Here is a 126512-nt window from a genome sequence, read left to right on the forward strand (position 1 = left end):
TCATCTAAAATTATATTAACACCTGTTAAAATCACATTTGACGTTTCACATGGCTGTATTAGAAAAAAACAGTTTTTTTTCACGCTTACGACTCCGTACGACATTTGAAAAACATCTGAGTTGATGACGTTTTTCTTTTTTTATCATTTTTGGAAACAAACTCTTTAAAGTTTAAATTAAACAGCGTGTCACCAACCCGTTCTCAGAGGAATCACGGGGTATTTCCAAGAGAACAAAGTGAAGAGAAAAGAAGAGCTTTGAAGAGTCGATTTGTTTACAGAGGGAACATTACCCCTCTCTGCACGCCTTTCATTTCCTCCACTATGAAACTATCCTGTTTTTTTCTTCTCTCTCCACTTTGTGAAGGAAAATTTAATCACCGAGGTCAGGGCAGCACGTCTGCTACCAAACATAAAAATAACATCTGAACGTCCGAACTCACGTCTACTGATTTGTAATTGATTCATATAATAAATTATAATCTGTTGTGTCTCGGTAATGCTGTACATCTATTTTGTTTTATAAGCGTGTGCTGAATCACTGCAGAGCTCATTTTCCCCATGATTGCATATCTAAACAGGATGTCTGGGGATATCAGCATCGAAGGATATGAGAGTTATTTTTGCTCCAGAGATATGAGCAGCAAGATTAGCGTGCTTTCCAAGAGGTTTTGCTGAATGCAATTAGTATTGGAAATGTATAATTTTCCCTTGTGTGTCGCATCAGTACTACTTTCTGTATAATAATTCTTCCATCTGTATGATTAAAAAAAACATTTATTCAGCATCTGCTGCTAAAGATCAGTCTTTGAACCATTGCTGCTTTGTTGTCCACTGACTGAGCAAGTGTCTGGCTATGGCAATGGGAAATTAGTGATCAGTAAGACAATAAAGACAATAAAGCAATAAAGACAACTAAAGTGAAAAAAAAACTAAATATGTAATAAGTGTGTAGAGTCACTGTTAAACCTTGTCTAGCTTTGTAAAACTGTAAAGAGGTAAAAATCAGTCTGTAAGTGTTTTTATTGGAATATGTTTACCTCCAGTGGACTGTTTCCAATGGTCTACCTTAACTTTTAACCTCTTAAGCCCCAAAGTGGTTTCTGAGCTTCCTGCTCAAAAATGAAATGCCCAAAATTAATTCATTATTTCTCTGCAATTACAAACTCTGTGCTTACAATCTTGGTATCAAAATAAAGCTGACTCTTGTGAACTTTCATCAGAGGTGTAATTATTGCAGCAAATATTACTGTGTCAAAGGTACTGAGACTGGAACACAGAAAAAGTTAGTAGATTTTATCCTCACCTAATTTTTTAATTTACTTTTTTTTTTTTTAGCATATAACTCTTTTAAAAATATGCCTCAGTTCACATTTCATTGCAGAAATTAAGTAACCAACATATAAACATCATCTGTGCAAAGATTTATGTTTCTAACCTGAAACAGTGAAAAATTACTGCACCGTAAATACATGAATATCCAGACGTTGAACAAAAAATGTCCAACTCTGGCACACAATGGACACCATGCCAGTTTAATTTTTTAGGTATTAAAGAGCAGAAATTATTTAATTTTATTAACAGGCCTAAATACGGAAGAGGATTAGGGCCACTGGAAAAAAACAAAACAATTCTGACTTTAATCTCAGAATTCTGAGATTAAAGTCAGAATTCTGACTTTTTTTTCCAGTGGCCCTAATCCTCTTCCGTACCTAAAAATGCTTTTTTTTTAAATATATATTTGTGAAGAATTAACCACACATTTACATGGCAATGGCCCTTTTCTGCCGTCCTCTGGCCCTTTAAGCTCTGAGAGGCTGTAACTTTGGTTTCTTTTGGTCAATTTCCATGATTGACACCACCTGAGCCAATAGGATCACAGTAACGGTGACACTTCGGGTCACTTCAACCAATCAGAAGTTTTGAGGTCAAATCTCAGCTGGGCACAAATTTACTTCATGTGGCGTCTGTCCAGGTGTCTGCAGGTGGGTCTAAAATGGAGCTTGTTGATGGAAAAAGTCTCTGATGCAGCTGGGCAGGTAACTGCTGATAATCACGTGGCTAACGGCTACCGATGAAAATAACGAAATCGGAAGCCAATTTCTGTTTTAGCGCATTTGTGTTTGTGTGGTCTTCTTTTGTGGCTCATTCAGTGAATTTTGGTCTGATCGTGGTGAAACTTGGTGTTTGGAGTCAGTACTAGCTCTGGAAGATAACCAGCCTTTCTATAGCCGGTTACGTGAAGTTTGAAGGATTTCTGGCTCGGTTTTGTTTGTTTAGCAGACATGTGCACATTTACTTAACTGCTCGTTTAATCATGGCTTGTTTTCGTTTTGTTTGGTGGTTGTAGAAAGTGTTTATATGAGATTTTAGCTGAGATTCAGAGGTTTCTGTGGATACCACACATGTCAGAACATATATTTCTGACCCCGTGTTATAACCGATTAAACGTGATCTCCTCCTTTTTGCTTTTTGGCTTAAGTGCCTGGAAGTTAAATTCTGTATGTTTTTCTAATGAGTACTATTATAGTCCCTTCGCACAGAAGTGTCTCAATTTTGAAATGAGTATTTTCAACAGCTTTTATTTTTTTGCTCCTCTGCTCAGTAGGACATGAAACTGTATATTGAGACACCAATCAAATCTGATTAAAGTGAGATTTTAAAAAGCTTCATAATTGTTTCAACAAGCTCGTGGTAGCTCCATTAATGTCTCCGGTCTAATCACTGCCTGCTAGCTGTATTCATATCACCATTATTAACTGTGTTTTATGAGGTTTTGTGGATGTGGGGATTGTGTTCTTGGGATATTCTGCTGCCATGGGGGCCAGTTAGCTGCACACTGAAGCTGGCAGAGCCTGAGCCGGACTGTTCACGGCACCGTGCACTGCTGGAGAGCTTCCATAGAAATGTGAGTGTGATTACATAATGTTAGAGCGACTTGCAAACAGTTTTGGGATTAATGCCCTACAGATTAATTAGCTAAATTCTCAAATGCGCTTCTGTTGTGACAAGAAGCTTAAAGTAACGTGGTGGTTTTGAAATTTAAAAACATTATAAATAATGTATTGTGATGGATTAAAAAAAAAAAGTTATCCTGTAATGAAAAATGCTCAGTTTCCTCGTATACTGTAAACTGGTAACTGAGCAGGTGCATGACTTTCCCCCCTACATGACATAAAACCTTGACCTCAATCATATTTAAACACTCAGCTGTCTGCACGTTGATAATGAAGTCCTCCCTATGGAAACATGTGGAGTGCCCTAGTCACGGCACTGGGTCATGGACCCAGTGCTTTGTGTTTATTGGTGAACTGATAGTTCTGATTATTATTATTATGATTTATGCTTTTCTGCTTATGTTACATCTTCAGTCCTTGGATTGTGGTTTCTGTTTTGTATCATCTCTGGGCTTCAGGTTCCTATGTTTCCACGTCTTAGTGTCCAGTCTGCGTCTTGGTGCTTTGTCTCAGTTTCTTGTTTTACTTTTGTAGTCCTTGTCCCATGTTTATGGTTTCAGTTCTGCTTCCCCGTGTCTCATCATGAGTGCATTTTCCCAGCTGTGTGTTCATCCCTCGTCCTGTGTCGTCAGGTTATGATATGCTACGCCATGTATTCCCAGTTTAGTTAAACTCTCCTAGTTTGAGTTTTGTTTTTGCTCAGTACTCATGTGTTGTGTTGCCAAGTTTGTTTTGCCAGCAAATAAAGCTGCTGCCTTTAAGTTAAAAATTCCATCTCTGAGTCCTGCGCTTGGGCCCAACCACTGCCAGCCACACAGCTCACTGTGACAACACTTTGCTTTGATCGTTTCTGTTGTGTCTGTCAAAGGACTGCAGCTCCCACAGACGTCTGCTCTGAACCTGAAATGAACAAATTCTGGCCTCAACCTTGCGACTTTAAATTAAATTTACATCGTATTCTCATGTGTCAGGAGTGTCGACAGCTCGTTACTGAGCAGAAATCACCGTTGTAGTGGGAAGTGATTGTCTCCCCGTCCCCAGCAGCAACCAAGGAGAAAGATGAATCCATTTATCGTAAAATTGTGATTTCTTTTGTTTTCCTACAGAGGAGAATTGGTTTTCACAGCGGTGGTGAGCAAAACGATTGTTAAAATATCTTTCTATACTTTAAACCCTGCTCCTCATCTCCACTGTGCTACCTTTTGCATGACAGTTCCTGAGTGCTGTGTGGGGAGGTCTCCCATTTATTCCAAAGGTTTGTTTCACTGCCTCCACAGTTAGCTTCAGCGAGCTTTGTGAAGCAGCACAAGAAGCAGCTGTCCACCCGCTGGCAAAAAAGTTGTCCCCAACATGTGCAGTGTTTTCCTTGCCAATTTTCTACTGTGTATTTGTGGCATTTATTTATGATCAGATAAAGCGATTTCCTTTGGGAGCCACACCTGCTTTGCTCTTGGTTCCCCCCTGCACCCCACAAACATCCCGGAAAAAATGCTGTGTGAAAGCGTATTTGCTGATCCATAGTTCAGTTTCGTGTGGCCCACCTCCTCTCACACACACACTAATCTAAGACACAAAAAGCAAGTTGCAGTCACAAATCTCCTTGGCTGCCACTGACACTGCCTCATCCATCCAGAAGCAGAATACTGTGGTGTCAGCGTGATCCGTGTGGGAGTACCAACAGTTCACAACCCGACCAACTTCCGCAGCACTGCAGCGTAACGGCATAAGGAGAAGGCACACAAGTTCAGCAGTCATCTCCCCTTCCTTTTGCTGTGTTTTCTGACCAGCTCTGCTGAATCTTCACTTATCTGTATTTTAACACAAGGAGGCGGTTTGAAGAATCATCATTAATGATTCCCTTCGGCTTTAGGATGGATTTTAGCATCTTGAAGTCCAATGCTTCAGCCTTGTTGCTGTTTAGTTACATTGGTTCTTAAACTGTGGGGCGGTGGTGAGGTGAGTTGTGGGTGAACAGGAGAGAAATATAAAGTGGAACTACGTAGAGTGAATTTAATTTTTTAAGGGGAGATGATTAAAACAGAGGTTGATGATGCTGTGGTGCTGATTTCACTACTGTTCATCTTAGATCACAGGGTGGTGAAGTGGGGCATGCCAGCAAAGGTTTGAACCACTGCATTAGATCATTGCTATTATCACTGTGGGTTTAATAGCAACTCCAAATCAGCACTGAATACTCACATTCCTGTGCTTAACTGTGGACTTCAGTCCTATTAATGCACTGTCCCAGTTCACAGTGAAGTATCACCTTTAATCACTAAATTAAAAGTAACTAAATAATGTCAACAGCAGGGATGGCAAAACCATAAAATGCTCTTTTCTCCTGCTGGTCAGGATAAGAAGGAACCCTGTGGCTCCTTTCCTGGGTTATTATGAGATTTCCCACTGTAGTAATTATCTGCCAGATCGCTGAGCCACTCCTTTCTGCTTCATTTACAGTCTGTCTGAAGTAACAGGGTGTGCTCAGTGACAAGTTTCCTTTTTTAACACAGGAGAATGTCAAAGATGTGTTGACTTTGAGCTTCTTGGCTGCTATATCGCATATGGAAGAAAAGCTTTTCGACGTGGTCCTTCTTAATCTAGAACTGCAGGAAAACAAGAGCAGGTATAACAAATGTTTTATAACTGCTGAAACAAAGCGCTACAAGAACCCTAGTGTACTAATCTAGGCAGCATTTGCAGTGAGGGTGACACAAAATCACTGTTCATCAGTCTATACATGGAGGTCACAAACACACTAATCAAGATTTAATGCATGGCAACGTTCCACCCAAGTCTAATAAGATAAAGTAAAATTATTACAGTAAATGTCTAATAGTACAAAAAGAAATTATATTTTATATCCAAAATGTCAAACCTGAAAAGAAATGAATGAAAACTGCTATTTGACTGGTAAGCCAGAGGTTTACAGCAAAAGCGGCAGTTCTCAAATTTTATACCTGATGCTTAGATTGCATGTGTGGTGGGTAAAATTAAGCATTACTATGGATAATTTGCAAGTATCAGATGGTGTGCAAAAAAACAGAAAAGGTTAAAATGTTACCCATGAAACACCTTATTACTCAGCGACTGCCATCTTGGCTACATACAACAATGGAAGTGTACACCAAACAATGTACAGCCTGTTGAAGGTGTATATAGCTAGTTCACTCACTTGGCCCACGTCCTCATTTTAGGTTTGACAGCATTTTAGTAGATAAAGGTGAACGGCTTGGACATGAATTGAGCTGCGGTTTGGGGAAGGCCTGAAAGGGGACTGGCGGCGGCTCCGGGACCTGGCAGATCCCCATGCACTAAACAGAAGTTAAAGAATTGAAAAGGGTAGGGAGGGTGGGGCACGTAAACAAGAACAAACAGATTGTAGAACTGGGGGAACATATATAGATAAGAACCGGAAGGAGTGTGTTTGGAGGCGTGGTCCTGCTCCTGAAATTCAGATACTTTGTCTCCAACAAGAACTGCCAATAATGTTAGTTCTAGCTAGCTAGCTGTTAGCTAGGAGCCAGGACCTTGCCTGTAAATTCATGTACTACACGAAGAAATACATATGGGGATGGTGCATTAAAAGCATGCTAATCCAAGCTGAGACACTGAGTTTAAACGGGTCAGGCTTTGTTGCCCAGTTGCAGTGATGCTGGAATCTGGTTCTGTGAACCAGAACTGGTTTGCCAAAGAGAAGAAACTGACTCTTTTTAAAGTGTAAAAATTGGACTTGAGGTAACCATCGTTGTTGGACACAAAGCCACTGTGGTTCATGTGAGCCAGTAGACTTAATCAACATCGGTTTTACAGCCTTTTCTCTAAGTCGAGACATTACCAGAGTCTGCAGTACAGCACCAAAGTAAGAGCTGTGGTGGAGCGTCTGAGTTACATCATTAAGGTTTCTTCTAATGAAAGAGAGACACTGTGGAAAACTACTGGAACTGGACGTATTCACATCTTTTAATTTGAAAATCCATGGTTATGTTAACGATTAGATTTGAACTTATACGAATGTCAGCTATCAGCAATGTCTCCATCCCCTTTGATCGCAGCTGATACAGGCTTTCATCATTTGAATATTTCATAATTTTAACAAATAAAAGCAGCATTTTGTGTTTGGAGACTAATATGTAAATGTGACATTTGATGGTGTGCATCCTGACTTTTAATGATCTGCTTGGAAGCATCTGTACCAATCAGTGATGATTATTTGAAACTGTTTAAGTGCTTCTCTTAAATTTTCTGCAGCCACTGAGGACATTTGCATCAATTATGACCAACAGGAAAAACTGGTGTGATATGTCAGTCTTTTATTGTAAGTGCACAGCTGATTAGTTTCATCAGAGAAGTTCACATAGATATCACATTTCTACAATTACAGTATATTCTATTATAGATGACTCTTGGTTCTGTACACACCTAAGACACAGCAGTGCTTAAGGCTATATATTCTGTTGAACATGCTGTAGTTTACAGTATTAACATTATCGCCGTGAAGAACATCCCAAGTATGTGATGGTGCTTCCTTTTGTTTAGAGCAGGGGTGTCCAACTCCAGGCCTCGAGGGCCGGTGTCCTGCCGGTGTCCTAAGATGTGTCCTTGATCCAACACAGCTGATTTAAATGGCTAAATGACCTCCTCAACATGTCTTGAAGTTCTCCAGAAGCCTGGTAATGAACTAATCATTTGATTCAGGTGTGTTGAGCCAGAGTGAGAGCTAAAACCTGCAGGATACCGGCCCTTGAGACCTGGAGTTGGACACCCCTGATTTAGAGAAAACAACAGATATTGTATGCATATTAGCTTTAAGACGTTCCAAACCTGCGGTGCTTTGGGTTCCTTGAGGGGAAAAATGTTCAGTTCATGAGTCCTGGACCAACGCACACACCCTGACAGCTAATGTCAAAGGAACATCGTAGACTTGATCGTAAGGATTGCTTGCAAGACAGAGACGGACAGCTTTGTAGATCTGTCTGGAACCAAAATGAGTGAAACACAGTAGATCTACGTTTATCTAAAAGGAGTCCTCTGCTCCTGAAGTTCTTTGACTGCTGCTGACAGAATAGTACAACAGCCCCCTGCACATGAGATAGAAACAGGAAACTCTAAATCTTACTGTGCAATGTCAAAGTTTTGGATTCCCTGCATGTTAAATAGGAGAGCGTGCATGAATCATTTTCTGGATACTCTCTGGTTTGTTTAATATGTCAGTTTGTTTGATGAAAGAATAAAAGAAAAAAATTAAGAACCTTGCCATGTTCCTGATCCTTTGTGATCTTAGCTCAGGGGTGGGCAATCTCAGTCCTCGAGGGCCGGTGTCCCTGCAGGTTTTAGATGTGTCCTCGAACCAACACAGCTGATTTAAATGGCTAAATTAGCTCCTCAACATGTCCTGAAGTTCTCCTGGTAACGAACTAATCATGTGATTCAGGTGTGTTGACCCAAGGTGAGATCTAAAACCTGCAGGGACACCGGCCCTCGTGGACTGAGATTGCCCACTCCTGTCTTAGCTAGTCGACATGACTCATCAATGTCTGTCATCTCAATCCAAAAGCATTTCAGTTTTTTATTAATGAGAAATCATCTTTTATGGCTCCCAAGCCAAGTGTCATTCGTTGTCTCTTACAGCCTGAAAAGACAGTGCACTTGGATTTTATTTTTTTTCATCGAATAACAATTAGAGAATAACAGAAGAACACATTTCACACTTAAATCAGTCATCGTCCACTGATGGTCCAAAACATTTGAGCGAGAAAAGCAATTTTTGTTCCTGTCATCAGGCGGTACCATGGCTCTTCCCTAGCTGCTGATCTTGGTCAGCATCTTGTTGATGGCCTGTTTGACATGAGTGGTGGAGCTGCGGCGTCTGGCTTTTCCCTGAACAGCTTTGCGGCGTCTCACCTCTCTGCAGAGCTCGTGGAACGCCTCGGCCACAGCGCCGCCCTCGTCGGCACAGGCAGAGCATTCGTAGAAGGCACACGCCATTTCGGCTGCCAGCCGCTCTCCTTCCTCTGTACCGACTTGCCGGACGTGGTCCAGGTCAGACTTGTTGCCCACCAGAACCAGAGGAACGTTCTTCGGTTTCTTCACCTCCTCTAGGAGGCTTCGGAGCGGCCCCACCTCCTCAAAGCTTCCCCGATCCGTGATGTCATACACAAGGACAAAGCCGTCACCCCAACGCATGTGACCCTCCCTCTGCTGGATGTCCTCCTGAGAAGAAGACAAGACACATGGTGCTGAAGCTGATTTAGAGTTTTACAGATTTTCCCATGTTTTTAAATAAAATGATGATGTAATAATGATTCATATCTATTTTATGTGTGAAGCTTTAAGTCTGTAGAGACTTTGCTGAACAAATCCATGTTAGCAGTTCCTGTTTCCAGTTCCTAAATTAAGCTAAACAACTGTAGCTTTTTGTTTTTGTCTTGTTTTTTTTACTGTAAAATTATCATAAAACACCAACCAAAGAAAATCTCAGGTAAAAATAACAGACGGAGCAGCTGGGGAATTTCAGATGTGCTGCCTTTACCTTTGGGTCCAGTGAAGCTGTAAAAGTCATATTAGCATTTTCCTGTTTGTAGATTTATGTTGATAATGTAGTTTCTCTCTAATTTTCCCACCAAGAAAACTTTTCATTTAATATTTTTGACTCAAATATTATTTAAACAGAACAGGCTGCAGTCAGCTTCTTTAATATGCATATACATTTTTAGCTCTTTTTGTGTTTAAACATAAAAAGACGTGTAGTCCTTTCTGATCTAAGAATCATGTTTAGTTCCTAACATTATCTTTGCACTCTGCCACACCCTCTTAAGCCCTACATTGAATTCTGCAGCCATCTGTGTAATGCAAACACTCGAGCATGTGCTCTTAATTTGATCATGTGGCTGCAGAATCATCCATGACCGATCACACAACACCTGCTTGGACTAGATGGAGGCCCAAAGGCTCTGATCTCACAGTTACCGACAGAGGAAGCTGAACAATTTATCGAAGAGTGGCCACATTTTTCAAAAATAGAATATTAGGAACCTGAATGGGGGGGGGGAAATGTTTTGCATGTGGATAATATACAAACAATATATATCTGATACAGTATGGTGCTGAAAACATTAGATATATTTAATGAATATTCATTTTAAAAAGGCACATTTACTATATATATATATATATATATATATATATATATACACACACACACACACACACACACACACACACACACACACACACACACACACACACACACACACACACACACACACACACACACACACACACAATTATACATCCAAATATGCTAAATAAATAATAATAATTTATTTCTAACCCATTTTAAACATTAAGGAATGATTTTGTTGGAAGGAAGTTTTTTGATTATGTAATTTTCTTGTACCAGATGCCAGAAAACGACTTGAAAATACTGCATTCCTCCTCCAGAGGACAGATGAGTCTGACGTTTGTGAACCTGGCCGCCTTCTGAACTTAAGACTCCACCTCCATAAATTACAAGAGTTAGCACAATGCTTTGATACAATCATAGCCGTGAGAGGTCTGACATTCACTGAAGTCGTGTCTGGAAACATTCAGACCTCATCCTAATGCCAGCTGAAAATAGACTACATTGTAATGAGAGCAAGAGAGAGAGATGGCTTGGCTAAAGTGTCGCAGGGGAAATCGGCCGCCAGCAGAACACCTACGCAGCAGTGCAGCATATTTATCTTCAGCCCAAGGACTTACGCAAGCTCTCGCTCATGGTCAAACCTGGCAATACTTCTATTATACTCCAGGAAATTAACATCTTTAAGTGCCATCCACTCTCACATCCAGCCAAACAATTCTTCAAAACACCTGAATAATCAGAGGACAAGTTAACTGAATGATGTCTTTTCCATCTATTTCAATCACATTCACATTCATATTTAATTAAAGTACATTTCAGAGTTGAAAAACACTTGACAAACACTTTTTCAGTCGACATAGACAGTGGGCTGTACACCTACTTTTGGCACAAAGAAACAACTGTGAAAATGAATGATGCAGAAAGACTTGTTATTTTTTTTATTTTTTACAGACAGTTAGTTGGCATAAGGACTGAAGATGATTCATAAAGTGGATAAATGCTTGTTTTGTTATAAAGGCTTTGTCACAGTCTCAAAGGCCTAGAGCAGGGGTCCCCAACTCCAGGCCTCGAGTGCCGGTGTCCTGCAGGTTTTAGATCGCACCCTGGGTTAACACACCTGAATCAAATGATTAGTTCATTACCAGGCCTCTGGAGAACTTCAAGAAATGCTGAGGAGTCATTTAGCCCTTTAAATCAGCTGTGATGGATCATGGATCACCGGCACTTGAGGCCTGGAGTTGCCTACCCCTGGCCTAGAGACTGGTTGGAGACTCCCAGCAAACATCTGTCCTAAGAAAAATGTGTATCGCCCAACCAGTAGGTAAGTGATTTCCAGAGGTTGAGTGTCTTTGAAATCAGTTGCTAAAGGCCCAGCCAAACACCTGTCACACTCAGAGAAAAATGTGTATCCCATGACTGGTTTCTTGAAGTTGCAAACACTTCTCCAAAGTAAAAGTTGCATCTTTTGAAAGTTGTTGGTTTCAGCGATAAGGCAAAACCTTTACTTTGGAGGTGTACCTTCTGTGTTTCCAGTTCATACTTAGTTGGGGAGTGTTTCAAGACAAGCTGGTGTCTTCCAAACAAACTACAGGTGGCTGCTAGCGAGCAAGGCAATAACTAGTTTAGCACCCTGTTGGCAACTTATTTCACCCTACGACAGCCAGCAACCTCCAGAACCACTCCAGAGTAGTTTTCCCTTGTGACCGGAAGTTGCCGAGAGGTTGCCAACTTGTTTCTGGGCCTCTGCAACTGTGCAAACATCTAAAGAAATGCCATGAAATGTTTGATCTCACTACCACCCAGAGACTACCCGGTGTAATCAAAAACAGCAACATAGGCGATAAACTACTGAAAAAAGTTACCTGACAAATTGTCTCACCTGGCCTGCAGTGTCGAGAATCTCCATGGTGACAGCCTCATCGTCGATATTGGCTTGATGACGATATGTTGATTCTGCAAGGCAAAAAATGTGAGGAAATATTTTATGCAGCATTCAAAAAAAGAACTAAAGTGAGTCATTACTGGAAAACTGACACTTCCTAACATGAGAGTGGAACTCATCGTTATGTATTCTTTGTGAGTTAACAAATCAGTATCACTGTGAGGGCGGGCAGATTTTCAATGTGTTTGCAATACTCTTTTCATTCGTGATTATAATTCCACCTACTACTCTTTTGAATATTCAGACGATGACACATAAAAGTGATGATTACTGTTTGCAAGAAGCTTACTCACACTAAAACCCTGCATCTTATCTAAGCTGTAATTTTATCTAAAATATGTTGGTGACAGGGCTGCTGGTGAGAAGTTTCAGGAAACTTGCAGGACTGACGCAGTTTACTGCATCACTGTAGCCTTCTTAAAACAACGCGCAACACATCAGAAACACATAGCAGATACCTTTCAAAGTGACGGCTCCAAACTCTCATGCTAGTTGTAAAAACATAATGTGACAAAAAAACAAACATGTACTGCAAATGTCTGTGAAAGTTCTCAGCCAAAATGTTCCCATTTTGGACAGATGGTTTGAAAGAGGAGTGAAAGACGCCATCTATGTCTACTGTGAGCGACCATCTTTGAACAGAGGCGGGGCTTACGACACCAACTGTCTGCCATCTATAATCCAGTTTTGAGAGCCTTTCCCAGACACCTTAACGCCCACTTACATCCTGGGCCATCTGACCTCAGGAAATCACATGATAGGGTGGGGCTAGGCTTCTCAGTGAGCTCACCAGGAACCTTGGCTGGTTGTGACCTACACCCGTTTTCACACCTTGGCTCGTGTGATTAGGTAGAGGATTATTAGGGGGTCCATTGTCCCTTTTGGGGGGGTCACTCCCACAGGGCTTAAATCTGGGACTCTCCACATTTGACTGTAGAACTGAAGAAGCTGCTTGAATGAGAGTTGAAACGTCTTCAAGCAGCTTGAAGAAGTCCAGACGCTTTTCTTTTCAAGCTCCTTAGACTTCACTGCAAATGTTTTAGAAGTGTGGGCATCACAAAAAGCCAGTCAGAATGACGAACATGATTACATGCTACTAGCCAGCTAGTAATATATGGTTGTGATCAGACGTTAATATACACTCTTCATGTGCATGATGACTGTCATGGGAATTTTAGGCTTTTAATGCTTTTTTTTTTTGGGACTGTTTTTTCCCCAGGGTGGAATGCATGCATCTTTAATGATGTGAAGCTTGTTGATGGCTACCAAAAGCATCTGGTTAAGGTGCAAAGTTGCATGTAACAGACACCGGTACTCCGTGCACATTTTGTACACACGTGTAGAAGTTGCAGTAAGCTGCAGCAACAGCAGAGGGAGATGTTTTATTTCAAGGTAACATGAAAATAGTTATTGAAAAGTGTTTAAACAGACGTTATTAACGCATTTACATCTAAATACATATTAGCCTTTCTGGCAATTAAGGAGCCAGAAAGGATTAAGCTTATGTTTTTTGCTGAAAAATAAAATAAAAAAAGTAAAGCGCCTCGTGGCGACTGCTGTTGTGTTGTGCTATATAAATAAAATTGAATTAAACAGAATCTCCACCCTTAAAATGACTGCAACTGTAGCTCATCTGCAACAGTGGGTTGTTTATTAGTTACCATGGGGTCATTTTCTAGTTCTAGTCCTTTCAGGTCATAAACCTCTTTACACTTTGACCCTCTGTTTGCTGATGATAAAAGCCAGGCAGGCAGTGCAATCCCCCCTGTTTGACACAGTCAGAGCAAAGGCATTTGGGTTTACAGCTTCCCTTTAGAGACATTAGCTAGTTGTCATTGGCACCACATTTGTTTTTGAGGAACCATGTATTAAACATGTTCATGCCTGAGATGGGAGAGCATCATTTTTAGGTCAAAACAACTGCTTTTTGCCTGGTTCAGACAGATGCTGAGTAGCTTGAAGAGAGAACACTCTTTCTCTTCTGCTTACATTTTGGGGACAGGTTTTTCCCAGCATGCTGTCAGACTCTCCTGGTTGCAGGGTGAAGTTTGACTCTTGCAATGACCTGAAAACAGTCTGAGCTTCGCCTCTCTGTGATTTGAAAAACAGGATGAGAGCTCTGTATTGCCGGCACAGGTGTGAACTGTGACTGTGACCTTTCATTTGACCTCAGTCAGAGAGCAGGTTATCTGCCCGCCCCCCTTCGCTGTCATAAAATCCCATCTGTAAACACCTCGCAGGCAGGATCGAGGCTCCCTGAAACCTTTTTTGTGCAGGCAAACTGCCGGGATTTTCCATCGCATGACATTTTCCATGACAGGGCTTAAACCGATGCTTTCTTCTAGCATTCTGAGTGATTTCACAAAAAATCTCTTACCTCTGCTATCATGTACACAGAGGTCCAGGATTCCTGACTCATTTGTCCCAATGTCTAAAATGAGCAAGTACTCCATGTGCCAGTCACAAAGACTGTGCAGTTCATCTTTAGACATAATTTGAAATGTTATTTTGTTTGTTGCTCCCAAACGTCATAAAAATGCAGTGTGCATTTTATTTAAGCCATTGCAGAATTTTGTTACTGAGTGTTTGAACCTTTCAGACTGGACAAACACGAGGAACACGCTAACATGACACACAGGAACGAAACCCACACTGGAAGGAATGAACTTCAAACCAGCTAAACTGTGTAACAGTTTGTAACACTACAAAGTCCGATTGTGCTTCTGTTTATATATTTACTGATTCTTCTGGCATGATAGTTGTAAAAGTTCTGGGAATCGTCCCATAAACATAAAAAAATCTGTCCAGTCTCTCATTCAAGATCATCTTCGTGTGCATCCCTGGACTGCTTTCAGCAGGGAGTTATTTTTAGATTATTCCTGGAGCTCTGTGCCGGCTTTAATTTCACTACAGTCCTCAAACTTCCAAGGTCTTTATGGACCATGACAGGTCAGGATCACAACCAGGAGCGTAGTTTTAGTCATAGTTTTTTTTCCTCTTTCACTGTACACTGTGAATTCAGACTAATAAAGCAGAAATCTGCTTCTATTGCCACTGTGTCCAAGTATACAATGCATTTAAAAAAGTAAGAGAAACACCCTTCAGTCACCAGCCAACATACCCTGGAAGTCCAGCCACTTCCACAAAATGAAAGTTAAGTTTTAGAATTTGGCAATGTGTCGGTGTCAGTAGTGCGATTTCCAGGGAGTGATCTACACAACTGCACTGGACGTTTGTCAAAAACACACCAAAAGGGGCCCATTGAAAAGGTTAAGGTGTTTGATTTATTTATGTTTTGGTTTTAACTACATAAGACTGTTTTCTATGAACCTAAAGCACTACACATTTGATACCAATGAAAAGAACTTTCATAGTACGTATTAAAAGAAAAGCTTTGAAGATAAGTTCTAAAGTATCACTTCAATCGAATTAAATGCTGTATTTCAAATGTTTTATTCTGACTAAAAAAAGATTAGGTCTTATTACTTTAAAAACCCAAGCCAAGAAGCGATGGAGAGGACCTGTCAGACTGATGTTCAGATTCTATCTCACGAGAGAGTTTAAAATGACAGGTCCTGCAAGGCCCCCTCTGCTGTGTGCCAGGTGTGCTCACCTCTCCGGGGGGGATAAATTGTGTTGTGTGATGTAAATGAAATGTCACAGGGAGCCAGAGGAGGAAGCAACTGATGCAGCTGTTTGGCTGCATTCACAAGGAGCCTCCTTAAGGAGAACCAGAGTCACGCTGTGCCTCGTGGGACAGCCTATTTCAGGAGCCAGCTCCCTGTCAGCTCCCAATCTGTCCACGTCCACACCCCAGTGTATCTGTTGATAAAAGCACTGGCAGGAGGCAGTGCTGGTGGTATGATTTAAGCAGGCTCACCATCCTTTGTAAGGGTCTTGGGAAGAAACAAAAATGACAGTGCAAACAGCTGCTTTACGCTGTTTTGGGATCAGGCAGGGAAAAAAAGTCTCAGTGTCGACAGTGAAAACCATCCAGTTTGTTGATGAACTCTGTCAGTGTGCCCTTCCATAAATTGCTCCAACAAACCAGAGAAAATGGTGCAGAGCATGAGCAAGCAAAAAAGCCGTGTGATATAATATAAAGCAGAGCTGCTGTTGTCATGCCAAACCACAGTCGCGGTAGCACACAATTAATTTCTGTGAGCCAAAGGAGATTAGAATCTGTAACCAGACGGTGTGCAGAGACAGAAATAACTTTTGCAATATTGTGGCCATGTGCAGTCTGAAGTGTTGTTGGTTCCCATTGTGCTGCTGGGAATGAGAGCCATGTAGTGTTTCTGCAAACTCAGTCTCTGTTGCTACCAGCCGAGAATTTAAACATACAGAGATCTGCACGTTTTTTGGTTTTTTTTTTTTTTTTTTTTTTACTCCTGTTTTTGCATCTTTTAATTCTCTTCAATGATTGGTTCCTTAACTAGAGATGGAAAAAAAAGAGATTAAATTCTTGCCACACATTTTCTTTCTTTGGATGTGCAGGCTTTTATATGTAAAAGCTAAAAAATGCAGCGAATGCAAAAAGTGCTTTCTTTCTTAGTTATCAGAACTCAGTTGTTTTTTTTTTTTTCCCACTACAAGCATGCTGACACACACGATGGGCTAAGTTAAGAGCTGAAAAAGTATTAATTCATAAAATTAGCCCTTTTGGACCTTAGTTTAGTCTTTTAGCTAATGAGTGTGCAGTTTCACAGTCAGATGTATGCTTCCTCCGTCACATCACATCATATCCAGCACGAACACAACAACAGCAAGAGTGTGTGTGTGTGTGTGTGTGTGTGTGTGTGTGTGTGTGTGTGTGTGTGTGTGTGTGTGTGTGTGTGTGTGTGTGTGTGTGTGTGTGTGTGTGTGTGTGTGTGTGTGTGTGTGTGTGCGCGTGCGTGCGCAGGTACACAAGCACACTCATTCTTCATTCAAGTACTGATCATATCTGGAGATGCCCACATGTTCGTATATTTACATGATTCTGAGAATATGAATTTAATGTGTTAAGCAGTGGTTCCCAGACTTTTTTTGCTAGGCCCCCCTTTGTTTTACAAGAAAATGTTCGCTTCTCACGCACGCACGCACGCACGCACGCACGCATCCTCCAACCACACACACCCATATTTTGCTCCATTGCGGTTCCTTTCACACCTCAAGCATTTAGTAAACAATTAGGAAAATACAAGTAACCTGCAATAAATTACAGGTAGAAAGAATGTAAACTACTAACTCTATTACTCTACGTCCACGCCTACAGGGGTATTTTTGGACATGCAGCCGTTTCGTCCACATGTAAACGGCGTTTCAAATCACTAAAAACGGAGATATTTTAAAACTCCTTTTCCCGTTTACGTGTGGACGAAGAATACAGAGTTCGTCACGCAACGTCAAAGGTAGGTGCCTTTTTTCACGTCACGCTGTGCGCCACGTTATTGTTTACATGAGATGAATTGCAGAATGGCAGATAGAGACAAAATACTGTTAATCTGACTATCTGCAGGTTTTACACGCTTGCATATACACATGCATTTACCGTCCCTCCATTTAGAAAGGCAGAGGCGTCACGATGTGATTATTTTACTGTATGTGTAATAATATTCAACATTGCCATCAATGCATTTTTCAAAAAATGCCTCTCTGTGCAAAATGGGTTTAAAAACATAAACAACTGTGGGATCCTGTTTGTCCGTGATTTGAAGAGCCCAGCGCTGCTCCCCACGAAGGGAAAACCAATTCTGCAGGGGAGACCTACCTCGGCACTTGTGCAGGTGAAGCCAAAGGGAAGACATGCTTCACCATATTTTCTAGTCTTTGGCTTAGAATGAAGTTGGTTTGGAAACATATTCAGCGATGCTTCATCTCCTGCTTTGCATTTCTGCATTTCTATCCTGCAGAAAATTGTCTTCGCTAAGCCTGAATTTTTTGCAGTCACAGTAAATCTACTGTCCCCTGAAATAAAATCTGCCTTTGAAGATGCACAAGATAGCTCTGCTTGGGCTGTTTCGTACATCTAGGCTGAAAAGGGACAATTCACTGCAGGGAATAAGATCTGAGCTTGTTTGTAAACCTGATCCAGATAAATAGGTAGATAATAAATGGAGATGAATGGTGAGCAATAGCTACTGGAAGGCATACTGAGATAGATGGAGTGCAGCCCCCATTGCGGCAGTAATTCTCCAGCATGCAAACCCCCTACCTGTGCGATCTGCTCATAATAGTGTTTTAATGATGTTTTGAGCACTTTGAGGGTAATTTCATCCAGGCAGTCTGATTGGTCACAGACACCCTCCAGCGGTGCTGTTATTTCCATTACAGACCTCAAGGGGTTGTGACGTAACCTCTTGTTGTAACCAAGGAAGCAGTTATTGCTCTTTTCCTGATTTCTACCACATTCCCTACTTTGAGTTTAAACAGCAGACGTGTAATATGAAGCTGGCACAGTGGCAATACATTATACTGTAAAAAAGTAGTAAGATGTGGATGGGTGGCAGCTGAGTATGATCTAAATGCCACGTATGCTAAATGTAAAAGAAATCCAGAATCATATCGCTTTAAAGTGTTTCCTCTTTGTTGGTCTAGCACCTGAACATATCTCAGCAGTCTCACAGGCATATGTTGAGATGTCACACAGAGGCCATAATGACTGTGATCATTATGTTATTATATGAAAATGGATTAATTATGCTCCTGAGTGCGGTCTGCTTTATGTTGGTGATTGCACTGTACTGCACCATGTATTGCTAAGAACAGGCAGGCTATTGAAGGAGCATCATGTGAACAGTCCAGAGGCGCTGACCTGCCAAGCACAGCCAGGAAATGAAAAGCACATTATAGAGGAGGCACTTTGTGTCCCATAATTACAATGTAGAGAACTGGTTCAACCAGAGTATGAAAAGGCCAGTTCTACTGTATATAATGCACTGATAAGAGAAACCCCCCAACAACAATTTTACATTACGCTGAGTTGTAGCAGTTTCAGCACTTTATCCCAGAATTTTTAATGAATCAATTATTGCTTTTATTCTGTTTTCACCAGATAAACATTTGTGCAGAAGATTAAAGTGCTAGCTCTGTGCTGGCCATGATAGTGCCCATGATATAACTCCTGCACCTAGAATTTCCATTTTCTCTTTTTCCTGTTAGATGAGGAGATTTGGTATATATTAGTGCTGTCTGCGTTAATCTCGTTAAATCTCTCATCGCAGGGTGTCAACGCGTTAGCGCCGTCCAGCCCCACATGCAGGGCAATCCACGTTAACTCGCTAACGAAGATTTGCCGCATTAATGCAGTTATGGAATTAACGTTATTTTAATGAGATTAACGCTAACAGCACTAATATGAATCTATGCTAACTATGAAAACTAAAATGAGCAGCAGCTAGCTTACCTTAGATTAAAAGCTGGAAACTAGCCGGGGAAAGCCATTACCCTAGCTGTGCCAAAAGCAAACACATTTTCATTATGTCATCTTTAGAGAGGTTCATGCAGGAAAAATGCCTGAACAAGATGTTTCTCCTGCTTTCAATTTTTGGCTAAACTTACAGAAAGAGGGCACAAAGCTAAAAGTAATGCTAGGCTAGTTACAGAAGATTTCACATTAGCGGTAGCATGGCAGAAAAGAATCAAGGTGTTGCAATGGTCCAATCAAAGACCAGACCTTGAACTGACTGAATTGCTGTGCTGGGACTTTAAGACACCTGTGCCATATAACACTTGTATGACAAAGTCATACAGAAAACCATTACTTCAAGTTATTGCTGCTAAAGGTGGTTCTACAAGTAACTGGCTTAGGTTTTGTAAAATTAGTGGAATCTGCTGTGTGTTTTTTACACCTGGGGATAGCTTTAAATAATCAACTTAGTTAAGGACTACATGTATTATAAGAACTTCATATAAAACCATAAAATTGACAGTGTGCAATTTCTGCAGATACAGGAGATGGCAGTAACAGCAGCAGGAGGGGATACACGTTTCTTGGGCTGTCTTACCAAGTGTGGGGTCATACTCCCAGATGAAGCGTCTGGTCAGAAATCTCACCACCAGAGCTGCAAAGAACCACAGGACAAATGTGTTCAGCATATGAAATCAGCACACGAGACACACAGCAGGGTGGCAGTTTGATTTTAAGTATTAAATAGTTTTCTTTTTTAAATAGACTGCATACTGATTCATGAATACACTTTTTACTACGTAGATGAAATTAACTAAAAATTGATGACCATTTGTTTATAATAGTGAAGCTCAATCTACAGCCCTAATATGTACATCCACTAACATGTATTCTCAGAAAATCAGCTGTGGCTAACGCACCGACAGTCCATAAGATCCAAACCACTTTAACACACATTTCATCTAAATGCTAATACCCACTGGAAAACGTCCAGCTCATTAAGACAGAGTTCAAACAACCTTGAAACATCAGCTCTCAGGTTTTATCAAGAGCATCTTCTTCTCTGAGACAGGATTGTTGGCCTGCCTTTGACAGTATCAGCCTTCCTTTAAAAAAGCATCCCCAGTGAGCCAGTGACTCACTGTCTTAATGGTTTACCATCAACAAGCAATCTGCCGCACAGAAATGTCATTTATGCAGGCTGAATTAGACAGCCCTTCCCTGTTTATCAGGCACAGCCACACACCAAACCCTCTTTCTCAGAGTAAAATGACCTGTAAACACTGGTGTAAAATGTGTTCAGTTAGCTGAATGCTGCAACATTTCTCCTTTTAGTTCAGTTGTTGGGGAGGGGTGATGTCACTGAAAAAGAGACCTGCTGTATCAGTTTACTTTATGTAAAGAGATTAGCAGAGAAAATAAATGTGGTGGCTATGAGCTCATTCACTTTCACTCAGAGTGAAATGAAATGATTGAAACCACTCTCGTCTGTCAGTGAAATATGGATTCAGCTGTAGGAGGTGGGCATCTCTGTCATGGTCCAAAGGTTTTGTCTAGTATTTGCTGAATTTTGGTTCCTTTTGTTGATTCTTTTGCTTCTAATGTTGTGTTTCACTGTCTTTGCCTCCCTCTGTCTCTTTTGTGTTCCAGTGCCTTCTCTGCTCTTTTATTGGGGTTAATATGAACCTTCATGTCTTAGTTTTAGCCTTGCCTTTTTGTTATTTTCTGTTTACTTTGATAATTGAGGTTGATTGCGTAAAGTGGTCAGTGTAAAGTTATGTCTTTTAGTCTTTATTTGGACATTGGCTGCTTTTTCACTCATGTTCCATCCCGTCCTTGTACCTGACCATTTCTAGATAAATAAATCAGTACAGGTATTTCACATTTTCCTAGTAAACTATAAAGAAATGACAGGTGGCTTGAGATTCACCATTCAGCATCTAAATGGACCGTTTCTCACGTAGCGCTTTGGTGCTTGTTTGATTGTGTCCATGTATTTATACAGTCTTCCCCTGCATTTAAGTTCTAACGTTCACACACCAATTAACTCACACAGGGATACTTTGGCCCCCCAGTTCGAACCACCAACCTCCCAACTGGAAGATGAGCAGCTCTACCTCCTGAGCCACGACCACCCTTCATGAAGTTCAAAGACGTTCCACAGGAAGACTGTAAGTCTATTTACTTCATTCACCTAAAGCTGGACCATTTAAATGAGCTGAGTTTTGCACTTTGGCTCAATATCGACATGCTAAGCTTTACTGACCTACCAGGCGTTCACCGGATTGATTTGTCAATCCGTGTTCTTAAAGGTAAAAGTAGGGTAACTTTGTTCTTTTATCAGCATTTAACTTTCTTCACAGTGGTATAAATAAAACAGTATGGCTTTAGAACTTATATTATAAATGAATTTTTAGTAACAAATATGTTAAAGCAACATTAAAGCCACCCAAGTCTCTTCACACTTTTTAATTAGCTTCGACTCACTGCCATTGGGACTGCCTGGCTTTCATGAGTCCAGGTGGGTCTCTGTGTAATCATGTCAGCTTGCTGAGCTCCTACTTATGGAAAAGAGCTCATGAAGGAACAGTTCCTCCTTTGAACTTGAAAAAACAGGCCTGTCTTCCAATTAACCAAGTAAAGGAAGAAAATCCACAATGAAAAAAGGAGTGAAGGTGAGCCAGTGCCTTTGAGCTCAGGACAGTAACTTTCACGCATGAGGCAGACTGCAAAGCTTTACCATTTTATCAGCCAAATTGGTCTTTTACTTCAGCGTTCATCATTCCTGTCTTGCTGATTTTGTTCCTCAGGAAATCACAGCCTCCCTTTCTCGCTAACAAATTCAATGTGTTTTTAGGCAAAGGGAGTCCGGGTCATGTAACGTTCAATTATCCCCTGAACGCAGTGAAAACAGAACAGTGGCAGGTAATTTGTCAATTTGCTGTTGACAAAGCAGACGAGCGTGCATATTTATTCTCGGAGCACTTTTCCTTTTCCCGTTCAACCCTAATTTTGCCGTTGAGGTTTTAGTGGCGGTGGCCTGGATTCCAGGTGGCGAGAAAAACCAATGGGGTGTGAAGTCCTTTTCTCATTAGATGTAACTCTATCTCCTGCTTTTCACTTCCACGGGAAAGAAAGGTACACACGGCAGAGAGGAGCCTTTGTTAATGTGCATCAGTGCACATTGTGGCCCAGATTCACTGAAGGATTGCAAACAGAATAATGTGCAAGGTATCGCCAAGCTGACCAGAACACAAAAACAGGTGATTTACTGACTGTGTGCAGAGAGAGGAAAGCTGATAACAGCGCTGGCATTTACAAAAAAGCCTTTCTGTGCTCATCACATATTGCTTATGTGGATACCATTTTCTAGTTTGATCCTTTTTTCTTTTTTTTTAACAGTCTGATAGAGGCGTTGCTTTGGCTAAAATGGAGCCACACATTTTGCAGCGACTCTGAATTAGAGTTGCATTTATGCTTTTAGCAGCCTGTGTTATTATGTTTTGAAAGGTGTGATCAAAAACTGGCATTTAAAAAAACAAAAACAAAAAACAGTCCAGCAGGAATAATGACCTTCCGGCCACAAATTTCAAATCAGAAATCAGAATACTAAAGTGAGTGGCCGACTATTTTTTTTTTTTTTTTTTTTTTTTTTTTTTTTTTTTAATGACTGAATTTGCATAAGCAGGAACACCCTGAACACACATCTGTTTGTATGGTGGTTGGTAATATCCAGGCGATGCTAAAGGGGAGACGGAATGAAATTTAATAATAAAAATAATAATGGATTGGATTTATATAGCGCTTTTCAAGGCACCCAAAGCGCGTTTCAATGCCACTATTCATTTACTCTCACACACTGGTGGAGGCAGCTACAGTTGTAGCCACAGCTGCCCTGGGGCAGACTGACAGAAGCGAGGCTGCTATATCGCGCCATCGGCCCCTCTGGCCATCACCAGTAGGCGGTAGGTGAAGTGTCTTGCCCAAGGACACAACGACCGAGACTGTCCGAGCCGGGGCTCGAACCGGCAACCTTCCGGTTACAAGACGAACTGCCAACCCTTGAGCCACGATCGCCCCATATGAAATTTAAAAAAAAAAAAAAAGAAAAGAAAAAAAACCAACCTAAGAATCAAACAGATGTTAAGGCAAATCCAAAACAAGACACAAAAGAAAAACAACTAACAGAGTAAAACAGGAAGCAAGTTTAATTCAAAATAGGAACTGAAGCCAAATAATGACCAAGAAAACCTCTAGAACAGTAAAGCAGTCTTAACAGGAATTTGAAAATCAACAAGATACAGATGTAATACAATATAATTTAAGCCTAATATTACATTTGAATTCATAATAAGGCCTCAAAACTGTAATTCAAAACTCAACCAACTCGACTATATCAACTGAGAATTCAAAATAATGAAAAAGACCCAAGGACCATGAAGCAATGTCCTGGTCTGCTTTGGTGAAGGCCCACTGTGGACTAGATCAATCTTCAAATACATGGTAACTAATGTTGCTGTCTGCTACACATTTAGCATAACTGGGACCAAAAAAAATAAACTAAGCATTAAAAACAGGCTGCTGTTTGGCAATAGCAGTAAAGTCTTAGAGGTAATAAACCAATAATAAGCAGTATGTGCTTGCTAGCATCAGCTAATATTAATCAGCTTAAATTGTGTTTATTCTACAGCAGCTTATAACTCCTGCATTGACTTTTGTCAGTGTCACTGGCTACAACATTACCGCTCCTTAGCCACAAATAAAACAGGCTGTGTGTAGCGATGGAAAGTAGATCAGAGTAGAGCCGCTGTTTTATATTTTCTCTGGTGTTTATTCTCTGGTGTCACATAGCCTGCATCATGTGGCTGGTTGAAAAATTCTCTTTATATTAACTATTGCCTTATAATGTCTTCAGCTGCTAACGGTTTCTTCACAACTTGACATTTCCCAACAACTGACCGCAGCTGGAGTCAAAGTAACAAAAAACAGATCTGATCTTATCAAATTGTTCAGCTCAGACTTCATAGGGCAGCTGCGAGCTGATGGATGACAGAGGTTTCAGATTTACGTCAGACACACCATCCGTAGTAGGTGTTTGCCAAAAGCTTCTTTTATCTGAAGTGACCTAATCACATTAGCGGCAGAATGTTGGACTAATTGCAAACAAAGCAAGAGCAATTAGTGGCGCCCATGCCCCTGTTCTGAACCAGTGTTGTGTTACTCATTGAACAGTCTCTATTGATTCCTCATGACCATCAGACGAACACCCACAGCTCTTTAGTTCCTTTCAGCCACAAAAAAACACCTCTTCGCTGTCTCTCCCAGAGCTGTGGCTCTGCGGTCAAGTCCTGTACCTATTGTGTTCGTGTCACGTTGGGTCATGTCACACAGCCAGCTGTGCTGATAAGACTGGAGGAGAAACGGTTACATGGGAACTGCCTTAAAAACAAATAATAGAAGCGAGAAAATTAAAATGTAATAATAGAAAACTTGAAATACTATATATACAGATATGAGAAATAAAGTTTACACAAGACTGTTTTCAGTCTTGTGTAAACCACCCACGCTGTTTCTCTAGGAACAAAGAAGGTAAGTAGCAGTGTGACCACCTCTGTTAAAGTGTGGGCATTAATAGAGTTTAACAATTGCACCAGGATGATGTCTGTGCTCAGACTGTGCAATGATCAGGGAAATTACAAAAAAACAAAACAAAACCAAGAGCTACAGACTCTACAAGTGTCAGTCAGCAGGTTAAATGTTAAAGTTCATGACAGTACGATAAAAAACTAAAAAGACTCAACAAGTACGGCTTGTCTGAAAGGGTTACCAAGAGAAACTCTTTCCTTTCTATAAAGGTGCACCTAAACAAAGCACAAGATTTCCAGAAAAATGTGCTTTGAGCAGATGAGACTAAAGTGGAGATCTGTGGCCATAAAGCAAACTGCCAAATGCTGCACATCAGCACAAACACATCACACCAACTGTTGAGTTGTTGGTGGTGGAGGGGTGATGATTTGGGCTTGCTTTGCAGTATCGGACCTGGACACCTTGCAGTCATTGCTGTGTAACTGAAAGCTACTACATGACAAACCAGCATACAAACTGAGCTACATTTTCCCCTTGATTTAGTGAAGATTATCTAAAGAGAGCAGTAGCTGGGGGATCAGAGGGGGTAATGTTAAGTACAGCTGCCTTCTACCAGGTGGAAAATGTTACCACATATTTGGACGCATGGGTTTGATATTAATATGACTTCACGGATAACTTTATTTCTATAATACCCGCGAGAGCTCAGAAATACTGGCAAATGTGATTAAAAATAATCAGCAGCAATTGAATTTCACACAGAATTCAGTGTTGGATCTGGTTTAGACAGATCATAGCATTTGCCTGTGCAGATTGATGCCATCAGACTTGTAGTACATTGGCTGCTTTTATGTTTTATGTGAACAGAAAAGGGATGAATCATTAACAAGACATTTCTGGGGTTTTATTGCATTTGGTTTAGAAAAAAATGGCCACTCTGCTGCTTTGTTGGCAGACAAGAAGCAGCAATTTACACATAATGTTCTCCCCAAAAGCTTGTAAAGAGTAACACTTACCAGGAATCTGTAAAACAAAACGGACAATTTTGTTCTGATTCTGTCAACAACTTTGAGATTGTAAGATTCATTACTAGTTTAGATGACTAGAGGATTACTATTTGTGCAGCCGGCCCCACCCCTTAGTCAATATCATAACCATTTACTTCGGAGACGTTGACAGGATTACAGGTCACAGCTCGCTCTCCTTTAATTATCGATTTATGGTTCCTGCAAATCTTCTCAGCAGTTAAACGGAAACTGAGGAAATGAAGACGTTTTATTTATGCAGCTTTGCAGATCCATTACCCCCTGGTTTGAGGATTACTTCTGAGAATCTGAAAAGCTTCTGCAGGAACTAAATTATTTAAGAATGGTTAAAGTCAACATAAAGTGATGGACAGATGAGGGAAAGGCGTACAGCAGCGTGGCAGCTTGATGCTTACAGCGCTGACACAAATGTATTCAACGTTTTTATTAACTTGAGAGATTTCACCTCATTTTAAAGTACTGATGAATCTGAAAGCAGTTTCATGGAAACAGCCAGCATTTTTTGTTGCTTTTTTAAATGCCAGTCAGCTAATTTCTCGGACTGTGGAAATGAAAACATTACTGTGCTGGACTGTTTCTTTACACACGCCAAGATGTGACAGCCCTCATGCTAAAAACAAGCAAACATATGACCTACAAAAGCTCCCAAACCACTTCCTGAACAGTAGGTCAGGTCACAGTTTCCAGTCTCAGAGCTTTCCCAGACTTCCTTTCACCACCATTTTCCCTGGGGCATGACTGTATCTCATACCACCAACCAATACACCAAGCTTTCTTGGAACAGTTGAATACCCATAAACCATTTTTCAGCCATAAGGATGTGTGTGCTTGTCTGTTTAACATGGGCTGTTACGATTCCCAAAGCTGCCAGGGGAAATATCCAATCCATCTTAATACAGATAGATGTGAGGGCAGACATCTAATCATCTCAGTCCCATTCCAGATCAGATTACAGCTCGCCAATCACGCTCCCATTCATACATATATATTTTAAATCGTTTTAAAAGCCCATAAAGAACGGATGTGGGAAGTCTGAAGTGAGTGGAGTAACAATAACACACAAACCAGTAAACATGTCAACTCCCAGGATTGATGGTGTTACCCTCTGAGCTGGAGTTCAGAGCCTGAGCATCTGAGTGCGATGCATGAGGACGAAATAACACGAACTTTTAGACCTTTGTTAATCAAAACTACCAGAATTAAGAAATAGAAAAGAATCCTGTAGAAAACTTCACTGATTATGTTGAGACCTAAAATGAAAACGTATCTGTATAAAAGCAGCTCAGCGGGACAGCTCTTTGTTTCGAGCTTCAATTATTAGCATGTCCTGCTTACGTAGAGGTTAGTGTGAACCAAGCATGACTTCAAGACAGCGTAGCAACAAAATTGTTACATTAGGATTTAGCTTTTAGTTACATGACTAGTCATGCTGGCTGCTGCCATGACTCCATTACGCCGCCTCCTCCAGTGTTTTGGTCCTGAATGCTGTCAAGGTTTAGGTCTAATGTTGCCACACACCCAATCGCATAAATGGAATATAAAAGTAAATCAAACTGAAGTCAAATTAAACTTTTACTCAAGTAAATGTACAAAATGTTGCTAATAAAATCAGTGGTAATGTGCATTATATAATTAGAATAAGATTATTGAAGGATTAGTGTATCACTTGGAGTTTCTTGTAATTTTGGGTTATTTAAACTAATATAAAGCATTACACTTTATTCAAAAGTAAGTCGAGGTGAGGTGAAATATATTGTGATTCATTTATCTGTATAAACTTGCACTAAAGTAGCAGTAAATATAGCAGATAACCTTCTACCACTTCCTGAGAGCTTAATAAATTTACATTCATAAAATCCCATGTCAGTAAAATCCATCTTTCTTGTCAAACTTGATAGTGACATAAAAATATTGGGACTGTTTAGCACCAGTGTTGGGCAATAACGGAATATGTGGACCAACGTTACGTATTTAAAATACGAAATATGAGTAACTTTATTCTGTTACAGTTGCCGCTCAAATAGGTGATAATTAGAATACAGTTACGTTGTGGAAATAAATGGATTGCACGGCGGTCTTTTCCTCTTTCTTATGTTTGGCTATCTTCTCTCTAATTTTGGTAATTTCACACATTGCTGGAAACCCAAACAAAACACGCAATGAGAAGCTCTAATGTGAGCATCCTATAAATGTTGATGGTGTCAGTTACACAATGGACCCGGAGCCAGCACAACAGATCCAGCAGTGCATGGGCAGGAATGCATTTCATACTTGGAAATTCTGACACCACTTTACCTTTAAAGAAGAAAGGGATGATGGGCAAAATCTGACTGTGCAATGAAAACTCTCTCAAGCTGCTCTCAGCATCAGAAGACTCCAACCTAAAGAAACATCTGGAAGTAAGTTCTATTTTAAAAACTAACGTTAGCCTGCTGCAGCTACCTTGTTTTAGTTGTGGTAGCTACCTGGGTTATGTGCTCTGCAGCATCTTCGATGTACTATTGCTTTGTGATTTATTACTATTACTGAAGGCTACTCACCAACAAGCTAACATCTAACATTAACTTATGTTAACACAAGCAAATATATTGTCTATTCAGAGAGATTTGGGCTTAACGGCCAATTGGTAGAGAAAAACAAATGAGAATTTGCAGGATGTGATATATCTGACTACAATCAAACCCCAGTTAAATAATATACAAATTAACTAAATCAAATCAAACTAAATATTCAGCCCATTCACACCCTCAGCTCTCATCTGATAGTTTACCCCATGAACAGAGGATAATTGGGGAACTCCAATCAGGTGAACATCATTAGGCTGTAATCATGTGTGCACATCATGAATCCAGCCTTCAGGGAGTTGACATCAAAAGAACATTGATTAGTGGACTTCAAAACAAAAGCACAACAAAATCAAAACTTCCTGTCAGACACTGCAAGAGTGTGCTTCACCTTAGTGAGGGAGGTGCTTCCCAGCACCCCCACAAACACTATAGTGCACAGCAATAATTAAGTCATTAGCGTCAGTCTTGCCTGCCTTGCTGTTTGTCATCAAGAGCATATATATAAGATTGTATTCAAATTTTAATTAGCTGACAAGTGCTAGCAGGTTCCTTACTGGGAAAAGTCAAGGACTGTCAGAGTGAAACTAGAGCCTCCATACTGATACAGCTGCTGTTAATTAATTTGATATTTTCACAATAAAATGTATTTAATATTGACCAGAAGGTCAATGAGGCAGTAGCTCATCCGGCCCAACATTCCTCACAGTTTACTGGTTATTTTCTGAAAAACAACAAATGCGACTTTGTCCTTGAGCACAGTTTGAATGTGTGCAAGTTTGTATAGATTCTGACCAATACTGTAGGAGGACTGATTCTGGTGAGCTGTGGAGGCACACACGGATGTGTGGATGAATGGATAGTGTAGACCTTGGAGCTCGCAGCTCCAACAGCAAAAATGGGAACATTATAAAGTCAATATTTAGTAACTTCCCAGCAATGTATTTTACAAACTAGCTGGCAACCACCTTTCTCTGTATCTGATTTAAAAAGTGAGTACTTACAGTGCAGCGTTCATCATATTAGATTTATCTGTGAGGAGCCAGTATCGGCTCAACGACAGATAGTTTGACCTTTAATGTCTTTCTCGCATATCTGAAATCAAATTACTGTTTAAAAAAATTATATCAGTTGAGAGTGTTAAATCTGCTACGCTGTGATTACAAGCTGCATACGAGCCGTAACTGTATGTAAACAGGAAAGCAAAGTTTAGCAAATGCTCCAAGGAGCCTCAGCTATGTTCTGTTCCCAGAATACCAAACGCAGTAATACTTGAAGAAATCTCATCATCTCTCTTCCCCTCCTGATCAGATTACAGCTGGCCAATTATCACCACATGACTCATCTCTTTTTCTTCTCCATGCCTACTCATTAGTGACAGAGGTTCTCAGATTCCTGCTCATCATACAGCATTTAGTTTAATGAGATGTCGGCCATAATGAGCACAAGTGCTCTTGTGAGAATAATAGAGGAGCGTTCTGCTTTTCTGCCATGTTTACTTTGCCATTAACCATAGTAAGATTAATAATTAACCCTTTTCATAAACATTAAAAACAGAAAGAAAATGTTTTACATGAACAGCTCTCGAACAGCTGTATGAACCCCACTCAATCCGTCAACTACCAGTTTTTAATCTTAAATCCCCTCCTCAAAAATACTCCAAATTAAGCACGCTGTCGGCATACTACAAAATCAAAGAGCTTTGTAAAACATAAAAGATTCATAAATCATCCGGTGGTGCCCAGGAGCAGCAGCAGTGAAAATGAACACATTTGTCTTTGTATCAGTGTGAACAGCGTCCGACCTGATGCTGCAGACGGCCTATTTAAATGCCGTTGTGTGATAAACACATTCCCAGCGTCATGAGTAGATATTTTGGCAGCTAAATTGGTTTTGCTGCCTCAAGCCAGGTTCTGGTAATAAATCAAACGGCAATTAAACCATCAGGTGTCGCGCCGTTTTACTCTGCCGAGCTGTTAAATCGCTCCCCTCTGTAAATCTCTAATGCAGAGGGATTTGCTACACTTGCGAGCAATCTAATTAGATACGACAGTAACATTACGACTGAGAGAGATAACAGGGATTCAGATCTTCCGCATACACAAATATAATTTAAAGACCTGCACGGCACTTAGAAAGCTCGACTCTGATTCATCTGTGGCTGCTTTCAGCTCAACAACTGTTTTTGCATCACTGCCTGTTTTATCTTTAAGCGATGTCTGCTCCTTTTTTCGTCTACTGCTTTGAAGCATCAACTTTGGCATTTTGACCACCACCATCTTGGTTTTTTCTTATGTGGACGAGACAAGCGAAGGGTGGAAATCTGTGGGAGTATCTTTTTCTGTATGTAAAAAAATAAATAAATAAAAAAGCCACTTCCCAGTGATTGCATTAAGAAAAAGCTGGTGATGTATCACACATTTATAGCCTTTTAAGATTTTGAGAAAGACTTAAGCATACAGCAGTGGAAAAGTAATTTGGCTGGTTTCTTTGGGCATTTAAAGGTGGAAATGGGAGCAACAACACGGGGTAATGCCCGGATTCTCCATTGAGCACATTGCAGTTTATGGTCTCCGTGTCAAAGGTTAATGATTTGTAATCGGGGTCTTTGCAGGTTAAAGATTAAAGTGGCTCCAGAGAGAAGCTGCGCAAATATTTAATAAAACTGGCATAAGTGAGATCACTTGGCTGACAACAGTAGCCACCTGCACTCTTAATTCAATGACTTTTCTTTTGAGTCTGTTGAACTACATCCAACCTATGTGGCCACTTCATTAGATGCACCTGTTTAATTGCTCATTCATGCAAATATCTATTCAGTCAAACACATGGCAGCAGCTCACTGCATTTACAAGATGACCTGTCGGACAGAAAGGGGAAGAAAGGTGATTTAAGTGACTTTGAATGTGATTTGCTTTACTTGGTACCAGATGGGGTAATCTGAGTATTCCAGAAACTGCTGATCTACTGGAATTTTCCCACACAAGCATCTCTAGGGTTTACAGGGAAAAGTCAGAAAAATCAAAAATATCTAGCGAGCGGCAGCTCTGTGTGAAAATGTCATTTTCCTCCGATCTCTGCCAGCTACAGAGAACCGGTGAAAATGAATGGCTGAAATGCTTTAAGCTGATAAAAGGGCAACAGTAACTTAAATGACGACTTGTTCCAAGGAAAGAATGCAGAAGAACGAACAACCTGTTCGACACTGAAGCAGCAGAGAAACCTCTACCTCTGTGAGCAAAGAACAGGAAAGTGAGGCCCAACAAAATTGGACAATTAAAGATTGGAAAAATGGTTTGACGAGTCTCAGTTTCCGCTGCAATATTTGGATTGTCAGAAACATGTTGCAATGATGTTAGGGATTTTTCCATGGCACACCTTGGGCACACCAAGTTAAAAGACCATACTATCTAAATATTGTTGCTTGTCTTTTGTCATAAAGCTCAGAAACTGAACCTCAAACAGCCCTCAAGAGGCCTCCACAGTCGCGAGATCCCAGTTCAACAGAGCACATTTTGGGATCTGGTGAACTGAGAGATTTGCATTATGAATTTGTAGCGGACAAATCTCCAGCAACTGTGTGATGCTGTCATGTCAATATGGATCAAAATCTATAAGAAATTCTTCCAGCATCTTGTTGAATCTGTTCAATGAGGAATTAAGGCAGTTCGGAAGGCAAAAGGACGCACAACCTAAGAGTGCAAAGTTGTATCTAATGAAGTGTCAAGTGAGTGTACTCAAATCCTTTGCCTTCAGAGTTCATTTATTCACTAATAACTTCACTATGGCCAGCAGACATTTTTCTCATCTAATCAGATTATTTTCACGTCAAGCTCAAGTAACTTAATTACAGCTAAGAAGTTTCAATAGCAATCAGCTCTGTTAGTATAGCACTCCAAAGAGGCCTAATCACCTCTTGTAAATCACTATGCATCTTGAGTGGAGCAGTGTGATGTATCATGACGACATACTGTATGGTTCAGAGCAAAACTACCCGCACAAAGAGGGACTCCAGTCATGACAACAACAGAGGTCTTGCAGTATTACATCTAGGCGAGTGATGCGAATTGATTTTAGTCTCTTCTGACCCAAAAGTAGTTTGTCCCATATTTTTGTCAGTACGGGACAAACCGGCTTCACATCCTTTGGCTGAATGCGCGTTACCTTCACAGGCAAAGACAGATGTGGCTTTGTTTGAGCAGTGCATATTAAGTTCATTTTGAATGACAGTAAAGGTCGGATAAACTCCCCTCCACTAATCTTTGGATGGGATCCATGAACACACAATGGCAGAGGGTGATGCAGACATTTTCCTCAGGGCCCTGCGGCTCTGTAACACAGGACACCAGAGAGGCTTTGATTTCACGTCTCTGAAGATGGAAAAGGACAGAGGCTTGCACTCGTGGGGTTAAAACAGGAAGGGCGTGAGGATCCCAACACCACACTCATCCCTTTAATTTAGTCTTCTAACAATAGCACCACAGCGCTATTCATCATGAACCATTTGCAAGGCTGATGAGACGCTGCGGTGACCACACCTCATGGAGCGATCTTCACTGCGGTTACGGGCGAAAAGGTTAAGTGCTGTGTAGAAGAAGCAGCTGAGAACAAGCAAAGCAAATATTTTCAAGAACAGCCTCAGTATTAAAGCTTTCAATTTTCCTTGCAGCAGATACTTTGAGCCCTGTGGAGCTTAAACAGAAACCATTCAAGTTTAACCACTTAATGCATAGTGCATCATATTTGATAGAGTTTTTGAGCCTTTACATCATCACTGGAATTTCATCACTGGGGCAGAGATTTCATGGCTCAGGCTTTAAAGTGATATTCATGGTTGCACAGCCAGTTGATAGTGGTTTGGGCCATTCTTTTCTGTGAAGAATTAAGACTTATGTTAGGACTATATTCATAAGAAGAGCCTTTCCACCCACACAGATTTATATTTGGTGGTATAGCTCTAGCTCATGTCTCTTGAAACATTCCTGTGCATTTGTGGGCATGTACAAAAAGCCTAAGATAATAACTGAGTACTGTATGTCACTTAAAGGAGGAAAAGCTGGAAAAAGGTGGGTTGCAAAGTGGCTTGCTAATAATTGCTAATGCAAAAACCCACCTAAAGATCAGTATTTGCATTCTTTACTTGTTTATTTTCTCACATTTGAAAACTTTTAGTTTAATATGCTAAAACAGATCTCAGGATACTGATGGAAAAGTCACCAGTATCATTAAGGGGGCAAAATTTGCTAATGCTAATAATGGCTATAAGCTGAAACGCATCGCTGATTTAGCTAAAAGCTCCCTACAATGTCATAGACTGACTAACTGCAATAAACAATGATTTGTGGAACAATCTTTGATGTGGTGGTCGACTTCTGTCCCCCTCTGTTATTCCATATGAGCTTATCAGCTGTCATGATTTGCACAACCACAGCAAAGAGCCACAGTGGAGCCTTATAAGGACAGCATTGATCCTGGTTTGGGTTTTTTAGGCTCTGACAATCTGCAGTTTCACATAAGCATATAAATTTGGTATCGATAATTAAGAAAACTGTTGCAGTAATATCCACTTCTAATGTCTTCCAAAAGGCATGCACACATACATGCATGCAGAGTAAAACTCTGCAGTTTTTGGAGTTGAATGACAGAAAAGCAGAAAGATGCTACTGCCCAAAAAATGTGGGAAGGCAGAGGGTGGAATAAATCAAATAGAGCTGAAAGTGGCCCTGAATATTAAACAGTAAGCTGAACCTCAGCTGATAACGCACCCCGAGAAGCAAAAAAAACAAAATACTTCATGGATTCATCATGAAATTTTCAATGAGCTGCTAATCTCCAGAGAGAGAGAGTGTGTGTGAGAGAGAGAGAGGTTGTGAAAAGCGAGGAGGAAAATAATCGGTGATGAGTCACGCACCGGCTGAGGACAGCGGCGGCTGTCCGAGTACATGAGCGGAGAATGGATGTGGATGTGTGGAGGCTGAGAGGAGTCAGAGGTGTGCGCTAAAAATAGTTCAGCAGAAGAAATAAGCGTGGCCACTCGACAAACTCATCTTCCTGTGACACAGTCATTTCCTTTTATGGCTCCTCTTTATCTTTGTATATGGCAAGGAAAGACTGATTTTCTGGTATTTATACACAGAACATTGGCTTCCTTCACTCCAGAAATACATCATTTGTAGTAATATTAGTAAAATCTGTGTAGGTGTGTGTCAGGTGAATAGGAACACGGGGGAGGGTTGGATTCTGAGGCCGCCAGATGGCCTTAAAAAGGCACAAACAGAAAAGGTGAATAGCACAGTCATTCTTTTCCTTTCTGAGGACAAAAAGCAGCTCTGGGCAGGAGATGCAGCACATTCAGAAGGAGAGGGAGTGGAGGAAGATAGAGAAAGACCAGCTGAGTGTGGGCATGCTAAGGGAATTCACTTTCTTTGACATTTTAATGAAGCTTCAGAGATGGTAGAGGATGAGGCATCAGAGGGACTGATGATGTCTATCTGCTGTCTGAATAGTCCTGCTCCTTACTGTAGCTGAAACTCAAACATGCAGTTAAGACTTTATTCTTAATGACCTCGTTTCACACATACGTGACGACAATTTTAGACACGTTGAAAGTTTGTGAAAAGGCACCATCAATTCAACAGCTTGCAATACTCAATATCAGTGAGTTCTCAAGGAGACAAACCACTTCCAGTTCACCCACAGCAGCCCACTGTGGGCCTACATGCAGTCCAGCTTTGCCAGCAAAAAAAATAATCAAGCTGGATATCTACACTGATACGGACTGGATAAAGTGTTAGGCACAAAAGATGCCACATCACTTGATGGAAATTAATATTATTAACCTACAGCAAGGGTGTCCAAACCCAGGCCTCGAGGGCCGGTGTCCTGCAGGTTATAGTTGTGTCCTTGATCCAACACATCTGATTTAAATGGCTAAATTACCTCAACATGTCTTGAAGTTCTCCAGAGGCCTGGTAATGAACAAATCATTTGATTCAGGTGACCCAGGGTGAGATCTAAAACCTGCAGGACTCCGGCCCTCGAGGCCTGGAGTTGGACACCTCTGACCTACAGAGAGCTGAATTCAAAGACACCCAAAAAATCAAAGTGAAAAAAATATGCCCATTTTGCAGCAACTCAAAGTGATAGATGTAGTAGTTTTTATAGCTCCCACACGGTTGACCTGACAATGTCTGGGTATGCTCCTAATGGCATCCTACAGGATCTCCTCACAGATCTAAACCAGCACATCACTGAGCGTTTGATTGGTTAAGTCCCTTCTGTGACTCTGTCCAGCTCTCATAGAGTAACTTCTGGCAATTACACACAGAGCATTTAAAAAAATTAAAACTAAAGGCATATCATTCCTTTGCCTTCATAGTACATATTAAAGAAATACTTGTGTGATATTGATCTCTCATCTGGCCACTGCTGCTTACTCAGTTTGCAAATGACAGCACTAACACAAGCTGATCGTACCCATTTCTGCAATAACATGGCTTCATTTTTTGGAAAATGGGAGGAAGTACTGATGAGTCATCTACTTATATAAAGTCTGAACCAAAGCATTTTATTTAGTGACATAGCAACATAGCCATCTCTGGAGCCATATAGCCACCATGCCTAAAACATGTTTTTACGCTGGCAGCATACGCTGAACATGAATTCTGCAACAATAACCTGAGTGAGAAGTCATTCTTCCTTTGTTGCCCTGACTATACTCATCAGCCGCTGTGCACAGAGTTATCAGGGCATGCAGGGTCAACAATTTCCTTTCACACAGCAAACACTCAACTTGCACACTTAATTACTTTGGAAAGGCATGTTCAGATAAATACGCAGCCTTACTGTAGCTTTCTCAGCTTTCTGAATAAAAGAAAAATACTTCCTGCCCATTTTAAAAGGTAATTAACGTCCTCACCTTTAACCTGCAATCCTTCCAATCAGTGTCCAACTTTAGCAAAGAACCAAGTGGAGATCCTGCTGATAATCTGATACATGTCAGCTACATAACGGCATCCAAATCCAATCACTCATGCAATTGTGTCCGGATGCATCTTTTTTTCCCCTCTCTCAAGCAATGATCAGCTGATCCTGATCAAAGAGAAGAACACAAACGGCTGTCGTTTCTTTCCGTTGGCTTCTGCCTGGAAAATGTCTATAATGCATGAAAAAGAGTCGAATGCTAGTGTTTTAAAATCACCTCAATCAGGGCAATCACTAAAGAACAACCTGACTCTTGGCAGTCACTTGCTTTTTTTTTCCTTTCATTTGGACCTTTTGTTTCTTGCCATCTGCTAAGAGCCCAAGATTTACCTCTTTTAGCTCTGTTTTGGTCTCCACGTATGAAATTGTGCATTAAGGCGCCATACTCATTTTCTACTTCAATCAGATTCCGGGAACACAACAGTGCAGACTTATTAATCTGACATACTGTGAGAAATTAAATTCATGCATTATTTACTGGACGTTCCTGCTGTCTGGTGATCTTGATAACTTTTTTTAAGCACCTGACCTCGGCTGCATGTTCGTGAGCACCTACTTGACTTTTCACCTAAACACAGAGAGGACTGGCTTGCTGAGCGAATAAGCCAAATTTAAAAGAATAAAGCCTTGAAATTTGATCAACTCTTATGTAACATATTCAAGTGCATAAAAGTCACTTAGCGCTTTGCACAGCACATCACTCACACTCTAAAAGCCATTTGGGAACCTTTTCAGATCTCTTATCTAAAACCAGTCAAATCTACTTCCGACCCACTGATTAGAGCACTTGTTCTGGGGCATAATGCAGTCTATGAGTCACACCATATGGCTGCTCACCAGGTCCGGCACGGAGAAAGCAATCAGGAGGAGTCAAATATCCAGTCAGCTTCACAGCTTTGGGCTCTGTCAGCTGTCAAAGGCTGAGGATGTGCCTGGAAGCTCGAGCAGCAGGACAGGCAATTTGCGCTCTTCTGCTTCTGCACCCTCGGAAATAGCTTGACTGTGCAATGTGAGGAGGTACACACAAGCATTGTTGATGGATGTCAAATAACTGGTGAGTTATTTGATCACTCTCCAGGTATTTCATTTCACCCAGCAGGAATCACAAGCAGTTGATTTTGGGAGCAGCATGGCCGCTGCAGTCAGAACGTTTGACTGTGCCATCTTTCACCAGGTTTGTTTCAAAATCAGATCACACTGTAAAGTCAAACTCATTTTCTTCATTAGAGATTATATTACTGTAAGTGTTACAACATCTCATCCATATTTTGTTTTTCTGCAAAACAAAAACGATACCAAATAATCTTTTTACAGTAGTTTTTCACAGTAGAGTCCAGTAGTGTCTTGTTTTTGTGGCCTCGTCTCCCCTGTCCGCCCTCTGAATGTCTGTTTACATCTCCAGACCATACATCAGGCTGATCCACGGTCCTCTTCTTGGCATTGAATGTGGTAAGCAAGTGGTATTTCAGAAGCAGACACATTTTAGCTCACTCCTTTGTTTTTGTTCTGCTGTCTGGCTGTCAGACAGGCCAGTGAGAGGGGGGGAAGGCGGCATGTTTGAGGAGTGACGAGACAAGAGTTTTTACGAGCTGGCGCTTCACACGCCTTGAAGTTAACTTTCCGAAAGAATTTCCAGAGAAGTTTCAAAGCACATTTCCCTCTGTTAATGTGAATGCTGTATAAACAGACAGAATCAGTGAAAGCCAGCCTGTGAAAAACACTTTCTTACAGTTATTTTTGTTTATTAGTAATTACTGTCAGCACATTCACAGCAGAAGGAACAGAGCACACACGATCAGCTTATGAAGATGACAAAGGCAACAATACTAGTAAACATCATTTTAGTACTAACGTTGCTTTTTATATGTGGACTGAAACATTTAAGCTACACTAGGCTGAAGTCACAACAATGAACACCTCAAGGCACTTTATATTGTAACGTTAAGACCCTACGATTATACACCAACAATCAGATGACCCCTATGAGCAAGCACTTGGCAACAGTGGAAAGGAAAAACTCCCTTTTCACAAGAAGAAAGCTCTGGCAGAATGAGACTCAAGGAGGAGGACAGGACAACAGACACCTATGAAGAGAAGCCAGTGTGGGAGAAATCTGCTCTCTCTTTCTAGTCCCAGTACTCCCACTCCAGCCTTTTGGATCAGTTGAAGGCTTCTCAGGGAGTTTCTTTTAGAACCACCTGATAATAATGAATTACAATAGTCCAGTCTAGAAGCAATAAATGCTTGAACTAGTTTTCACCGTTTCACTCTGAGACTTTCCAAATTTTGAAAGAAAGGCAGGAACATATCAGAAATTACTTCAGGATTCCTCACAGTGTTACTGGGGATACCATGTTTCTAAAACTTTAGGGCAGAGTACAGTAACCTCAGTTTTATCTAAACTTAGCGACATGGATAGAAAAAGCTGAGTATCATTGGCATAGCAATGAAAATGTACGATACGCCTTTTAATAATACTGCCTAAGGCACAGGTGTCAAACTCCAGGTCATTGTAAAGAAATGTAATGTAATGAAATGTAATACTGGCAAATAAGAGCAGTTTCAACTAGAGATGGACCGATCCGATATTACATATCGGTATCGGTCCGATACTGACATAAATTACTGGATCGGATATTGGAGAGAAATAAAAAAAAATGTAATCCGATCCATTAAATATCAAAAAAGCACCTCACAAAACTTGCGACACGGCTCCGACAGTCTCGGTCGTTGTGTCCTTGGGCAAGACACTTCACCCGTTGCCTACTGGTGGTGGTCAGAGGGCCCGGTGGCGCCAGTGTCCGGCAGCCTCGCCTCTGTCAGTGCGCCCCAGGGCGGCTGTGGCTACAATGTAGCTGCCATCACCAGTGTGTGAATGTGTGTGTGAATGTGTGTGTGAATGGGTGGATGACTGGATGTGTAAAGCGCTTTGGGGTCCTTAAGGACTAGGCCATTTACCATTTAACTCGGCACATAACCGTAGCACGTCGAAGCAGTACGCGTCACGTGATAGAGCGGCTGTGGCGTGCGGGACCTGTCAGCGGTCTGGTTGAGTATTTGTAGCAGAGGTGGGACCAAGTCATTGTTTTGCAAGTCTCAAGTAAGTCTCAAGTCTTTATCCTCAAGTCTCAAGTCAAGTCTCAAGTAATGTCAGGCAAGTCAGAGTCGAGTCTCAAGTCACTGGTGTAAAAGTCCGAGTCAAGTCACAAGTCTGAAACTTTGAATTTCAAGTCCTTTCGAGTCTTTAAAAAAAAAAAAAACGAAAAAATAATGTTGCAGTTATGCTAAATGTAAATATTAGACCATGTAATTTTTTAATCTGTGTTTTTCTCAACACATGACAAAATAGTGAACTTAGAAAATATACACAAATTGTGAAATTGCACCTCTTTAAAATGCAGCTCAATTAAACCTAGCTCCAAGAATAATTTTCACCGACAGTTCTGAGATAAGCTGCATGTTATTCTTGGATGCGGTTGTAGGACCGGCTTTAAAATCGCATGACAAAAATATCATACACATTAAAAAAAACTGTATCACCAACGTAGCCTGGACAACATTTGCTAGTTAGATGAAGTCAGCTATCTCATCGTAGCATATTTATATGCATATTTATAATCATACGGTTCTTGGAGTGAGTGCATACACTCATGAAGTTTAGTAACTTCCGGTCACTGCAACAAGCCCAGGTACAGTTTACCGACGGATGGGTGCAGGACCTTGAAATGCACCGTGTAGAACGAAAGACCATCGTACGTATCATAAGTTTACCAGTCTCACAAATCGTCGTCATAAATACACATTCGTTAACCGTTTATTAATAGGACCTTTGAGCTCAACGGTAATTAATTAGTAGTGGAAATAATTTCTGGTACCCATCACAGAAATGTAGCAGTGACAACAATATTGTATGCTGTAATCGTACTGGGCAATTAGTGATACAAAAAACCTGTTTTATCCTGTGAATAAAAGTATATGTTTTTGTCAATGTACCATAATAACAGAAGCGAAACGCAATATTGTGTCAGGACAATTCACTATTTATGCACAATAAATAAAGGAGCATAGCGCGACAATTTCTGTTCAGCGCCAGACTTGCTTGTAACCTATATCACCAATTATGTTAACTACAACAGCAGACTGACCTTTGTGTAAATGCTTGGAGCAGACTAACCTGTGAGCTGGAGGGTTCTGGGATGTTATATTTGATCTTTGAATGGCTGCAATCCAGGCCATCCGTCGCGTCTTTGTTACTTCGGAAACATGGCTCGAACAATTTCTCTTCAACGACGTAATCCGATAACAACCGATCTCTTTACCCGTCGGCTTCCCGTGGCTGTCATGCGACCGGCTATTGCAGTTAATAATACAACAGCTTCTTGACATTTTTGTGTTTCTTTTTATCGCTGTGTGACTGATTTCAATTGAAAGCCTGCGTGCGCTAGTACCGCTTGCCACGAGTTCCCAGAATCCTTTGCGGTTCTACCCGTGAATGACGTCACATTTTCAATCTCTATATAATATGCATGTTAAATTTTATATTTGGGGTAAAATATCAAGTCTTTTCAAGTAAACCGGTTCAAGTCCAATTCAAGTCCCAAGTCATTGGTGTAAAAGTCCAAGTCAAGTCACAAGTCTTACAACATTTTTTCAAGTCAAGTCTAAAGTCATAAAATTAATGACTCGAGTCTGACTCGAGTCCAAGTCATGTGACTCGAGTCCACACCTCTGATTTGTAGCCTCGCTACCAGTTCGGCATTTCATCTCCGAGAAAGTTATCGCAGAGAGAAGTAAAGCAAGTGTGTAAGTTCATCTCTGAATGTTTGTAAAGCATTCCAGCGTTAAGCTTAACAACAGATATATGGAGCGACTGCCTCTCTCTCTCTCTCTGTCCTGCTGCTACTTCAGTCATGAAACTGATCAATGATCAGCTGATCGGTTTTTCTGTCGGGAGTCCGTCTCTCTTGTTTGTTTTTGGCCCACTTCGCTCCAGAAAGAGGAAACCAGCGGCTGAACAACAGCAGCACGTTTAAGCTTGATAAGCTGTTGTTAGAATTTATTTAATATTACTTTCTACACCAGGATCTTTTTCTACGTAGCTGACGGCTGGTAACTGTGCAGGGGCGGATCTAGCAAAGTTTAGCCAGGGGGGCCGATAGGGCATGAACAGGGAAAAGGGGGCACAAAGACATACTTTTCTTTCTTATTCTCATTGAAAATGTCGAGCTTTTAATAAATATTTATCCAAATCTTACACCCAAAGTTTTAATCTGATGTAAAATGTGTAGAAGTCCATTACTGTATATAGTAACTTTAAGTCTAATATACCCTAGTAAGCTATAGTACTTTTTTCTTTGGGAAGATACCATCTGTGCAGTCTGCAGTTCTGTAGAAGAAAGATGTTGAGTCTGTTTAATTATTTTTTAACAAAAAGCAGCAAGATATTAAAAAAACTGTTTTATTGATTAAAAAACACACTACATCGGATTCATATCGGTATCGGCAGATATCCAAATGTATTATATCGGTATCGGACATAAAAGTGGTATTGTGCCATCTCTAGTATCAACAGTATGTCTTGGTTTTGCACATGATGAAATCTGTCTGAGGGTTGTTGTTTTTTTTTTTTTAAAACAGTATATTTTTGTTAATTTAGTGATATTTTTTTTGTTTTTTGTTGATCTGCCATACAAAATAAAGAATTCTATATTAGTCATTTAATTGTTTAAAATTTTATAAGCACTTTGTAGTGTGAATGAGCATAAATGTGAATACTGATTAATGCAGTTATAAATGCTGGCTAATCCATTCTAGTCTCATTTATTGGAGGGCAGCTTTAATGGCAATATTGGTAAATGGTAAATGGCCTGTATTTGTATAGCGCTTTACTAGTCCCTAAGGACCCCAAAGCGCTTTACACATTCAGTCATCCACCCATCCACACACTAGTGATGGCAAGGTACATTGTAGCCACAGCCACCCTGGGGCGCACTGACAGAGGCGAGGCTGCCGGACAGGGGCGCCACCGGGCCCTCTGACCAACCACCAGTAGGCAACAGGTGAAGTGTCTTGCCCAAGGACACAACTGTCCAAGCCGGGGCTCGAACCGGCAGCCTTCCGATTACAAGGCAAACGCCCAACTCTTGAGCCACGATGGTAAGGCTCAAAAAATGTTAATATGAATCCCAGGAAAAGGTCCTCTCTGTAATATTCTAAAATTTATTATAACTGTAACAATCTGTCAGTGTGTGCAATAAAGATCCTGGAAGTCATTTCTGCTGTGAGTCCTCTCTCTATACAATAGAGCTGTTGAAAGATGGCGAGGCAGCAGAGGGAGAAAGTGCCTCTACGCTCAGATATTGACTGATGTTCTCTGCAGTGTTAAACATAATAATCTGCTGCTGTGTTTTTCCTAATACAGCATGTATTAAAAGTCAGAAATAGCTCATGGAACAGAATATTTACTTGATGTGCAGCACTCTGACAAAACTACTGAAAAGCCTTGATGCAGAGGAGCTAAGAGAGCTCACAGCATCTGCTGTGTGTGTGTGTGTAGTAGGCACAGCAATTGGATAAATGGGTCTTATTTTCTCACTCCACTCCGCTCTACGTCTGCTGAGTCAATAAACCAAAAGACTGCAAACTGCTAGAAGAGCCAGACTTAACACACTCAGCTCTGTATTAGAGCTAGAGCTCTCTGCAGGAGTCCAAGTCAGACCCTCACAGGGAGCCTGGCACCCTGGAACCCCATCAAACAATTTTGAGACACCCCAGAGGTCTGCTGCTGATCATTCAGAATAATCACAGCTAAAGTGAAAATACCACCGGTACTGCTGTCCAAAGTAAAGATGAAACACTGATACCCGACATTTTTTTCCAAGTTAAACTAAGTATCAGAAATCTAAAGTGTTTGGAATCAGAAGGAACATTTAACACTCAAGGACTGCAAATTGTTCAAGGTTTTCGTCGGTTGAATTGATAGCAATTTGAACAAACCTGACAAAACATGCAAACAAACAAAAATGCAGCACAAAGATGGAATTTAGTGTTCTGAAAGAGATTTATGAAGTTCACAGTATGCCTCCAAAACAACATATTAAATCTGCTTAACGTTGTTATTTTGCTTTTCCTCCCTGTTACAATGTGCGCGCAGGGGGAGTGTAATTTATTGCCCAAATGCAGATGTTTTCCCACTGAGAAGCAACCTGATTGATCTGATAGCATCTGCCAGTTTCCAGTGAAGGCCTATGTTTAGATGAGAGCTGCTCATTGCTGAAAGGATCACCAGGGCTACACGAAGCATCAGATGTGGCAACAATGCCTGTTATGCTGTGCTCTGTTTTTGTACATTAAAATAAAGCAAAAGGGAGACATGCTGGTGACACGAGGATCAGGCAAATACAAAGCTGCAGCTGTCCACGTGAAGATCAAATGTCCATGTGAGAGAGGAAGAAACCTTTCATTGAGCAAGTGGCTTTGTCACCAGAAGAAGGAGCATCAGTCTCATTGTTCTCAAGCTTGTTACAATTTTCTGTTCTTCTACACTTTAGACAACAACTTAGGAGACGAGCACTCCACCAAAACTCTGGAAAAGGCCTGTGAGAAAGTTCTATAGCTCAGTCCTCGCTGAAATATTCCCCTTATCAGACTCCTTGAGAAGTTTTTCACAGACACTCCGTCTGAAAGGATGAAACCAACTGACTTCAGTGAGCTGTGACTTCTCTTTCAGAGTTATAATGAGCTGCAGTTGTACTGATATCTTGAGTAAACCACTGACTGGCCAGAATGACATAATGTATGTTGTTCTCAGCTGACTGCAGGTTTTATGTGCAACAAGTTAAAAACATTTGAAACATGAAAAAAGAAAAAAACTATCTGCAATACACCATCAACTGCACTTTGATTTTAGTACAAATGACAAATGCTAACCCACTCAATAAGAATCAGTGTAAATAGAAACCATGAGGCATGTGAGGCCCAGAGACTAATCAGCCAGAGCACAGAGCAACCTCTGGTCGCTGAGGAACAATGTGTGTCCTCTGACAAGTTGCTAAAGGTTGTTGGAGGTAGCTGTGGAACTGGTTTTTAAACCCCATTCGATAGGTCTAGAGCCTGGTTAGTGACCTGCGGTTACTAGGGTTACTAAGTGTACTCTGCAACTGGCTGGCATGTGGTTGCTGGAGGTTGCTGGTAGCCACTAGAGTGTAAAGAGGTATATGGTGCTGAATCAAAAACCGGCTCAGCTCACCAAGCAGAAAGTTTGAAAAATGCAACGCAAACTAAAACAGAAAGTTTGCCTACAAAGTTAAAGTTGCACCCAAGCCCCAGTGTTTTCTCTTTGTGTTGGTTGCAGTGTTAAGGCCCAACATTTTCTCTGCAGGTGATTGTTCTCAACATTCATAAAGCTAAATGCTCCATTCCTGCAGACACCTGGAAATTGCATGGAGGTTGCAGACGTAACTGTTGCAATCTGCTGACGAAAGCAAATACAGGGAGGTTTTGGTGCATTGGAGGAAACCTCCAGCAACCACTCGCCAACTATTCAGGGAATATGGATTTTTCTCTAGCAAGCCGAGGTTGCAAGGGGGTCACTGACCAGCCTCATTTGAGCCACTGTTTGTTCCAAACACAGATGTGTTAGCATGGCTACAGACTTTGCAGCCTAGTCTGATGGCAAGGCGAGAAATAATCACAAAATTGCTACAAATAAAGAGGTTTTTTTTTTCTTTAAAGTTTGGACAACTTTAGTTTTAAAACTAAAAGACACTTACCTGCTGCTCCTTGGCAGGTAGCTCCATGCCCTCCTGGGTTTTAATTGCACCTTAGAACACATATGCATCAACACTACAATGAGCGGGTGGAGGGAGGTTTGGAGTCTTCTCCCACCCCCATTCTCTGCGGCCTGCTGGAGCGGGAGGGCTAGTAGGAGGAGTTGGCCGTCCGACTGCGGTCTGGGGTGTGGGGCCTCCCTGCTGCTGCGGAGTCGGGGTGGTCTGCCTCTCCCCACCGCAGGGAAAAGGGTAACACCACCTGGGTCTGGGTGCAATTCCCCCCTCCAGGGGCAAGGGTACCTAGACCCGGTTTGTAGAGTACGCTTGGGGAGTGTGATTGTGTGTACAGCGTCTCTTTATGTCTGTCTCCACGTTGGTTGAGTGTGGAGTGAGTGCATATGAGAGCATGAGGGTGGGAATGGATGTTTGTGTCTGTGTGTGCCTGTATGTCTGTGTCTATATGTCAGGTTGGGTATCAGACGCCACCTCTCTGGGGACACCTCAGGCCCTCCAAGGTTTGGAGGCCTATCTCCACCCACCACCACTTCCCCTGCCGGTGGCGGACTCCCTCAGGTGTCGGTGTGTTGGTGGTTCTTTGTGTCTGGGGGTGGGCGTCCGGGTACACACCGGCTCACTCCTTGGCGGCCGCTTGTCGGGGCCTGGGGCCTGGGGCTCGCTCGGGCCCCTTTGGAGGTGGGGTGCCCCCGGCCTCTCGGCCTGGGGCTCGGTCACTCAGGCACAGCTGGGGGCCGGCGGAGCTCACGGGCGCGTCACTGCAACTCCCCCTGACTTCTGCTCCGCGGCTGCTGGGCGAGCCCTCATCTGGGACTCTCCTCAGCTCTTACTGGAACAGTGGCGCGGCTGCCCCTCTGTTGGTCTTCCATGGTCTCTTGTGTTCTGGGGGCCTCTGGGTGTCTGGAGTTTTGATCTCCTCCATACCCGCTTCACACCCTGGAGGACGGGGCTGTGGCCCCCCCACACTCCCTAGCAGATCATTACATGGAGAAACCTTTGGAATGCAAGCATGCTGATCCACACAGGTATGCACACATGGGTATTCACAGACGCGGACTAAAGCTTTCTTGGCTGCTACCTCAAAGCACACTGTGCGCTGTCTATCTTGCGTGCTGCACAATATCGTTTATTATTTAGTAAATATTGATATCTATGACTAGCTAGTTTATTGTGATGGTGCTTTGTTTTCTCTATTATTATGTTGCTCTTTGTTGTTTGCTGTCTCCTCTGTTTGTTTTTTTTGTTTTGTTTTTTTTTTTCTCCATACAGGTGACCCAGGAGTTCTTTTTTTTTTTTCTCTCTCTTCCCCCCCCTTCTCACCGTCTCTTCTCCCCTTTGGTTTTCTTTCTTTCTCTCCCCCTCTTTCTCTCATTCATTCCCCCTGTCCTATTTATTAAAAAAAAAAAAAAAAAAAAAAAAAATGACAAAGGATGAACTGAAGCTCTGCCATCACGTAATGTCGCATACTGCTGTTTCTGATGTCATTTATTAAAAAAAAAAAAAAAAAGACACATTTTTGTGCCTGTACCACTTAGGTTCTAATGAGTAAAAATATAAATACTGTAAGTCCTGAGTGTCTGAAGGCAGTTTCTATTGAAACTCCTGTCTGAAAGCACAGGGACAGCTGTGACTTGCGATTCATTGGGACATAAAGATTGCATGGTCATGGCTTTCTATCCAGGCACAGGACTCAATATATTACATCTTGCAAGCATTTCACAAACTGCTGTGAAATTTTTTTTTGTACTATTTTATCTGTTTCCATCAGCTTTTTCACACGTATTTTGACAGTTGTGTGATGGTCAAAATACGTGTGAAACACTGCAGGAAATAATCAGCAGTAACCGTTTGCAGCAGTTGGAAAGGTTATCAGTGAGGTGCTTTTTGTTTTGTTTTTTTCTTAGAGAAAATGAGCAGTGACATGTTCATACATTAAAGACAGAAGCCGGAACACTAATCTTATTTCCAGAAGTTAAAACAGAAAGTCGCAGTAAAAGACGGGAACTGCAGCAGTGTGATTGACACGGACAGATGTCAGCTCCCTGATATATATTTTTTTGCAGGGGGGGATAAAAACTTGATGAAATGATGAGCTTCCAGCACCAACATCACACTTTTTAGTTCATGGAAAGAAGCAGCAGATTCAAGCTTCAAGGTATGTTGTGAAGAAGAACCCAGACTTACGTCAGATGCCATCATCCTCACTGACGTGCTTCAGAGCTGCACTCCTTCCACCTGGAGGCTATGAGCCTCTCAGTCGTTATACTTCTCAGTGCAGCACTTGAATTGACCTCCAACGACATTTTAATGGCCTCCTTTAACACAGAGGAGATCCCGCCAAGGCCTGTTTTCCAACATCTGATTGCTACATAGAAGCAATCAGGCTTGATTTGCCGCCAACGGGAAACACATGGTCTGTTTTATTGCAGAGAAAACGTACACGGTGCCAGCTGAGTGTGAGTGGCTGCAGCTTATGGAGGAAAGCTGAAACCAGATGATAATGACTCAACTTACTTATCTGCGGGAATGAAGGCTTTTAAGCCAGACCGATAACAACCACCTACTGCATTGGTGACAATGCAAACAAAGTCAGTATGATTTTTATAGCAAGCATAAAAATCCTGAAGGGACGATGGAGGGAAAACACTGGAAAGCACAAACTATGAAGACACAATATGGCAACATTAATGAGGCGGAAGGAGATTGGGAACAAAAACCACATTTATGCACCTAGTCCTATGGTGAAGTTGTTTAATATATTAGTTTGAGCCACTCGAAGAACTAAAAGTGTGCGCACAGTAAAACAGTCCTTTGTTAGAGCTCGAATGTACACAAACACACACAAGCACACACTGATGTTTACCTGACTTTCCCACCCCGGCTCTGCCGAAGACGGCCAGCTTCACCTCCGGGCTTTTGGCCATGACAGCAGCTGTGACGAGAGAAGCTCAGCGAGCCAGTCAGTGATCTCCGAGGTCAGCCCCAAACATCCTCCATCCAGGAAGCAGCGTCTGAGGAGACGAGGTAATGCGTCTACGTTTAGCTCCACGAAACATTCACGAAACATTTCCACCATCAGAAGTGAGTCACAGAGAAAGTGTTCAAGGAAGCAAGCAGAAGTAGCAGACTATGACTGAATGTGATGAAAAGGAAATAAATAGTTTTAGCAAATAAAATGAAATAATTCATACGTCAGTGTCACATCACTAGTTGCAAATAAATATAAAAACCTGATTTTATGTGGACACGGTTGCATAGATAACATGAAGATTGTGATGCTAGCAGCTCTTTTAAGAAGATGGCCACAAATTCAGGACCAAAGCATTTTCTCTCTTCCTTTTTTTTTTGCAATTTTTGGTACTGAACGGATCAAGTTCAGTCTAAAAATGAGTTCATTGTGTACAGGTTAAAGAAAATATCAGTAGAAAGGCTGATTCACTTACTCAAGAAATGAATGAAACGATGTGGAAACATGTCAGCTCTCAGTGGAAAAGAATCATGCCAGATTTCTACACTGATATGGACTTTGTAATGTGTTAGAAATGAAAAGATGCCACATCGTTTGATGGAAATGAAAATGATCAACATGCAGAGAGAGGGCTGAATTTAAAAGTCAAAGTGAAAGTGAAAAAAAGGAGAATACCAGGAAAGGAGATACCAGCTTTAAAACACTTTATTAATCCATCAGCAGTCACTGAGGATGAAATGCACACTGCAACCTTCCTGCAGCTGTCATCTGTCTATGGAGCTTTAATCATCTGAAGGTGATGGCCCTCACACACCTCTCACTGTACCTCCACAGGAGAGAACCGATACAAATCACAAACCCACAAATCAGTGAGTTTTCCATTTCCAACAACATAGTGAAGTGAATGTTGGACAGTCATGTCCATCTTTTTTTTAGGCTGTTGATCTACCCAGGCTATGGTTTTTTATGTTGGTGCATGAAAAATGTGAAGTGAAAAAGACAGGAGAGAGAGGGGGAGAACACCGAGATCTGAAATCATCCATTCAAAAGAAAACACCAGTACAGCCAGATGAAACAGCCACACGCCCGTCTGTTTAATAAGAAAACAAGCAGCTGTGGCGCTGTCTCTCCTGGTAATTGACTCTAAAGTTCTGGCCTGATCACTCTGTTTTTCTCCTGGATTCCACTCGGACCTTTAACCTGAGAACAAACAGATACTGACAAGGCTTTAATTCAAATCTTAGCTTGATGACTTCACAGCAATCCTGGGACAAACTAGCTGGAGACTGCTGTGTTTCCCATTAGCACCAATGCTGACAGAGAGAATGTAACACCCCAGGTCTATGTGGGGAGTCATGCTGTGTTTGGCTGGGCAGCTGCAGCTAAAGATAATTTTCATTTTTTCTCACTGCGCTGCAGTTTAGCGACGATGCGTGCAGAAAAACATACAGCTTAGTCACAAATCTACTTAGGAAGCAAAGTTGTCGACATTATCTGTTTGCAAATCCTTTATTCTAATGTGCTGCAGTGCAGAGGTGCAGCTTGTCAACCACAAGCCACAGTTAAAGGTGCAGTAGGTGGGAAGGGGCTACCTTTATTTTTCAGCCTGTCTGTCTTTGGACACTTCAACACATGGACGCTGAAGTAATCACTATTCCTGTATACCTGCCACCCGTGCAATGATACTCAAAGTAAGATCTTGGCTTGCTGTAGGAACCAAGATCTCCAGCTCTCAGTCACCTGATGCCAGTGATCAGGAGGAGTGACGCCTCAGTTAATCCTGCTGTGTGTTAGTCAGCTTTGATACAACATAAGGTGAAAAAACTCTGGCAAGTGACAGTCTCCCCAGTTACTCAAAGGTCAGACTGTGCCATGCTCAGAGAAAGTGTAATAAGCCAAGAGCTACATCTCAGACTCCACGGGCCTCAGTCAGCATGTTGAATGTTAAAGTCCATGACAGTAGAATTAGAAAAACACTGAGCAAGTGTGGCTTTTTTGGAAGGTTTTACGGAACATAGGGTCAGAACATGTCAACACAGCTTAGTTTGCAAACTTCGATCTGAACAAATCATAAGGCTTATGGATCAGTGGCGTTGGGACACATGAAACTAAAGTGGTAATAATTCAATTCAATTTTATTTATACAGCGTGAAATCACAGCAACAATCACCTCAAGGCGCTTTATATTGTAAGATAGACGCTACAATAATACATACAGAGAAAAACCCAACAATTATATGACCCCTATGAGCAAGCACTTTGGCGACAGTGGGAAGGAAAAACTCCCTTTTAACAGGAAGAAACCTCCAGCAGAACCAGGCTCAGGGAGGGGCGGGGCCATCTGCTGTGATTGGTTGGGGTGAGAGAAGGAAGACAGGATAAAAGACATGCTGTGGAAGAGAGACGGAGGTTAATAACAGATATGATTCAATGCAGAGAGGTCTGTTAACACATAGTGAGTGAAGAAGAAACACCTAGTGCATCATGGGAATCGCCGAGCAGCCTACACCTATTGCAACATAACTAAGGGAGGATTCAGGGTCACCTGGTCCAGCCCTAACTATATGCTTTAGCAAAAAGGAAAGTTTGAAGCCTAATCTTGAAAGTAGAGATAGTGTCTGTCTCCTGAATCCAAACTGGAAGCTGGTTCCACAGAAGAGGGGCCTGAAAACTGAAGGTTCTGCCTCCCATTCTACTTTTAAATACTCTAGGAACAACAAGTAGGCCTGCAGTGCGAGAGCGAAGTGCTCTAATAGGGTGATATGGTACTACAAGGTACTGCAATAATATTGCACAGCACCACAATTAGCAAGAAACACAAAGATCTCATGCCAGGTGTCCAGCACGGTGGTGGAGGGGTGATGATTTGAGCTTGTTCTGCACCTACAAGACCTGGGCACCTTGCAGTCCCCGAGCCACCCACGAACTCCTCCGTACACCAAGTATACGAGAGTCAAATGTGTGGCCAACAGCTAAACCCTGGATCATGCAATACGACAATGATCCCAAGCAGAGCAGCAAATCTACAACAGAATGATGTTGAACAGGCAGATGTCAAGAGACAACAGTAATTTGTTCTGTGAATTATTTTTAAATGTACACTCTAATTTAACACCACATAACTTTGCCGTTCAATAATTAAGACAGCCATTTATAGCGTGCTGAAGTTTGTCAGCCAAGTTTTTGAACAGATTTATCGTCAGTCACCGTTGTGTACATTACATGAAGCACAGACTGGACTGGACTTCTCGCTCTTTGTTGGCTGAAATGAGCTACAGCAGGAAAATGAGAGAAAGCTGAAACCGGATCACACGTTCGTGTGCCCAGTTAAATAAAAGCTGTGCTTGGTTAATATGTTGCTGGCACTGACACACACCCAACTTCACACTGGCTGAAATTATTAAGTGGCCAGCATCCAGTTTTCTTCTCCTTTACTCCAGGCAGACGCTTAAACACACACATATGTTTTAAACTAACCTTTTCCCCTTCATAGCAACACACATATGTCTATATATGGTGTGACAGCGTGCCGCTCTGTGTGACCCAAGTGGAGATCGATCATCTGTCTACGTCTCCTACTCGGCGGGTGGTGTCACGGCAGCTGCCAGCATCTTTAAATATTTGTTTCGGTCATTGCTGATGTGGCTCCGATAACCACACAGCACAGTCAAAGCAGTGAGCAAAACCGCTGCTGTAATAGCAATAATGACGTTGTGTTCTGTCCTCCCAGCTAAGTTTGTGGTGTTTGGCAGTTTCGAGGACAAAGATGAATGACTGAGTTTAACCCTGAGTGGCATTCTCCCACTGTTCAAGTTTGAAACGTGTCATTACATCTCCAACCAATATTAATATCACTGCCTCGGTGATGCAACCTTTATTTCCTGAGTGCTTAGAATGAATGAAACTGCCACATTTAAACAGTCATTAAGGCTGGGTCTAAAATCAAGTCACAGACTCCCATGTCTTTAAGACAGAGGAAGCATGTTTACAACCTGGTTTAAAACAAACAGTATAGGGGTACATTTTTCACATGACCCACCCAATTAAATGCTATTAAGGCTTAAAGTTCTGATTAAGTGTGTGGCTGCTTTTAGAGACAGGCCAGTTCATCTTGTTTAGTCTTTGTTTTAAAGGACACTCTGAGCAGTTGGCTGGTTAGTTGCTCCAGTAAACAACGTGTCGACACAGCACTCACATCAAGGCTTTAAAACGGGACATGTCTGTGAAGGTTCTCAGTCATCCAGGTCATCGTAGTCAAAGGAGCTTGCAAAGAAAAGCGTCTGGACTTCTTTAAGTTGCTTGAAGACGTTTCACCTCTCATCCGAGAAGCTTCTTCAGTTCTAAGGTCAAATGGTGGAGAGTCCCAGATATAAACCTAGTGGGAGTGACCCCCCACAGAGGGACAAAAGGACCCCCTGATGATCCTCTAATCGCCTGAGCCAAGGTGGGAAACTGGGCGTGGGTCCCAATCAGCCAGAGTTTCGGGTGTGTTCATTGTGAAACCTGGCCCCACCTTATCATGCGAATTCCTGAGGTCAGATGGCCCAGGATGTGAGTGGGCGTTAAGGCGTCTGGGAAGGGATCTCAAAACTGGATTATAGATGGCAGAGAGTTGGTGTCGTAAACCCCCGCCTCTGTTCAAAGACGTAGCGTTTTGTGGGAGAAACGTTTCGTCATCATCCAAGTGACGTCTTCAGTCTCAGCTGACTGCAGGTTTCAATCTTATAAACAGGACATTTGCATAATGACTGAAACCAGCCCACTGAAGGAACAATGGGCTGGGAGGTCAGTTCCTTAATCATAATTATGCAAATTCTCATGACCATTGATCAACAACCACTGATGAATGGCCAGGAGTCCCATTCACAGAGAGTTGGGGAATGGCTGCAATCACAGCATTGTAAGATGCGAAAGATGTACCCTTAGGCCCCTCCTCGATTCAGAGATGGTCTTTCCCTTTTCACGTAAATGGCCTCCTTGGGGGTTAATCAGATACAGCTGATTCAAATTGCTAAATGACCTCTTCAGCATGTCTTGAAGTTCTCCAGAGGCCTGGTAATGAACTAATACTTGATTCAGGTGTGTTGATCAAGGGTGATAATTAAAACCTGCAGGACACCGGGCCTTGAGGCCTGGAGTTGTCCCCCCTGTCCTAGAGGATAAAGGAAGTGATACCACTGACGAACCCCCAAGTCTTTCTGACCCAAATTCAACAGAACACCTCTGGGATATTATATTTTGGTCATTCCAACGCTTCCAGGGTGAGAGGTAGGGTACACTGTGGACAGGTCGCCAGTCTTTGAAAGAGCTAACATAGAGAGACGGACATTCACTAATCTAATCTGAGCTATCTAATCTGTTTTGTTATTGGTGTCTATCTAACACCTGCATTATAAAAGTTTGAGGGGACATGAGTATCTACTGATACTGGAGTTAGCTGTGCACCAGACCTGCTGCTACTTCTGTAAAACACACCCTCTGTCTTCTAAAATGCTTATTCACTCCATCAAATGCTAGCTATAAGAATTAGTAACATCCATAACAACAGTGCTCTAAAGGGAGATAAAAGCTTCTCTTTTAGCTCCACGCACAGTGTTTACACTGACAGTAGATGCTAAAGGAAAAGTCTTCAGTCGAATGTAAACAGGACATGAAGGGAATATGTATGGCTGTTACAGCACTTTTTTTCTGCCTTGTTTCTCACTTTTACGCTCGTGTTTGCTCTCCCTCTGTTTCCCATCTCGCACACATTGCTGTAACGACACAAAAACACACACACACACACACACACATACGGGTCTATGTGGTATGGCGGGACTATACTACGTCAATCCGCCCGGTGGTGGTTTAAGTGGACTACCCTTTTGAAAGGACTTAGAGCCAAGGGAGCGAGGTTAAAGTGTTCGAAAAAATCTGAAAAAAATTTGGGTCACTTCAGACCTCATACACTCCCTATAGAAGTCTAGATACACTGATACACACCAACCAGACTCTATTGTGTTTTCTGGAGACATTGTCCACTTGACAACAATGTGTTTTATGAGGTCCAAAAAAAACAATATTGGGTCTTTAAAGGGACAATGATGTAATATGTAAATAGCTCATCATTACCATGAATACACATCTGACAGGACACAGGATTACTGGAACATCATTTTATTAGTGTTCTTGGATCTGAACATTAATTTTAACCATAAATAAAAAAAGAAATCTATGGACAAAAATGCCCACGCTTCCCACAGAAATATAAAAATATAGAAAACAGAAAAATTAAAAACATTTAAAATGAATTTTAATAGTTTAAAGGTAAATATTAAGGGGAGAAAATATGCATTTATAATTTTTTATTTTAAATATAACCCGTCAAAAAAAACCCTAAATAAATTAAATGTAAAAATTATGAAATACAAACTACTTCTGTATTTAACAAGAACTTTTTTTTCTTTAAACAGAACATCAGTGTTAACAACAATTGGCAATCTGACCAAGATGTAAAACCACAGCTCTCTAAACAGTTATTTTAGTTCATTTTTTTCTGCCTTTTTGCAGTTAATCCTCTGTTTCTTACAAAATCTCTTATGTTTTGAACTGTTCTTCCTGCCAACACCGGATCTTCTACCAATTTGCAATGACTGCATTCATTTTTGGTGGCTAGTTTCCCTTCGTTTATGTGGTCTTTAAAATGCCTCATCACTGCAGCAACCTCAGCCTTGGACCACATGTTTTTGGGAGCTCTTCGGGAATTGTGGGATTGAGCAGCATTTTTCTCTGGAAGATATATAAAGTAGTAGTAGTTAAAACAAACAAAAAACCAAACAAAAAAAACAAAAAACATTTGGTGGTTAAAAGAATGGATGCTACCCTGTACTAACTTCTGAAATGTGTTGCTACCATCAATATCAAAACGAGCTAAAATTCTCTTTGAAAATTTATCAAATTTCTAAAATGAGACATTTAGTGTTCCGCTGTGAATAAAAGACTGAATAAAAAGTTGAATAAAAGTCTCTTGATGCATGCTCAATCATCCAGGTAAGTAAATCCCAAAACGTTGATTCTGTTAATCTGGACGTAGCGTTTTCAGTGGGAGAAACATTTTGTCACTCATCCAAGTGACTTTTTGCCACCACTCTGCAGTTTGCCATATGTTGCAAAGTGATGAAACAATAATAAGCTTAGAGAACCAACTGCACCCCTTACCTTCAGAGGGAGCAGCAGTCTCACTTGCTGCAGGCATTGTGAGTGGTCCTTCATCTGCTGATTACACAATTTGATTAAGTTTTAATATTTGTAACAAACATTTTATCCACAGAAACCAAGCTAGTGGTAACTTACCACAATCTACAGTGTCTTGGAGCTGCGCTGTGTTTGTGGAATCAGCTACTGCATGTACAGGCTCACTGGTGCCACACGCCAACATTGTGAGTGCTGTGTCATCATCATCTGATTCACTCTCACTGTCCTTTGTTTCAGCATCACTTAATGCAATTTCATCTGAGAAATTGTGGGAAAACCCCCCCAAAAAACCAAACACAAACCCCCCAAAAACCTCACATTAACAACGAGATATGACAAAATACAGAACAAATACTGGAAATTATAGTACATAGTTTTACTATTTAAGGCCACCACTCTGCAGTTTGCCAAATGTTGCAAAGTGATGAAACAATAGACTTCAAGAACCTTAAATCATGGACATTTAACAGAATGGTCTGTGCTTTTAGGTTTTAATTCGGTTGATAAAGCATAATATTCAACTACTGCCCTAATATTTGCTCCTTTCAATACAAACCTTCTATTTTGATCTCATCCAGTGATTTCCCCTGGATCTGGGAAAGTTGTCCTTTTTCCAGTGTTAAAAGCAGTTTGGAAATCTTGGCCAGCTGTGTTGTGGGAACTGGTAATCTGTAGAATTCGCGGTGAACGCGGATATCATGACCCAGGAAATCTGCAACCTGATCAAGTTCGTTGTTTTTCAAATTAAGGACTTGTGAGAGTGTGGCAACATGTTTTCTGAGCTGTGTCGATCTTAGATACTCAGGCTGCTTTGCTCCACACTGGTGTGCATGAACACGCAAGGAGTCCATTCCTCTGTAATGACTCATTGATCGGGGTCTTGCAAAGAGGTAGATATTAGTGGCACAAATACCACAGTCAGGCCTCCTACTAACAAGTAGTGACAGAGCATCCAGCATGCTTGGTGTTAGCAGAACTGGAACATTTCTGTCCCTTTTTCCCATTATTTCTATTCTACAGAAATAGTTACAGAGTCTCTGTTCCATTTCTGAGAGCCCCATGGCAACATCTGTGTGGAGTGCTGTTTTGTCTCTTTCAAGAAAACTTTTGAGGCGCATCTTTGAAACCTCTCCAGAACGTCTTCGGTTGAACACAATGATTTGTGAGAGTGTAACTTGTGCAAGTTGGGCATAATTCTGAGCTGTGGCTTCGTTCTCCAAGCTGCAAAAGGCACTTTCTGCAGATTTTTGAAGGTAGTGATGGAGAATCCGAACATCTTCTGTAAAGGGCAATGTTGATGGCTTGTTAAACTTTGCCTCACTCAATGTGTTCAAGGCACGGTGAGACACCATCTCAGACCATTTGGAGACATACAACTTCTTGAACGCATCAGTGGACTTGATTAGGGCTTCATCCTCTGTCATGAGGGCACGACAATGGATAATGTCAGACATTTTATGCAGTGTATGTCCCAGTTTCAGCGCAAGGCTTGGAGTTTTGTATGACAGTGTCTCTTCATCAAAACCTGAAACTTTCTTTACTGCTTGCACAACTCTCTGGAAATTAGCAGGCTTAATAGCTTCTTCCATGTTATGCACTGAGAATTCTGTGCGCAGACACAACAACAAACGTCCCGCTTCACGAAGCTTCTGTCGTATATAATCATACTTTGTAGGGTCTTGTCCATGTTTATTGTAGAGGGACTGGGCAAACTGAATAACAGTAAAGTCATTTCGCACAGCTGAGGCAATCTCATCTTGTTTCATAACAGCAAGAACCTTCCAGACTCCACTTGACACCTGCGGATAACACTGAGACTCCAGAGTTAAAGCCAGGCCGAGTACTTTGGTTCTTCCAGGTTCTTTATCCGTGTCATCTTTTGGTTTGTTAGGACATCTGCGGACATGTCTCCAAAGATCCTTGCGAACATACATCCCTTGACAATAAAAGCAATGAGCAAACTTTCCCTCTACTGCTTTAATCTTGGGTCTTCTCTTCACTTTCAGTGGTCCCACTCCACCATGCAAAACTGCAGCATTATGCTTAAAATTTCCCTTATTTCTCAATTTCTCTAACAGACTTTTACGCTCGTTTGAGTCTCTAGGCAGGGAAAATGCATGCACAACATCAGGAGCCGTTTTGTGCGTTTTCAGGTGGCGGGAAATTTTAGCTTGTGGTTTGCCACAAAAATAGCAGTAATTTCTTTTACTTAAAGTCATTTTTTCTGATTCAGTTTCGCAAAGCTCACTTTTATCTTGTGGCTTGTCCTTTGTCAAGTTGTGGATTAAATTCGTTGAATCTGATTGTTCATGCGCTTTGGAGATGTCATCTTGGCATAGCAGACCTTTTGATGTGCTTGGCAATAATGAGATGTCTTCATCTGAATCTTCATCATATGACTCTGAATCTGGCACATATTCTTCTTCTGATATGCTGTGGTTGCCATCATCATCGCTTGATATTTGATCCAGAACTGAATGTGGCAATCCATCCTCCCCTGAATATTCAGAAATTTCTTCTTTCTGGAATGTAAGAACAAAAGTTTTTTTAATTGATCAATACTTTAGACAGGTAAAAAATAAACTGAAAAAAAGTCAAGCCAAATATGAATGGGATACACACCTGTGTTGACTGGTGGCAATTCTGATTTGCCAATTTTGCAAGGCAAGATTTGTGCCAGACCCCTAAACAAACTGAAACACATTTTGATAGACTTAATTTAGCTTTGCAGTTCTATTTAAGTGAAGTAGTTTTTTGTCAAAGCATTGCAGTAATGTCAAATGCTGAAAAAACAAAAAAAACAAAACTGTTCACATTAAGGATACTTTAATGACTACACATACACTGCTAATCCCCCTCCCCCCCCCAAAAAAGGACATCCCAGATGTGAATGAAGGAATTATTCTTATTAAATACTTTGTTCTTTAGGTAGTTGAGTGGCATGAAAGTGTGTAGTTGAATGTGTGTGGCCTCCAGATGCCTGTACGACTTCCCTACAATGCCTGGGCATGCTCGGGATGAGGTGGCGGATGGTCTCCTGAAGGATCTCCTCCAAGACCTGGACTAAAGCATCTGCCAACCCCTGGACAGTTTGTGGTGGATGGAGTGAGACATGATGTCCCAGATGTGCTCAATTGGATTCAGGTCTGGGGAACAGGCGGGCCAGTCCATAGCATCAATGCCTTTGTCATGGAGGAACTGCTGACATACTCCAGCCACATGAGGCCCAGTGTCGTCTCGCATTAGGTGGACCCCAGGGCCAAATGCACCAGCATGTGGTCTCACAAAGGGTCCGAGGACCTCATCTTGTTACCCAATGACAGTCAGGCTCTCTGGCAGGCACAGAAATGCCACCCCTCACCATTACTGACCCACTGCCAATATGATCATGCTGGAGGATGTTGCAGGCAGCAGAACATTCCCCACGGCATCTCCAGACTGTCACGTGCTCAGTTTGAACCTCCTTTCAGCTGTGAGGAGCATAGGGTGCCCGTGCTGAAGTTGCCAAACTTTGTGTTTTCTGGCAAATGCCAAACATCCTGCATGGTGTTGGACTGCAAGCTCAATCCCCACCTGTGGATGCTGGACCCTCAAGTCACCCTCATGAAGTCAGTTTCTGACCATTTGAGCAGACAGATGCACATTTGTGGCCTGTTTGAGGTCATTTTGCAGGGCTCCTCTTGTTCCTCCTTGCACAAAGGTGGAGGTAGCGGTCCTGCTGCTGGGTTGTTGCCCTCCTATGGCCTACTCCACATCCAGGTAGCACCTCCATGCTCTGGACACTACACTAACAGACACAGCAAACCTTCTTGCCACAGCTCACATTGATGTGCTACGCTAGATGAGCTGCACTACCTGAGCCCCTTGTGTGGGTTGTAGACTGTCTCATGCTACCACTAAAATGAAATCACCGCCAGCATTCAAAAGTGACCATAACATCAGCCAGAAAGCATAGGTGCTGAGAAGTGGTCTGTGGTCACCACCTGCAGAACCAGTCCTTTATTATGGTGAATTGACTATAATTTCCACTTGTTGTCTACTCTATTTGCAAAACAGCATGTGAAACTGGTTGTCAGTGTTACTTCCTAAGTGAACAGTTTGATTTCACAGAAGTGTGACTGACTTGGAGTAACATCGCATTGTTTAAGTGTTCCATTTATTATTTTGAGCAGTTTATGTTATGGAATGGGGAATTGAGGACAATCCCAAGTATACCATTTTTACAAGGTCCTGCACCAATGAGGTAATACTGCATTTCTTTAATTAGACGTGACCACCCATTAATTAAAAAGGGAGCAGTGTTCATTTCAGCACGTCTTAACTTGTTGAACTCTATTAATGCTTTTTACTATACACTGTACCTATTCACTAAATGTCTCACCTTTGCACTTAAAGCCAAGCCACTTGAGGGAGGAAACCGGTCCCACACACTGAATGCACTTGTCCAAAGATGATATTGTTGTGCACACCAGACGATGATTGTGACACTGTTAGCAAAATATTGCAACATTTATTTGTTTTGGACAGTTGGAAAGGTGTGTTTTCAATTCAGTTGCAGATATCAACTAATAAACTTCGTCCATGTAAATCACATCACACCCAGGTGACTGCCAAACACACACACACACAGCATCCATAAAGAATGATGATAGATTAAATTATTAGTTCATTAAGTGGTACACTGGATTATATTTACCCTTTCAGGCTCTGGATGTTTCAGGTCCAGATCATTGTTTGGAAAGCTGTTTGGTTGTGGCTTTAGGCAGCTCACAGTCTTCTGAATCTGGCTGGTCTCAGTCTTCGTGTGTAACAGATAGAGAATGAAGACAAAAGAACAGTAATCTGACAGTTACTAAAAATGCATCACTCAAGAGGATGAATAGACCATTTCACTATTGGCAAATAGCGTAAGGTACACATCGTGCATGAGAAACATTCATTAAAATCTGTCCTAGGTCAATGTTACCTCTTCAAAATCTTGCACTGAAGAAGAATGCATGGCTTCTGAGCCTTGCTGAGGCATTTCTTCATCAAGATCCTGCAACAAAGAAAAGATGGCACAAAGATTAGACCAAGTGCTCTTCTTGCAACTGTACTGGGCAGGCCTGTGCTTCTGTCTTTAATTTGCATGTGTGTGTGTGTGTGTGTGTGTGTGTGGGGGGGGGGGGGGGGGGGGGGGGGGGCTTTCCACTCAAGAAATGTTTTCTTCTGAAAAAAATACTGGCTACAATAATTAACAACTGATTCCTTTGCAATCATCCATCCTCTTCCACTTATCCTTATCAGGATTGTGGGGTAGCAGTTTTGGGGCCTATACCAGCTACCATAGGGCAGTACAACCTGGACAGATCACCAGTCTAACATGGAAGGACAAGCATTTGCATTCACACCAAAGGGCAGTTTTGAATCACCAGTTAACCTAACCCCATAAGCTACATCTTTGGACTGTGGGAAGAAGCCAGAGTACACAGCCAGAGAGAGCCCATGCATTACAGCAGTAAAAAGTGCCTAAAACAAGTTAAGTTGTATAGTACTATCTATCTTAATGTTCAAGCCTGAGTTTCAAACCACATAGAAACAAAGCACATGTAGTCAGTTCTGCATGCTGTAGGTCAAACTGTCAAGAAATACGAGAAGACCCCTCCTAAAACCAGAGTGATGTCACCATGAAGCAAACTTTGACAGAGTCTCCCAATAACAGTGTGGTCCTCCTAAGTCACATTTGGGTGGTTAACACACACACACACACACACACACACACACTCAGATGTTATCCAGACTTGCACTTTGAAACAATGAAAAGGACCTACAAGCCACAGTCCATGTAAATCACATCACACCCAGGTGACTGCCAAACACAAACACACACACAGCATCCATAAAGAATGATGATAGATTAAATTATTAGTTCATTAAGTGGTACACTGGATTATATTTACCCTTTCAGGCTCTGGATGTTTCAGGTCCAGATCATTGTTTGGAAAGCTGTTTGGTTGCGGCTTTAGGCAGCTCACAGTCTTCTGAATCTGGCTGGTCTCAGTCTTCGTGTGTAACAGATAGAGAATGAAGACAAAAGAACAGTAATCTGACAGTTACTAAAAATGCATCACTCAAGAGGATGAATAGACCATTTCACTATCGGCAAATAGCGTAAGGTACACATCGTGCATGAGAAACATTCATTAAAATCTGTCCTAGGTCAATGTTACCTCTTCAAAATCTTGCACTGAAGAAGAATGCATGGCTTCTGAGCCTTGCTGAGGCATTTCTTCATCAAGATCCTGCAACAAAGAAAAGATGGCACAAAGATTAGACCAAGTGCTCTTCTTGCAACTGTACTGGGCAGTCCTGTGCTTCTGTCTTTAATTTGCATGTGTGTGTGTGTGTGTGTGTGTGGGGGGGGGGGGGGGGCTTTCCACTCAAGAAATGTTTTCTTCTGAAAAAAATACTGGCTACAATAATTAACAACTGATTCCTTTGCAATCATCCACCCTCTTCCACTTATCCTTATCAGGATTGTGGGGTAGCAGTTTTGGGGCCTATACCAGCTACCATAGGGCAGTACAACCTGGACAGATCGCCAGTCTAACATGGAAGGACAAGCATTTGCATTCACACCAAAGGGCAGTTTTGAATCACCAGTTAACCTAACCCCATAAGCTACATCATTGGACTGTGGGAAGAAGCCAGAGTACACAGCCAGAGAGAGCCCATGCATTACAGCAGTAAAAAGTGCCTAAAACAAGTTAAGAAGTTGTATAGTACTATCTATCTTAATGTTCAAGCCTGAGTTTCAAAAAATTTCAACATAGAAACAAAGCACATGCAGTCAGCTCTGCATGCTGTAGGTCAAACTGTCAAGACATACGAGAAGACCCCTCCTAAAACCAGAGTGATGTCACCATGAAGCAAACTTTGACGGAGTCCCCCAATAACAGTGTGGTCCTCCTAAGTCACATTTGGGTGGTTAACACACACACACACACACACACACACACACTCAGATGTTATCCAGACTTGCACTTTGAAACAATGAAAAGGACCTACAAGCCACGGTCCATGTAAATCACATCACACCCAGGTGACTGCCAAACACACACACACACACACACAGCATCCATAAAGAATGATGATAGATTAAATTATTAGTTCATTAAGTGGTACACTGGATTATATTTACCCTTTCAGGCTCTGGATGTTTCAGGTCCAGATCATTGTTTGGAAAGCTGTTTGGTTGTGGCTTTAGGCAGCTCACAGTCTTCTGAATCTGGCTGGTCTCAGTCTTCGTGTGTAACAGATAGAGAATGAAGACAAAAGAACAGTAATCTGACAGTTACTAAAAATGCATCACTCAAGAGGATGAATAGACCATTTCACTATCGGCAAATAGCGTAAGGTACACATCGTGCATGAGAAACATTCATTAAAATCTGTCCTAGGTCAATGTTACCTCTTCAAAATCTTGCACTGAAGAAGAATGCATGGCTTCTGAGCCTTGCTGAGGCATTTCTTCATCAAGATCCTGCAACAAAGAAAAGATGGCACAAAGATTAGACCAAGTGCTCTTCTTGCAACTGTACTGGGCAGTCCTGTGCTTCTGTCTTTAATTTGCATGTGTGTGTGTGTGTGTGGGGGGGGGGGGGGGGGCTTTCCACTCAAGAAATGTTTTCTTCTGAAAAAAATACTGGCTACAATAATTAACAACTGATTCCTTTGCAATCATCCATCCTCTTCCACTTATCCTTATCAGGATTGTGGGGTAGCAGTTTTGGGGCCTATACCAGCTACCATAGGGCAGTACAACCTGGACAGATCGCCAGTCTAACATGGAAGGACAAGCATTTGCATTCACACCAAAGGGCAGTTTTGAATCACCAGTTAACCTAACCCCATAAGCTACATCTTTGGACTGTGGGAAGAAGCCAGAGTACACAGCCAGAGAGAGCCCATGCATTACAGCAGTAAAAAGTGCCTAAAACAAGTTAAGAAGTTGTATAGTACTATCTATCTTAATGTTCAAGCCTGAGTTTCAAAAAATTTCAACATAGAAACAAAGCACATGCAGTCAGCTCTGCATGCTGTAGGTCAAACTGTCAAGACATACGAGAAGACCCCTCCTAAAACCAGAGTGATGTCACCATGAAGCAAACTTTGACGGAGTCCCCCAATAACAGTGTGGTCCTCCTAAGTCACATTTGGGTGGTTAACACACACACACACACACACTCAGATGTTATCCAGACTTGCACTTTGAAACAATGAAAAGGACCTACAAGCCACGGTCCATGTAAATCACATCACACCCAGGTGACTGCCAAACACACACACACACAGCATCCATAAAGAATGATGATAGATTAAATTATTAGTTCATTAAGTGGTACACTGGATTATATTTACCCTTTCAGGCTCTGGATGTTTCAGGTCCAGATCATTGTTTGGAAAGCTGTTTGGTTGTGGCTTTAGGCAGCTCACAGTCTTCTGAATCTGGCTGGTCTCAGTCTTCGTGTGTAACAGATAGAGAATGAAGACAAAAGAACAGTAATCTGACAGTTACTAAAAATGCATCACTCAAGAGGATGAATAGACCATTTCACTATCGGCAAATAGCGTAAGGTACACATCGTGCATGAGAAACATTCATTAAAATCTGTCCTAGGTCAATGTTACCTCTTCAAAATCTTGCACTGAAGAAGAATGCATGGCTTCTGAGCCTTGCTGAGGCATTTCTTCATCAAGATCCTGCAACAAAGAAAAGATGGCACAAAGATTAGACCAAGTGCTCTTCTTGCAACTGTACTGGGCAGTCCTGTGCTTCTGTCTTTAATTTGCATGTGTGTGTGTGTGTGTGGGGGGGGGGGGGGGGGCTTTCCACTCAAGAAATGTTTTCTTCTGAAAAAAATACTGGCTACAATAATTAACAACTGATTCCTTTGCAATCATCCATCCTCTTCCACTTATCCTTATCAGGATTGTGGGGTAGCAGTTTTGGGGCCTATACCAGCTACCATAGGGCAGTACAACCTGGACAGATCACCAGTCTAACATGGAAGGACAAGCATTTGCATTCACACCAAAGGGCAGTTTTGAATCACCAGTTAACCTAACCCCATAAGCTACATCTTTGGACTGTGGGAAGAAGCCAGAGTACACAGCCAGAGAGAGCCCATGCATTACAGCAGTAAAAAGTGCCTAAAACAAGTTAAGAAGTTGTATAGTACTATCTATCTTAATGTTCAAGCCTGAGTTTCAAAAAATTTCAACATAGAAACAAAGCACATGCAGTCAGCTCTGCATGCTGTAGGTCAAACTGTCAAGACATACGAGAAGACCCCTCCTAAAACCAGAGTGATGTCACCATGAAGCAAACTTTGACGGAGTCCCCCAATAACAGTGTGGTCCTCCTAAGTCACATTTGGGTGGTTAACACACACACACACACACACACACACACACTCAGATGTTATCCAGACTTGCACTTTGAAACAATGAAAAGGACCTACAAGCCACGGTCCATGTAAATCACATCACACCCAGGTGACTGCCAAACACACACACACACGGCATCCATAAAGAATGATGATAGATTAAATTATTAGTTCATTAAGTGGTACACTGGATTATATTTACCCTTTCAGGCTCTGGATGTTTCAGGTCCAGATCATTGTTTGGAAAGCTGTTTGGTTGCGGCTTTAGGCAGCTCACAGTCTTCTGAATCTGGCTGGTCTCAGTCTTCGTGTGTAACAGATAGAGAATGAAGACAAAAGAACAGTAATCTGACAGTTACTAAAAATGCATCACTCAAGAGGATGAATAGACCATTTCACTATCGGCAAATAGCGTAAGGTACACATCGTGCATGAGAAACATTCATTAAAATCTGTCCTAGGTCAATGTTACCTCTTCAAAATCTTGCACTGAAGAAGAATGCATGGCTTCTGAGCCTTGCTGAGGCATTTCTTCATCAAGATCCTGCAACAAAGAAAAGATGGCACAAAGATTAGACCAAGTGCTCTTCTTGCAACTGTACTGGGCAGTCCTGTGCTTCTGTCTTTAATTTGCATGTGTGTGTGTGGGGGGGGGGGGGGGGGGGGGGGGGCTTTCCACTCAAGAAATGTTTTCTTCTGAAAAAAATACTGGCTACAATAATTAACAACTGATTCCTTTGCAATCATCCATCCTCTTCCACTTATCCTTATCAGGATTGTGGGGTAGCAGTTTTGGGGCCTATACCAGCTACCATAGGGCAGTACAACCTGGACAGATCGCCAGTCTAACATGGAAGGACAAGCATTTGCATTCACACCAAAGGGCAGTTTTGAATCACCAGTTAACCTAACCCCATAAGCTACATCTTTGGACTGTGGGAAGAAGCCAGAGTACACAGCCAGAGAGAGCCCATGCATTACAGCAGTAAAAAGTGCCTAAAACAAGTTAAGAAGTTGTATAGTACTATCTATCTTAATGTTCAAGCCTGAGTTTCAAAAAATTTCAACATAGAAACAAAGCACATGCAGTCAGCTCTGCATGCTGTAGGTCAAACTGTCAAGACATACGAGAAGACCCCTCCTAAAACCAGAGTGATGTCACCATGAAGCAAACTTTGACGGAGTCCCCCAATAACAGTGTGGTCCTCCTAAGTCACATTTGGGTGGTTAACACACACACACACACACACTCAGATGTTATCCAGACTTGCACTTTGAAACAATGAAAAGGACCTACAAGCCACGGTCCATGTAAATCACATCACACCCAGGTGACTGCCAAACACACACACACACAGCATCCATAAAGAATGATGATAGATTAAATTATTAGTTCATTAAGTGGTACACTGGATTATATTTACCCTTTCAGGCTCTGGATGTTTCAGGTCCAGATCATTGTTTGGAAAGCTGTTTGGTTGCGGCTTTAGGCAGCTCACAGTCTTCTGAATCTGGCTGGTCTCAGTCTTCGTGTGTAACAGATAGAGAATGAATATACAGTGCATTTTTGAAGAGGCTTTTGAAACATTAAATAAACTGTATGAGAAAGATAAGTTTCAAGCTATTGTCTTTAAAATATTCACTGTCATGTATAGAGAATTTAAGGCCCTATGATTAAGAGACAAATAGTCAGTGTGATTTCTTTATTTTTTAAGCCATTGCTAAAGGAGTAAAACAATCACCTGTAGCAGCAACGAACTGTCACTAGGGCCCATTTATCTTCAAGGGACAAAATTTAAAATGAATCTAACTAAAGAGGCTACACAGCAAAATCTCCAGTGTTAAATTAACACTAGAGAGTGTCTATATGGGTCCACACAACACTGTTGAGTGTTGAATTAACACTTTTGACAGTGTTATATGTTTAAAAGTAACCTAGTCAGTTTTGAAGATTAACAAAGACTAACACTGAGCAGTGCTGATTTTCTAACACTGGAATATTTCTAACATTTTGAGTTATTTTCCAGTGTTAGAAAATCAGCACTGCTCAGTGTTAGCCATTGTTAATCTTCAAAACTGACTAGGTTACTTTTAAACATATAACACTGTCAAAAGTGTTAATTTAACACTCAACAGTGTTGTATTTAACACTCAGAGGTGTGGACCCTTATAGACACTCTCCAGTGTTAATTTAACACTGGAGATTTTGCTGTGTAGAATCACATTAAACATCAATCACTGTTAAAATTTAGAAACCGAAAGCCATTTTTTATTTCTGCATACCTGCTGATATTTTTTTAGTGCTTTTAGAGGGCTTTGATGTGGCAGCCATCACAATTGCCTGTTTTCCATTAGTACCTACCCCTGTTTTTCCAGTAGGTTATAGTACCATGTAGTTTTTCAGTAACTACTGCACCAAGGTTCCAAGTGATCCAAAGTGATCAGAAAATTTGACATAGACTGAATGCCACCAGGTGGCTGGTCAATGGTGTCACTCGATAAGTTATGAGTGCGCCTCCTTCGTGAAAATCCAAGCCATCATTTTTGAAACTCTGAAATGTTTGAAATAGCGACCAAAATTAACAGCGTGATCCCTGAATTGAACACTAAAGTATAGACTGAGCAGCAGGCATTTTGTCACCTTGACGTCCATGCTTGCTGTGGCATTTATATCACTGGATGCTCGGCTGCATTGCTATAGTTACCCCAGGCACAGTAGGTGATACTCAATTTCAGTGAAAAACTAGATGCCCTAAGTCACGTTAAGCCAATTTGAGTAGGTACAAATGTAAAAATGGCTTAGGGTATGCAATTTATCAGTTCCAAAAAGTACAATTGTAGAAATACCTTGCATCTCCAGAGCCAATCCGAGTCACCATAATTATAGTCTATTTCTTCGCCTGGACTTATGTCTCTGCTTGCAAATAAGCATAGATGGGGCTTTCCATTGATATTTAATATTTTCATCTTAGCACTTGGACTGATGTGGTTGTCGTTGACAAGTCTGCCTAATGACCCATCTTCTTGAGATGCATCCACACTGTGGGGTTAGGCAAAAAAGTATTAGCTTAACTAGTTAGTTAGGAAGCTTTTTTTTTCATAAATCAAAAGCAATGTCTCATTTAATCTTAATCAAACTACACTGATATAATACGCACCACCAGAGTTTTCCATCAAACTTGAATTCAAACATGAACACCTTCAGGCTGTCATGATAAACTCTGTGTCTCCGCTCACATTCTTCTTTTGTTATGAGTTTACCTCTGTATTCCAAAAGAAAGTCTCCTTTTTGGAATGGAACAGTCGTGAAAATGCCCCGACCTGAATTGCAGAGGCATACCAAGTGAGTGACAAAAGACAAAGTGACAAACTCCAAATCTAATCCAAACTAAAGACCAACTTACCTTTGAAGGCATTTATGTAGTGGATATCAAGTCCCAGTTTGTCCCTTCCAGCAGAAACATGACAGACTGCATCCTCCCGTGGAGGAATGCGTCTCCTTCGCATGTTCTCCTGTACGATTGGCTGTATTACCAAAGCATATAAAGTATTACGATTATCGTCATCATTGTCATCATCATCAGTAGTAGCAGAACTAGCAGTAGTGTAGTTTACAGCATAAACACAGCTGACTTATTCATAGTGCTAATTTATGCCTTCTTTTAAAATGTTAAAGGCCTAGTACTCAAAATGGCGACATGTGACATTTCTGTAATGGCGACTGCAGAGAGTGATACAAGTACTGAGAAAGCTTAGGCATCAAAACTGTAAGAAGTTTTTTCTTCAGGCATATAAATAAATACACGACTAAATACACTTATACCCTTGCTTTTATTTTAGGGCTGTCAGCAGAATGACAGACATTGGACAAACTGCCCGAAATTAGCTAACAGCGACATCAGGGATTTTGACTCAGACTGCGCTGGTTTAATTGTTAATCGCGTTAGTCGCGATGTCGGCATTAACACGTTTAAGCCACAATAATGCTTTAACACCGAGTAAATCCTAACACGGGTTAGCCCGCTTTATCGCGTTGACGCGGTTAGTCGTCAGCCCTATTTTATTTACTCAATGACAAACGCTGGGGCCGTTTTACTTCTTCAAAGACTCACTAACAGTCCATAAAGCATAAATTAAACCAGTTTAATATAGGCCTGTGCACCTATAATTTCATATAGTATTAAAGTCATGGTGCATTTTACATTAAAAAAGGCTTACCTTTGTGTTTTTAATCCGTCTTCGTATTGCCGTCGACATACACTTGTTAAAGGGCACGCGCGCGAAAGTTGTGGCGCCGTTTCCTGTAGGTACCGCCTATATATATAGCCTACCAATCACAATGACTTCCGGCCGTGTGTATTGAAAATGTGTATTAAATTGCAGTACCTACACACATCCACTCTAACTCGAAACGTCGCTGTGCAATACACTGGAATACACAAAAATCAGGTGAGGGGTATAGGTGGACTTTTAAGAAAATCAGAAAATCTTTTTAATTATAGTTTAATAAATGAATTTACACTACAGTTTAAGCAAATACAGGTCAAAAGATAAATAATGACCTCATAAGAAGTAGAAAAAATTATTATTTAGACACTTAAAAATGCATTTACAAGTCATGTTTTAGGGGGACACATGAATACACAGCAAAAAGTCGAAATGTCCCCGGAGCCCAGGTACAGCGCAGGTCAAATGTCAATCCATACCACATAGACGCACTCACACACACACACACACACACACACACACACACACACACTGCTGCAGTGATCCCTTGCTCTCCCACGCAGCAGCAGGGAATCACCACTGAGAGGAAGAAGAGAAGCACAGAGACGTGTCTCCCTATCGACTCGGCCATTCGTCTTCCTGTTTTGCCTTTTATGGCCTCCACACCTGCTCCATCCTTCATCCAAACATACATGTATGTACACACACACACGCACACACCTCAGTCATGCAATGAAGTCACAGGATGATCTGCTTTAGTGAAGCTGAGGTGTCTCTCTATTTTACTCAACGCATGTAGAGCTTTTTTCTGACAGAGAACAAATTCCAGTGGCTGCCAAGACAAAAACAAATGATATGTTGTTTCAGCATGGATCCAAGGTCAAAGAAACATAGGATCAGCCAGAGAAAGGAAAAAAAACAACAACTATGAGCCAGGATAAGCACTACAAGTAAAGCAGGGATGCATTTTAAAGAGCAATTTTTCTCACATTCTGAAAGACCACGGCCTGTGTGTTTGCCACCTTTATGTGTCAAACGTGGTAATCACTATCAACTTCATCTCACCTGCATGCGGTACAGAGATAAGACAAGCTGTGACTAGCTTGGCTGACCTTAGCACTGCACTCGTCCAGCGCTAACAAAGGTGCATTTGCATGTTGTCTCTTGGAGCCTCCTCTTTTTCTTCTGCTCTTTTTAAAAAAAAAAAAAACCCGATAAAAACCTGGCTAGCTGAAGTCTGATACTGTTGTTGGATAACAAATCACTGCTTGAATCTGAAGATGGGGAAAATAAGAAGAGGGAAAGAAAGATCTCAGGATTTACTTCAACAAGTGAGTGTTTACCGTGACTGTAGTCTAGCTTAACTAGCATGCTGTAAAGACTAGTGAAAACTGTTGGCCCAACTTTTTCTAAAGTTAATAAAAATGATCTTTGGTTCAACTAGAAGTGCCAAAAATTCAGTTCCTTAAGGTATTTGCCCTCTGTGAGAAATTCATCCATCTGAATACAAGAGTTACGGATGTGTTTACTTTGACTGACAGGCAGCTACAGCCAGTGAGCGCCTGCCAGGCCTTACCGCCACCATCTGGAATTCTTGACCACGGTCGTACACAGATTTCCAGATCAGCCACCCTGTGCTACCCAAACCTGGCTGGGCAGAAATGTCCCCGGCAGTTCATTATATCTGCCAGGCTTCCAGTGTGTTATTATTTGTGCCATGTTGCTATTGTCTGTATTGTCTGTTGCCTATTGTGCAGTGTACATTGAGAGCAAAGAAGTAACCTGAGCCCAATTGTGTGTGTACACATACTTGAGTGATAAAGTTCTGTACTGTTAGCAGACATGCGTGTCTGTTTGTCGCATATATACGGCTTATGAATGCATTTCTGCTGGTGTTGCTAGTCTTAACCAGCAGTCCCCAACCCATCAGGCGGGTCCGTGAGTGGTTTGGTACCAGGCCACAAGAGTTGAGGCTCGGGTGTGAAATTTATGATTTTCAGGGTTTTTATCGTTAACTCGGTTTCCCTGGGTCTTTTCCCGGATTTTAGGAGGACACTGCTAATAAAGTTACACAATTACACAGTGAATTTGTGTTTATTATTATATTTACAAAATACCACAGTTTTTGTCTTGGTCGTATCATTTTATTTTGTTGTATTTATCTGCGACACCTTACGGAGCCCTGCAGGGGACATGGAAGAAAAAAAAATTAAGACAGACTTTTGCGAGATCTCGCAAAACAAACTCGGGTTCTCGCAAAAGTTTTGCGAGATCTCGCAACATTCCAACAATGGCGGCAGCTACTTAGTTGTAATATTACTCTTTCTGGGTCACAAAATACACTTTTAAGATATTTTGTAGTTGTGTAAATGTCAGATACCTGCTCGGTTTACAAGACATCACAAATTTGCAAAAGTGCTCCGACGTTTTCGGAGATCTGACACCCACCATCTCGAAGCTAACGGGAGGTCGAGACCTACTACAGCCGGGAGGAACACCGCTTTCCCGGCACATCGTGCCTCGATCTCCCGGTCGGCTTCGAGCTGGCGGCCTCCGAAGAATGCGGCTAAAACTTTTGCGAGATCCCGAGTTTGTTTTGCGAGATCTTGCAAAAGTCCGTCTTAATTTTTTTTTCTCCCATGTCCCCTGCGGGGCTCCGTAACACCTTAAAGGCCGGTCTGTGAAAATATTGTCTAACATTAAACTGACCCGTGGTGCAAAAGAGGTTGGGGACCGCTGGTCTTAACTAGCAACACTACCAGTCTTAACTAGCCAAAATGCTACCGTTGACGCATCACAGGAACTACGTCCATTTTATACATCTAGTTTATTACAGAAAAGGGTCTTTTTTCTTTGCTTTTTTTGGCTGGGTGGAATGACTTCATTCTCAGACAGTTTTTGAGCAACACATGGTAACGGCAATGCTTTAGGAATTCACAGCACCAGACTGTTTTTAAGCTAAGCTAAGCTAAGCTAAGGGTGTCCAGACTTCATAGGTACAAATGAGCGATCTCAGCTAACTCCCATCAGGAGACTAAATAAGTGAATTTCTGTATTTTCTACAACATTCCTTTAAATTGACTTTCAACGTTAATTAGAACATTCTTAACAAATCAACATAAAAGAGGCGAAAGACAAACTCGCTGTGTACGGCAAAGGTTAAAAACAGTCAGCACTAACTACAGCATGTGATTAGAAATGACTACAAGATTAGAAAGCAAATCCTGTGATCCTCATCAGACTGTGTCTTAATAAACTTTTCCATAATTGGCTACATAGCCAGTGCTGTCAGTGTTTCTGTGAAGCTGTTCTTGTTTACTTTCAGGAGAGGCAAAAACTTTAACAGAGAAATACAAAGAGTGATGATTGATGGACTCGATGCCCTCTGTCCAGGATGCAGCAGTGTGCTTATTTCGACACGTGGACCTCTGCTCTGCAGGGACTTCATCCAGACTGTCAAACTGGGCACGTGTATATATTTTTTTCCACTGTGTGCCCAGCTGGCCTTTTTGTAATTTTTACCCTGAGAAATGAATCTGGGTGGTGGTGCTGTGGTTGACTGAGATTACAGACCTCAGTGCTCCAAACCAAGGGAGGAGACCTGCTGCACCACAGGCTATAGAAAGACGGCAAACCGCAGGCCTGTCATCAGAATATACAGTGAAATGGTGCGCAGCCTCTGGAGGGAAATTAGTGGGGAAAATACTTCTGCAATGCCCTGACTCTAAGAAAACGTTTAAATTATATTTTTAGTTAAGTAAAAGCCGAAAAAAGACGCTAGATTTTCAGTAACGATCCAGACCAGGCTTTAATATTATACAAAAAAATTCCAAAAATTTCTACCATATGGTGACACTGGAACACCAACCAGGGGTGACGGGTATCTGTCACATGATCATCATCCTGATACATAAATAGAAGAAGGAGTGGCTCAGTATAAAAGCAGAACTCTTCACAACTCTTCTAATAAATTTCATTCAAGTTAAAGTAAATAAGTTTGGCCTCATTTGACCTGTTAACAAATAAGTCAGTGTGTACTCTGAGATTTCCTTAGGAGCAACTTTAACATTGAACTCGATACCATGCAGAATGGCCCCATTCTGGACATCATGCTAATTTATATGTTAATGATATGTTGCTATTATCTATGAATTAGTGTTAACATTAAAGTGCATTGTAACTAGTTGCGGTGATTTTTTTCTTATAGGTTAACACGTGTTTATGTAATCATAATCTACTTGGAAGTTCAGTTCAAGGGATATTAAGTAGCAAAAACTGAGAGTATGTCGGTTGTACTTGTGTTTTTTAGTAAGTGCACCAGTTACAGTGCTTCATCAGAAGGCAGAGACTGTAGTGCTTCACAGCTCTGTTTACAAAAAGGACTATTATACAGTTATTTAAGCTATTATAAACACAATATAGCAACATTTATCTCTGTTTTAAATATAATGAGTACATGCATTTTATTTTTCATTATTATTATTACTATTTATTAATTAATTATTATTCTTATCTGGCCTTCAGTCCAGATTGAATTGATTGAAATTCAGTGCATAAGCAGTATATCAAAGCCACTCAGCATTTCCTTGCCCCTCTTCTTCTGCCCAGTTTGGCAGGCACCAGTGCTGGGCGACAGGACCCTAATTCCCATAAAGATTTGGCCTGTTCTGCAGTACTCGGGGCTGCCCATGAATGCGAATGGAGAAGGAGAAGGGAGAGTAACACGAAACTGCATATTCATAAAGACTGAACTCTTTTGGTTGTATTACAAAACTGGATTCTGGCTTTCTCTTTCATTGCTCCATTTTAATTTCCTAAATAACTGACTTGCAAGACTTTTCCAACTTGCAACACGTCATTAAGACCACAGACTAAATTACATTAAGCTATGGTTAAGGTTAATTTAAAGCAATCCCAGCAACACTTAGGATAGACTTTCCCCCCATGAGACTCAACCTCACCTCAGGAAACACGAGCTTCCTTAAAAGGATTCCCTCAGCTGCTAATATATCAGACCTCTTGGCCTGACCACAAGTCTGATCGCTTCCACGCCTCTATATTGCGGGGATTTCGCCTCACGAGAAAACACCGGCAGGGCGACTCACCGGTGACCGCTGAATTCAGTAGTAATTCCTCCGGTGATGAAATCAAGAGGACAGAAATGGGGGGAAAGAGAGGAAAACAAGAAAGAAAAAAGTTGACAGGTCCGATGATCGAAAATAATGTGTCTGACCTTCTGAGGTGCAGATGCGGACGCTGCGCACCTCTGGGCAGAGGGGGAGGTGAACACGGATAGGTGGATGGACGGGTGGATGGAAGAGGAGATCCTGTCCGGGCGGACCGAGCAGCAGCTCTGACGGGGATGAATGAATCCCAAAAACAGAGCCTCAGTGGAAATATATAGAGAGGAGCTGCTGGAGTTCCCGACACTCTGCTGCCTCTGACCGGGCTGATGCTGCGTGCCGCTGCATGAGCACAACGAGGGGGACAGCGGCCTCTGGTGGCGGGGAGCAATAACACAGGCTTCGAGATTCTAAAGGGAAATTCCACTATTTTCCAGTTCCTCTCTCATTTCGCCAAACCCCCTAAAGATTTCAAAGATCTCAAAACGTTAAACGATATTCTTCCAAACCGTCTATGTTAGATTTTTTTCCAGTGTTTTGGCGGCATTTAGGCAAATGACACGCACAACTTAAATGTGCTATGACATGTAAACACAGACACTTTTTCACTTTTATTAAACCCTGGCTGACTTTAAAAAGAGCACCACAGAAATGTACAGTGGACTAAAACGTGTTCAGACACAAAAACAAAGTGGGGAGTTTGTCTGTGAAGGTTCAGCCAGTTTCAAGCAACTTAAAACAGTCCAGATGCTTTTCTTTCCAAGCTCCTTAGACAAAAATGTGGAGTTATTTAAAACTTTAGACAATATAAATCATTAAACTGAGAAAAGCAAAATGATACTCGTGAAACTATATGCAGCAGAAAGCAGACAAAGAAAATATATACAGTCTGAGAACATGGCACCAAAACTGTATAGTCCAGTAGAGTCACGCTGCATACATCCAGCAGCCAGTTTATTATGTGTGCCTGTTCAGGTCAAACTGAGCATCACGATGGTGAAGAAAGATGATAGAATGTGTCGTGGCTGTTGATGCCAGACAGGCTGATTCTGCTTGGATTTTCCAGAACAATGATCTCTGTGGTTTACAGAAAATGGTATAAAGAAGTTGAGATATCCAGTGAGCTGTATTTTCCTGGGGGAAAATACCTTCCTGATGCCAAAGGTCAGTGGAGAATGGTCAGACTGCTTTGAGCCAATAGTGAGGCAACAGGAACCATTTGTTACCATCAAGGTGTGCAGAAGAGCAGCTCTAAGTGCACAACACAAAGTAAATGGGCTACAGCAGCAGAAGACCACACCAGGTGTCCTGATCCTCCGGTCCTCTCTAGAGCTCCGTTTGTTTTGGATGTTTTCTCTCCCTCTTCATTCCTCCTCCTGGTCCCTGCCTCAATCTCCACGACTGCTCATCATCACTCACCTGCTGCATGATTGCTCTGCCACTACTTAAAGCCACGGCGGACTGTTGTTCATTGCTGGGTTGTTGTGCTTACCTTCGTTAGTGTAGTTCCAGCTCTCTTTGTGAATCTCCGAGTCTCATCGTGATTCCTGGTTTTTCCTAACGATCCTCAGGATCCCTGCCTGTTTCATGTGGACCCTGCTTGGATGAGTGTCAGTGAGTTTCAGCGTGGGAGTGGATTGAGTACGAGTGAGTCACAGACAGTGTGAAGAGGACTGTGGACGTGGACCCCTGCCCTGGACCTTCCCCTAGATTTCCTGGAGCCCGTGTCCCTTCATCACTGTAATTCAATTCAATTTTATTTATTTAGCACCAAATCACAACAAAAGTCACCTCAAGGCCCTTAAATATGTACATATGTGTATATATTTCACTTGGTGTTGTTGTAAATAAACCTCCCTTTACATGCACAGCTCTGAGTCCCGCATTTAAGTCCTGCCTGACCAGCCGTGACACCAGCCGCATGTTAGCTAACATCAGTCCATCAGACACTTTGATCCACAGCAGAACATTAAGAAAGCAATGAAATTATCCTCACTTTGCTGTGGATGTTATTGACCCACAGAGGGTTGACTCAGTGTACTGCTGCTTGTTAAAACTCTTAATTTGCAACAACCAAAGCACTGTTTTACTATTAGTTTGGGTCGTCATTGTAAAAACAGAAAAAAACTCTCTCTTGTGATACATTATGTCTGTCTGCTTTCATAAAATGCTACTTCAGCTAGTCCTGTATGAGCTCCTTCTTAGGGAGGACAGCGGCCTCTAGTGGCCACAAGTGATAACAAAGGTTCTGAGTTTATAAAGGGGAATCCCTACACCTGTTTCAAACACCCTGCCCGGGATGAGGGGCTACAGGCAGTTTTTGGGGCACCGTCCCAGTTTGCTGCTGGTTTCGGGGGGAGCTGGATGTTCTGGTGTGGTCACTGACCCGCTCCCTTGGTTGCTTGGGGTGGCTAGGACCTCCTTGATGGGAGGGGCTCTGCCGGGTGGTTCTTGGGCACCTGTGGCCCTTTGACCCTGTTCTCGGACCAGGGCAGCCAGCCTCTAGCGGGGTCGACTACCTCTGGTCCTCTGGGACTCTCACCCCTTAGCTATGGGAAACCCATCTGGGCCCTTCCTGCTTCTTCTACTGGAATAGATGCGTGGATGACGCAGATGTGTGTTGGGGGCTTTGGATGGCATGTATCATATTCTGAGTGAGTGTTTAGTGTTTTTCCACCTTATTTACTTATAAATAAATAACTAAATAAATACATTTTCAATTACTCTCTCCCCTTTATCTAAATCCCCCTAAAGTTTTCACCCAGCTATACCCAGTGAAAGCAACATCAGCAAAAGGGAACTCCAGAAGCCCGAGAAATATCAAGGGCTGAGGGGGGAGCTTGAGAAGATGTGGATGGTGAAGGCAACAGTACTAGTGTGATAACTGCAGCATCGGGGCAGCTACCCCCCAAATTGAGCCAGTGGCTCCAGCAGATCCCAGGAGTGATATCAGAGATCTCTGTCCAGAAGAGCGTAGTCCTGGGAACGGCAAAGATAATGTGCCAGGGCATGTGTATCCAGTACACTTTCCAGCCTAGGTCCCACATGCTACTCCTGGGATATGAGCAAGAGAGACAAAACTGAAGCTATATCAGCTCAGACATCATCTAGATTAACAAGGTTTGTGTCGGAACAATATGAGAACAGCATCCATTCCAAGCCTTGAGTTGGAGCAATACTCGAACAGCATATGGAAGAAGGACATCACTAGACCCTGACACGATTCATGCCTACTGGCTAAAGAAACTACCTGCACTCCATGAGTGTCTGGCAGCACATGCAGCACAACACTACATGCCTTTGCAACTTCAGGTTGGGGGTCTGACTCCCGACCAAGGCGTCTGAATCCAGTAAGGGTCCTTTTAGAGGTTTCAGAAAAACTGGAGAGGACTAAAGGAGAAGTGATGCATATTTATGGGACCCAAACACACTGTATGGCAGCATTTATTGAGAACACCTTGATGGCGATTATTTTATATTGTGTCACAATTAAAGAGGGTTGTTATTAGCTTCCGGAAATCAGCTTTAGTGTCGAAATCTAGTTTTCAGCTAATGTTTTTTTATTGATTTAACTTAAACTTCATCTTACTCTGTGTTGAGGGAAAGGGAACTACTGTAATTGTGCCTCTTTTTTGTTCCTGGATATTCATACATACAGAAAAAAAGACTTCAGGGGCATAAATACACATATACCATTGTGAAAATATTCTTTTTAACAAGAGAGAGGACAGTTCTCATAATGCTGGACACAAATGGAGAACTGATTCACTTGAGTCTGTTGGATCAGGAAATGTGACGACGCTGCACTTGTGGTCAACTAGACCACGAGTCACATGCCACTGTTCATCAACAACCCAGCCGTGCATTACAGAAGCACTTACGCCTTACTTAAACCTTTTTTTTAATTGTTTGCATGTTCAAATATTCTGTGTATTTTTGAGTGAACGGACTGTTGATGCCATTCTGTTTATCATTAATTATGATTTTATATCGTAACCATAGTCACGACACTTAACACTTTTCATGTTTGAGATTTGTGAACAGAGATTTGTCCTCACACCATCTTTCACCACCACTGCGGAGCAGCTTTCCGGCCGACTCCACACACACACACACACACACACACACACACACACACACACACACACACACACACACACACACACACACACACACACACACACACACACACACACACACACACACCTCTCCCTCCAGGCCCGGTGTCACTGAAATGGCTCCTCTGCAGTGGAGCCATTTACCACACCTCCGCCAAAATATTTAACAGAAAATATTCAGAGCAGCACTTTGATACTCACACGTTGGGACTTTGTTTCACTCAGAAACAAAGTCCTATAAATATGTTTTAAAACCCCCACACCTGTACTAATGAAGATGCTGGTGCACAACTACATTTTCTTCCTCTGAGTGGTGATTCCATGCTGCTACATAGGAGAGCAAGGGATCACTGAAGCTGTGTGTGTGTGCATTAAGGTGTTGAATAAAAATGATTAAATATTAAGATTTTGTCAGTACCCTTATGTCATTGTGTTACAGGACATGTTACAACTAACCCAGACTATGGGGTTAATTGCATCATTTCACTCTTTGTGTTTGAGACCATACCATGCAAGTAGGGGAGAGCGGGGTAAGTTGTCACACTTTTCACACTGACTAACTCTTACTGAGCACCATACATCACAACGTAATAAATGTTTCACCAAATGAAAGAAGGAAGTCTCGGGCACATATGATGTATTCATTACATTTTCATATCTTATCTCATTACGGAGTTGTAGACTGTTGAATGGAGAATGTGTACTTGTGACAATTTGCCCCATCGGCAGGTAAGTTGTCACACTAGATTATCTTAAAATAAGAACACAAATACTTAATTGTGATTATTGATTTTAATTGTTAAATTCAAACCAAAACTGGAAATTTGAACAATTATGCCAAGAGAATTTGGAAAAAAACAATTATTTCAATCCAATACACATTTTAATCAAAACATTAAGTAGAAAGAAAACTTTAGTTTGAACTTTAAACTCAAATGTTCTCTGGCTTGCACATAAATCCATCATCCATGAATGGAATGCTGCAAATAACTTGCTTTACTTAACATGTTTATCCTCTGAACAAAACAGATGCCCTATTTCTGATTAATCAGACTCAACTTCAGAGTCACAATTCTGGCACACATAAATTGCCTGGCCTGAGGTGCAAGCATCATGGGCCCATTAGTTGCATTTTACGCATTTTACCCAGGTCTCTTTTGGACAACTGTTTGAAAATGGCTCCACACAGACAAGGCAGAAGCACTCTTCATCATCTGATGATGACTCTTGAATTATTTTTCTTCTTTTAGCTGCGTTGTTCTTCATAGGTCCAGATGTTTTCCCCCCTCGCGTCCCTCTCTTTTGAAACAGCTTTTTGCTAGATTCAGCCTTATTCTTTTCTTTTTCTAGTTGCTGCTTCACTGGCGTGTCGGTTAGAATTGCTGATTTGCGTTGTTTTCTTCCTTTGCTGGATGGTTTTCGGCGGCCAGCTTTTGGATATGGCCGGATGTCCTCTGGAGTTGGTAGTCCGCTGTCAGTAATTGCAGTGCTGGGTAAGGGTGAGCTCGTGATAGAGATGGTGCTGGAGCTTGGCAGTTCAGAGTTGGTGCTGGGGCCTAGCAGTGCAGAGTTGGTGCTGGGGCCTAGCAGTGCAGAGTTGGTGCTGGGGCCTGGCAGTGCAGAGATAGTGCTGGGGCCTGGCAGTGCAGAGGTGGTGCTGGGGCCTGGCAGTGCAGAGGTAGTGCTGGGGCCTGGCAGTGCAGAGGTGGTGCTGGGGCCTGGCAGTGCAGAGGTGGTGCTGGGGCCTGGCAGTGCAGAGGTGGTGCTGGGGCCTGGCAGGGCAGGGTCCGGAATAGGGCGATCTGTGATGTAGGATGGTGCAAACTCGGCTTCCAGAAATACATTTCTGTTGTAAGGTTGAATCCCAGCCACCCTAAAACCAGCCTGAATGTTCAATGGGGTTGCAGCCAGAGGATATGCAATTGCCACAATCCCAGGAATGTCATAAATGGACATTGTCTTCCCAGGGTTGTTCCTCATCCAGGCATCACACGTGCTGTTGATGTGCCTCTTTAGTGGCCCGCAGACAGACCTGTCTAATGGTTGGAGCCGATGTGAGCAGTGGGGTGGGAATGACAGCATGATTATGCCATTTTCTTTGGCATAATTGAGTCCATCAATGGACAGATGAGACTCGTGGTTGTCCAAAAGGAGTAAACAGGGCTTCTCCTTTGAACACTTTGTATGTTCATTGAAATGTTGCAGGAAGTCAACAAAGTGTGTGTCTTTCATCCATCCAGAGGAATTTGCCCCTCCTTTGCTGCCAGGTGGCCCGTTGATCAGGAAATGGTCATGGAAGTGGACACGTGGGAAAATAAAGTATGGAGGTAAACTATTCCCTATGGCTGAGACAGCACAGGCCAGTGTGACAAGGGTTCCCCTTTCAGCAGAGGTCAATGACCCTACTTGTTTGAATCCACGTCTGGCCAACACTTTGTCTGGTTTATGTACAGTGGTGACCCCAGTTTCATCAACATTCCAAATGTCTCCTGGTCCAAACTCATATTTGCATAACACTTTCTCTAAGTTGTCAAAGAAAGCATTGACATTCTCTCTGTTGAAGCTACTTGCCCTGGCAAGGCTAGTTGCTTCTGGCTTTCTCAGTGACAATGTTGTATGCTGCTTTAAAAAGCCTGTAAACCACTCATTGCTGGCCTTTTCTTTTTCTGCCCACAAAGGCACAAACTTCAGTTCGTGTGCCACAGCAAACTGGTAGGCAAGCTTTCTGACCTCACTTGGTGACAGACCAAAATAAATGTCAGCTGACCTAGTAATATATTCAACAAGCTGCTTTTCCAAATCAGGGGAAAAAATCTTCCTTGGCGTTGTATAACCAACCATTGTTGTTGGCATGGCTGTCTGACTTTCAATTTCTTCTCTGGTAATCTTTTGACAATACCGAGTTAGAGTACGGTAATTTATGTCAAAATCCTTTGCTGTACTTCTGATTGATTTGTTCTGCATCTTTACCTGCCTGACTGCCTTTAACATAATGTCAGGTGGTGTTCTGCCACGCTCTCTTTCGTTGATAATTTCGAACCATCTTACTTTCTTCCTTCCTTCCTTCCTTAATTCCTGCCTCTCCTTCCTTTCTTCAAAAACCTTATTACAAATACAAATGAATTACAATATCAATTTTTTGGAGCATTTATTTGTACTGGGGCAAGTTGTCACATGTGACGACTTGCCCCAAAGTTAATGAGACAACTTGCCCCAAACTGACATTTATGCTAATTTTGGCTAAATGTCAGGGTTAGCTCAACATAGCACATCAGCTGAAGTATCAAAAGACACGTTAATGTCTCCTCTATTTTGTGTAAAATAATAATTTGTAACATCTATACCTAACAAAGTTGTACTGACGAAAATTTAAAGTGATTTATTTTTCCTTTTAGGTCAAAAAAATAAAAAAGATGTGCTCACCTCAGATTAGAGCAGTCTTGACTACATGTGAACAGGAGGTTGACTATAGAAGAAGAAGTCACACAAAGTGGCTATTTCATTTTTGAGATAGAGCCTCTAGTGTTGGAGTTATGAACAGTGTGACAACTTACCCCGCTCTCCCCTACTAATTGTATTGCTGAGAAAATAGCTGTACTATTTAACAGCAGAGACATGTAAATAGTTTGCATTACATTTTGCATCCACTACTTTAAAAGAGCTCGAAAGCAACAAATGCCAGAAACAGGGGAGACCGGGTATAGTTGTAACTATTTCTGGCTATTGTACTCACAAACACATATGCAGCGAAATATTGCCATAAGAATACAACGCTGAACTACTTCCTTTTCACCGCAGGGGTACAAAGCGAAACTTTTTTTCGGAAATGAAGACACTGAGAGAGTGCTGCTCTTAAAAGGTTGCACACTTTAGACAACTGTGCACGTCAGAAAGAGGATGTGTCTTGTCTTCCTTAGTTTTTTCTGACTTCATGGCACCGAGAGAGAGGCTGCTACTGTTAACTTGTCTCTTAGATATAATTTCTGACAGGATGTAAAAAAAGCCGAACAGGCTTTGTTCTGACGTTTCGGAAGGCAGTATTCGTCTCAGCTTTTAGACCCACGCTGCGCTTTTACGCACAAGTCTTGAGACACCACGTCAGAGAGAGAGAGCCGAGTGCCGTGCCAGACTTCGCTGTGTAGAGGAAGTATTGCTGTAGGTTCAAGATGATCCTGCTGCTCGCTCTGCTTTCTGTTCTCTGCGGAGAACCGGGTTTGTGCCTGGAGGAGGATGGAGGCTTCACGTTTAATGGAGACATCCGTCAGTTCGCCGTGACCTCAAACACACTTTACGTCGCCACAAAGGAGAGGCTGTACCAGCTGAGCCACGGCCTGAGTCTGATCAACAGTCTGACCCAGAGAGGAATCTTAAAGACCGGAAACCAGCAGGATGATGTCCAGTTTTACCGGGTTTCTGAGGCAGCTGAGTGGAACGCAACTTTCAGCATCAACGTGCTGTTGCCATTCACAAAGAATGACTCTCTGATCAGCTGCGGTGTGACTGACGATGACTGCGGTTACTGCGAGATTCTGGACCTGAAGAACATCTCCAACCTTCTGTACAGGGAACACTTCCAGGTGGGACCTCTGAAGAACAGCAGCAGGTCTGTCAGCTTTCTGGTGGATGTGAAGAAGAAAACTCAGACCGACGCTTACATTCTGACCGCGATCCAACAAAACAAAGAACAGCCCGAAAACAACAAGTGTGGTATCAATCAGCAGGCTGTCAAGCTTCAGAATACGGATAACAAACAGGGTGGAGGTATTTTTTCTGTGACTGATGGAGCTTCGGGCGAACCTGGGATCAAAAGTAAAGGTGACGTGGAGTTTGTTGACGGGTTTCAGATCAGTTCAACCATCTATCTGTTCTCCAACGTGCTCTCAGCTCGAACAAACAGAGTCCGTCTCATTTGGCTCGAAGGCGATAAAAGTAAAACTGACACACTCAGGTCTCTGCGGGGCGCGACTCTCAGTGTCTCTAACGGTGAACGCAGCAGACTCGTGGCCTCCTCGGTCATCCCGGGGGAGCAGCCGGTGCTTTGGAGCGGCGTGTTCGGTATCGATGGAGGAGACACCGACACCGAGCTGATGGTGTTTGACATCAGCCCTGATTACAGCACGAACACCGACAGAGATCCAGACTTCTACACCTCTGCGCCAACAGAAGTGACGGTGGGTCGCTGAATAACTTAAGTTTATTTTTTTAATGGTTATTTTTTGTGTTGAAACTGTTTCCACCTGTCCCATTTTTTTCTCTGGTTTGTAGAAAGTAGCATTAAGTCATTGTTATGTGGCATCAAAAAGACATAACAACTGTAAGAAATGTGCAGGGACACAATCTACTGTATTATTAAACTAAACAAAAAATAATTATGGTGGAACTAAAATAACAGCGACGAATCAAATAAATGACACAAAATATTCCATTAAAAGTTTTAAAAATATTTAGACTTTAGAAAACAGAAAAAAAATCCAGGGCCTCATATTGTAAAAAATGAACTAAAAGTCATGACTGAATAAGGATTCTGAGGTATTTAAAGTACTGTGTTGTCTGCTGGTTCATGTGAAGATGTTTGATTTATTAAAAACCATAAAGTATACAGACCAGCTTAAGCCTTCTGTAGAGTTGGTGCTGTGCATTCATAGGACCTCATATTGATTCATTATCAGAATATTAGTTTTCCAAACTGTAAGTAGAAACCATGTTGCTGCAGCTGCTGACCAGCACAACTCTCTGGATTTTAGCAGCTGTGGATGGGAGATCATTCTGTTTAGACAAGACGTGTTGTGTGTGAAACTGCATCTAATTAGTATTCAATTAAGTAAATGTATGTAAACAGAAATGATCTATAAAAAAGTTTAGTTCCATTGATTCTTTAAGGCTAATTTTTAAACTGTACACATGATGTAATAAAAAAAAAGAAAAGAAAAAACCCTAAAACAGTACACGTGACATGTTGCCACATTATGTACTTCTTAATTTTCAACTGGCACTACGAAGTATTTGCTAGCACTTAATTTTTTGACAAGACAAAAATACAAAGTGAATAAATAGAGGTCACTTTGATGGCACAACAACACAAGGCTTTTTTTAGACTTTGAGTAATGAGATGCTATTTCTATATCAGGTACTTTCAGTACTTCTTCTGGTTAGTTATTTGTAAATATCCGATCTGCTGGTTGCCTGTTTTTCAGCCAAAGATCCTGAAACCGAAGGCAGTGCTCTTCAGGCACAGCTCCATGACCTCTGTGCTGGCAGTGAGGCAGAGAGGCTGGATGGTTTTCTTCATTGGGACAGGAGACGGGCAGCTCATTAAGGTGTGTATTAAGTAATAGATATCAGTTAATAGAAATAAGTATCTAACACTGCCTTCTGCTTGGATTCTCCTCCATCACTCATCATCCTCCACCTGCTTTCATGTAGTTGACAAAAAAAACCCCATTCAGCAGAGATTCTGTATTGACAGCTCACTCACATCGTTAAAGAATCATATTGTGCTTGCTTGACACAATATTTACTATATTTACTAAAGTATTTTCTTTCAGGGTGCATTTACACTCATGTATAAATTATAATAGTAGCTTAATGGCTTTAATGGATGGAGGAATGCAGCTCCATGTAATGCCTTCCTCTGCCATAGTCTCTTGCATTTTACTGTGATCTAATAAAGCCAAAGATTAACTGAGTTCTCTTGCCACTCCCACAAAGTTAGATAGATGCTACTGATGTCAGTTAGTGAAGTGATTTTCAGCAGATGAATCTCTGACTTAGGGTAGCCACCCAAACAAGACAGACTACCCCGATGCACTGGCACAGTTTACAAATGTGAAACAGGGAGCTCATACTACCACAGTAATCTGAGAAGCACATGAGTGTCAGGTCAAACATCTATATAGGAAGGGAAGAAAGCTTGAAACCACAATCAAGGAAGTCTGGAACAATGTTAGTCAGTTTACCGAGATGCAGAATGGTTCAATGAGAAGCATGATGAATAGATGAATATGAAGTACAATATAAGTACATAAGTGCGACTCTGAAAGCTGCCAAACAAAGGCTCACAGCTCAAGCCACTAAGCTGAAGAAATAAACAATAAATGGTCTGTTCTCCAAAGCTCCAGTTCTGTTCTCCCAGCTACAACGAAATAATAACATGGGAACAGATGCACCCTGAACTGCAACTGAGTAATACTGGAAGAAGAAGAACTGGCTGAAGTCGCTAGCAGCATTCCATGAAAGGCAAGTGAACACTTGCTCAGAAATAAAAACAGGATGAAGGCATCTACTCCTGTTTGACAGAGCAGTGCACCAAGACTCTTAGACCAGGCAGACCACCCTAAACACCGCTGCACTGACTACGAGAAAGCCTGTCACTCAGTGCCCCACACGCAAACACTGGAGTGCTTGGCACTGTATCAGACTAACAGTGCACTAAGAACATTCATTCAACAACCCCAAAGGCAATCACTCATGTCACCATAAAGTTTCAAACATATCTAGGTGATGCACTGTACCTACTGCTTTTGCATAGACCTCAACCCTCTAAGCCAGCTTATTGCAGAGAGCTGATACGGACATTAATTCAGGAGTGAAGCGATCATCAGTCAGCTCCTTTACAATGAATGATTGCAAAGAGAGTGAAGGTGATGGAGTTGCCAGAGGGCAGAGAAGCAGACATAAAGGATACAAGTACCTGGATATCCCACAGGTCAACAGGAAACATGACAGAAATGCACAAAGGTCAGCCACAGTCAAGTACCTCAAGTAGACAAGATGTGTACTGAGCAGCCAACTGAGTGGTAAAAAGTGTTGGGATTAAAACTACAAATACATAGGCCCTGACAGTCATTAGACACCCAGATAGAATAATAAGCTGGCCATAGGAGGAGGAGGATGCCACTGAAATCAAAATACGAAAACTCCTCACAATGTACAGATATCTCCATGTTACTAGCAATGGGAAGCGGGAGGGTGAGGATCAGCGAGTGTCAGAGCCAGAATGGAACATGGAGCATCCTCAAATACATCAGAGAGGTGGTCCCTAAAGACTAACTGCTTCAAGACTGCCTCGGCAGTTGAAGACACATGTTAATGAGGAACAGGAGGAGGAACTATCCTGGACGAGCAAACCCCTGCATAGGCCGTACCACCGACAGGTAGACAAAGTGAAATCCTGCCAGCCGGTAAAAAGGCCAGCTTAAAGGACACGGCCTCTGATCTTGTAGTTATGGTTGTTCTTGTGCTGCCATGATCATGTAGGAGTCCACTACACCTGACAGGACCCAAGTTGCAGGCTGGCCAAAGGTACCCCAGTGACTATTCAGTACAAAGTAGCAGGATGTAAGATGAAAGCTGTGTACACTGAGAAGCACAACCAAGTGCCTGGGACAGTGTACAGGAAGACCTTTTCCCCACCTGAAGTCCCCAAGATCCAATGGAAACCAACCAGACAATGTGGTGGTTGACAAGGAACAAAAAATGCAATTGTTTTCTTTTGAATAACCGCTGGGTTTGCCACATCCTGGCAGACAGCAAGGTCGGGAAGGAGAGTGAGAAAAAAGAGAAAAACCAAAGTGCTCTCTGTGGTAACAGGAGCATTAGGAGTTGTAGCCCCCAAATTGGAAGAACGGCTTCAGTAGATTCCAGGCACAACATCAGAGATCTCTGTTCAGAAGAGTAAAGTCCTTGGGACAGCTAAGCTAAGCACTGCCCCCAGATTCCCAGGCCTCTTGTAGAAGAGCCAATCTTGAGAAAGAACACAGACATACCAACCCACAGGGAGGCAGAGGGGGGTCTTATATACATTGTATATCTTTTTCCATTAAAACACCTGTAAATTACTTACTGCTTAAAATTATTTTTGCATTACTTAAAATTGCTAATAATTTAATTTGTGTCTCTTTTCCTCTATATTACCTGAAGTTACACAATACTTTAAATTCCTTACACTACTGTGTAACTGTCACAATGTAACAATTTCATTTAATTCTAGAGGAATTCGACGGAGTAAAGTGTTCTAAAGTGTTTTTCTAACTGGATGCTGGCAGACAGTAAATGTTTCTGATGACACGACTCCTTTTCCGGTCACTATCTTGCAGCATTCGTGCTGATCCTGTTTAGAAATATGACACCATTACATCTGAGTGGGCCTCTGAAACGTTGCCATGATCTCAGCATTCAGCACCGCTGCTGTTTGCTGCAGATATTTCTATTTTATTGCAAAACTGTTCTTTTCTGCTTCTTAGTCATTCTGCTATATAGAGCATGGCTTCTTCTAAGGAAGCAGCATGGATCATGAGTGCATTCATTTCTGTTTGTGGTTGAATACGAGAAGAGGAGGAGACAGATTTGCTGCACTCTGAGACATTGCTTAATCGATCTGAGAGTTTAATGGAAGTGTTTGTTTCAACATTTGAAATGCTGCCATGAGGCTCCATGTTACCCTCACCATCATTTTTAACACCCAGACCTTTAGCATGGATACCAACTGTAATACTTTATTTGGCTTAATTGCAATATAAAATGTTTGTCAATTAAAGGTCATTATGGTCGCAGTATGACATTTGTGTTCATACATGCAAAGAAAGTGAACTGATCACAAACAATAAAATATGTCCACTTTCTCAGACCTTATGTTATCTTCTTTTAAAGGTACATGAAGTATTTTTAGGTAATTTAATAGAAAAAAGAACGTTGTGCTCATCAGTTATACAAGAAAGTGTGCCATTACGTCTTCAACCAAAGTGATACATTCTTATGAACTTAGACATCATCCATTAAAAATACATAAAAGGAGGCGTTTATTTGTGGCAGCTAAACAACAACAGGTGGTTATCAGGTGAGATTATGCCAGCTAATTTAGGCTCAATAGTCCTAAAAATCCCACTTTACAGTTTGATAACATTCTCACATCATATTAGAGTTTCTTCATTAAGTGTCTGAGATCAACAGTATTAGATCCACTTCAAAGAAAGTTTCACAAATGTAGGCTAACAGCAGCTAAAAGAGGCTAACAGCTGCTAACAGCAGCAAAACTAGCAGCACTCGCCTACAGAAAAGTTCAGGATATCCTCAAAAACTTGTCTCATTATCACTGCCATAACTGAGCTTTACTGACTTATGGACTCCAAATGGACTTTCACAAAGTTTTACAGCCTCCTCCAGAGTAATTAGATGTGGTGTATTGCTGAGGTAAACAGCAGACATATTAAAAGGACCTGAAATATAAACAAAATATGACCTGGTTGAAAACAGTCCAGCCTAAAACAGGTTTAACTTTACGGTAACACCTACAATATAGCTGTTACAGGCCTTAGAAGTGGACTCTGAACTGGTTTTAATCACTATAAACTTTTAATGAGTTGTGAGATGTTCCACTAATATTTTTTTTTAAAATTTTGTTCCTGTTTTTGTAACTTTAAAAAAAAAATGTATTGGCATCCAGTTCAAAAAAGGATATAATGGTCAGTGTTCATTTTTTTTATTAAATTTTCTTTGCTTCAAAAAATGTATTTATTGTCTTTGTACTATTTAAAATTAAATGTATTTTTTAAATGTCTGTGCTGATATGACCCAATCTGTACAACCCTCAAAAGTTGGCGGTATCACTCTAACATGACCGCCAACCAGCTTGTAGACCGGGTTTCTTTAACTTGGATCTGGGGGTTGTTTTGAGATCATGCTCGAGGTTGGTGCCTTGTGATCAGGTCTGCAGAGGGGACCAAACAGAAAAACTATCACACCAGAGCTGCTGACTCACGGTGGACTCCCACATGTTCCACTGGTCTCATGTCAGTGTCTGATCATTTTATCACCTTTTGTTTCCCTTGCACTCTCACACTCACCATGACATCTCTACACATCTCTTTACGCCTGAGTATCCTGAATTCATGTTTATCCTATTTTTCATATTGTCTGTTTTTGGAGACAAAGTTTAAAAAGCGTATTTACAGCTATTATTAAAGCTGTTAATTTACATTTAAAAAGCTGCATCACCTTCATTTTAAGACCCAAATATATTTTGTGACTACATGAAATTTTTCATGGGGTCAGAAATTTAATCACTCTGACTCATACACTGAGCAACACAATGACAGTTGGAGGATGTGATGAAATTAGGCAGCAACAAAGAGTTCTCTAAAACAGTAGCAGTGTTTTCTACACATTGTTTTTTATTTCTGCGCTGGTGTGATCCCGTTATTAGTTTTAACCCAGTGTTCAAAGGCAAATTTGGCAAAACCTCCTTCTTGTTGTCAGCTGTCTGTGGACAGGAACTATCACGCTGGCTGTCCCACGGTGCTCTACAGGACCAGTGATGACCGCAAAGTGTTTCCCAAATTACATCTGGATCCAGTGGATCAGAAACATGTGTATGTGCCATTTAGTAACCAGGTACTTATATTTTTTACAGATTATCTGAACGTCACATGTACCTGTGCTGCATTTGACAGTGTTTGTTGTTCTAGATAAAGCGAGTTCCTGTGTCAAAGTGCAGCACGTACACAAATCTGCAGGAGTGTTGGTCTGCACAGGATCCATACTGTGTGTGGTGTAGCTCTAAACGCAGGTGAGAGAAACAACACGTGCAGCTGACGTCTTCAAACAATTCTGAACTTGGTGATGATTACTTTTTCTTCTCGTAGCTGCACATTTGAAGATGACTGCACAGATTCAGACTGGCTGTCCATTCCTGATGAGTCCCAACACAAAATGATTTCCCACAGAGTAGAAAAGGACACAACCGGACAGGTGCAGCTTACAAACACACTCGGGACTGTAACCATTTGTGGCTTTCAGTTATTTGTCAGTTTTGTTCTTCATTTTCAGATCTCACTAAAAGTCCACACACACCTGACTGTGGGTGAAGAAGTGTCATCGAGGTTTGCCTGTCAGTTTGCTGCAAGGTCTGGCTCGATTTGTGTTTCAAATAGCCCTCCTCCACAGTTCCCACATTGCACCTGCATCCTGTCTGATCGTACACTTCCTGCTGATGGTCAGTGGCTTTTCAGAAATAATTCCAAGAATTAAAAACACTTCACAGTAAAAGTTGTTTATTGATTTGCAACATTTGCCAACATAAGAAAATATATTATACTCAGATATAATGATAGAGGTTCTCTGACTCTGTTTATTATTATATACTGGCTCAGCTCATTAAAACAGACATATCACTACAGGGAGTGCAGAATTATTAGGCAGGTTGTATTTTTGAGGAATAATTTTATTATTGAACAACAACCATGTTCTCAATGAACCCAAAAAACTCATTAATATCAAAGCTGAATGTTTTTGGAAGTAGTTTTTAGTTTGTTTTTAGTTTTAGCTATTTTAGGGGGATATCTGTGTGTGCAGGTGACTATTACTGTGCATAATTATTAGGCAACTTAACAAAAAACAAATATATACCCATTTCAATTATTTCTTTTTACCAGTGAAACCAATATAACATCTCCACATTCACAAATATACATTTCTGACATTCAAAAACAAAACAAAAACAAATCAGCGACCAATATAGCCACCTTTCTTTGCAAGGACACTCAAAAGCCTGCCATCCATGGATTCTGTCAGTGTTTTGATCTGTTCACCATCAACATTGCGTGCAGCAGCAACCACAGCCTCCCAGACACTGTTCAGAGAGGTGTACTGTTTTCCCTCCTTGTAAATCTCACACTTGATGATGGACCACAGGTTCTCAATGGGGTTCAGATCAGGTGAACAAGGTGGCCATGTCATTAGTTTCTCTTCTTTTATACCCTTTCTTGCCAGCCACGCTGTGGAGTACTTGGACGCGTGTGATGGAGCATTGTCCTGCATGAAAATCATGTTTTTCTTGAAGGATGCAGACTTCTTCCTGGACCACTGCTTGAAGAAGGTGTCTTCCAGAAACTGGCAGTAGGACTGGGAGTTGAGCTTGACTCCATCCTCAACCCGAAAAGGCCCCACAAGCTCATCTTTGATGATACCAGCCCAAACCAGTACTCCACCTCCACCTTGCTGGCGTCTGAGTCGGACTGGAGCTCTCTGCCCTTTACCAATCCAGCCACGGGCCCATCCATCTGGCCCATCAAGACTCACTCTCATTTCATCAGTCCATAAAACCTTAGAAAAACCAGTCTTGAGATATTTCTTGGCCCAGTCTTGACGTTTCAGCTTGTGTGTCTTGTTCAGTGGTGGTCGTCTTTCAGCCTTTCTTACCTTGGCCATGTCTCTGAGTATTGCACACCTTGTGCTTTTGGGCACTCCAGTGATGTTGCAGCTCTGAATTATGGCCAAACTTGTGGCAAGTGGCATCTTGGCAGCTGCACGCTTGACTTTTCTCAGTTCATGGGCAGTTATTTTGCGCCTTGGTTTTTCCACACGCTTCTTGCGACCCTGTTGACTATTTTGAATGAAACACTTGATTGTTCGATGATCACGCTTCAGAAGCTTTGCAATTTTGAGACTGCTGCATCCCTCTGCAAGATATCTCACTAGTTTTGACTTTTCTGAGCCTGTCAAGTCCTTCTTTTGACCCATTTTGCCAAAGGAAAGGACGTTGCCTAATAATTATGCACACCTGATATAGGCTGTTGATGTCATTAGACCACACCCCTTCTCATTACAGAGATGCACATCACCTAATATGCTTAATTGGTAGTAGGCTTTCGAGCCTATACAGCTTGGAGTAAGACAACATGCATGAAGAGGATGATGTGGACAAAATACTCATTTGCCTAATAATTCTGCACTCCCTGTAATAACAGAGACACTGACATTCATCGTAAGTTTTTTTTTTAAATTTACAGGCCTTGATGTCACAGTAAAATTCAGACTTGGGACATCACCACTGTCACAACGACTGAGGTTAAACGACTGCTCTAACATCAGGGGAGCGCCAAGTTTCGTGTTGTAAGTCCATCAATATCAGAAAGAATTCAACGACTCACTGTGGACAGACTACAGTACATCAGACAGATCAGACAATCAGGTCACGGTTAGAAATCAGAGAGAATGAAACCTTCATGACCAAAGCTAGAAAAGTTTAATAATTGTAACTGTATCAGACGTTGTTAGCGAGTGGTCTTTATTTTGGTGTAGTATAGCCATCGTCAAGACAAAAAGGACGTCTGGAGGTGTACAGAGACTTTTTAGACAGGAATTTTTATCAAGTGAGCACTCGCAATGTGCTGTGGTCTGGAGTTTCCCCAGAGCAACATCATCATTATTGTTAGATGTTGTTAGTCAGCACAGTAAACTAACACAGCTTCCTAAATTCAGCTGTAGTCAGAACATCAGCCGGTTTCCCCCTTAATTCCTGCAGAATAACGCAGACTGAATGTTTCTGCAGTTCTCACTGAAGTGCATGCCAAGATTAAAGCAGAGACTAAAATATAAGAAATTAATAAAATTAATAAATGAGATATTAGATAAAAGACACATGAAAAGTACGAGAGTCGTCGCATCCTCGATTCCTCGACTGCTTTCCTCTTGTCTCGGCGAGTCCTACCAGACGTGTGAGCGCAGACACGTCTGCAAAAAAACATTTTCAGCTGCAAGGAATATTTTTGGTAAAATTTTATGTTTTGTAGGGTGCTGAATCCAAAACTGATCTCCATTTCCCTCACATACAGTTTTGTTTGCAAAACAAGAGAAATTTACATTTTTTAAAAAAGCGCAACCGCGATGAAAAAAATCAATATTTTATTCCAATTAACTCGGCATAATTTCTCTGAGATTCCTTACTTTCACTGTGAACAAACTAAACCTGTTAGGACGCGATCATCTGAGATCCTCACACTGCCACCGGACCCCCCTCCTACTGACCCCCCTTATTTCCTCGCATTTTCTATGTGTATTTCTCTTGTGTTAGAAATATCAAATTAATGTAAGAAATCATTATTGGAAATGTTTTTTTTTTTACTCAAGTATAGGATACCAGATTTTGACTGCTTAATTGTACACTTAATTACATTTAAAAAATGAGGTTTGCAAGAAAACTTGACTAGATGGGATTTTAAAAATATTTTTCCTGTTTTCAGTGAGTAAAAATCAATAAGACACAGTCAAACAATCCTATGCAGTGTTTTGGTTGCCAACCTGTAATTCTCACCTGATGTCAGTAAAACATTTGTTATAACAAAACCACAGCTGTCTTTTATGATATCAGATCAGTGTCCACGATGTTTTATACTTAAGACAAAATGTGACTTGTTACTGAATCTGGTCCTTTTTTTAGTCCCACACACAGAAAGTCTGATCACCTTAAATGACTGAAACAACTCACAGTCAGAGTAAAAAGAAAGCTGTTTCCCGTCTCTTCTTCATGCTCATCTTTTTTGTGATTACACCTTTTATTTTGTTCATCTCATCTCCAATATGTCTCCTGTCCAGGTGTCAGGAGTGCATCAAAGCTGGTTGTGGATGGAACAAAAACAGCTGTTCCTGGGCTAACCAAGGAAAGACTGATGTACTAATGACTGATTTTCTGAATTTTCATACTTCATATCAGTCTGTGCTACATTATTTTAAAGTCATCACTTTTAACATTGAGCAAGAAACATGGGATTGATGGTAGAAAATGAAACTATTAAACATACACCAGAGATGCTAAAGAACGATTTTTTTAACTTAAAAAATGTTATTCACCAAGTGCTTATTGCTTCATCAGTACAATGATTTACATGTCTAGATTATAAAAAAAATGTCAATACTTTTATTAGCAGTTTTCTGTTTACTCCTCTTTTTGAACTAAACTAACGTTAGCTACAACAGGTCCTAGGTCAGTCCTGATAGATTATAGTGCTGTGCAGATGCTAAGTGCTGTATCCCTCCCGCAGGACAGAGCTTGCAACGATTTGGAGTCTGGGAAGAAATCTGTGAGTCTGATCCTCATTATCCCCATCCAGTAGAGGTCATGATGTCAGCAGAAGGAAACTAAATGATCTGATTATTTTTGTGTGTTGCTGCCAGGGGCCGGAGATCTACTCCATCACTCCCAGTGTGGTGTCTTTCTATGGGAGTAACCATGCGGTGTTATCAGGTCAAAACCTTGGTTTTGTAACACGAGTGAGGATCCAGACGCATGCTGAATGTACTCCAAAAGAGTGAGTCACTGTACAGATCACTAAGATGCTGAGAAATAACTGAATAAAGAGCAGATTTTAATCCAGGGGAACACCACCCATATTACAAACCAGAGGTGCGGACTCGAGTCATTAATTTTATGGCTTGAAAAAAGACTTGTGACTTGACTTGGACTTTTACACCAATGACTTGGGACTTGAATTGGACTTGAACCTGTTTGCTTGAAAAGGTTTGCTATATTACTCCAAATCTAAAATTTAACAAGCATATTATATAAAAAGTGTGCACCATTTATTCATTCATTCACCACACTACGTACTGTGTGCATGAGCTGTTGCACAGCCAATCAAATTAACCAGATTTTAAAAAAAAACAAAAACAAAAAAACACTCAAGCCAAAAATGCTGCCAAGAGGAATTTCTTTCAGGTACATAAACTACGAAGTAGTCAACAAAAAGTGAAATGCAATATGCAAAAACATGCAAGAAGAGAATCACAGCCGAAGATGGAACAACTTCCAACTTTGTCCGACATTTGAAGTTGCATAAAGAACAGTAGGTGGTGCTTCTCTTTTGCTACGATGTGATAGCTGACTTCATCTTACTAGCAAATGTTGTCCAGGCTACGTTGATGATATTGTTTGGCTTTCACGTCTATGATATTTTTGTTATGCTATTTTAAATCCAATTCTACAAGCGCATCTAACATGCAGCTTGTTATCTCACAATTGTCGGTGGATGGTGAGCGGGGTCTGTTTCAGAAATTGGGTCCTGTACCTGAACGCAGGGAACGCACACTCTGTCACTCAGACATAGACACATACAGATACATATGTGCACAAACAGACTAGGCAGGAGAGAGAGGACATGCCAATCACAGCGCACTACATTTACTGCAATGGTTCTTTGTTTTCTACTGTGGAAATCTCAGCAGTTTTTGTCTGAATAGAAGTTCTGCTTTTGCAATTTTCATTCAGGGGAAGACTATTCCTACAGCTAAGTTTAATTGAGCTGCATTTTATAGAGGTGCAATTTCAGAATAACTTTGTGTATATTTTGTAAGTTCACGTGTTTCATCATGTGTTGAGATAAGTGGTCTCCTTTTTAGCATATAATTGCATTTTTTTTCTTTTTTCTTTTAAAGACTTGAAAAGACTTGAAATTCAAAGTTTCAGACTTTACCAGGAACTTGATACTTGACTCTTGACTCGAGTATAAAAACTTCAGACTTACTTTTGACTTGCAAAACAATGACTTGGTCCCACCTCTGTAACAAACAGTGTTGGTCAAGTTACTTGAAAAAAGTAATCAGTAACTAATTACCGATTACTTCCCCAAAAAAGTAATCCCGTTACTTTGCTGATTACTTATTTTCAAAAGTAATTACTTACTTAGTTACTTTTTAAAAACACGATTTACAACCTGAAGAGGTGATAGAGCGATAGATCTTTCAGCCCAATTCTACTTTTTCTGCATAATCCATCATACAAAATGTAATCAAATGGAAAAGTCTCTTTTTAAAACTTGTTTATTAGTTTTAATCTTTTAACTTTATGCATCAAGCAAAAATTTAATTATCTGCAACATTCTCTGACTGGAAGAAATTTGTTTAATATTTAAACCTATTTTCTGCACATTCCAGCACATAAAATATATATATATTTTGTGTTTACACTCAGTCTTTCAAATAGATGCAAGTAAAACACAGCAGAAAATAAATAAAGTCAACGACTCAGCGGTCCTGTTGCTCTATTTTCACCTGTAAAGCAGGAGTGGGGTAGGCGGAGGTTTACCCTGGTGCAGGTGTGCCGCGGTCAGTGGAAGAATCCGCGAGTTTCTCTGTGAGTTTCCCATTACGTCGTAGCTACTCGGTGCTTGTTGGAAGTTTAGGGGTTTTTTTCTCTGTAAAAAGAAGTTTTCTTCCCACGCACGATGGACACTAATGTTTTTGTCACTTTTTATGGAATCAAACTCAAAGTAAGGTCAGTACTTCCACGCTTTAAACGCTGCACGCTCATACTCTCTCCCGCACTGATATATGATCCACTGTTGATCTGCACACAGCTGTTGTCACAAATGTCGCACTTGCTTACGTCACTGTCATGAGACATTCTCGCAAAAAAAAAAAATCACGGTTTTAGTAACGCAGTAATGCAGCGTTCCTACGGGAAAGCAACGGTAATCTAATTACCGTTTTTGCAATAGTAATCCCTTACTTTACTCGTTATCTGAAAAAAGTAATCAGATTACGCGTTACTGCCCATTTCTGGTAACAAACCACCATATTCTACAATTTGGGAATATGTGAGTTCTCACCCAGCACTTATCGATGGCAAAATAGTTAAAAATGAGTTTAAAAAACACTGATACAGATTTCATTGACAACAAATATTCATTTTTACTGGACACGCTGATTTTTATTTATGTTTTTTTGGCTTTGGAGCTTTTAGACTCAGGCTTGCAGAAATTAGGACAAATGATGCACAGTTTGAAACGCAGATTGTTTGGTTTCTGAGTGTAAAACAGAAGGAGGAGAAATGTACTGTTGTCTGCACAGTAAGAAAAAACACAGCAGTTTACAGCATGCAGTGAAATTCACAATGAAGTCTCCCACACAAAACAATAAAATAACTTAAGCATTGAAAATTAAGGTGCAAACAACGAAATTAGTAAAAACCAAAAAAAGGTTTTCTGCATGTCGTGATGATGTCACTGAGTCTGTGTGTCTTTGCTCAGGTCTCCTATTTGGGACAACGCTGGCGTCAGTCTGACGTTCCACATTCCCAGCACAGATATCAAAGGTGTGGTCCGTGTGTGTGTTATCCTAGAAGATGGTAGTTGCCATGGTGACGCCAACATCACTTACCGCTCATTGCCATCCTGCGGCAACATTACTCCAAGCAGCAGCTGGATGAGGTAAAATTAGTTTTGCACAATTCGTTAGTGATAACTGCTGATCGTAGATCCACAACTTCCAGAAGCCGAGGTTACAGAAAGAGTTTGAACTCTTTGCTTAATGTCAGTTTCTTTGCAATTATGATTAAAAGAAACTTGTGCTGATAGTTGTTTTTGAGGAGGCCACCTTTGGGAATCCCCAGACGCCTAAGGCCGTCCCTACCCTCAACCACAATAGCGAAGGCAGGACCAAACCATGACCCCCCAGCCATATGTGCTCCATATGTCTCATTTAATGTGACATATGGAGCACACTGTCTCTAAGAAATTATCTTCTGAAGAAGTGCAATAACAAACCTGATTAATCAAAATCATCTGCAGATCATTTTATTGGAGATTATGTATCGTAATTTCAGGAGCAGGACCACGCTTCCAAACACGCTCGTCTATAGATGACAACCTTCTGGTTTCCCCAGTTCTGCAAGCTGTTCATTCTCGTTTACATGCACCACCCTCCCTCCGTCCTTGTTCTCCATTCTTTAACGTCTTCACTTCTATTTAGTACACGGGGATCTGCCAGGGAGCCGTCGCCAGTCCCCTTCGAGGCCTTCCCCAAACCACAGCTCAAGTCATATCAAAGCATTCACTTTTACCTACTACAACGCTGTCAAACCTAAAATGAGGACGTGGGCCCAGCTAGTGAAGTGGGGAGTCTTCCTGAGGCAGATAGTCAAGGCGGTGTTAATCATCCGAATCTAAAACTACGTTAGTTTTATTTATTTATTACAAATATAACAGGTTGGCAGGAAAGAAAATAGACAGATGGTTATTTTTCTGGTCCATCAAACAATAAGCTTCTCGTTATTCTTCAGTGAGATCTGCTGGATCCAAGGATGACTCACTTCTCTGTGATCAAGAGTCTTTCATATTCTCTGCTCTGCATAAATGCTGCTCTGTGTTTTGCAGTGGGAAGAGGAAGCTCACACTCATGGGGTCACACCTGGAGGTTGCTGAAGGAGTGAAACACAGCCACACCAAGCAGGACGTCGAGCTTCCCAGAAACAGCAGCTATCAGGTCTGCAGACACACACAGTGGAAATGGGACTGTTTATTATAAATTGAATACGTCAGTCTAACATTCTGCTCTGAGTTGATGGACTCACTAGCTTGGGAAACCTGGGAAACACTCGGTGAACAAAGTTTCAGAGAGATTAGCTGTGACTGAAAGAGTAACCGATTGGCGTCTTTGTCTAGATGAACGATTAATTACAAAAGTGTTCATGTTAACAATGAGCAAAGTAGGTTTTCATGTTCCCGATCATTATCTCTTTAATGCACTCTGATGTGTCCTTTTCTGTTGAATATATGAATGAGAAAATGAAAGTGAGGGTCAGACAGATGGTTCAGTGCAGCAGGAATGAAGAGGATTTTGGATTTACAGTCTGACATTTATTACAGCTACAGTTTTAACACAACTTAAATGTAAATATTTCTAGTTTCTTAGTCAAGAATTCCTGAAGGCTCCGTGCTTCCAGGAAGTATTCAGAGCGCTGCAGTTGTTCCAGCCTCATTCCAAAATGGATTCAATTCATTTTCCATTTAAAATTCTAGAAACATTACCCGAAAAAAGACTAAATGAAATACATTTGCTTGGAATTCCTGCAAATTTATCAAAAACAAAAAGATAACATGTAAGTATTCTCAGCCTTTGCTCAGCACTTTGTTGAAGCACCTCTGGCAGCAATTACAGACCTAACTGTTTTAGATTATGATACTATGAGCTTGGCACAACTATTTTTGGGAAATCTCTCCCATTGTTTTTTGCAGAACCTCTCCAGCTCATCAGGTTGGATGATGAGGATTGGTGCACAGCCATTTTCAGAGAGGTTCAGTTGGGTCTGGGCTCTAAATTGGGTCACCCAAGGACATTCACAGACTGTCCTGAAGCCACTCCTTTGTTATCCTGGCTGTGTGCTTAGCATTGTTTTCCTGCCAAAAGATGAGCATCCTCCTCAGTCTGATGTCCAGAGTGCTCTGGTGCAGGTTATCATCAAGGATGTCACAGCATATCGCTGCATTCATCTCATCTCAACCCTAACCATTATTCTGCCACCACCATGCTTCACTGTAGGGATAGTATCGGCCAGGTGATGAGCAGGTGATGAGCAGTGCTAGTTTCCTCCCAACACTTTGCATTTAAGCCAAAGAGTTCCATCTTTGTTTCATCAGACCGAAGAGTTTTGTTCTCATGGTCTGAGAATTCTTCAGGTGCTGCAGAAATGATTGTCCTTCTGGAAGGTTCTCCTGCCTGACTGTGGCCCTTCTAACCCGACTCAGATTGGCCAGGCTGCCAGAACTATGAAGTCCTCGTGGTTCCATACAAGAGGCCAGCATTTTTGCTCATTGCGACCTTTTCTGTACCCTTCCCCACATCTGAAAAGGCTGGAAATACTTATGTATATGTTATATTCTTAATTTAAAAAACTATATTTGCAATAAGTTCAAACAACTATCATTCACTGTGTCACTGTGGTACACTGTGTGTAGAGTCTTGAAAGTGAATTTTATCCATTTTGGAATAAGGAATAGCTGCTGGAATGTTTGGAATAAACATGACAAAATGTGGAACAAGTGAAGTGCTGTGAATACTTCCTGGATGCACTTTATGCTCAACAAAATAATCTTTTGGAAATGTGTTTGTGCTTGCTTTACCTTGACATCATCATCTGCTTGCTGTACTGTCCACACACTAAATACATTCTGTGTTATACAGTCAAAGTCCTTGCAGAGTCTCACCTATGACACACCTGCAGCTGAAAAAACTTTGAGCAGCAGTGTGTCTTTGAAAGTAGCCAATCAAACCTTGGCCTGCTCCACAAACATCACCTACTATCCGGACCCTGAGTTTACCAGCTTCACGGCTATAAGAACAGGGGAAGATGTACGCGTCACCATACAGGTAATGTTGCGTCTGTTGAAACAATCTACTAACATATGACATCAGCTCACTGAAGATCAGACTTCTGTTGTTGTTTCAGAAAAAGTCAGACAACCTGGAGATGTCAAAAGAAGAGTTATCAGTGTGGGGCGTTCAAGACAAACAGGAACACCCCTGTATCCTGGAGGCCAAAGAGATGGATTTATTTATCTGTCGGATTAAAAGGCCACCCAACACAGAATTTTACGACTTAAAGGTAAATCTTTCTTTTAAGTGTGATTAATGTGATAATAGGTATAACATCACAACATCTCTATTATCTTACAAAGTCCTCAGAAGTGTAGTACTGTGCTAACAATTTACACCATAAATACATTTCTGGTATGTTTTCAAATTACTGTTTTTTTGGGGTTTTTTTGAGCTTTAAAATACAATTAGCAGAAGAAAAGATCAAATCAGCGCTATTTGCCTTTAAAAATGTCATGAAATGGTCGTGTGTGGCAGGCAGGAAAGGACCCAAATGCAGACTTGTAGGCAAAACTCAGAAAACAGCTTTATTTGCTGAATAAATAAACAATGCAAAACTAAACTGGGAAACCTAATGAACCAAACACACAGAGAATCACACAACCATGAGGGTATGACGTGACAAAAGGCAAACACAGGGTTTAAATACACGAGGAGGGAATGAGAAGGAGGGAAACACAGCTGGGACTAATCAGACATAATGAGACAAAGGGAAGCAAAACTAGATACACTGACATAGGACAAGGACTATCAAAGTAAAACAGGAAGCATGAGACATAAGCAGACTTGACACAGAGACGTGGAACATGGCAGGTTTAGACCCAAGCACATAGCACACGGAGACTACATGAGACAGAAAAACTAAACCTTCACTAGAGTCAAGACACCAGGAACACAAGGAGGGCTTAGAAACAGAACATGGAGCACAGAGACAACAGTAACTAACAGTGACAGGGAGACGTGACTGACTGGGAAGAACTGACTTTAAAAAATACTGACACGGTTCAAATGATGCATGCGCGTGAGGAAAACAAAAGAAGAAACCAAAGAAAGCTGACGAAATGCTAACCAAGCTGAAAAGGGATGAAGAGAGACAACGGGACAGATGGACACAGGCATGAAGACAGCACAGTGACCATGCAGAGTCTCACACAAAAACTAAAAATATTCAAAGCTGAAGTCAAAAGTGAAGTGAAAAAAAGAACTAACTTGCATCAGTTATGCTATGAAAAGGAAATTTGGAGAAATTCAGGAAACAATTCAAGAAGAAATAGCAAAACTTAGCAAAATGCAGTGCTGGGTGACAGAATTAGGAAAGTGGCACAAAGAAGCTAACGAGGCCCTTGTGATGTTGTTGAGCCATGCACAGCAGATGCAAGAAAAAAAAAAAACAACCTTGAGCAAGATCGTGAAGAAGCATCATCCATATATTTGGCATACCAGAAGAAACAGCCTATACGAAAATAAGCATCCATCTGAAAGACGGGGTGAAACTGCAAGTGACCTATGGAAGAGGGGGATCGCACTAGAAGCTTCAGGAGAGCAAGAGGCTAGGACGCTGGGAGAAACTGGAGCACCACCAGGAAGGCAGCAGGTGAGGGCTGGCAACCTGAACGGAAACAGTACAACAAGTGAGGGAAAGCTAATGAGAATCAATCCTTTTATGTCAGGTTTCGCTATGCGGCAGGCAGGGTGGGACGAAAATGCAGGACTCAAAACTCACGAACACAAACTTTAAAATAGCTTTATTGCTTAAGAGCTCAAAATGTGCTATTCAAAATAGCTCAGGTAAGACGAAAACCAGTAACTCACAGACTGGCGTCCAACAGGGGCCCATGGATCACACAGCTTGTGGGGAGAACAAAACAAAGACCACGTGAAGACTGAAGTAATGAGACATAGTAAGCAAAACTGAATATAATGTACACGGGACTATCAAAATAAAACAGGAAGGAAACGGCGAGAACGTGAACCTGAAAAAACTAAACAGAGACACCTCTGGGAGGTAAATAAACACAGAGACAAGACTTCCACAACAGACGCTGAAGACAAGACAGAGATGAAACTGGGACATGAAAGGAACGAACATAGTAAAACAAAAAACCATGAAACAGACATAGAGATAACAACAGTTCTCTACAGTCGTTTTCAAATTGATATTTCTTTCAAAATGGTAGTAATAGAGGAAATACTGTGACCCAGTGCTCTGTTGAGACGTCCCTCTGTGAAATGCGTTTTTGTGTTTTCTAGATAAAGTATGGTGACAAGACAGTGAGCCTCAGTAATCCTCCACCACACAGTGTCTTTCCAATAGTACTTTCCCTGCTGATACCCGGTATTCTTGCTGGTAAGTTGGCTTTTTCTTCAAACCTGGACACAATTTCTTAAAAACGCCTGAAAACCTTTTCTACTGCAAATTGAAGATGTTCTAGTTTTTCCGCTCAGGTCAAATCTGTTACTGTTTGTCTTTCAGTGTTGTTGGCCATTTATCTGTGGCGGAAGAGTCGCTCGGATAGGAATGGGTTTTGACCACCGATGCCCGTCTCTGTATTCAAGTGATATTATATTTGAAGTCTTGATGTCTGTTTTTCCCCTCTCTTGGGATTAATTTCTGTGTTGTTTAATTCAGGTGTATTTATTTTTTTATTTTCAAAAAAAATTTCAGGTTTCTCAATTTTGGTTGATTGGCAACCTCATAATTCGACCTTAACTCAAGGTAGTTTATGATACTGTAGGTTAACGTTCGGTGTGCGTTCCAGTTGTTGTATATATTTATTAATTTTATATATGTTTTATACTTTACATCATGCTTGAAAGGGGTTATTGATCTAAATCTCCTCCGGAATGCAAATAAAAGCTTTCCTACAGTGTTGAATTATTTTGTTAAATCAGCTTCTACTATTTCTGCTTTCCTGATACAGTCTTTGGCTGTATCATATATGAAGTAATTGTATTTTTACTGTAATTGTATATTTAATAAATATTGATATATGTGCAACAACATTTGTTTCCCATGAATGAAATTACCTGAGAGAGAAAGACAATAGAAAGCCATAATACTGGTAGGCCTTCTAAAACATTTAGAATCAGAATCAGAATACTTTATTGATCCCTTACTATTACTTTGCATCCATCTGTTTGGTCACTTCTTGTGTGTCAAAAACAACTTCCCAGAGCTGACCATAGATATCTCCTTTGCTGCACTCTAGTAATAACCCATGTTTGGAGGTATCCGATATAGTATAGCATGTAATAGCCCTATAAATAAATCAATAAAACTACTTAAAGACACTCTGTGTGTGTGGACTGCTGAGAAAATAACCGCAGAGATTCATGAGTCTTTGACTCCGTCCTGTGGTCAGAGACAAAGACCCATGTCTTGGTGTGCTTTTCTTTCCATTCTTCTTTCAAAAACAAAAAAACAACCACACCCTTCAAAACATGCAAATGGGAAGGGTGTAGGGTAACATTGTTTCTATCAGTCCAAAATGCATGTACATACATACTTACATGCAAGCATATTATGATCGCACTGAGAGAATAAGTCATTAACAATGACACCAAAAACATCGGTATCATAATGATAACCATCCCCACCAATAATAAGTCATTAGTAATAATACTGACCTGCTGCTGTTTGTGGATGTCATAAGTCTCACAAGCTATCCTGGCTGATGTCCATCCCCAACACTGACACTATACTCAGTCAGTTTAATTCAGTGAATAAATCTAAACATCATCAAACAACAACAAGTGAAGGTCCCATATATTTCAATATGAGAGATCATTTGAAAGAACTGGAGATGATTTATTGATGTACAGAATTCAGTTTGAGGTTAGACTCTGATGACCCATCGCAGCAGAACAGAATCCCAGCGGTGATGGGGATTAGAGCATGTCCTGCAGACTCTAGATCCTGGTGGTGGACATGAAGATGGAGGCTTAAATGGAGCCTGAGTGACGAGAGAGAGGAGGTGATGGGGAGGAGGTGGGTTGCACAAATGGGTCTGCAAGGGACAGATGGGAGATTTAAAGTACATGGAATGAAGGCTGATTGTCCTGAAGAAGGGTGACAGAAAGATGATTGGGCTAGACCAGTGATGTCACAGTCAGCTTGACAGCATGAAAAGTGGATGTGATATAAAGCCAATGCTAAGTTTGTTTCTTTGTTGTGTTTTAGTAATAGGATCGTACCCTAAACAAATGTTTGAAGTTGGAGTTACTTAATTTAACCCTTTTGAATGTAGTCTATTTTCTACTGTGAAAGTCAGAAAGACCGAGTTGGATGAGGCTCTGCTGTATTTCTTGTGGAGGATTTGCAGCTCTTTGAAGAGAATGAAAGCTTTCAGGGCCTTCGTCCAAAAGCATGACCCCACCTTTATCCTTCCATCGAGAAAGACACTCAAGGAAGTGGTGGAGGACAAGGACAGCAACATCAAGGAGAAAGCCACGGCTGACCTACAGAAGGGGGATTTTGTTAGTCCAGCTGAAATGTGGCCTTCCATTAGCATAGATGTGACATGGTGTGACTTGCCATTATGTCGCAAGTTACAAATGCTGTAATTGGGAAGGCTTTAGGACCCAGGGGATGAAAGGGAGGGTATAAAAGTAGTAGCATGTGCTCTTCTTCTCTCCTTTGTGCTGATGAGTGGCTGTGAACAAGGGTGATTTGTGAAGGCAAAGAGCCTGAGATGATTTTGTGGATGTAGGAGTGATGGTAATTTTATATATTTGACATTAAAAAGGGATATTTATGCATTGAAATGTGATTTATATTGTATTGTCTCCTACAAGACTGGCTGTACATGTGATTGTCTCACTGCTTTTTCCTCTTTCTCCTTTTTTGTTGCATTTTTCTCCCTAGTTTGTTTTAGAGCATGTATGAATGTATGAATAGTATAAAGGCGCTTGACGGTTATTGTGTGGTTTTAATCACTACACTAAGATATTTGGTGCCATATAAATAAAACTACATTTAATTTGTGAAATGTCCAGCTGCTAAACCTCCTCTCATACTTAATTTGCCCACACTCTAAATCATTTTATAAAGTAGGCCTGTGACTGAACACCTGCTCTGCAAGAAATTTGCAACAAATCCTGAAAATAGTTGCATTATTTGTGACTATGGACAGATTCATGAATGCATGTCACTTTAACCATTTAAGCTCACGATGACAGAATGTTTGAGGACCAGAGTACTGGCATTAAAAGATAAGATAAGATGCCTTTATTAGTCCCACAAGTGAGCAATTTCATGTTAAGGCTGCCGACCTATTGCACGCAATGGCGGCGCCATCTTTCCCTCCAACCATACATACATTACACAAAAACATCACATGGGGAAGACAGGTCAGAGAGGTATAACAATGGAAAAAGCACAACATGAGGAAAGATAAGGAGAAAAAAATAACTCCCCCCAGATTGAGCTCCAACAGGGAGATCAGGTTGAGAACAGAAAAAAAAAAACACCTCTGCACATAGCACATAACAAAAAAAACAAAACAAAAAAAAAACAAAAACTCTTAATACCATAAGGAAACACATGACAAGCAACAGGGATGCGTGTAACTTAGGCTTACACTTGAAGGCCTGCACACCAGATCATTCTGGGTACCAGCCTTGGTATGACCCAATTTTTAAAAATACTGCATGTGGACATCTGAATAAGGCCCACGAAGCACAGACTCTGGTGTGTGCTTCACTGATACCACCACCACCAGATTGTGAGCAGTTCCAGTTTTTATTTCACTATAAGTGATATCAGCTAAAAAAGTAATGTGTTTGTTATGCCGATGCTTTAGTTCTCATTAACTCAGAAGCACAGCCGTCAACATCTACAGGCCCACCACAAGCTCCACCACCACAGCAACCAATCAGCAGCAACATCAACCACAGTGATCACAGACTTGACAGACAGTGTGGGAAGTTTCTGACAACCGGGTTATAGAAACCCCAGAGTGCCCACAGTTACATGAAAGAGGGCATTATAAGCTTTATTATTATTTGGTATCAAAAAGCCACATAATCTAAGGAAATATGCTTTCATTTAACTCATTCACTGCCAGCCATTGGCAGTGAATGAGTTAAACCCATTGACTCATTCACTGCCATTGACGGCTATAGACGTCAATGGCAGTGAATGAGTTAAAATCAGTTCATTTGTACAGATGAACTGACTAAACTTTTTGAAAATCAGTTATGTTAATAATAATAATAATAATAATAATAATAATAATAATAATGTATTGCATTTATATAGCACTTTTCGGGGCCCTCAATGTAACAAAATCAACACAGATTTTCAACAGTACAGACATATATAACGGCAAAAGCTACTCGCAGCAGCTCTTAGAAAGTTCCGGATGTTCGATTCTGTTCCTGCTCTGACTTCCTGTTTCCTTCACCCACTTTGTGTAGCTTGACTCAGGTTTCTTGGATTGTCATGAGTGTTCGCAATCAGCTCTAATTTTCATGAAACTAGAGTAAAGTGGACTTCATGTTGAAGGTATCTTTGATACCGCAATCAAACATAACTGTATGTTCTCATCCTCCTTCCTAAACGTCAATATTAGCTTGAATTCCTCTCTTGCTATCTTCTTCCAAACTACAGCACTTCCTTCATCTGAACTGATTTCACCTATCGCCCATTTCCAACTTGGCGTTCCAACCAAACTTTCATCCTCACTCCACTTCCTCCCTCGTTCTCGTCCTTTTCTACCCGAGACCTCTGTCCTCCATACCCATATCATCCTTGTCCTCCACTTTCTTCCAACAAAATCAAAGAGGCTTTTCTCCTGGACTGAATGCAGTGAATTCGTCAGTCACAGCAACATTTAAAAGCTGCTGCCCTTTAGACAAACTTGTAAACTGCCAGACGGGTCTGTTTAATAAGTTCACTGTTGGCAGTTTTGTGTTAAACCTTGTGAGGAGGACAAACACAGAAGAGGGACTAAAATGACCGATCATCTACAGTTGTGTAACTTTATTTGACAGATTTATTCACGGCCTTCTCTTCCTCTCTTTCAAAGAAATCTAACCCACATCCTCAGTTGGTGTTCCTGACACAAAATACCAGATCCATGAGCCATCCAGGAATGTGTACGAGTGGGATCTGTCTGCTGAGCCCTGCAATGCAATTCACAGAGATGGGCTATAAGCGTGCACTCAGCACCGTTTTTTTAATCAGAGTTCTTCCAACTGAGTCATGCAGCTGCTGCACACAGGAAGAAGTCCTTGAAGCACACGTGTGGAGAACACAAGGGTAAACTGTTTGTGTAGCATCCCCGGTTGAAAAGATGGTCTCTCAAACTGATGGTTCACAATCCTTTTATTAAACAGCCGTGTATGTGAACACACCGTAAGAGCTACAACATACAGAATAAAAGACTATTAGTAAATCAAACAGTGTGTTACCTTTAACCTTTTGACTTATTCATTAATCACAAATTAATTCTCCTTACCTTGCATAACAAATAACACTAAAACTTGTAAATTATTTCATATAACAGGGAAATCGTGGCATCGCTGCCTAAACATGACGAGGTACGTTAGCGCCCTCTAGTGGGTGAAAACTTAGCCTTTATGCTTAGTAGCGGTCAGCTGCTATATGCTCCGTAAAACAACAAAATAGATATCTACCAGACAAACTTTGTTACAAACCTTGTTCCCTCATCAACCAGGTGCTAAGAAACTGCTTTCAACTCAGTGTTGCACCTTAATAGCCGTTTTGTTTGTGACCGACACATCACTAGTAGCTGATAGTTGGTAGCTGTGCAGGGTGGGTCTAGCAAAGTTTTTCCAGGGTGCCACGTAGGGCATTAACAAGGAAAGGAAGGCACAAAGACATGCTTTTCTTTCATTCTCATTTAAAATGTCTCACTTTTAATAAATAATTATCGTAATCTTACAACCAGATTGTCAGGAAACAAGATGGCGCAGAAAGAAACAGGCGTGGTGAAAATTGTTTGGTGATTCTAATTAATTTTATGTAATTCTGAGTAGCCTATAGATCCTGCCTGGAATTAGGTAATAGTAACAAAGGGAAACGAATAAACAAAGGATAGATATCTAAAAGAGGAGAAAATGGCAAAAATGAAGAAAATCGAAGAGGATTTGGAGGAGATCAAGCTTTCACTTAATTCATTGTCGATGGATGTCAAGAAAGTAATTAAGCAACAAGGATTACTTACGTCTCTGATGGACCAAATTAAAGAGCTAAAAAACTTGATTACAGAGAAAGACAAGAAAATCCAACTCTTAGAAATGAGAGTGGAGGAGTTGGAACAGTAGACATGGCTTGAGGATGTCATCATTACTGGTCTGGAAACCAAACATAGGAGTTACGCGAGAGTCATCGAGACAGGGATCGGTGTAAAAACTGGTGGTGATGAGCCCCCGGTAGAGAGCTGCAAACACTGGAGCGGCAAGTTGTGGAGTTTTTTGCGAGTAAAAAACTGCCCCTGCACAGTAACAACATTGCAGCATGCTATACCCTTCCCAGAAAGAATGCAAAGCACCTCCAGCGATAGTAGTGAGATTTGTAAATCAAAAACACAAAACTGACTTACTGAGGCAGTCCAGACAGCTGAGAGGAAGCGGAGTATACTTGAATGAACATCTTGCAAAAAAGAATGCAGACATCGCCAGACAAGCTCGCATATTACGGAAGGAAAAAAAATCCAAGCAACTTGGACGAGAAACTGTAAAGTGATGATAAAGCTTAATGGAACACCAGAAGAAGCCAAGGTCATCACGATTAAAGATCTCGAGGAATTGGATATATAATTGTATGGAAGAGGACCAGAGTCAGGCTGTAATTTGGACATGGGACTGTGATAAGATCACCGGATTTTCTCTTTATGTTGGTAGACAGATGCCGACTGCTAATGTTGTTTCGTCTTTTGTTTTTTTGTGAGAATAATAGTCATTTAAAGAATACTCATTTACAATGAGCGGTGATTTAGATTATAAATCATATGACTTTGAAGCCAATATTGATCTAGAAGGGAATGTGCTTAACACAATTAATGAGACATGTGAATATTATATGGAGGACCAATTTAGAGATAACGTTGATATAAGTAATACATTTTCTTTAATTGCTTTTAATGGCTGTGGCTACAGTGTAGCTGCCATCACCAGTGTGTGTGAATGTGTGTGTGAATGTGTGGATGACTGGATGTGTAAAGTGCTATACAAATACAGGCCATTTACCATTTAATTGTAGAAGCCTATATAAAAACTTTGCTCCGATTAATGATTTTTTGCATAGTTTGAGAGGCAAGTTTAAGGTAATTGCTTTATCTGAAACATGGCTAGATGAGAAAAGGGGCTGTGATTTCTATATTGACGGGTATGAGTTATAGTACATAAATAGATCTAATAAGAAGGCAGGAGGGGTGGCACTTTTTGTTAACTGTGATCTGAAATGTAAACAACTTAAAGATATGTCTATGGTTATTGACGACTTAATGGAGACTCTTACAGTAGAACTAGAAATGGAACGAAGAATATAATTGTTACTTGTATATATAGAAAGCCTGGAAAAATGTATAGATGTAGTGGAAGATTTATTAGGGCTAAGGGAAATAAGACTTTCTGTTTGTGTGGGGATTATAATATTGATTTTCTAAAAGAAACTAATCACAAGAAACAAAACCTAAGAACGGGAAATCACAAAACGCTGAAGAACTTAGAGAGCCAGAAAATCAAAAGACTAAACCATGAGAAAATCACAAAATCAAAGAATATAAAATAATCAAAACTTAAAAACTGGGTCACCAGACTCTCGTCCATGACAGTATGTCTGAATACCTGCAGCCTGTGCATCATTTACAGATGCAGCATGGCAGTGTTATTCACAGTGCTGCTGTATAACTCTTAGGGATGCTTCGGGGATGCTGAAGTGACTGAGGAGGACATCGCTGTTTCTGTGTGTAACATATCTCCAACCAACAACTTTTCTTGTCAGAAATAAATCTTTGACTTTTTTTTAATCAATTCACTTATTTCTCTTTTTTTTAAATTGCATTTTGAAAAGATTTTTGTAAAATTCTGTTTTTTTATTTAGAATTAGAAAATGGTTTTTGAAGTGAGTTTTCTATTGAGAGTTGAATTCTTTTTTTGACATCCATTTTGAAATGGTCATTAGAGAATAAGTCCTTAATTGATAAATGATTTCAGTACCATCCCTAACCACAAGATGGCTCTCCAACACAAGGAAGGGAAGTATCTCTCTACAGGCAGTTTGTCAATACTGCCCGAATACTTCCAGTTAGTCTCTGTACACAAGCAATATGGTTCTTTATCACTTCGGCTTTACACAGAAACACAAGAAACAGTCTGAGCTACAATAAACACTGACAAAAACAATTAAACCCCTGAAAGAGTGCGGAAACAATCAAACAATCAGGCATCTCCGACCCTTGACCTCTTCATTGTGGCCTTAAACTATGCTCAAGCCTTGACTACGATGTCTTCATCTTCCAAGCTTCTAAGGAAGAAAGATCTCTTGGTAAGTGAGGCACACCCTCTCAGTCAATGGCTAATGTGACGCCTATCTAAATTACCTCTATGGTCACTAGCATATTTAAGCTACATATAAAAAACTTTTTTTTTAAGTTTGTTAACTAGTTTCTGGTTTGTTCTTCTTCTTTGTAATTATTAGATTTTATTTGCTTTTATTTTTTATTTTATTTATTCATTCAAGTAATCCCTAACTACCATAGGGGGTTATCCTATCAAATTAGCATGTGAATTACATTTTGATGGTGGCAACAAAGTCATTAATTAGCTGCTAGAAAAGAACAGAAACAGAAAGCACTAAAATCCACTTGTGTTACAAGTAGCAACAAGAACATTTCTTACAGAAATATTCTTAATAACTGTAGTTTGTTCATAACGAAGCAGTGAAAAGTATGCTGCACAAGACTGAGTGCCCTGTTGATTGAATGTTTCGCCCAGGGTACCTGCTGTTGCTCATTGCTTTTACTGAGCAAAGCAGCATTTTTACCACAAGGTGACACAGTTGGCTTTTCCTGCACATCTACTAACATTTTTATGTAGTAAGTCTTTAAAGATTTTCTGTATTAAAGTGTATGAAAGACAATTAACCCATTGCTAAATTAAAAAGTAAACAGTCATAAGCATGTCCTGATTCAACACATGGATGGCCTGAGGACAGAAAATCCTCTTGAGCCTCTCTGTTTTTGCTTGGATGGTTCTGAACCTTCTGCCTGATTACAGAAGTTGGAAAGGTTTATTGCTGGGATGGGACGGGTCCTTCCATATTAGCATCTCCTGGTGTAAATGTCCTGTGGGGAGGGGAGGGCAGTCGTGCAGCCGTACAGATCACTCTCTGAAGAACGTTTTGGTCTTTAGCAAAGCTGTTCCCGCACCAGGATGTGATGTTCTGTGTGAGGATGCTCTCCACAGCGCCTGTATAGAAAGTCCAGAGGATCACTGGAGCAAAGCCGAACTTCCCCAGTTGTCAGAGGTGATACAGGCGCTGCCTGCCCTTTTCGGACTGGACCTGAATGTGGGCAGACCATGTCATGTAAATGGTAAATGGCCTGTATTTATATAGCGCTTTACTAGTCCCTAAGGACCCCAAAGCGCTTTACACATCCAGTCATTCACCCATTCACACACAGGTGATGGCAGCTACATTGTAGCCACAGCCACCCTGGGGCACACTGACAGAGGCGAGGCTGCCGGACACTGGCGCCACCAGGCCCTCTGACCACCACCAGTAGGCAATGGGTAAAGTGTCTTGCCCAAGGACACAACGACCGAGACTGTCCAAGCCGAGGCTCGAACCGGCAACCTTCCGATTACAAGGCGAACTCCTAACTCTTGAGCCACGATCGCCCCATGTTTGAGGAGATGTGGACACCGAGATACTTGAAGGACTGCACCCTCTACACTGGAGCTGATTGATGACAATGGGCTTTGTGCTGACTCATTCTGAAGTCCACCACAAGCTCCTTGGTTTTGCCGACATTCAGCTGGAGGTGGTTATACTGGCACCACGATGTCAGATTCTTCACTTCATCCATGTAGGCCGCCTCATTGTTATTGGAGCCCAACACCACTGTGTTGTCAGCAAACTTCACAATGGTATTGGAGCCGTGGGTGGCCACACAGTCTAAAGTATAGAGGGAGTAGAGCAGTAGCGAGAGTACACACCCCTGTGGCGCTCCCGTGTTGATGGCGATACTGTCAGAAATGCACCAACCCACCCTCACCACCAGAGTTCTGCCAGTGAGGAAGTCCAGCACCCATGCAGACAGACGACTGATGAGTCCTAAATCCCTCAACTGTGTGAATAGTCTACCGGGCACTATTGTGTTAAATGCTGAACTGTAATCAATAAACAGCAATCTCACTTAGGCTACGTTCACTCCGATTTTTTTTTTGTCTGCTTGTTCACACTACAAATAAAATGCGACAGCAAACGCGCTCTAGTGTGAACGCTCAAAGAAAAGAAGACGTCACACACAACGCGCTCTGTTTAGACCCAGAGCAACAGTATTGTTTGACTGATGGCCCTTAATATAAAGACTTCGGTCTTTACGCTTCCCAATTTTTGCTTTAAGTTATTTTGTTATTTACATAATAATGTAAATAACCTAATAATGATCCTTATTGCTGTTTTAGAGAGGAGCGGTGCTTCAAAGGATAGCTGCAGATTTCTGTCAGAATCTGCAGATTATACAGAACAAATAAAACGTTCACGTTGTCTTCCCAACAGTTTCACTGACATCTACACGGGATGGCCAGGAAGCGTTCACAATGTCTTCTCTGGCGCTGATAATTGGAGTCTGTCTTGTGTCAGTGACGTAAAAGACGGATTTAATGCGACATGACCATCAAACAGCAGTCGCTTTCTAAAACATCAGATATGTATCGGCTTCAGTACAACATACGAAAGTGACCCAGATCGGATTTGAAAATATCGGATTTGCGCCGTTCACACTGTCACACCATGATCGGATAGATGGGTCACATAGGGTCAAAAAAGTTGGATTTGATGCGCTTTCACCTGCAGTGTGAACGTAGCCATAGTTACCCTGTTTCTTGTCTATATGGCTAAGGGTGGTGTGCAAGACATGGGCGATGGCGTCTAGGTTGGTAGGCGAGTGGATCTGTTAGAGAAGGGTGCAGTCCTTCTCGAACACCTTCATTACTACAGAAGTCAGTGCAACAGGCCAGTAGTCAATCAGGCATGAGGGCATGTTGGACTTGGGCACAGGGACGACGATGAATCTCTTGAAGCATGTGGAGACCACAGACTTATCCATGTATCACTCACTTAAAAAAAATCAACCAAACATGTAATGAAAAAAACTATATATAACCTCCATTTGTTCTCATGCATAACCACACTGAAGGACATAACAAAAGGGTGAGAACACTAAAATCCTGATACATTAGAGAAATGTGCAGTCAAAAATAAGCAATATGGAAGATAAACTGGCAATATTAGTACAACTATCCTACCACAGTAAGTTCTATTGGTTGTTAAGATAAAAAGACAAACATGATAATAATTATTATTAGTTCCTGTTCCAAATTCAAGATTCAAGAGATTCAAGGTTCCTTATTCGTCACATGCAGAGTTATAGAGTATAGCTCACAGTGAAATGTAACCAGACACGCTCCTCGACTTGTGCAAAAAGGGGGGGGGGGGGGGGGGGGGGAGAGGAACTATTTCTTTACTATTTGGGACTCTTTCATTTATAATAAGCATCCTTTTTGAAACATGTCAGTTGTGTTTTTCCTTGTTTGATGCAATTATTAACACATAATGGGCAGATACTGTTGTAGGAATGCACTTTTAGTTTCATTTCTCAGTGTTCAGCATTTCAGGCTTTGCAGCATTGTTTGTGTTGACCCAACTGACAATAAAACTCCCAATCCAAGGAGCATCCTTTCAGTCATTCATTCAAGGATCAGAGGTGGGCAGAGGGTGTCCAGCAACAAAAGGTAAGAGTTTCCAGTTTTCTACAAGTAATTTCACATTAACTTTGTTACATAGACTGGGAAAGGTAATTTATATCATGAAGCTAGTAGCAGTTTTATAGAAAAGTTATCGCTTTTTAATTTTTTGGAAATACATATGTGCACATGCGGTACATTCGTCCTGTTCAGGGAAACAGAGGTCAATTGAAAGTCCATAGAAAGCTTTTAATTTTTTCTTACACTCACCAGACGATTACTCGTGCTTACTTTTTTCTCTGTGTAATGCTGTAGTGTTTTCATCTTGCAATATAACATTTCTTGTGAATTTACTTTGTAAATCAAGCTTAATGTAGAGATGTAGATGTATTATACAGCACTGTGTGTCAGCTGTAGTTATTTTACTTTTTCTTCTCGACTTTCACAGAGTGAGCGTTCAGTGTCTGTGGGTGAAGTTCAACATACAATGGCAATTGCAGGAAAACCCTTGCCAGACTGGGACAGTGATGTCCTTGGCTGTTGTCAGGATATGAAAACTTGTAAGAAGCCAGTTAAATTTTACTGACTCACAGATTAAATTCAGGATTTTTTTTCCTCGTTTGTGTTGCCTTCATCTTTTGAGACTTGTTACCACTTTATTGATGTGTTTCTGTGTTTTTCAGGCTGCTATGGATTCTGGTGCTGCCCCTGTCTCGCCTGCACTGTTTCAGGAAACTTTGGAGAGAACAGCTGTCTCCCTTTATGTGATATATGTGGCCCTGGTATATTAGCAGCCTGTGGGATACCTATCTGTGTTCCTCCTGCAGTTTTGTCCTTAAGAGCTGGCATGCGAAACCGATACGGCATCAAGGTATGAAGCATTTGATGGTGACACTGAACTCAAAAATCAACTTAACTAGGAATTACAAATCTTATTCACCAAATCAAAAAAAAATCTATATTGGATTTAATCTATGCCTAAACCTTTTTTGTCTAACATTCACACACATAGTATCTCTTCCGAGGAGATTCCAAGGGATTAATCTACCAAACTTCTGATTGTTAGATTTTGTTGAACCTGCTCTTCCACCTGAATTACACAAAATCTGTATGCTTGTATTCCCTTTCTGCAGGGCTCTCTCTGTAAGGATATTGTACTTTCCTGTTTCTGCGAGTGGTGCTCCTGGTGTCAGATGCATCGCGAGTTAAAGCATCGCAAGAAAAACCCGACTGTCATCACTATACAGAATAACCCTGTTGTCAGCATGCAGCCTATTCCAACTGTCCAGCCAGCAATGATGATGATGCCTGCGCAACCAGTTGCAACTGGTTTCGTGTCTCAACCAACAGTGGTCATCCAAACAAAGTGACACTCGTAGAAGTCTGATGCTGCTCAGAGTGTGTTCTCATGTATTTACTTGTGAAAGCATAGAGTCTAATCATGCTCATGTTAAATCCTTTGTAATTATCAAGAAAATTATCTCTATTAAACGTTAGCATAAATGATAGGAATGATGATTCACCTATTTGAAGTTTAGTAACAAATATGGCTTTACGTTGTAGTTATAATAAAGTAATAATAATGTTTTACTGACTCAATAAAAAAATGAAATCACAGATATGGGCCTCATTGTGTACCTTGATCCTACTTTTCTGAGAGGTTTTTCAAATAAGTGTAACACCCGTCCCACGTTCTACTGAGAGGGGCCCTGGGTTCCTATTGTTACTTTCCTACTGATATTCCCTTTTTGATACTTATGATATAAAATATGCAATAAAACTACACTACAGTGGAACCCCGACTTACGAAATTGATCAGAGAAGTCGGAGACCTCCGTGAGGAGCCTTCCGTTAATCCTGCACCACTGAACCTGTTGATGCTGGGGTATTGTCTCTGGATTAGCCTTTGCACAACATAGATGAGATGAACAACTCTGCAATGACCAGAGGCAAATAAAGCAAAGTTCTTAAAGGTTATGGGACTTTTGTAACGCAGAACTTTAGAAATTGTCAAATTCGGTTAAAAAAAAAAAAGGCCTTCTCATGCATGTTCTAATTGAATATACAACAGCAGGCTATCGTTGGAAGATCCAAAAGAATAGGAATAGAAATACATTTCACTGCAAATAGTTTAGTTTATTAATTTTATCCTTCCATCCATCCATCTTCATCCACTTTATCCGGGGCCGGCTCGCGGGGGCAGCAGCCTAAGCAGAGAAGCCCAGACCTCCCTCTCCCCAGCCACCTCCTCCAGCTGTCCAGGGGAACACCAATGCGCTCCCAGGCCAGCCGAGAGATATAATCTCTCCAGCGTGTCCTGTGTCTGCCCCGGGGCCTCCTTCACTGCGGTCAAGTGAGCCCTCACTTACGAAGTCGCAGTCAAGCTAGCCGCCCCGCCAGCCGCACCTAAAATGTTGTTGCACTACTCTTACGCATATTACGGTATAGGTGCCGACTGGCTTAGAAACGCAGTGTTTTCTGTCCTGACAATATTTTACTTCACAATCCACTCCCAGTTTTGGTTAATCTCCACTTTCACCCCTGTGATCCACAGCCCAAATTACTGTATGATTCAGAGAAAATTAACAATAAAATTTACCCAATTTACTCAACTATACTTTTAATGTCCTCATCTTTGACCTCAGATTACAGGAAAACTGTAAGAGGTGACGCAGATATTTCACTGGATTATGACTCTGGGTGACCCCCACTCTGCACCCTGTGATCCACAGCCAAAATTACTGTATGGATTTTGAGAAAATTCATAGCAAAATCTTCCCATTTTGCTTTACTGTACTCCACATATTGACATCTTTGAGCTCAGATTACAGGAAAACTGTAAGAGGTGACGCAGATATTTCACTGGATTCTGACTCTGGGGGACCCCCACTCTGCACCCTGTGATCCACAGCCAAAATTACTGTACGGATTTTGAGAAAATTGATAGTAAACTTTGCACAATTTACTCTACTGTACTCTATATATTCTCATCTTTGAGCTTAGATTAAAGGAAAACTGTAAGAGGTGACGCAGATATCTCACTGGATTATGACTCTGGGTGACCCCCACTCTGCACCCTGTGATCCACAGCAAAAATTACTGTATGGATTTTGAGAAAATTCATAGCAAAATCTTCCCATTTTGCTTTACTGTACTTTATACATTGACATCTTTGAGCTCCGATTACAGGAAAACTGTAAGAGGTGACGCAGATATTTCACTGGATTATGAATCTAGGCCATCTCCACTCTGCACCCTGTGATCCACAGCCAAAATTACTGTACGGTTTTTGGGAAAATCCATAGTAAATATGCACAATTTACTCTACTGTACTTTTAATATCCTCGTCTTTAACCTCAGATTACAGGAAAACTGTAAGAGGTGACGCAGATATTTCACTGGGTTATGAATCTAGGCTGTCGCCACTCTGCACCCTGTCATCCACAGCCAAAATTACTGTACAGTTTTTGAGAAAATTGATAGTAAACTTTGCACAATTTACTGTACTATACTCTATATATTCTCATCTTTAAACTCAGATTACAGAAAAACTGTAAGAGGTGACGCAGATATTTCACTGGATTATGAATCTAGGCCATCTCCACTCTGCACCCTGTGATCCACAGCCAAAATTACTGTACGGTTTTTGGGAAAATCCATAGTAAATATGCACAATTTACTCTACTGTACTTTTAATATCCTCGTCTTTAACCTCAGATTACAGGAAAACTGTAAGAGGTGACGCAGATATTTCACTGGATTATGACTCTGGGTGACCCCCACTCTGCACCCTGTGATCCACAGCAAAAATTACTGTATGGATTTTGAGAAAATTGATAGTAAACTTTGCACAATTTACTGTACTATACTCTATATATTCTCATCTTTGAGCTCAGATTACAGGAAAACTATAAGAGGTGACGCAGATATTTCACTGGATTATGAATCTAGGCTGTCGCCACTCTGCACCCTGTGATCCACAGCCAAAATTACTGTATGGATTTTGAGAAAATTCATAGCAAAATCTTCCCATTTTGCTTTACTGTACTCTACATATTGACATCTTTGGCCTCAGATTACAGGAAAACTATAAGAGGTGACGCAGATATCTCACTGTATTCTGACTCTGGGTGACCCCCACTCTGCACCCTGTGATCCACAGCCAAAATTACTGTACGGATTTCTGATGAAATTAAATCCTATTCCATTACCAAACAAAATGAGTTCATTGAAGTATTTGCTTAACTACAAGAAATGTCTTTCCACACACAATTTAAATTTTTCAAAATGTCATTCACACACCACCTCAAGTATCAACTTCAGTTTTAGACATTATTTATTCAGTGCTTAATCACAACAATAGTCAACTTAAGGCACTTACATAATAAGTTAAACCTTACAATAATACATACAGAGAAAAACCCAACAATCATATGACCCCCTATGAGCAACAGTGGGAAGGAAAAACTCCCTTTTAACAGCAAGAAACCTCCGGCAGAACCAGGCTCAGGGAGGGGCGGCCATCTGCCTCAACCGGTCAGGGTGAGAAATTACATTTCTCAGATTACTGATTTCTCATATTACTACTACACAGTTTAGATACACTCAACAAAAATATAAACGCAACACCTTTGTTACTGCTCCCATTCCCCATGGGATGGACGTAGAGACCTAAAATTCATTCCAGATACACAATATAACCATCCCTCCCAAACAGTGGTCACAAATCAGTCCAAATGTGTAGTAGTGGGCACATCTGCCATATTGAGATAATCCATCCCACCTCACAGGTGTGCCACATCAGGATGCTGATCTGACATCATGAGTAGTGCACAGGTGTACCTCAGACTGCCCACAACAAAAGGCCACCCTGGAATGTGCAGTTTTTTGCGCTATTGGGGGTCTGGGGACCCAGAACCGGTCAGTATCTGGTGTGACCACCATTTGCCTCATGCAGTGCAACACATCGTCGCATGGAGTCTATCAGATTGTCAATTGTGGCCTGTGGAATGTTGGTCCACTCCACTTCAATGGCTGTGCGAGGTTGTTGGATATTCGTGGGAACTGGTACGCGCTGTCGTATACGCCGGTCAAGCACATCCCGAACATGCTCAATGGGTGACATGTCCGGTGAGTATGCTGGCCATGCAAGAACTGGGACATTCTCAGCTGCCATCTGCCCTGAACAATGTGAACCATGATTCCTCCGTGAAGCGCACACCTCTCCAACGTGCCAGATGCCATCGAATGTGAGCATTTGCCCACACAAGTCTGTTACGGCGACGAGCTGGAGTCAGGTCAAGACCCCGATGAGGACGACGGGCATGTAGTTGAGCGTCCCTGAGACGGTTTCTGACAGTTTGTGCAGAAATTGTTTGGTTGTGCAAACCAATTGTTCCAGCAGCTGTCTGGGTGGCTGGTCTCAGACGATCTTGGAGGTGAACCTGCTGGATGTGGAGGTCCTGGGCTGGTGTGGTTACACGAGGTCTGCGGTTGTGAGGCCGGTTGGATGTGCTGCCATATTCTCTGAAACGCCTGTGGAGACGGCTTATGGTTGAGAAATGAACATTCAATGCACGGGCGACAGATCTGGTTGACATTCCTGCTGTCAGCATGCCAATTGCACGCTCCCTCATTGCTTGTGGCATCTGTGGCATTTTGCTGTGAGACAAAACTGCACATTCCAGGGTGGCCTTTTGTTGTGGGCAGTCTGAGGTACACCTGTGCACTACTCATGATGTCAGATCAGCATCCTGATGTGGCACACCTGTGAGGTGGGATGGATTATCTCAATATGGCAGATGTGCCCACTACCACACATTTGGACTGATTTGTGACCACTGTTTGGGAGGGATGGTTATATTGTGTATCTGGAATGAATTTTAGGTCTCTACGTCCATCCCATGGGGAATGGGAGCAAAAACAAAAGTGTTGCGTTTATATTTTTGTTGAGTGTATCTAAACTGTGTAGTAGTAATATGAGAAATCAGTAATCTGAGAAATGTAATTTCTCACCCTGACCGGTTGAGGCAGATGGCCGCCCCTCCCTGAGCCTGGTTCTGCCGGAGGTTTCTTGCTGTTAAAAGGGAGTTTTTCCTTCCCACTGTTGCTCATAGGGGGTCATATGATTGTTGGGTTTTTCTCTGTATGTATTATTGTAAGGTTTAACTTATTATGTAAGTGCCTTAAGTTGACTATTGTTGTGATTAAGCACTGAATAAATAATGTCTAAAACTGAAGTTGATACTTGAGGTGGTGTGTGAATGACATTTTGAAAAATTTAAATTGTGTGTGGAAAGACATTTCTTGTAGTTAAGCAAATACTTCAATGAACTCATTTTGTTTGGTAATGGAATAGGATTTAATTTCATCAGAAATCCGTACAGTAATTTTGGCTGTGGATCACAGGGTGCAGAGTGGGGGTCACCCAGAGTCAGAATACAGTGAGATATCTGCGTCACCTCTTATAGTTTTCCTGTAATCTGAGGCCAAAGATGTCAATATGTAGAGTACAGTAAAGCAAAATGGGAAGATTTTGCTATGAATTTTCTCAAAATCCATACAGTAATTTTTGCTGTGGATCACAGGGTGCAGAGTGGCGACAGCCTAGATTCACAATCCAGTGAAATATCTGCGTCACCTCTTATAGTTTTCCTGTAATCTGAGCTCAAAGATGAGAATATATAGAGTATAGTACAGTAAATTGTGCAAAGTTTACTATCAATTTTCTCAAAATCCGTACAGTAATTTTTGCTGTGGATCACAGGGTGCAGAGTGGGGGTCACCCAGAGTCATAATCCAGTGAAATATCTGCGTCACCTCTTACAGTTTTCCTGTAATCTGAGGTTAAAGACGAGGATATTAAAAGTACAGTAGAGTAAATTGTGCATATTTACTATGGATTTTCCCAAAAACCGTACAGTAATTTTGGCTGTGGATCACAGGGTGCAGAGTGGAGATGGCCTAGATTCATAATCCAGTGAAATATCTGCATCACCTCTTACAGTTTTTCTGTAATCTGAGGTCAAAGATGAGAATATTAAAAGTACAGTAGAGTAAATTGTGCAAAGTTTACTATCAATTTTCTCAAAATCCGTACAGTAATTTTTGCTGTGGATCACAGGGTGCAGAGTGGGGGTCACCCAGAGTCATAATCCAGTGAAATATCTGCGTCACCTCTTACAGTTTTCCTGTAATCTGAGGTCAAAGACGAGGATATTAAAAGTACAGTAGAGTAAATTGTGGAAAGTTTACTATCAATTTTCTCAAAAACCGTACAGTAATTTTGGCTGTGGATCACAGGGTGAAGAGTGGCGACAGCCTAGAGTCAGAATACAGTGAGATATCTGCGTCACCTCTTATAGTTTTCCTGTAATCTGAGGCCAAAGATGTCAATATGTAGAGTACAGTAAAGCAAAATGGGAAGATTTTGCTATGAATTTTCTCAAAATCCATACAGTAATTTTTGCTGTGGATCACAGGGTGCAGAGTGGCGACAGCCTAGATTCATAATCCAGTGAAATATCTGCGTCACCTCTTATGGTTTTCCTGTAATCTGAGCTCAAAAATGAGAATATATAGTATAGTACAGTAAATTGTGCAAAGTTTACTATCAATTTTCTCAAAATCCGTACAGTAATTTTTGCTGTGGATCACAGGGTGCAGAGTGGCGACAGCCTAGATTCATAATCCAGTGAAATATCTGCGTCACCTCTTATGGTTTTCCTGTAATCTGAGCTCAAAAATGAGAATATATAGTATAGTACAGTAAATTGTGCAAAGTTTACTATCAATTTTCTCAAAATCCGTACAGTAATTTTTGCTGTGGATCACAGGGTGCAGAGTGGCGACAGCCTAGATTCATAATCCAGTGAAATATCTGCGTCACCTCTTATGGTTTTCCTGTAATCTGAGCTCAAAAATGAGAATATATAGAGTATAGTACAGTAAATTGTGCAAAGTTTACTATCAATTTTCTCAAAATCCGTACAGTAATTTTTGCTGTGGATCACAGGGTGCAGAGTGGGGGTCACCCAGAGTCATAATCCAGTGAAATATCTGCGTCACCTCTTACAGTTTTCCTGTAATCTGAGGTCAAAGATGAGGACATTAAAAGTATAGTTGAGTAAATTGGGTAAATTTTATTGTTAATTTTCTCTGAATCATACAGTAATTTGGGCTGTGGATCACAGGGGTGAAAGTGGAGATACACTAAAAATGGGAGTGGATTGTGAAGTAAAATAGTGTCAGGACACAAAACACTGCGTTTCTAAGCCGGTTTTCACCCATACCGTAATATACGTAAGAGTAGTGCAACCACATTTTCGGTGCGGCTGGCGGGGCGGCTAGCTTGACTGCGACTTCGTAAGTGAGGGCTCACTTGGGACATGCCCGGAACACCTCACCCAGGAGGCGCCCAGGAGGCATCCTTGTCAGATGCCTGAGCCACCTCAGCTCCTTTCGATGTGGAGCAGCAGCTGCTCTACTCTGAGCCCCTCCCGGATGGCTGAACTTCTCACCCTATCTCTAAGGGAGAGGCCAGCCACCCTTCGGAGGAAGCTCATTTCCGCCGCTTGTATTCGCGATCTCGTTCTTTCGGTCACTACCCACAGCTCGTGGCCATATAGGGACGTAGATCGACCGGTAAATTGAGAGCTTCGCTGTTACACCCAGCTCTCTCTTCACCATAACAGACTGGTACAGCGTCCACATCACTGCAGCCGCTGCACCAATCTGTCTGTCGATCTCCCGTTCCCTTCTCCCATCACTTGTGAACAAGACCCCGAGATACTTAAAAAAAAACAAAAAAACAAGTTAGACCCTTCTCTTATTAGCAGTTACAGACCAATTTCAAAATTAATTGCTGGAATTTTAGAAAAGGTTGCGGCTAAGCAGCTTTTCAGGTTTTTAAATCGGGAAAACAGCATGAAGGAAGTAAGACAGCGCAATGAGGAACACTGAAACAATGCTACACATGCCATAGATTCTCCAACAGTTCACAATCCACCAGATATACGTTTAATCTGAGATAAGGGAAAAAAAGAAACGACAAACGACACACAGCTAAAAGCAGACAAACGGCCAACAAGGGGAAATATGAAGTCACTCAAATATTTAACGTATCTATAGCTTTTTGTTGTAACTTGCTTAACAATGAAAAATCTGACACCAGGAAAAGATTTAAAAAATAAGCTTCTGTGGTGACTATTTTCAAACTGGAGTCACAAACAGACTTTCTACACATTTGATAATTAATTTTATTGATTATTTCTTCGTAAAATAACTATACAAAAACACAGGACTGACAGTCTTTTCAGTCAGTTACTGGGATTTAAATTAAAACCCAACATGCAAATTTGTTGGAGGTGTTTTCTGTCCATGTGGTCTTCAAACATCATCACCAAGTCATCTAGACACATATAAAATAGTTATGGCTTTAATTAAATGACCCACATTTATTGTCTCAACTGTAGAAAACGTTTCACACACTGCCTCCCTGTGGTCACAATTCGAAACTACATGACAAACTGGCTTAATGAAATTAATGTTATTTTAACTGGATTTGAAGAAAACAGCTGTCCCCTCTTATGAGGTATATGTTCATTACCATCTTTACCTCTTTGTGTTCCTCCTGTAGCCTTCTTTGTGAGGGCTGCCATGCAAAACAGATATAGTATTAAGGTGTAAAGCACTGGATGATGGCATATTCTGAACTAAAGGTGGAAAGACAAAAACATACTGTTTGTTCCTTCAGTGGTGCTGGTTTCAGTGCAAACGTACTGTTTATAAGGCTGAGGAAACCTGCAGTCAGCTGAGACTGAAGAAGTCACTTGAATCAGCGACGAAACGTTTCTCCCACTGAAAATGTCCAGATGAACAGAATCAACTTCTTAGGATCTACTGACCTGGATGAGCATGCATCTGTAATGATCTGTAAAACTAACTAACCCTTTAATATGTTTTTTTTCTTTTGTTCTTCTTGTTATATTTTTGAACTGTGAGATTGATGTTTGATGTATAATAAAGTGTCATGATCCAACAGTATTTAAATCTCCTCTTGGCTCTTCACCAGCAAGCAAATAAGCAATGAAAAACACAGATGTTGTGTCAGCAAAATAAAATTAAAGCCCAAATAAAATGTGTACACAAAGTAAAATGGTAGAAAGACACACATGGTAACATTTAGTAGCAATTGCAGTCCATTTCCATCCTTATCCACAAGTTGGCTTCAGTCTCAGGCGGCATGTGCGCCCAAAGCACGCGCATCTCGAAGCACAATACTCCAGTCCACCAGTAGGTGGCAACAATACAACATGGGAATTAGATTAAATATCCCAAAAGGTTGATTCTGTTCTTCTGGACGTAGCGTTTTCAGTGGGAGAAACGTTTCGTCACTCATCCAGGTGACTTCTTCAGTCTCAGCTGACTGCAGGTTTCCCCAACCTTATAAACCTTGAGACACTTCACCTCTCTAAAGCAGGGGCAGTAATATCTGTACTCATCCAGTTCTGTTCTTCAACGTCTTCAAGAAATTTAGTCCAGACGCTTTTCATGACAAGCTTCTTAGATTACGATGACTGGGACACTTGTACACTATATGTGGGTAAGACAATCAATCAATCAATCAATCGATCCGCAGAATGACGGGTGACTTTAGGTGGTGTTTGAAAAAGGAAACACCACCTAGTTCAAAATAGCCGAGGATCTCTAATTTTATTTTAACAATTTAGGTGCCACAGCAGTGTGAGCTGTGCTAGAAACAGAGTGGAGCAGAAACACAACAATAGAAATCGACGTCTTCTCTGTTCAGGACGTCTTAATTATCACACCTGGTGTTACGCATCCTGTCTGCCTAATACCAGGTGAAAACTCACTGTATACTAGATCCTGCATTAAATATGTGGAACGAGCTTATGATCCTTTGTGATGAAGACCTAAAATGCTATTCTGATATTCTAATAATATTATATTATCTAATATTCATGTTGCAAAATGTAAGTAACAAACAATGAAACAAAAAACAAATAAACAAACAAAACTAATATCTTTAGTCTTCCGTGAGACTATAAAACAGGCCATCTCAGCAACATCACCCTAAATATTTGCCAAAATAAGTTACAAATAAAATCCTAGGTTTTTTTCAAGTCTGTTGTAAAATTAGATTAGCTGTCAAAAATTTGCACTGAAGACGATTTTGTTGTTGCAATAGTTTCTGGGAGTACTGGACCCCATTTTGCCTTCACCTGCCACAGCAGGGTGCTAAAAGCTTCCCCTGAGATTTTGGTCCATATCGATATGTCAGCATCACACAGTTACTGGAGATTTGTTGGCTTTACATCCATGATGTCAATCTACTGTTTCAATAATATGCTGCAGTGTAAGTTGGTACCAAAGTGAAGTAAATATCCACAACACCAGAGTTTTTATAGTTTCTGTTTTCAAATGACTGTTTTTAGTATTTCTTGCTCAAAAGTGTTTGGTTTAATTAGTTTAGTTTAATTTGTAAATACTTTATGTCAAAAGTCAGCACAAATTACAATAAAAATACAGAACTTTTTGAAAGTAGTTACACTGTTGTTGGCATTAAGAGTCTCAGTAAATACATTCATCAATCCCTCATCAGACCAGCTCATAATGTTTTTTTTTTTTTTACCAATATTACAAATACTGAAAATGGAGATATTTCTCCCATGTTTTTATTTTTTATTTTTCTGTTTTCCAAGGTCACATAATCGTTTTTAGATTTTATTTCAATTTTTAGTTAACTACAGGGTTTTGTTTTTACATCTACTTTTAATTTTGTATTTAGTTTTAGCTAACTATAATAACCGTGCCCCACAGCATTACACCCCCACCACCAGCCAGAACTGCGGATACAAGACACGATGGATGCACATGGATGGATCCATGCTGTAGGCCATCTACAGTTCCATATGTGTTGTATTTAGAGATGCTGTTCTGCATATCTTGGTTGTACAAATTTCCCTTTCAAGCACATCTCAAGGATGCTGTTGCAGTGCAGTGTTTTTAATTTTCTATCATCAAGTTGCAGTATACAAACCAAAGGTTCTGTTTGGTTTTGCTCTTTATTTGCAAAAGAAAAACACAAAGTCCAACTCTAGCAAATCTGTGTATATTTTTAAAAAACCTCAACTTATCTGTTAACAGCATGTTAAGGAT

At 41.2% G+C, this 126512-nt stretch overlaps 2 protein-coding genes and 3 long non-coding RNA genes across 8 annotated transcripts; 1 reads left to right on the forward strand and 4 right to left on the reverse strand.

Annotated features, from left to right (window-relative positions):
- Positions 1-7251: 7251 nt before the first annotated feature.
- Positions 7252-74726, reverse strand: rerg (RAS-like, estrogen-regulated, growth inhibitor). 3 transcript variants are annotated; one of them, XM_026146775.2, is made up of 5 exons: positions 74466-74726; positions 48240-48387; positions 20010-20066; positions 11959-12032; positions 7252-9166 (listed from the first exon to the last, which is right to left on the reverse strand). In XM_026146775.2, exons 2-5 carry the CDS (start codon positions 48298-48300, stop codon positions 8756-8758), a joined length of 603 nt encoding a protein of 200 aa, XP_026002560.1. In that variant the 5' UTR covers positions 48301-48387; positions 74466-74726; the 3' UTR covers positions 7252-8755. The 3 variants fall into 3 exon arrangements, with proteins under 3 accessions (XP_026002560.1, XP_026002561.1, XP_026002562.1); XM_026146776.2 differs by having other exon boundaries at positions 74338-74479; XM_026146777.2 differs by lacking the exon at positions 74466-74726 and adding an exon at positions 74194-74215.
- On the reverse strand, positions 60544-63108 carry LOC113025573 (uncharacterized). Its single transcript, XR_013902631.1, has 4 exons — positions 62758-63108; positions 61787-61858; positions 61517-61618; positions 60544-60615 (listed from the first exon to the last, which is right to left on the reverse strand). It is a non-coding gene; the product is annotated as an uncharacterized LOC113025573 (long non-coding RNA).
- Positions 67140-69785, reverse strand: LOC145421467 (uncharacterized). 2 transcript variants are annotated; one of them, XR_013902831.1, is made up of 4 exons: positions 68410-69785; positions 68164-68326; positions 67853-68045; positions 67142-67557 (listed from the first exon to the last, which is right to left on the reverse strand). It is a non-coding gene; the product is annotated as an uncharacterized LOC145421467 (long non-coding RNA). The 2 variants fall into 2 exon arrangements; XR_013902830.1 differs by having other exon boundaries at positions 67140-68045; positions 68410-69784.
- Positions 74727-82358: 7632 nt separating the features above from the next.
- Positions 82359-103397, forward strand: LOC113009304 (plexin-C1-like). Its single transcript, XM_026147525.2, has 16 exons — positions 82359-83644; positions 84668-84790; positions 89727-89861; positions 89936-90036; positions 90113-90218; positions 90297-90462; positions 92258-92360; positions 93843-93918; positions 94289-94327; positions 94422-94555; positions 97271-97450; positions 98396-98504; positions 100203-100388; positions 100468-100623; positions 102645-102741; positions 102868-103397. The coding sequence occupies exons 1-16, from the start codon at positions 82640-82642 to the stop codon at positions 102921-102923; spliced, it is 2772 nt and encodes a 923-aa protein (XP_026003310.2). The 5' UTR covers positions 82359-82639; the 3' UTR covers positions 102924-103397.
- A 623-nt stretch (positions 103398-104020) lies between these two features.
- Positions 104021-109305, reverse strand: LOC113009305 (uncharacterized). Its single transcript, XR_003270153.2, has 2 exons — positions 108584-109305; positions 104021-104401 (listed from the first exon to the last, which is right to left on the reverse strand). It is a non-coding gene; the product is annotated as an uncharacterized LOC113009305 (long non-coding RNA).
- Positions 109306-126512: the final 17207 nt, after the last annotated feature.

The sequence above is a fragment of the Astatotilapia calliptera genome, chromosome 17, assembly GCF_964374335.1.
Source record: "Astatotilapia calliptera chromosome 17, fAstCal68.1, whole genome shotgun sequence".
Classification (NCBI taxonomy): Eukaryota; Metazoa; Chordata; class Actinopteri; order Cichliformes; family Cichlidae; genus Astatotilapia; species Astatotilapia calliptera.

Excerpts from the sequence above, each read along its gene's own strand:
- rerg (XM_026146775.2), bottom strand. The coding sequence starts at position 48,300 with ATGGCCAAAAGCCCGGAGGTGAAGCTGGCCGTCTTCGGCAGAGCCGGG. Across the intron at positions 20,067-48,239 it reads AGCCGGGGTGGGAAAGTCAG|CTCTGGTGGTGAGATTTCTG; the intron begins GTAAACATCAGT and ends GGTTCTTTGCAG. Across the intron at positions 12,033-20,009 it reads GGAGTATGACCCCACACTTG|AATCAACATATCGTCATCAA; the intron begins GTAAGACAGCCC and ends TTTGCCTTGCAG.
- LOC113009304 (XM_026147525.2), top strand. The coding sequence starts at position 82,640 with ATGATCCTGCTGCTCGCTCTGCTTTCTGTTCTCTGCGGAGAACCGGGT. Across the intron at positions 94,328-94,421 it reads TGGAGTCTGGGAAGAAATCT|GGGCCGGAGATCTACTCCAT; the intron begins GTGAGTCTGATC and ends TGTTGCTGCCAG. Across the intron at positions 102,742-102,867 it reads GATACCCGGTATTCTTGCTG|TGTTGTTGGCCATTTATCTG; the intron begins GTAAGTTGGCTT and ends TTTGTCTTTCAG.